Source organism: Phocoena sinus, chromosome 3, assembly GCF_008692025.1.
Source record: "Phocoena sinus isolate mPhoSin1 chromosome 3, mPhoSin1.pri, whole genome shotgun sequence".
NCBI lineage: Eukaryota > Metazoa > Chordata > Mammalia > Artiodactyla > Phocoenidae > Phocoena > Phocoena sinus.
Genome location: NC_045765.1, coordinates 78,149,103 through 78,293,281, shown reverse-complemented (window position 1 = coordinate 78,293,281; position 144,179 = coordinate 78,149,103). Strand labels below are relative to the sequence as shown.

At 40.3% G+C, this 144,179-nt stretch overlaps 1 protein-coding gene across 2 annotated transcripts; it reads right to left on the bottom strand.

Moving 5' to 3' along the window:
* Positions 1 to 67,291: 67,291 nt before the first annotated feature.
* Positions 67,292 to 118,475, bottom strand: TRIM36 (tripartite motif containing 36). Of its 2 annotated transcripts, none has more exons than XM_032627507.1 (10): positions 118,413 to 118,475; positions 106,583 to 106,817; positions 99,038 to 99,363; positions 97,340 to 97,486; positions 93,064 to 93,159; positions 77,935 to 78,188; positions 77,576 to 77,700; positions 74,073 to 74,363; positions 70,816 to 71,113; positions 67,292 to 69,369 (listed from the first exon to the last, which is right to left on the bottom strand). In XM_032627507.1, the coding sequence occupies exons 1-10, from the start codon at positions 118,473 to 118,475 to the stop codon at positions 69,015 to 69,017; spliced, it is 2,190 nt and encodes a 729-aa protein (XP_032483398.1). In that variant the 3' UTR covers positions 67,292 to 69,014. The 2 variants fall into 2 exon arrangements, with proteins under 2 accessions (XP_032483398.1, XP_032483399.1); XM_032627508.1 differs by lacking the exon at positions 118,413 to 118,475 and adding an exon at positions 108,907 to 108,985 and having other exon boundaries at positions 68,724 to 69,369.
* Between the last annotated feature and the right edge of the window lie 25,704 nt (positions 118,476 to 144,179).

Genomic DNA, 144,179 nt, shown 5'->3' with positions numbered 1-144,179 from the left:
TTCAATAAGTGGTGCTGGGGAAACTAGACAGGTACATGTAAAAGAATGAAATTAGAACACTCCCTAACACCATACACAAAAATAAACTCAAAATCGATTAAAAACCTAAATGTAAGACTGGACACTATAAAATTCTTAAAGGAAAACAGAGGAAGAACACTGTTTGACATAAATCACAGCAAGATCTTTTTTGACCCACCTCTAGAGTAATGGACATAAAAACAAAAATAAACAAATGGGACCTAATGAAACTTAAAAGCTTTTTCAAAACAAAGGAAACTATAAACAAGACAAAAAGACAACCCTCAGCATGGGAGAAAATATTTATAAACAAGCAACAGGCAAAGGATTAATCTCCAAAATAAACAAACAGCTCATGCAGCTCAATATGAAAAAACAAACAACCCAATCAAAAAATGGACAGGAGACCTAAACAGACATTTCTCCAAAGAAGACATACAGACAGCCAAGAGGCACATGAAAAGCTGCTCAACATCACTAATTATTAGAGAAATGCAAATCAAAACTACAATGAGGTATCACCTCACACCAGTTAGAAAGGGCATCATCAGAAAATCTACAAACAACAAATGCTGGAGAGGGTATGGAGAAAATGAAAACCTCCTGCACTGTTGGTGGGAATGTAAATTGATACATCCACTATGGAAGTTCCTTAAAAACTAAAAATAGAATTACCATATGACCCAGCAATCCCACTACTGGGCATATACCCAGAAAAAAACATAATTCAAAAGGACACATGCACCCCAATGTTCATTGCAGCACTATTTACAATAGCCAGGACACGGAAGCACCCTAAATGCCCATCGACAGACGAATGGATAAAGAAGATGTGGTACATATATACAATGGAATATTACTCAACCATAAAAAGGAACAAAATTGGGTCATTTGTAGAGACGTGGATGGATCTGGAGTCTGTCATACAGAGTGAAGTAAGTCAGAAGGAGAAAAACAAATATCGTATATTAACGCATATATGTGGAACCTAGAAAAATGGTACAAATGAACCAGTTTGCAGGGCAGAAATAGAGACACAGAAGTAGAGAATAAACGTATGGACACCAAGGGGGAAAGTTGAGGGGTCGGGGGGAGTTGGTGTGATGAATTGGGAGATTGGGATTGACATATATACACTAATGTATAAAATATAATGTATAAATGTATAAAATAGATAACTAATAAGAACCTGTTGTATAAAAAATTAAATTAAATTAAATTTTAATAAAAAATAGAGAGAGAAGCTGAGCACCATCCACTGTACTGATATCAGAAACACATACCCTTCCCTCTGGAAAACTGGTCCCATGCTCTAGGGAACTCATGCTTGGATTATTGTGATGGTCCCTTAGCAGCTCCTCCTCTGCTTTCTATTTCCAGCTTACAGTTGGCTCAAGATGCAGCTGCAAGGCTAATTCCTAGTCCATCTCCAGAGCTGCTCACATGACTTTCATTTTCTAATAAACATTATTCCCTTTTACGTGATGAAATGGGCTTCAGGTATTAATTTTTATATTCCAAGTCCTCCAATAATTGCCCTGAAAGTACTTAAATGGCTCTATACCCATTCTACTGGCAAGCCCAGAGGTGAAATTCGGGTGCGGCTCCTGTGAGATATGCATCTGGGCTTAAGGCTTCTACACCGGCTTTACCAAGTGGGATGCAACATCATCTAAAATTGGGTCAAGAGTATCTTGCTGCCTTCTCAAATGTAACACTGCATAGCGAGGTTCTTCCTATCCCACCCCATCCACCCCCTGCTGTTACTCTGTCCTAAACAAGGCTGTAAAGTAGAAGATTCTAAGTAAACCAAGTAGGGAGTTGAAAGAATATGGACTTCAGAGGCAGAGTGATCTGGCTTTAACCTGAGCTATTGGAATCACTCACTTACTCATTAATACATTGATTCAGTAATTATTGGGCACCTACTATATGCCAGGAGGTTGCAATGGGGAGTAAGACAAACTCCTTCCCTGCCTTAGTGGAGCTCAGAGCAAGGCAGGACAGATGATCATTTCAAAAGAGCATGGTGGGTACTCTGATGATGGGAAGAAAATGGAGTTATCAAGCACAGGGGGCAGCTCACGTAACCTAAAGAGGGGGGCTTCCAGCAGACATACCACCTGGGCTGAGCGCAAAAGGAGGAGTGAGAACTAGACAGCCATCAGGGACAGAAGAATGTTCCAGGCACAGAGGGCAGAATGTATGGAGGCTCCAAGAATGAGAGAGCACAGCAGGATGAGGAAATATAAGATGTGTGACGTGGCTGAAAATTGGTAGGTAGGAAAGAGCCCGGCAGAAAATGAGGTATAAATAAGGACTGACTTGTTATCATAAGGTGTCTGGAGTGAACTGTGAGAATCATGGGTAACTACTGAGCAGAAGAGGAAGAGACAAAATCAGAGGTTTGTTTTTCAAAGGCTCGTCTCACTGATGTGTAGAGAAAGAATTGGAGGAGACAGGAGACTTAGAAAAAGAGGTCGGTGGGAGGCTGTTGCCATAATGGAGGTGATAAATATTAAGGAGCCAAACTAAGGCCCTGGCAGAGGAGTAATAGAGTGGGGGTGTGTGAGTTAGGAGCCAGAATCAACAAAACCTGGAGACAGGTTGATGTGAGGAGAAAGAAAAGGAGGGAAAAACAACTTCCAGGTTTCTGGCACATGCAGCAATGTCATTCCTAAAACAGGGACTTCTGGAGCCCAAGCACATTTTAAAAAGACAATGAGTTCCATTTTGGATGTGTTAAATACCAGGTGCCAATGGCATGGCCAACTGCAGGGGACCAACGAGCATTAGACTAACTTGCTGGAGCTCAGAAGAGAGATCTGCAGAGAACACATTAAGGGATGTGCAGAGGAAGACCAGCCCACAAAAGATCTTGTGAAAGAGCTTCTAGAAAGGTAGAACAGGAAAAATTTCCTCCCTAAAATGCAAATAACAATATATACCCCACAGGGCTGTTGTGTGAATTAGGTAATGTATGTATATAAATGAAACATAATGTCCCTGATAGACCAGGAACATAATAGATACACCACAAATGATAAATTTCATCATCATTAATGTTATTATTTATAATAAAAATAATGCATGAGTTTTCCTTAGGTGTTTAAGTGGTTGTCTATTTTTTTATAATACCTCTTAACAAAGTTAGATCAATTCTGAAAGTTTGGAGTATAGTTTACAGTAGTCTGGGATGAAAGCCTTTAAGTGAAAAATGCACGTCTATTTAATTTATTTATTATTTTTTAACATCTTTATTGGAGTATAATTGCTTTACAGTGGTGTGTTAGTTTCTGCTTTATAACAAAGTGAATCAGCTATACATATACATATGTTCCCATATCTCTTCCCTCTTGCGTCTCCCTCCCTCCCACCCTCCCTATCCCACCCCTCTCGGTGGTCAAAAAGCACCGAGCTGATCTCCCTGTGCTATGCGGCTGCTTCCCACTAGCTATCTATTTTACCACATATGTCTATTTTAGATGATATACCTGAAACAAACAAATGAAAATTAAAAATTCTGATGTAAAAAATATGTAATTTAATAACTATGTTTACTCTTCTGTCTCTTCTGTAACTGTATGTGGTCAGTTTATGGAAACATCAAAGTGATCATACCAGGATGAGAATAAAATTTAGAAAAATGAAAAACATGAAGGATATTAGCCACCTAAGGAATGGCTAGAAGGAGCAAAGGCATTGTCTATAAATAAATATGTGGCTGAGGAGTTTTGGAAGCACCTTCTTTCATCTAAGGTGCAAGGCACAGAGCACACACTTAATAAATATTCACCAAATGAATGAGTGAATGTTAGAGTCGGGCACACACAGCTGACTACTGGATCTCTTCACCTGGGCTTCCCACCAGCACCTCACATTCAATCTATAAAGTACTATCTGTTCCCCCAAATCTACTCCCTTGGTCACTTCTCTAAGGAGGTTAACACCATTATCACCCACCCAGATGAAGACTCTGGACTCTGCTCCCTCCCTCACCCCCAAATCACCACATCCCATCCAGGCGGCATCCTGATAGCACCGCATTCTCCAGTCGAAGTCAGAGCAGTCCCTCTAACACCCCAAAATCCCCCACACTGCTCCCCTGTTTTATGCCTCCAACGGCTCCACACTGCTGCAGGAAAAATTCCCAACTCTTTGATGGCATAAAAAAATCCAACCCCAGCTTGTCCCCAGCAAACCTACCCATTCCTCAGTCGTACTGAAGCCTCTGGGGCTCCCTAGAACCTCCGTGCCATTTCACACAGCCCTGCCTTTGTGAAGGGGTTTCCTTCCCACCTCATCTTCCAGGACGCCCCTTCAGACATACCTCTTCTCCAAAGCCTTCCTGATAAGCACCCTTTCATACCACCATAGGTAGAAAGAACTCCTTGTACTGTACCCTCGCTCTGCCCTGCACATAACAGCTACAGCATTTTACTGCAATTGCATGCGTAACTGTGTGTCTGATCTTTGAGAGTATTAGCTCTTGGAAAATAGAGCCACTTCTTAGTCACCTTTGTATCTTCTGAATTTAGCACAGTGGGCTGGCATACAGTAGGTGCCCAATAAATGTTTGCTTGCATTTACATCTTATTATTTATGTATTAGTACTTGTTATTTATTATAGTGGGTTTTTTAATCTGATGCTCTAGCTTATTCAATAGTCTTTTCTGAACAGGGTTTGAGTAAAGCAGTTCTAGAGACCTGATACCTTTTTTGTACATTGATAAAATCATGATTCTGGACTTCAAAAAATAAAGAAATTCCTAGATCCCTCTCTCAAAATATGATAACCACATCAAGATAAATTCATCCAGTGAGAACCATCTGGTCTCTATAGATGCCATCTCTAGTTCTGCCTGAATTACAATAATCTACATTGTGTTTGGGGACATGTAAAGGAGCTCTTTGGGACTAAGTATGAAAATATAATGGAGTTTTAAGAAGAAAACTATAAAACTCTACTGAGGGATATAAAATAAAACTTGAACTACCTAAAAGCAAAATGCGCAAAAATTGTAAACTAGTAATTCACAAAAGAAATAGCACTGCTCACATAAGCAGTTTGAGGATTATAATCTGACAAAGATTAAAAAGACTGATCCTGTCTGGCTTTAGTTAAGTAGAGAAGCAGGCACTGTCAGCAGGAATGTAAATTCATACGGCATCTTTGGAGGGAAATTGACAATATCCAAAAAAAAAAAAGTAAATGTTTATATCCTTTCACCTATCACATTTCTAGGGATTAATCCTGTAGATATACCTGTGTGAATGCAAAAAACACATGTACACAGCATATGTTCACAGGAGCACTAAGACAGCAAAAAAAATTGGGAATAATCACGTGACCATATGTTGCCAGTTAAGTGACTTTTGGTGCATCTATGAATAGAATTCTATACACCCACTAAAACAACCAAAATGAAAATGTTCTGAGACAGAAACATGTCCAATATAGTTATGTAAAAGAAAATTATAGATTATTAAATGATTATTAAAGAATAATATGATTAAAGGATTTCATTTAAAATGATAACTAGTTGTAAAAATTTTTCAACTTCAGGGTAGTATTAGGGAACTACCTTCAAAATTGCTGCCATATTCTATACCACTCGTGCTATTATTTACTTGTTTCTTAAAAATCGACCAATTTTTTTATATAGATGAATGTATTGGAAGAGAAGAGTGATAACATCCATGAAATCTTGAGTTCAATATGTATGTTTTTCTGATACACCTGGAAAATAAATGCAGAATATTAAAATAAAATATGTTCTTCCCTGCACCACCTAAGCTCATCTCTTGTGCGTCCCACTAGTGTTTCACATTCCTCACTTTGTGAGTCAGTGTGAGGACTGGCAGAGAAGACCAGACAGATATGGGGATTCGGTCACCAAACTGATAACAACTGGGATCCGTGGGGTTGGGGTGTGGAGATTGTATTATAAAGAACTGTCATTTTCTCCATTACAGATGTCTGGGATATTGGGGGTATCCCCAGGATAAAGAGCACACAGCACCTTTGTACTCAGAAATTAATAAATATTTATTTCAAGGTTTCTCTGTCTTGGATTATCTGTCAGAGAAACAAATATCACACTAACTAGACCTAAGACGACGTGAACGAACAGCAAATGAATCACCTTTTAAATGGGGCCAGCACAGTGCTCTAGCTGCAAGGTGGTGGCCACAGTCTAAATTTCACAGTTGGGGGCTTCCCTGGTGGCGCAGTGGTTGAGAATCTGCCTGCCGATGCAGGGGACACGGGTTCGAGTCCTCTGGGAAGATCCCACATGCCGCGGAGCAACTAAGCCCGTGAGCCACAACTACTGAGCCTGCGCGTCTGGAGCCTGTGCTCCGCAACAAGAGAGGCCGCGATAGTGAGAGGCCCGTGCACCGCGATGAAGAGTGGCCCCCGCTCACTGCAACTGGAGAAAGCCCTCACACAGTAACGAAGACCCAACACAGCCGTAAATTAATTAATTAATTAAACGTCACAGGTGGGACTAATCTGGGAGCCTGAAGGATGAGTCTGTGCACGTGGACGGCTTAGTGATGAAGTGACTGGCACGCCGCGGTCCACAGCACCAGCACGTCTTTCAGTCCCAGGCCCGGGAGTCACTGAGAAAATTAACTCCTGTCACGAATGGGGAAGATGCACCGCCCAGCACCAGGCTACTGTTTGTGGGGAATGAAGACATTTACTGCTGTCCTGGAAGGTCATCATCTCTGGCGCTCAGGATGGGAAAGTCAGCGTCTGTGCCGGGGTAGAGACAGGAGAGAGGCTCAAAGGAGCAAGAAGAGTGGCCTGCGGTTAGACTGAGTCTGTGCAGCACCCTACTCGCCCTTCACAGAGACCCCTGCACAGAGGAATGAGAGGCATTCTCGACTAAAGCAAGCCCTCTCCCCTCTCCACACAGACAGCTCTGCTCCATTCTCTGCATCTCTAACCTGAAATACTGTGTTAAACAACAGTGATGATGGCGAGGAGGGGGAATGTGCCAGTTCCGCTTACACTACCTGCAGCCGTCTAAGACTCTCAGTCTATGGGTCACGTCCCAAACCATTGTTCTTACGTAAAGACAAGCATCCTGATAAAATTGCACGTGAGTGCTGCTGAAAAACAAATAACATGAATTTCTTCCCACCTCGATTAGACTTCTCTCTATGTTATGCAGCTAGATACCCACAGGAGTTGATGTGTAAGATATTAGCAAGTGACCAAAGAGGGATGTATGATAACGCCAAACACCTGGAAAAGATTGACAATTCCATGGTCAAAACAGAGACGCTAATATAAATTTTAATAATTGTTAGCTAAATAACATACTGTCTAGATATTCTATGAAATTACATCTGTGTAATAATTTTTAAGTACATAAGTCTTGAAACATGTAATAAGGATCTGGTGGTTTAAGTACAATTTCCACGAAAATAAATAAATAAGAAAACAAGTGAGTAGAATAAGGGAAAAAAAGGTTTTTTAATATATATTATTGTCAGCATATGAAATTACTATATTAACTCAATCAACCTGAAACTGTCATCCTTAAAAGCAGAGTCAAGACAAATCCAATTATTTCTCAAACATAAAATAAAATCTTAACCACTCTCATTTACTAGAGCACAAGAAGGCAGCCTCCAACTTCCAGCCCCCTCTGGTTCTCAGCTTAATTGCTTCTGGACAGGAAGGCAAATCCTAAGAGGTGACCACATTTGTGCTCTGAGTTGTAAAAAATGTTATCTGGCTTTAAAATCTTTAAATGAGATTATCCTCAAAAGACAAAAAAAAAGTTCTTTTATTCCCGAAAATGTTTTCCTATCTATAGAAGATTAAATGAGACACTACCATCTTATTAGGGAGGCAAACTATGGGGGTGGTGGGGGTGGGTTACTGACCTTAAATAAAAGTTAAAACATTCTTTTAACAAAATATAACAATATATATGTAGTCAATTACCTTCAAATATTTTTTCTCTTATCTTAAAAACTAGTTTTACAAAATGAGCTAGATCTTGACCACCACTCATCTGTTCAAACATTTATGAAACACCCTACTATGTGTAGGGCTAAGAGCTGGGGATTCTGAACTGAATGATATCAAAATGTATTGAGTCTAATGTAGGAGACAGGTGAGCACATAATTATTATGCATCTAAATAAGTAACATAAAAATATATGTGGTGAATTTATAGTCATTGGGCACTTAGGATATACTAAGCACCATGCTGACATCTTTATATACATTGTCTTAATTCTCTCATTTCTTTTTGACTAAATGTCATTACTGAACTTATATTATAAATGAGGTAACTGATGTAAATTGAGGTTAACATACTGGACCAGGATAACTCAGCTATCAAGGGGCTGAGCCAGAACTGGATCTCAAGTCTCTTTGGTTCCAGTGCTGGAATCGCTGGCTGGACTGGAGGAAATGGGATGGGGGCAGGTCAGGGAGGCCCTTGGATGCCATGGTTAGGATTCTATTTATCCTTTAATCAGGTGGGAGCTACCAAACAATCATAATCATGGGAGGGAGACTTGTTTTTGAGAACATCTCTGCATAAATTTTTTTTTTTTTTTTTTTTTTTTTGCGGTATGCGGGCCTCTCACTGTTGTGGCCTCTCCCATTGCGGAGCACAGGCTCCGGACGCGCAGGCTCAGCGGCCGTGCCTCACGGGCCCAGCCACTCCGCGGCATGTGGGATCTTCCCGGCCCGGGGCATGAACCCGTGTCCCCTGCATCGGCAGGCGGACTCTCAACCACTGCGCCACCAGGGAAGCCCTCTGCATAAATTTTAATAATTGTTAGCTAAATAGCATACTGTGTAGTTATTCTATGAAGTTACATCTGTGTAATAATTTTAAAGTATTTAAATCTTGAAATGTGTAATAAGGATCAGGTATTCTTTTAAGTACATTTCCATGAAAATAAATAAATAAGGAAACAAGTCGGTATAGCTAATTGTAGAGAAAGAAATTTGGATAAGGTTGACTTCTAGGCTATCGCTATAAACTTAATAAGGATTGGAAAACAGACTAAGCAGAATTTAGTGACTGGATGAGTGAAGTGATGGATAGTGACTCCAAATGTCATGACTTGAGTACCTGGATGACCATAAGTAATCAATTCATACAGGGGAACAGCAGGAAGAGCTGTGGAGCCAGGAGCAGGGGTGCAGTGGAAAAGAATGAGTACATTTGGGGGCATGTTGAATTCAACTTATGTGAAATAGAGTAGACACATCCAGTGGGCAAATAGAAATATTACTCCAGAGCTCAGCAGTTAGATCTCTTTAAATGAGTTTAGAAATCATCAGCTGAAAGGGTGATTAAGCCCACAGAAAGACACAGAGGAGCTTTTTTCCATTTCTTATCCCCTAACTTCCTTTCCCTCTAACTTTCCTCCCCCCACTCTGTCTTTAACTGTTATAATTTATCAAAGAAACACAGTAGGCTAAAAAAACAAAAAAAAAAAAGAAAGAAAGAAATACAGTAGGCCAAATAATGGTCCCCCCTCAAAGATGCCCATATCCTAATCTCCAGAACCTATGAAAAGGTAGCTTATATGACAAAATGGAGTTTGCAGAAATGTTTAAATTGAGGATCCTGAGCTGGGGATATTATTCTACATTATCTGGGTGAGCTCAATCTAATCACAAGGGTCCTTATAAGAAAGAGACAAGAGGATCAGAATCAGAGAGAGAGATTGGAAGATGCTACACTGCTGATCTGGAAGATGAGGAAGAAACTGCAAGCCAAGGAATGCAAGTGGCCTCTGGAAGCTGGAAAAGGCAAAGAAACGGATTCTCCCATAAAGCCTCCAGAAGAAACAAAGCACTGCTGATATACTGACTTTTATCCAGTGAGACTGATTTTGGACTTCTAACCACAAAAACTGTAAAATTTTAAAAACTGTGTTGTTTTAAGCCACTACATTTGTGGAAATTTATTATAAGAACTATATAAACTATATAAATCATACAAGTTTATATACAAACTATGTAAACTAATACAAGCACAAACCTATTTTTGTTTTATTCTTTAAAGAGCATTTTGCATGACCTGTTATTAATTTTGTTTGAATTCTATTTTATTTTTTTATACAGCAAGTCCTTATTAGTTATCCATTTTATACATATTAGTGTATATATGTCAATTCCAATTCATCACACCACCACAACCCCCTCCGCCACTTTCCCCCTCTGTGTCCATACATTTATTCTCTACTTCTGTATCTCTATTTCTGCCCTGCAAACTGGTTCATCTGTACCATTTTTCTAGGTTCCACATATATGCATTAATATATTTGTTTTTCTCTTTCTGACTTCACTCTATATGACAGTCTCTAGATCCATCCACATCTCTACAAATGACACAATTTTGTTCCTTTTTATGGCTGAGTAATACTCTATTGTATATATATACAACATCTTCTTTATGCATTCATCTGTCGATGAACATTTAGGTTGCTTCTATGTCCTGGCTATTGTAAATAGTGCTGCAATGAACACTGGGGTGCATGTGTCTTTTTGAATTATGGTTTTCTCTGGGTATATGCCCAGGAGTGGGATTGCTGCATCATATAGTAATTTTATTTTTAGTTTTCTAAGGAACCTCCATACTGTTCTCCATAGTGGCTGTATCAATTTACACTCCCACCAACAGTGCAAGAGGGTTCCTTTTTCTCCACACCCTCTCCAGCATTTGTTGTTTGTAGATTTTCTGATGATGCCCATTCTAACTGGTGTGAGGTGATACCTCATTGTAGTTTTGATTTGCATTTCTCTAATAATTAGTGGTGTTGAGCAGCTTTTCATGTGCTTCTTGGCCACCTGTATGTCTTCTTTGGAGAAATGTCTATTCAGGTCTTCTGCCCATTTTTTGATTGGGTTGTTTGTTTTTTTAATATTGAGCTGCATGAGCTGTTTATATATTTTGGAGATTAATCTTATGTCTGTTGATTCATTTGCAAATATTTTCTCCCATGCTGAGGGTTGTCTTTTTGTCTTGTTTGTAGTTTCCTTTGTCGTACAAAACCTTTTGAGTTTCATTTGGTCCCATTTGTTTATTTTTGTTTTTATTTCCATTACTCTAGGGGGTGGATCAAAAAAGATCTTGCTGTGATTTATGTCAAAGAGTGTTCTTCATATGTTTTCCTCTAAGAGTTTTATAGTGTCTGGCCTTACATTTAGGTCTTTAATCCATTTTGAGTTTATTTTTGTGTATGGTGTTAGGGACTGTTCTAATTTCATTCTTTTACATGTAACTGCCCAGTTTTCCCATCACCACTTACTGAAGAAACTGTCTTTTCTCCATTGTATATCCTTGCCTCCTTTGTCACAGATTAGTTGACCATAGGTGCATGGGTTAATCTCTGGGCTTTCTATCCTGTTCCACTGATCGATATTTCTGTTTTTGTGCCAGTACCATACTGTCTTGATTACTGTAGTTTGTAGCATAGTCTGAAATCAGGGAGCCTGATTCCTCCAGCTCCGTTTTTTTTTCTCAAGATTACTTCGTCTACTCGGGGTCTTTTGTGTTTCCATACAAATTGTGAAATTTTTTGTTCTAGTTCTGTGAAAAATGCCATTGGTAATTTGATAGGGATTGCATTGAATCTGTAGATTGCTTTAGGTAGTAGAGTCCTCTTCACAATATTGATTCTTCCAATCCAAGAACACGGTATATCTCTCCGTCTGTTGGTATCATCTTTAATTTCTTTCATCAGTGTCTTATAATTTTCTGCATACAGGTTTTCTGTCTCCCTAGGTAGGTTTACTCCTAGGTATTTTATTCTTTTCATTGCAGTGGTAGTTGGGAGTGTTTCCTTAATTTCCCTTTCAGATTTTTCATCATTAGTGTACAGGAATGCAAGAGATTTCTGTGCATTAATTTTGTATCCTGCAAATTTTTGAAATTCATTGATTAGCTCTGGTAGTTTTCTGGTGGCATCTTTAGGATTATCTATGTATAGTGTCATGCCAGCTGCAAACAGTGACAGTTTTACTTCTTCTTTTCCAACTTAGATTCTATTTATTTCTTTTTTTTCTCTGACTGCCATAGCTAGGACTTCCAAAACTATGTTGAATAAGAGTGGCGAGAGTGGACATCCTTGTCTCATTCCTGATCTTAGAGGAAATGCTTTCAGTTTTTCATCACTGAGAATGACGTTTGCTGTGCGTTTGTTGTATATGACCTTAATTATGTTGAGGTAGGTTCCCTCTACACCCATTTTCTGGAGAGTTTTTATCGTAATTGGGTGTTGAATTTTGTCAAAAGCTTTTTCTGCATCTATTGAGATGATCATATGCTTTTTATTCTTCTATTTATTAATATCACATTGATTGATTTGCATATATTGAAGAATCCTTGCATCCCTGGGATAAACCTCACTTGATCATGGTGTATGATACTTTTAATGTGCTATTGAATTCTGTTTGCTAGTATTTTGGTCAGGATTTTTGCATCTATGTTCATCCATGTTATTGTTCTGTAATTTTCTTTTTTTGTAGTGTCTCTGTCTGGTTTTGGTATCAGGGTGATGGTGGCCTCGTAGAATGAGTTTGAGAGTGTTCCTTCCTCTGCAATTTTTGGAAGACTCTGAGAAGGATGGGTGTTTGCTCTTCTCTAAATGTTTGATAGAATTCACCTGTGAAGCCATCTGGTCCTGGAAGTTTGTTTGTTGGAAGATTTTTAATCACAGTTTCAAATTTATTACTTGTGATTGGTCTGTTCATATTTTCTATTTCTTCCTGGTTCAGTCTTGGAAGGTTATACCTTTCTAAGAATTTGTCCATTTCTTCCAGATTGTCCATTTTATTGGCATAGAGTTGCTTGTAGTAGTCTCTTAGGATGCTTTGTATTTCTGTGGTGTCCACTGTAACTTCTCCTTTTTCATTTCTAATTTTATTGATTTGAGTCCTCTCCCTTTTTTCTTGATGAGTCTGGCTAATGGTTTATCAATTTTGTTTATCTTCTCAAAGAACCAGCTTTAAGTTTTATTGATCTTTGCTACTGTTTTCTTTGTTTCTATTTCATTTATTTCTGCTCTGATCTTTATGATTTCTTTCCTTCTGCTAACTTTGGGTTTTGTTTGTTCTTCTTTCTCTAGTTCATTTAGGTATAAGGTTAGATTGTTAATTTGAGATTTTTGTTGTTTCTTGAGGTAGGATTGTATTGTTATAAACTTCCCTCTTAGAACGGATTTTGCTGCATCCCATAGGTTTTGGATCGTTGTGTTTTCATTGTCATTTGTGTCTAAGCATTTTCTGATTTCCTCTTTGATTTCTTCAGTGATCTCTTGGTTATTCAGTAAGGTATTGTTTAGCCTCCATGTGTTTGTGTATTTCATGTTTATTTCCCCAGTAATTGATTTCTAATCTCTTTAGCATGTGTTCAGAAAAGATGCTTGATATGATTTCAATTTTCTTGAATTTACTGAGGCTAGATTTGTGACCCACCATGTGACCTATCCTGGAGAATGTTCCGTGCGCACTTGAGAAGAAAGTGTAATCTGCTGTTTTTGGATGGAATGTCCTATAAATATCAATTAAATCTATCTGGTCTATTGTGTCATGTAAAGCTTGTGTTTCCTTATTAATTTTCCATCTGGATGCTCTGTCCATTGGTGTAAGTGAGGTGTTAAAGTTCCCCCCCTATTACTATGTTACTGTCGATTTCCTCTTTTATAGCTAGCAGTCGTATTATGTATTGAGGTGCTCCTATGTTGGGTGCATATATAATTCTTATATCTTCTTCTTGGATTGATCCCTTGATCATTATGTAGTGTCCTTTCTTGTCTCTTGCAGCATTCTTTATTTTAAAGTCTATTTTATCTGATATAAGTATTGCTACTCCAGCTTTCTTCTGATTTCCATTTGCATGGAATATCTTTTTCCATCCTCTCACTTTCAGTCTGTATGTGTCCCTAGGTTTGAAGTCGGTCTCTTGTAGACAGCATATAGATGGGTCTTGTTTTTGTATCTATTCAGCAAGCCTGTGTCTTTTGGTTGGAGCATTTAATCTATTCACATTTAAGGTAATTATCGATATGTATGTTCCTACTACCATTTTCTTAATTGTTTTGGGTTTGTTTTTGTAGTTCCTTTTCTTCTCTTGTGTTTCCCACTTAGAGAAGTTCCGTTAGCATTTGTTGTAGAGCTGGTTTGGTGGTGCTGAATTCTCTTAGCTTTTGCTTGCCTGTAAAGCTTTTGATTTCTCCATCGAATCTGAATGAGATCCTTGCCGGTAGAGTAATCTTGCTTGTCAGTTCTTCTCTTTCATCACTTTAATTATGTCATGCCACTCCTTTCTGGCTTGTAGAGTTTCTGCTGAGAAATCAGCTGTTCACCTTATGGGAGTTCCCTTGTATGTTATTTGTCGTTTTTCTCTTGCTGCTTTCAATCATTTTTCCTTGTCTAATTTTTGCTGATTTGATTACTGTGTGTCTCAGTGTGTTTCTCCTTGGGTTTATCCTGTATGGGATTCTCTGCACTTCCTGGACTTAGGTGGCCCTTTCCTTTCCCATGTTAGGGAAGTTTTTGACTATAATCTCTTCAAATATTTTCTCGGGTCCTTTCTCTCTCTCTTCTCCTTCTGGGACCCCTATAATGCAAATGTTGTTGTGCTTAATGTTGTCCCCAAGATCTCTTAGGCTGTCTTCATTTCTTTTCATTCTTTTTTCTTTATTCTGTTCCATAGCAGTGAATTCCACCATTCTATCTTCCAGGTCACTTATCTGTTCTTCTGCCTCAATTATTCTGCTATTGATTCCTTCTAGTGTATTTTTCATTTCAGTTATTGTATTGTTCATCTCTGTTTGTTTGTTCTTTAATTCTTCTAGGTCTTTGTTAAATATTTCTTGCATCTTCTCGATCTTTGCCTCCATTCTTTTTCCGAAGTCTTAGATCATCTTCATTATCATTATTCTGAATTCTTTTTCTGGAAGGTTGCCTATCTCCACTTTATTTAGTTGTCTTTCTGGGGTTTTATCTTGTTCCTTCATCTGGTACGTAGCCTTCTGCCTTTTCATCGTGCCTATCTTTCTGTGAATGTGATTTTTGTTCCACAGGCTGCAGGATTGTAGTTCTTGCTTCTGCTGTCTACCCTCTGGTGGATGAGCCTATCTAAGAGGCTTGTGCAAGTTTGTCGTTAATTTTTTAAGTACATGAGTAGAACGTTCTAAAGACAGATAGACATACAGACACAGATGTATGTGTTTATTTTTCTTCCTCAATTTATTTTTCTTTTGATCAATGGCAGGATCATGATAGGAAAAGTTTTGATCATGATAAAAAGATGGTTTCCACTCCTGTTCGATTTCCCTTAGCAAAGGTTTCCACTGGGCAGTACTACTCAATCTTAGCTGCACATTAAAATCACTAGGAGAGCTTTTTAACTCCCTGCCCCACCCCACCCCCAATGGCCAGAATCTCTGGATACAAGTTTTCCAAGTGTGGTTCCTGGACCAGCAACATCAGCATCACACAGGAACAAGATAGAAATGCAAGTTCTTAATCCCGAATCCAAATTTACCGAATCAGAATTTGGTGATGGGGCCTAGCAACCTGTGCTTTTACAAGTTCTACAGATGATTCTGATACATACTAAAGGTTTGTTCTAGTGAAAGAAGTCCAAGGTTTACCTCTGTTCTCCCTTATAATTCCTCACCTGGACTCTACACTTCCTGGAAGGAAGAGTTGGTAGGGATTAGTCAGACATGGAAACACTGGGTAGATCATGTTTGCTTGGGGTGCAGTCACTTTGCACTAAAAGCTCAGCTCTTAGGCATGGCTTTCTCCCTTCTGTCTCTAACACCCATGGATCCAGAGCAACAAGTTCTCTTGACCAAGTAAGTCCTGCCATCACCACCCCCTTTCAGATGTTCCCACTTCTCTCACCAGGAGAAAGAGAAGATCTTGGCTGGACCAAGATCTCTAAAGGCCTAAGCACTGAATATATTATAGTAATTCCCTCTGACAAATGTAACGAAATAAAATTTTTATAGTTTCTTCAAAATGAAACAAAAGCTGTATGCTTATAATAGAAGTTTCTTTCTAGATTTTTCTAGGAATATTCAAAGCAGCTGACTTTTCTTTTCTTTGCCCCAGCTTTTCAAATGTCCTAAGCACACACTTAAGCATATCTCAGCCTGGCTCTCCAGAAAAGAGCTGGGGTTATCGGGCAGCCTCCACTGATTCCACTCAATGCCAGATGGATGCCTCCAGCACAGGTAAGGTGACTGTTGGATGGTCCTCTCCTGGTGGCAAGATTGAAGATTTGGGTGTGAGCTTCAGGAGATAAAACAGAAAATGCTCACTAGCTTTGAAAAGATGAACTCCAGGTGGTCCTGCCCAGCTTCCTAGAAGTTGGGGCTTTGGTCCAAAGCTCTAGCAATAAGGTAGTACTTTGCCTCTGAATTGTAGGTCATTGTCTCCTTGTGTATTATATTCATTTTTCTCAAAAACTAAATGAGGTGAAGCAATCGATTATGGACATTTTTGAATCCCATTGCATGGTTACAATTCCTTCATCACTTCCAACAAGCAAGTAGTAAACTTGATGTTCCAAACATTTAGCAGGAATACAAAGTAATATTAGACATAATTCATGCAAAAGAGCTTTTACTCTTTGGGAAGAAATCCATATACATAAACTCAAGGGATCCTTTTGATGACCTATACTGAAAATCACAATTTTCACGATGTCAAATGTGGAGACCTGGTGACTTCTACATGTTCCAATCTTCACAATAAGAATAAGCAGAGATGCATTCTTCCTTCCTACAAAAGTGCTTTATCATTGTTTTATTTAGAATAGTTCCCAGAAGGACACATACTTCCCTGTGCTGCTTGGCTAAGTCAGAAGCAGCTGCAATGCTCACTGTGGACAGAGTCAAAAACAGCTCTTGAAAGCCACTGAAAACATTCATCTGTAGTTACTCCACTGAGTGGCTTCCTAAAAGAAGTCTCTCTGCTCTCCCAGCCAGTGCCATGTGCACAATGACGCCACACAAGGTCAAGCTGGCCATGGGAGTGCGGCCACCATGCCTGCAGGCACTTATCACATTCTGGGGCCTTTTTGTCTCACACAGAGGGGATACTGGCTCTGAAGCAGAAGCGGTGACTGGTAGGGTTTATAAGAATTGGCTGCCAGCCCAGGGGCTATTTGGATTTCTCCACTGCTTTAGCTGAAGGATTCTGCAGGAAGAGTCTTTCAGGGCACTCACTGCCATCTGAGGTTACATAATAGCAAGCATCTGAATAAGTGATTATTCGAAATTCCTGCAAAACCACCAAAGCCCAATTCCTGGTCTGAGAGAAGGGAGGGGATGGGAGGACTTGAAGTTTCTATCTTTGGAAGCTGACAGCTTATTATTAAGAAAGGCAAGGTGTCAGAGGCTTGACATTTTTTGTTACCCCTTTCATTGACTTCATATGCAAGCAAATGCACTTGGCAGCCTTTTAGCCAAGCACCAGCTTGACAGGAGAAACCAGTTCAGGAAATGGATTTATACTCCAAGCTCAGATGAATCTGAGCTCATTTCAGAGGGGATACCAGAAGACTGGCAAGGACATGCCTCTGAAATCAGCTCAGATTGACAGTGTTTATAGGCAAGAGGAAAATGCTCACATTCTAGTATGTTTGGGGATGTAAGCAGAGGTGGACCCTGGCAAGGGCAGAATAGCTAGAATCTATCCAGGCTAGGTGTTGCATGGTTGTTTGGGATAGGGAGTGAGTTTAAGAGGAAGGGCTGTAGTTTTCTGACAAGTTCACAGTCGACTAAATACAGAGTCATTACATCCAGAGGCATTTGAGACAGCCACTGGGCCACATCCTCAGATGCATATTCAGCTGGAGAAATTTCCATAAGTCACCAATGACCCCCGTCATAAAGTTGGCCACTCCCCACCATTTCCCTGGTGTCACAGCCTAAGGAAGAAAGGGTTTTCAGGAATCTTATTTACACATAAAATGGAATTTGTGGAGACAAAAAACCTGAAGGTCTTAGTTGTCTACAAGATCAATGTGTGGTAAATGTACACTGGAGTTAATCAATCAATCAATCAATCTTATAATGCATTCCCATTTCCACAAGTATAGCGGATGAAACCTCGGAGGTGATGTCTCCATTGTTATGGCACTGTGTTCTCTTCCCAGTGCCTTTTAAAAGAATCGCCGTATCAGTTAGGATGCCTTCAGTTGCTGGTAACTGAGAACTCCAACTGAAACTACCACAGATAACTCTGAAATGAGTTAACTTTAAATAAAAGTTCAGAAATCTGGTCATCCAATTCCTGTGATTCACTTGGCTTTGTTCTTCTCCGTGTGTTAGCTTCACCTTCCAGAAGGGTGGGAGAGTTCTAAGCTTCACATCAGATGCAATCAAGTCCACAGGCAGAATAGTGTCAATTCTCCCACTGGCTTCCCTGGGGAGGGAGGAAACATCTCCAGAAGCCCCTGTCCCCAGACATCTCCCTTCACATGTCATTAACCAGACCTGGGTTACAACCCTTTCCCTAAAGCAGCACCACACAGAGAGAATAGGATTCCCAGTATTGTCAGGAACCAACTAGCATCCACCACCAGGGCTGGAATTGGAGACAGCTTTTCCTGAAGCGTACGGATGGATGTGTGAAAGAAGGATGGAGGCCTGAACAAATGCAGTCTCTGCTAGGAAGGAGAAAGGAGGGAACTGCTATCTGGTGAGCGACCAGTGGTGCCTGCTATAGGCATTCATCAGCCGTCCCTTATGCAAGGGAAGGTGATAGAAACGTGTTCTAAGTGATTAATCCCTTATTCAATTCAGAGTCCAGTTCCAAGAGAAGGTTTACAATGAAAGGTCTGTGGAAGTTAAGGGTTCCTTCTTCAGATAGTCCTGACTGGATTATCATAGAGCAGAGAGACCTTCAGCTCATGTCAAAGCTTAAGCAGCCTCTGCCACCATGAGGATCTGCAGGGCCAGCAGGCAGTAAGCATGAGCCCCTGCAGATGGCTCCAGCAGCAGCCTGTGGAGGATCCTACAAAGTAACTCACACAAAAGCAATGGAGAAACAAGCGTTGTGGAGCACAAAGAAAGTAGACAAGGCAGCACAGCTGCTACCTTCTAGACTCAAAATAGTAACTTGTCCTGTGTATTTCTAGACTTAAAAACTGGGTATTCTGAACAGAAGTTTCAGGAAAACAACTATGAGCTCAATATAAAATTGAGGAGATCAACAACCAGAACTGCCCAACAATAGTATGGGCTCCCATTAAAGGCTGAGAGGTCTTTTTCACTCAAGGAGTTCAAGTAAGCCTGGTGACAAGGAAATCTGTCCCAGGAGAAACACACTCAAGGCATTTTAATAACAGTACAACTCATTTTGACACGAAGCATCACGCTGGTGACTTATAAGGCTCAACGAGTGCTTGATCATCATGTATAACATGCATTTATTTAAAGTTTCTTAAACCTGAAAAAGATTCCCCACTAAAACTTACAACCAGGAAGCTCCTGGGCATTGGTGAAGTTAGGACATGGGTTCATTTCCTCTGTGTGAGTGGATAAGGTGCAAAAGAATGGCCAAAACCAAACTCATCTTCCCCAAAGTCAGCACTGACTCTTGACTTCCCTACCTCACCGCCATTCTCCTTGTCACCCAGGAGTAAGTCCGTGGAGTCAGAGGTCCTTTCCTTTCCCTCCCAACCAGCCAGCAAGCCATTTGAATGCGGCCTCCAAAATGCTTCTCACATTTATCATTTCCTTCCTTTCTGATTGATCCTCTGGTTCTGAGAATAATTATCTATCCCTTGAATTGATGCAATAACTTCCTGACTTGTGTCTCTGACCCAAATGTACTTCCTAAAGTTCATCTTCAATGACATTACTCGTCTGCTCAAAAATTTCCATCAAGTAAGGACAGCTAAGCCTCCAGAAACACACATTATCCAAGAATAGCCGGGTCTAATTAAGGTACAATCCACACCTCCAGAGTAAGGGGGTCTTCACAATGTCTGCCCAGTGGGATTTCAGCATGCTGTAAACCAGTGACTGCTGTAGGCCTGCCATTCTTCCCCCTTCCAAATGGGAGTTTTAAAATGGCTCCACAATTTATACATGAGGAGAGAGGGCAAAAATCTTATCTCTTTAGTTTATAGGAGGAAGGAGGAGTCCATTGAACTAATAGAAACTGTTGTAAATCACCTGGAGATCCTGGACTCAGAGCTGGGTAGAGTGACTGGATTTGTGTTTGGATTGTTTCCCTTGGAGAGAAAGTGACTATAATCTATTGTAAAAAGCTCATTGACAAAGCAGACTGAGCAGAGACAATTCCAGGTTTTGACAAAATCCCATTTCGTATCCCTTTTAGAAAAAGCTAGTTACTTAGAGCACTGAGGTAGCAATTTTTAGATTGCAGTGTCAGGCAACAATTGTAATTTTCAACAGTATAGACTCCCCTCTGTGCTTGTATGTGGCCCTATGAGGCCTCTTTGGATTGCCCCTTGGAATCTCAACACCCATGTTACCAGAATATACTTTAACTCCAATAATGCATTACAAACTTTCAAGTACACAGACTTCATCCACATAGACAAAGACTAACCAAAGCAAGCCAACACATGAAATGAAAAAAAGAAAAGAAAAGAAAAGAGTTAAGCAGAGAGAAAACCACAAGAATAGAGAAAAAAGAATGAATTGGAGAAAAGAGTGAAGCAAGGGAAGGTGTGTAAACAGAGAAGTGCATTATCAGCATCCCTCAAGTTACCAGGAAACAGGAGGAAAGGATAAACAACTGAGAATGGCCACATGGAATCAGCTGGGCAGAAGTGTTCCCTGAGCCTGATGTCCTATGAAAAATTACCATCTCAGGCTTTTGTTTCTGTCTTATACCTGGTAGGACCACAGAATTTGTGAGTAGGAAGGTCCCAAACACCATACCTACCCCTGCCTGATGCAGAGATCTTCTTAAATGTCCCTGAAATGTTTTCCACTGGAACTGGAGATTGGGTATCCCTGCATCACTAAGCTGATGAAATTCCATAGGAGCCAGAGTAAGATTGAAAATGCCAGGCAAGTGTCTGCTTTTCTTTCTTTCTTTCCTCCTTTCTTTCCTTCCTTCCTTCCTTCCTCCCTCCCTCCCTTCCTTTTTCTTTCTTTCTTTTTCTTTTTTCCTGACTCCCAAGATGTGGGAGTAGCATGTGATGCATTTCCTCTACTCCAGGGAATGTCTCAGCAAAGTTACAGACTTTCAGATTTGGAAGTAAAAGTTGAACATGGTCAAAGAAGGGAGAACAAACAGAGAAATGAAAAGTTTAGTGACAAAATTCACTGCAAAGTGAAAATACAAGATTGTTTTCCTGGGAAACTAGGTTTAGGGCAAGAGCTGGTCCCATCCTGGATAAAAGCCTTTAAAACTTTAGCTGATGTTAATGATCCCTCAGGGAACCTCTGAGATCCATCCTCAGCCACCCTCTCTTTTCACCCTACACACTCTCTGTTGACTCTTACCTCCCTACCCTCACTCCACTGGGAAGGCTTAACCTTTCTGAGTGGCAAAAAGGACAGGGTGATGACAATTGTCATTGACCCAAATCGATTCACAAAAGCTACCATGTCAGGAGAATGAATTCTACATCCTCCCAGTCTTGGGGTTTCATTCTAAGCAAAAGTGATCACCAGGGAGAAAGAAATGGCAACACAGATACATAAAAATATTCATCTTATTTTCATGACACCAAGCCAGCAAGAGACAGGACAGGTTATAATACAGAGGAAGTTCCAAGTATGAAAACTCAATTCTGTCCTTTGTTTACAACTCCAAGACTACCACCCCTATGATCTCACCCTAATCACATCTCACAACCCTTGCAAATTCCTTTCCAGATCTTTCTCCAAGGTGGACCCAGATTGATCAAATACTGTCCATTTATAATTATTGTTTGAGTTTTATTTACATTTGACTTGTCTCTTTATAATATCATTTTCAAGGAAGAGACCTCTCATTCCAATAACCAGCTACTCACTATTAAGACCTCTGTCCTATCTGGCCACACTTTGAGTGTGTTCCTTGTTTATGTCACCGTTAGAGTTACAAGAATTCAGATGCTATTCAGCCTCTTCTTCATTATCTTAGTGAACTGAGTATTTCAACTTTAACTTTAAAAACCCCAAGTACTAAGGTCTACAAGATTACTTCTTTACGAGGCCTTTTACCAAATGCCAAACGGTAACATGTATAGACCCACATACTATTATTGCTTCCATTCTCCTACAACAGGTGTCCTCCTTCTCTTTGTCAGAATCTATCCCTCTCCCAGAGCAAACTCATCCAAGCATGGTTTCACTATTTTCCTTAGAGGGATGAGGTCCAAGTCTGTATCTGAAGTACAGACCTTTCTTCTAAATGCCAGCCTCTATTTTCAGCTATTTACCTGACATGTCCCTGAGCCATCTTGCTTAGCTTGGCTTCCCTGGAAAGCAGAATCTGAGATAGAGATTTCCACGTGGTGGTTTATTGGAGCTGCTCTTAGGAACACCACCTGTGAGGGAGCCCTGTCAGCAGGGAGGGGCAAGAAGAGGTTGAACAGTGATGCAGCCCCAACAGAGGCTCCCTCAATCCCACAGGGACCAGATGATCCTTCAAATCTTTTCCAGATTGGGGCAAGGAGGCTCAGACTTCATATCCCAAGATCTACCAGCCCTTGACTGTAGGCCACCCCCAGAGAAGGGGGCATACATAATCTTCAGTGAAGCAGTGTCCTTCGTGGCGATCTCCAGGGAGGGATTCAGCTATGAGCCATGGCAGCCAACTTCCCAGGCAGCTGGGGAAATGAATATCTAGCAGCTTTAGCTCCTCCTGATGGTCAGAAGCAGGTGCTCCTGCTAAGACCATGACTTCTTCCCTTGCCTTATGCTATATCGGCATGAGGAGCCTGAAGTAACCAAGTGAAGTCATAGCTGGAAGTTTAATAGAGACTCTTCTTGTGTTTCCTGATGGAAACACGTCCTTCTGAGAACCAGGACTTCTAAACCCGTGAAGCCCAGGGTTGCAGAGGCAAGAAACACAAATTCCCCAAGTGGGTCAATGAAGCAATGGCAAGAGGGGCCACCTTCTACTTCTACCCGCTTGGTTTCCAGACTCATGTATTCTACCTTCTTAGGACACAGCACCACATATTGGTTGCATATTGCATCCTGGAGGATGACCCCATCCTGGCAAGGTATTATCTCAAAGTTGGTGCCACAGCTGTGCCTTTGAAAGGTCATTCTGTTGCTCTCTTTGGCTGCACCTTCTAGGTGGCATGGTATATTAGGGCTGGAGGTGCAGTGTGGTGGACACAGTGGATCCCACGGTCAGGGGTGCATTGCTTCACTTCCTTTGTGGTAAGTAGGTGCAGGTGGCACATCACAGTAACACATCCAAACTGAACTCATCGTCGTCTCTATCCCCACTGCCAATCCACTCCACATCCTACTTTTCATATCTGTCACGAGCACACTGCCATGCTGCTCAAATGCGATGTTCCCAGGCAAGCAGTGCCACAGCCTGTGTAGCCCTGGCACTGCATCTTCTCTGGCACATGATTCCATATCCCAGAATATATTCAAAGCATCCTCCTGGAGCAGAAGTTCCTCTCCAAGATAAGTAGCTTTTAATAGCATTACTATATAGAAATAACAAATATGTTATACAGTAGGACAAGAAATCAGATGAATTTTCAAAAAAACAGACGACTTCAAATAAATGTGGTGTTTTAGCAGATTGATTTGGACTGGATGCCCAGAATCCCAGGGAAATGTGTGCACTGTCCTTTATCCTTAGAAATTATTTAAGAGAAGGAAGCACTGCCTTGGGAATGAGCACTGGAGTAATAACTAAGAGATCTGAACTCTAGAATTGGATTTTCAATTGATAACGATATAATTTAGTTAAGACATTGAGCAACTTAGTCGTCCATTTCCTCATCTATGACCCTACCTACAAATATCTATCCCATGTCTTCTCTTGGATGTCTCAAAGGTACCTCAAACTCAACACGTCCAAAACCTACATCATAGTTTTTCCCCACAATGCAGTCCTTTTCTAATATTTCCAATTCCTGCAGATGGTACCACCACCCATTCAATAGCTCAGGCCAAAAATCTAAGAATTCTCCTTGACACCCATTTCTCCTTCAACCCCTATATTAAGTCTATAATCAATCCCTGCTGATTTTACTTCCTGAAATCAGGATAGATGGCTCTAAAATTCATCCACTCCTGTCCATCTCCTCCACTACCATCAACACGCCCACACCTACTCTAGTCCCAACCACTTCTCATCTGGACCAATGCAGGATCCTCCCAACTGTTCTACCTGCATTTACTCTGTCTCCTCCCCATTCTCTTGAAATTCTGGGCATTTAGTCTAAATGCCCCACAGATGCAGATACACACACACACAGATCAATTGTCCACAATACAACCAGAGTAACCTTTTTTTTTTTTTTTTTTTTGGCTGTATTGGGTCTTCATTGCTGCGCTCTGGCTTTCTCTAGTTGCGGAGAGCGGGGACTACTCTTCGTTGCGGTGCGCGGGCTTCTCATTGCGGTGGCTTCTCTTGTTGTGGAGCACGGGCTCTAGGCGTGCGGGCTTCAGTAGTTGTGGCTCGCAGGCTCTAGAGCGCAGGCTCAGTAGTTGTGGCATGCAGGTTTAGCTGCTCCGCGGCACGTGGGCTCTTCCCAGACCAGAGCTCGAACCCGTGTCCCCTGCATTGGCAGGCGGGTTCTTAACCACTGCGCCACGAGTCCCCAGAGTAACCTTCTGAAGAGCAAATACCCTCCTGCCACCACTGTCTGCTTATTCAACATGACCTAAGAGGTAGGACACGGCCAGGTCCCTGCCTCCCTCTCCAGCCTAGTTTGAAATCAAGCTCCCACTCACTCTGCCTCCTGGAAATGCTCCTCTGTTATGGGCTGAATTGTGCTCCCCCTAACCCTAACCTACAAAAAAATGCATGTGTTAAAGTCGTAACCCCCAGTATCTCAGAATGTTATTATATTTGGAGGTAGGGCTTTAAAGTAATTAAGGTAAAGTGAAGTCATATGGGTGGGCCCTAATCCAACCTGACTGGTAAGTAAAATCAGTAAGAGGAGATTAGCACACAGTCACACACAGAAGAAAGACCATGTGAAGACATAGAGAGAGGATGGTCAAATGCAAGCCAAGGAGAGAGCCTCAGAAGAAACCAACCCTCCTGACATCCCAATCTCTGACTTCCTGCCTCCAGACCTGTGAGAAAATAAATTACTGTTGTTTAAGCCACCCAGTCTATAATAATTTATTACAGTGGCCCTAGCAAATATCCTCCCTAAACAAAATTCCTAAATCACCTCCAAAAATAACAGCTATCAGTTCTTGAGCACATGCCTTGTGCCAGGGCCTGCCCTTGGCCCTTTGTTAGTTACATTATCTCCTTTAACTCTGACAAGAAACATTGTCCCTAGTGAGAAGGAACCTGAGACGCTCATGGATTTGCAAAGACCACCTGGCTCCAGAGCCTCTGTTCTTCCACACATGCCATGGCTTCCTGAGGAAAACTTGTCCAATGTTTCTGGAATTCTTGGGGATAATCTGGATTATTGCTTAAAGCATGAATGTTATGAAAAGCCAAGTCTCCTTTCCACTTGGAAGCTGAAGAGTGGCTCTCAGCCCATCTGGTGGAACACCACAAGAAGTCACTATGATGGCCATGGAAGGAGGAGGAAGGTAGTAGGGATGGGGGTTACAGCCATCAGGGGAGTAAGATACTATTGGTGTATTAAAGCTGAGCCTCAGGAGGTACACTTACAACCATCCATGTCCCTCTGAATTTGCCTGGGAGAGTAAAGACTGCTTTAAGGTACTGCTTGAAAGCATGGAGTTCAGAGTCATGTCAGCCTAGGTCTGAATATTATTTCTATCTGTGAGAATTTGGGCAAGCCATTTAAATTCTTTAAAGTCACTTTGCTCAGCCCTACAGTAAGAAGAGCAATTATAATAACATTATTATAGGGATATCATAATAATCAAATGAGATAATAAGTGTAAAGCACTTACACAATACCTAGCATAGAGTAGGCTTAAATAAATAGTATCTGTTATTAGAATTAATGAGAAAACATGCTTTCACATGGGGGTCTGTCTACAGTATTGTAACATAATTTCTTACCTGTTTTGGACATTGTCAGTGCACCTCCCACATCCTTTCCATCTCCTTTAACTTTCCTGACTGCCCTTCCCCTGGTCTCTGTGTTCTCTGGCCTCTGACAATCTGCACCTGGGCCTCTCTTGGGTGACACCTCAGGCTACTGGAGCGTGAAGAATGACAGGCACAGAAGTATGAAAGCCCAGCTCTCTTGCTTTGCATGAGGACAAACTCTGAGTTCCCTGGTGGGATCAAGTTGAGGATGAATCTTTGTCTGAAATGTCATCCTTGCTTGACTCTTTCCCCCTCCCCATCCTGCCTCTACCGCCCCCCCCTCACCAGTTTCTCCTGGGATCATTTCCTCAATAAATCTCCTGCACATGGACCCCTGTCTCAGGGTCCATGCTTCTAGGGAGTGCAGCCCCGGAAAGATCTCATCCTCCCGGTACTACAAAGAAGACTGACAACCATTTCAAAGGTCCAGCTCTAAACCCTGCAGAAGAGGCAGGATGCAGGGCTTGAGGAGACGGGGTCCAGGCATTTAGCCCCTCCAGGTTCAGGATGCTGGTCCTTCACCAACACAACTAGTGAGTAAAAAGGACATGGGTTAAAATACTCTCTTTTGAAATCATCACGTTTGAAGTTGAAAATTTGAGAAATGGATGTTCTTACCCTTTTGACTGCTTTTTCTGAGCCTTAGCGTCTCCATCTATGAAATTTTATACTAACAAGTTTCACAGGGAATTTATGGGGATGGCTGTACTTGTATCTTAACAAAACATTTTTAAGTTACTGTATTTTCTTTCTACAACATCACCTTCTCCCATTTAGCCCACTGTCATAAAAGATGCTGCAACAAACCCCAGCCAGCACATGGTTACCTAGAGCACGGAGGAGGGAGTCATGCCATGGAAAGCACACAGAGTCTCTACATACAGGGTCTCTACCATCACAGGGACCGAGACCACCAAGGTCTACACCATCACAGACACTGTGACTACCAAGGAGACCATTCTTTCTTCCCATTGGTCTGTACAAATTCAACAAATTCTTACTGAACACTCTCTGTGCACCAGGCACTCTGCTATCTGTGGTGGTCAGCGAAACTGACAGTTTTTGCCATTGTGGAATTAAAGACAAAAATTAATAACAAAGCAAAAAAACACATAATTGCTAACTACTCTAAATGCCAAAAAAGGAAAAAGCCCAGGGTGCTGGGAGGGCTTATCATCGGGGATATGACCTAGGGAGTGGAGTGAAGGAAGGTATCCCTGAGGAAGCTAAGAGGGAGGGGAGGAAAGGAGGTATACGAGCACTGAAGGAAGCATGTGCAAAGATCCTGAGGCAGCAAGAGGATTGCACATTAGAGGAAGTAAAAGAAAGCCGAAGGGGCTGGAGCACACAGTCAAATGAACGTGGTGGGAAACAGCACTGGAGAGGTGACATGAAGCCCGGTGGCACAGGACAAAAGACCACCAGGCACCTTCCCCGCCAATGCCCCCTGCCTCACTGGACCGCCCCACCTCTGGGATGCATGATCCCGCCCTCCCTAGCAGGTCTGCCTGGTCTCTGAAATCTAGTGCTTTCCACCTGGGTCCTTCCTGGTTTCAACCACATCCAATTTCTAACATTACCTAAGACTGTATTTTATTGTGAATTGACACCGAGAGTGTGGTGCTCTGATGACAGAGGTGAGCTCATAACAGGGAGGGCAGAGGCTTTCAGCACAACAGTTAGTAGTCAAACCATCAACAAGTGTTTTCCAGTGATAGCGATTAGGGGTCCACATTGAGGAGCTGTGAATTGTGCCCCCTCCTTTCCTAGAGTACATAATGCTCCTGCAACACTCTTCCTCTGGTTTGCTGGTAAACAAGATCAGAACACCACTTACCAAGAGGACTCCAAGCACCGGATGTTGTTTTTCAATGCCATGCGTGGCATTCAGCATTAATGCCAAAAATAAATGCAACTTTGCCGACAATAACCCAGGCAAATGTGAAGGACTCTTTACAGTGAATAACATCTGTGATGATGAAGAAAGTTCAAGGGAAAAAAACCTCAGCAGCAGTTCTGCAGAGATGAAAACGAATTCGGGAGGGGAGCGGACCTTGAGATTCAGTGCTCTTGAAAGGCAGCATTATCTTTCACTCAGTCAGTTTAAAATCCTCAGGCTATGTTTCAGGGACAGGGACACTAATGAATCCAGTGAAGCAAGTCACAAAAGCCCCAGATGGAACCGAGGCGGCCCTTTGTCCAGGTCCCATTTTCACCCTATCCCCAGCTAGGACCTCATCCAGCTGACCTCGGGCATCCTTCTGCTTGGACCCACCCCCAGCACACCCAGCTGGACCCAGACCACCAGAGAGGAAGGTCAAGATTACCGAAGACTTCTATTTTACAAGTAACTGTGCTGCTCAAGAGACAGAGGAAAAGTAGACTACACGAAAACTGTATGAAGATCCCACTTTGTCAAATTCATTAGAAGTTAAAAAAATAATAAGCCAAAAGAAGGGCAGAGGCTTCTTCAATCCCTAAAGAAAAGCAGTAGAGATTAACCTGAGGCTCATGGTACTTAAGTACGAGTTTATTTTGAACCAAAGTTGATCCTTTTTTACTATCAGCTTAAAAAGTAGCTCATAAAGAAAGATAAGCTTCAAATATTCCTAATTCAGAGCGTGTTTCATGAGGCTTGCCCAAGATGAGACACACATACCACAGCTCACCCTCTGTCTTCAATGGATTAACCAGCTGGGGGCGGTGGTTTCCAGGTCCCTCGGCAGCCCTGCACTCAGCCATTTAGCTGAGCCCTTTCTTACCCTCCATAGCAATGGCCTACCAAGCACTGGCAGAGTTAGTCCAGGAGAACCGCCCAGCTCCATTCCGGAGGGCTCTGCTGGGAAAGCTAGTACACTCGTCCACACTGATGCTTTCCCTCCCACGCATCCAACAATCCAGAATCATTAGATGGTGGGATTCAGAGGGGGCAACGTCCAAGTAAACATGGTACTGCCTGTCAGGGCTTTAAGACAAATCCAGCAGTGGGTCCAAAAAAAATGTGTATGCTTCCCCCCTTTTTCTGAGCTTGACTGGGGCTCTAGGTTCCCAGAGGCAATAAATTTAGGAGCAATCGTATGCTTTCTTGACCTGACAACGGGGAAACTAAGAGAAGAAGATGACAAACAGAGGTAAGAGAGCAGCAGCTGCCGAAGGATGTCAGTGCAAACTGTGGGTGGGGTCGCTGGTTTAAAATTAAAACTTGATAAAAAAGGAAAAGTAGCCAGCTTAGCCTGAGCAAGGCTCTGAGTGTCAACTTGATCTGAGTTCACACAGGGTCATCGAGGGTCAGCCTCTAGAGCACCATGTTGATACTATCATCCCCATTTATTGAGCACCACTGGTATGCCAAGCAGTGTTTAAAATGCTGTATCTGCATGCTGTCATTTATTTCTCACTATAACCCCACAAGGTTGGTACTTTCACTACACCCATATCACAACTGAGGAGAACGAGGCTCAGAAAGGTCAAATCAATTGCTCCAGGTCACACAACTAGAAAGCACAGACCTTCAGAGCCGGGACTGCCCACCCCCAATAAGGCAACATCTTGTTCATCTCTGTAGCATGGCCACCACAGCAGGATGTCAGCAAACCACGTGGAGCTGAAATGACACGACCCCAGCTGCTTCCAGCTCACATCACAAGAGCCCCAGGTGAGTTTACAACACCTAGCTGCTGGTCGGGACAATAAGGGCGGGGGGGCGTGGGGAGTAACACAGGGCCCCCTCTGTTCCAAGAGTGAGGAGACCTAGGCCAAGTGGCTACCAGACCCTTCGGTGGGCCAGAAGGACAGACCCCCAAGGTGGAGCCAGCTTCCAGCTGTCACATCCACAGACACGTGTCACATCCTGCTCCTGAAGGCCAGGGCAGAAGTTGTGACACTGTGAAGGAAGAAATGAGAATCCCTCTACGAGGAGTCTTACCCTCCATTGCAGGGTGGGTGTTAAGGAAGCACATAAAGCCAGCTGAGCTGACCAGTGACAGGCTGCAGGAGGCCACAACTCCAGCTGCCATATCTCACTGCCAGAGCTCTGGGGAGATGCAGCCTTGGGAGCACAGAAGGAGGCCTGAAAGGCCAAGGAGATGCAGTACTGGCAACAGAGGCCCTGGCCTAGGACATGCTCCACAGATGCCTGATGAAGAAATGAACAAGGTGAGGAATTCAGAGGTGCAAACGACTATGTATAAAATAAATAAGCTACAAGGATACATTGTGCAGCACAGGAAATACAGCCAATATTTTACAATAACTATAAATGGAATATAACCTTTAAAAATTGTGAGTCACTATGTCATACACCTGAAATATATAATATTGTACATCAATTATACCTCAATTTTTAAAAATCAGTTCTGTAACAAAAAAATTAAACAAGTTGCAAAGGAGACCTTGGACCTGGATGTGTTGCCTTGAAACCCCACATGAGATGGATTGCTGGAATTCTTCTGGCCTAAAGCAGGAATTTGGGACCAGGGTTCTAGATGGGGATGCGGTGTGGAAAATGGCAGCATTTTTAGATAATTGAGAGATTACAAAACAGAGATGCCTCACCTGAGCTCACACAGGTCAGTGAGGGGAAACAAGGTAAGAAGCCAAACCTCCAGGTGCCCCCTCCATAGCCTCCCCTCCCCACAGGGTTTCCACACTTGCCTAAGCATAGGGCAACTGGGGCACTTGTTTTAAAAATATGAATTCCTGGGCCTGACTCGACATTTACTGAATCCGAGTCTCCAGGGGCCGGGGCATGAGTCTTTTTCATAAGGACTGCAGGTCCTCATAAGAGCAGACATGTCTGGGAAACACAGCAGTAGTCCAGGACCTTCTTGCAATGGCCTTTGTGACATGAGAGCCTCACCAGTGCAACAATTTTGAAAGCTATTTCCTAGCTCAAATGAATGTTTAGTGGTTTCAGGTTTAAAAACATTAAAATACAATACAGTGGGAAAGTCATTTTTGAGAGAAGAGTAAGAATTAAATGAAAATGGACCACTGAACAATTATTTTCAAAAGTCAGATGATTTTGAAGAAAACCGCCAGCACAGAAGCTGAAGGCATCCATTGTGCTAATAAATATACTAATAAAGATTTATTTGGAATTCAAATAAAAGTCAAAGAATAAGCTCACTTGAGATCTGCCTGTATTTTTAGAGACTGTGCTTTCTTAGGAACTTTAGACCCGAAATTAGGAAAAGTCAGTGAATCCTCTAAGTAACTGAAAAAGGTCTTGATCCCAGCCTACCTCACAGAAGGCTCCATCATCTAGGCCCTACTAGATGGTAGATTTGAGACTCTCCTCTTTCCATCTACTGGCTGGCCTGCGGAAGGCTGGGTGAGGGAGTCTCTGAGGAAACAGACAGACCTGGAGGGTTTCAACTTCTGTCTCTATACCATGTGTCCTTGGGCAAAAAGTAATTTAAACTCTCCGGGTCTTGACTTCATCATCTATAAATTAGGGTAATAATGAAAGCTCATTCTCAGGGTCATTAGAAGTATGAAATGAAGGAAGTTAACACAGAATCTGCACTTAGTCAAAGCTCCATAAGTATTAACCAGTTTCATTACTATTTTTATTGTGAAGTCTCAGTGTTACTCAGCTTTTTAATTAACACTGGCCTCGTGTGGTCACCCACTGCTAAAATATTTTCTATTCCTGGCTTCCAAATTTGCTTGTATACCCGACATCTGAATTTTTACCCAGAGCTAGTAGCATCATCCACACCAGCATCACAGCTTTTTAAAATCTCTCTCTCCAGGCACTAGGCTGCTCTGAGTTGCCCCATGATAAAAAAGGTACTCCTAAAGGGGAATGGACTGAATTTTTCCATATTTAACTATGCTTAAGAGTCAGATCTTATAAGTACATTTCCTGTGATGGGATTCCCTCATTCACCATTTAGCCGAGTCTTACTTTTCCCTTAAAACCTCCTATGTGAGGTCTTTCTTCCCAATGAACCTAACCTGTGATGGGGTCGCACTTCACTGATGACCTACATTAAGCATTCATTCATTCATTCCTCAACAAAGATTTACCAAACACCTACTAATTGCAACATTGTTTTTGTCTGTATCTTTCATCTGGCATTCTCTTGTGATTAATAATAATTATTATTATTATATTATTCCCTCTCCACACTAAATTGTAACTCCCTCACCATCAGAGACCATGCTGAATTCCTCCGTAAATCCCTAGTGCCCGGCAAATGCTTTCCATACAGCAGACTTCCAGGAAAAGCTTTCTCATTGACCATGATCCAGACCCTTATCCATGTGGGGCAGTTTCCCTCATGGTAGAGAAGATAGGCTGCTCAACCAGCTTGCTTGGGCTTACTAGCAAGGTGTATGACCTTAAGGTAAGTCACCATGTCTCTGAGATCCCCTCAAGCCTTAAGACTTGATGCAACTTAGATCCTTGTACTTCTAAAGCTTAGTTACTTCATCCTCGGCCTCAGAATTTCCACTAAAAATGCTTCTCTCTGGGCATCCCAACACAGAGGAAAGCCAAGGGACAAAGGGACCTGTACATCCTCAGAGAATGGTTTCTGCATTTTCCCAGTGAAGTCGCATATTCTGTTTCATTTCATTAAAAAACTCAAAAACATTCTGCTGCTAATCTTATCCACTTCCCATCTCACCCTTTATCCTCTCCTTCCCCCCAGGAAAAGACAAATAAAAACATATTAAGACCAAGTTGACTCCAATCAGCACCACTTTCAGCATTCCCTGAAGAACAATGAACTCAGTAGTTGGCCAGTGACCAAAGATAAGAAAATTACAAAAGTAAAAAGACCAATATCTGTCCTGAAGTAGACTGAAAATTCCCTGCCCGTCTGATTTGTTGCACTTTTCATCCAGATGATTTGGCATCATGGAGACACAGGTTTTTACTCTATTTTCTGCCTTCAAAGGCAATTCATTAAAAGTAAAATAAAAATTTTTAAAGCATAAGTCTTGGGTGATAGGAGTTTCATTAAGCCATATTTGTTACTTAGATTTGGCATCATAAATTGTATCTGAGTCTGATATTTGACTCCTTTCATCAACTTTCCTAGACCTCTAAAATGTAGAAGTTCATCCATATTTTCGTCTTCACTCACAGATATCTTCCAGTGACGTTCTAAGTTGGCGAATAAATTATTATAGAAGTTGTCTGAACTGCACAGCCTCGTGGGAGACCAAGGTGAGTCTCTCTGGAGCCACTGGTCTTCACGCTGCACTCTAAGAGCACACTGTACCCATTGCCCTGCTCACAGCCCTGTCCTTGGGAACTGCTGGCCCTGAGGCAGAAGGAACAGGGTGTGGGTGAATTTCAACAAAGTCATCACCATGGCTAGAGAAGCAAAGTACAGGTGTTCATGGTGGGTGAAAGGCATCTTTGGACTCCGAGTACAGCACACTTCACTTTCATAAAATATTACTGGGATGTTCTCAGACAACAAGTGATACATTTGATTCCCACCCTAAGCTGCCCCAAAAGGCAATGATGAGAAAGTCTGGCCATTAGCTTGGGTACAGCAAATGCAAGAAAATCACAGGAAGTTTATAGTTCCTCAACTCGCTGGCTATTTCATGCTCAAGGAACATGAGATTACATTTCTCTTTCTATTCAAACAAATTAAGCTACAGACTCCAGTTCCTGCAGCTGGAGCCATCTTATTGCTTCATAGACTCTTTTTGCTTCTCTTGGTTTAAAGTCTTGTCATGGGGGTGGATCGGACCAAAAGACCTACTACTCCTCTCATAGAAATAACCTCGCAGAAAATACAAAAAGAACTCTTGGTCATTTTTCTAAAACCTAAATGAGCACTTGATGCTGGGAATAGAAAAACTATTTTTTACTGTTCTATCCCAATTCATGTACTCTTGTCTTGCCTGGTAGTGAAATTTGTAATGTGATTATAAAGCCATGAACTAGACACAATGTCCCTAAATTTAATAACTGGGCTCTGCAAGCAAAAACAGTAGGGAAAAAGAAAAAACAATTGCCCTACAGCTGGAGTCTGATCTTTTCACCTGTTCTCTCTAGTTGGGAACAAAGCTGGGTAGACTGGCGTTTTAGGTACCATTTGGCAAATTCATTCTAACAGAACCCACACAGCCCCCAGACCAAAAATTAGTTCATTCATTTGGTAAAAGGAAGCATGCAACTCTCAAAAGGTCAAAGTCGTGTGAAATTCTTTCATTCCCCATTTAAATAATAAGCCCAGTTGGCTTAGGGAGTGAAGACATGCTAGGTTACAAGAAACAATATTCATTTCCCTACTGCTCTTCAGTAACATCATCCTCTCTCTCTTCTTTTTTCCTCCCATAATTTCCTCCCTGAAACTTCAGTTTGCCATTGTCCTGAATGGACCCAGAGTCCCTTCGAACAGAGTGAATGTTCCTGAAGAAAGAGGAGTAAACGGGGCCACGTGAAAGTAGACAGCCACAACTCAATTCTTCCGGCAGTTCTTTACCTAACTTCATTCCTTACCTTACAAACCTAGATGGGTGGCATAAGAAGAACATAGCTAAAAGTAAGAAGACATTTTAATCCAAATAAGAGAAATTCATGACCATTCAGCGTCATCCGGGGTTCAGTATTGCTTTTTGACCCTTCTTTCTGAGTAGCAAATAAATTCTGTCAGAGGAAGTGAGATCTTATCAGTCCTCTCTGGGAGAAAACAGACAGTTATACTTTTCCAGTGAGGAAGTGCTAATGTTAAATATGTCCATATAGATATATAAATATATAGACACAAAATATATTTCTATAGAAACTTTAATATTTATAAATATTTTATAATATAAATATATATTTATATGTAAATTATGTTTATATGTAATATTTTTATATTATATATAAAGTATATGTTTATATATTATATATAAATATATAATATTTAAAATATTTTATAAATTTATATTAAATATATAGTTAGATACAAAAAATACAGATAGGTAGATATGGATAGATAGACCTAGATAGACAGAGCTAGATAGAGATAGGCAAGTTGATGATTGATTGATTGACAGGTAGACACATAGATAGGGAGATCAATTGATCATCATTCCTAGGACATCAGTACAGAATTGAAAAACAGTACTGCAGGTTTGTACACAAACGCAGGGACATGTGACGCCAAACCTAAACAACACTAAGCTGCTTCCTAGAGGTTTTCAGGGGGAAATATTTTTCTTCTCAAATATCATCAGGTAGAGAACACCCGAAGCCAAACCAAATAATACTGAGCTACTTCCCAGAGGTTTTCATGGAACAATATTTTTCTTCTCAAAAACTATCAGATGGAAAACCCAATGACCACACAAGGAAGATCACAGTCGGTCACAACAAGCCACTTTACCATGAACAAGCTTTCCTGTCCTCACTGAACTGTTTTGGCAGATCATGCTGTAGTGCTTGGGCAGAAAGCAGATCCAAAACAAAGACCACCTAAATCACAACGGGTACTTTCCCTCCTTTGTCTCTCTAGAAAGAAAGGAGCTCAAAAGCAAACCGACTTCCCCGTGATAAGCTGAGATTTCTCAGGTTCCATTTATGGAGGAGCAGTACTACAGAGAGAACAGGAGCAAGACCTCCATAGTCTGAGATAACTGTGTCCCACTTCTTCCTCTTCCTACTAGTAGGACTGAAGTCTCCGTTTCCCCGTTAGGCAAATTAAACTGTTATCTACTTCATTGTATTATTATAAAATGTAAGATTAATACATATAAAGGACCTAGCCCACAGTACACAGTGAATTCTCTATAATGCTAGCAATAGTTATTATCTTTTGATTATAATACTTGTAGTTAAGATTCTGTAAATCTTGATATTGTCATGACAATCAAGAGGTTGGTTAAAAAGATTAAGTAGGGCTTCCCTTGGTGGCACAGTGGTTAAGAATCTGCCTGCCAATGCAGGGGACACAGGTTCGAGCCCTGGCCCAGGAAGATCCCACATGCCGCGGGGCAACTAAGCCCGTGCACCACAACTACTGAGCCTGCGCTCTAGAGCCCGCGAGCCACAACTACTGAGCCCGCGTGCCTAGAGCCCGTGCTCTGCAACAAGAGAAGCCACCGCAACGGGAAGCCCGTGCACCACAACAGAGAGTAGCCCCAGCTCACTGCAACTAGAGAAAGCCCGCGTGCAGCAATGAAGACCCAACGCAGCCAAAAATAAATAAATTAAAATAAATAAATTTAAAAAAAAAAAAAAAAAAAAAAAAAAAAAAAAAGATTAAGTATCTTGTACCCCTATATTCATAGCAGCACTATTTACAATAGCCAAGACATGGAAACAACCTAAATATCCATCGACAGATGAACGGATAAAGAAGATGTGGTATATATATACAATGAAATGTTACTCAGCCATTAAAAACAATGAAATAATGCTATTTGCAACAACACGGATGGACCTAGAGATTATCATACTAAGTGAAGTAAGTCAGAAAGACAAATACCATATGATATCACTTATATGTGAAACTTAAAATATGACACAAATGAACATATCTATGAAACAGACTCACAGACATAGACAACAGACTTGTGGTTGCCAAGGGGGATGTATTGGGAGTTTGGGATTAGCAGACGTAAACTAGTATATGTAGGATGGATAAACAACAAGGTCCTACGTATAGAACAGGGAACTATATTCAATATCCTGTGATAAACCGTAATGGAAAAGAACATGGAAAAGCATATATATATATATATATATATATATATATATATATATACATATATATATATAACTGAGCCTCTTTTCTGTACAGCAGAAATTAACACAACGTTGTAAATCAACTATATTTCAATAAAATTAATTTTTAAAAAAGATCAGGTATCTCAGAATTTCCAGGACAACTTCAGTTTCAAATATCTTATCCTATGGTCATACATCCAAAGTATTGTCTTAGTAACTAGGGTACTCACTGATAGATATTGCAGGTTATTTTCAATGAAAGAAGGAAGGAAGAAAGGAGAAATTAAGAGAATACAGGATCTACTGAATATGGTAGTTTCCAAACTGGGTTTCCTGAACCCCTTAGAGATTAATGAGAGCAATCTTTTTGTGCTCCTAAAGTCATAATAGACATCTTACCAACTACACAGTCACAAAGATGCTAAAATATAACCAGCATATTAGACAAGTATACTGAATGCTTTAATGGAAAAGGAAATGCTTTCATAAATCCAGCTTGCCAAAAAGATAGTAATAAAAAGGGTGTTTAGTGATAGAAAACTTAGGAACCACAACTTCAGATGAAGTTCTTCCATTGCTCCAGGGAAATGGACAACAAAGCTAGGTAGGCAGTTACCTAGAAACACTTTAGTCTCTCAGTTACTTGCTGTTGAGTCTTTGATCCAAAGAACCAAAGAAATGCCACTGTCATCAATCCTCCCCAAGCTCCTCTTAAAGTAACAAATCAGCGATTGCCTTCTTTTTAAACCATAACTAGATGTGAAGTGATATTTTTGCAGAATTGGTTCAATAAAATCACACTGTAACAGTGACTACAAAATGTAAAACATGTATTTTAGGTGAGGGTGCTGGCCTCTGTTTTAATAGATAACACAACTTCTATGTCTTGAATGGGATGGTGGTTCTAACAGTTGCTTTTCAGTGAGGCCTGGGTCCTCCTCCTGGGCTTTTATCCTTATGCCTCCCTCAAACCACGTACCTTTGTTGTCTGGATTCAGGAAGATTCTGTGGCTGTGGAGTAAGTTAACCTCTATGGGGCAGAACTGGCTAGCGATGGGATAGAAGGCTCCGTCTCCATCCCATTCATGACTACCGGTTGTAACCAGCAGAGCCTCAACACAGCACTTGGAAAAGAAGACAGTAGGTTCCCCCTAAATACATAAACTTATAGGTCGACCATCATTATCAGCTCTTAATTGCAGACCACCACTAAGCTGGAGCACAATGAAATTAGAGGTGGGAGAGTTAAAAACCAGAAGGACTGTATCCCAAGTCAATAAGAGCTGGCTGTGACACTCAACACACCTGCACACAAAAGAAATTCCAGGGACTTCCCTGGTGGTCCAGTGGTTGAGAATCCACACTCCCAGCACAGGAGGCAGGGGTCTGATCCCTGGTCAGGGAACTAGGATCCTGCAGGCTGCCCAGTGCAGCCAAAAAAAAAAAGAAGAAGAAGAAGAAATTCCATCCCCTGAGATACCCACAGCCTAGGCTGGTTTGTGGATCTGAGGGGTGATGCTGTCTACCCCAGAAGTGAAGAATTGTGTGGGAAACCAAGAAAGAGGACAGGAGTAACGTCCCTCTGTTTTGTGTCTGCCCTCCTTTATGTGGCTTCCTTATTTTATTTAAAAGTATATCTTGGAATGCTCTGAACACACTTCTGTATTTTCTTCCTAAATGAAGCTAAATATGTCTTGACTAGAAAATACTGTATTGTTACTATCTAAATAAAAAGACAGAAATTAGGGACGTACCTCCTGACAAGCTCAACAGTGTTTTTTTCTGCCACCCTCAAGGTACACTGCTGTATCGTACTCAGAGGTTTCCCACCCATCACAAAGAAAGATATACTGCTCTCTGGAGGAAGAGGGGAAGAGGGGAAACACCCTGTCAGGGAAGGGCAGCTGCTTAGTGCTGTTTTCTCATATTTATTCCCCCTTGTGACCAAAGATTATGTTTATGAGATGCCTCTCTTTTTTATTTTTCCCATTTCATTATGCTGTAATCCACAAATAACCATACTGAAAGATACCATTTACAAAGCACCTGTTCCATTCCAGGATCACTAATAAGCCCTTTCATTTAACTTTGACAACAAGCCTTGAGCTAAGTATTATCACCACATCTGGATGATGATAAGTCAAAGGCTCAGAGAAGGTGTGTAACATGCCACACTTCACAGTCCTAGGAGCCGCCAGAGCTGGAATTCAAACCCACGTCTCTTTGTCTACAAAACCTAAGTTCTTACCACCTCACTAGATACACCTGCCAAGAGGCAGACTGGCAGACCCGGAGTTAACAGGATTACAGTGGCTGGTGCCAGGGACACCCCCAGACACGTCTTTCCTGGCCAGTCATGCCAGCTGGTGAGTCCACACAGCTGTATTCCTCTCTGTCTCCCCTTCCCCAAGTGGCTAGCCTGCCTTGACCCACCCGAGTCCTGACTTTGACTTGGTGAACCGACTCCAATCTCTTTGCTTCCGACATTAGTATCTAGTTTTGGGTCTGGTTTATCCCAAATCCTCACCTCTAATCTGAGCCTAATCAATCCTTCCCAAGTAGTTTTTCCAGTTGGTCTAGAGCCCCATCTCATGAACTGGATGCCAGAAACAATCAGCACATGTGAGCTAAGAAAGTCTTCCTATTAAAGAATTAGTGTGTGTGTATTAGACACAGATACAACCACATTATTTATTTTTTAAAAAAAAACAGCTAATACTAAGATGACCCCCTAACTAGCCTGAGGATAGACCTCCCAGGAATCCCTTTGCTTCCTTCAGAGAATTCTTCACAGCCCCACACGTCTGGGGAAAACGGCCCTGCAAGATCAAATCTACTTCACACAAGCCTCACGTTTTTGCTGTTTTTCCCAGGCCTAGCTTGCCATCTACTGGCAAGAAGCAGCAGCAAGAATCCAGGGGCAAGGACACCGGAAAAGAAAGACGGGAGCGGAAACTGACAGCTGCCCTCTACAAAATATTCATGTCCTTAGATCTTCCAAGGCCCAGATCTGCTGGACAACCATGGAAAGGCTGGGAGGAAGGCAAGTTCTCACTCCCAAGCTGCTGGCAATATCTGTGTCTCCCTAAAGAAACACTATGAACAAGTGAGTGGTCCCTGTGTACTTCACTGGCCGAAAATTTTCTTCCATTTAAGAAACTACAGGGCTTCCCTGGTGGCGCAGTGGTTGAGAGGCCGCCTGCCGATGCAGGGGACACGGGTTCATGCCCCGGTCTGGGAAGATCCCACATGCCGCGGAGCGGCTGGGCCCGTAAGCCATGGCCACGGAGCCTGTGCTCTGCAACGGGGGAGGCCACGACAATGAGAGGCCCGCGTACCGCAAAAAAAAAAAAAAAAAAAAGAAACTACATTTAAGAAAACGCATCAGACAGAAGAGGCAAATATGAACATCCTAGAGAAAGCTCCAGAAGACAGCCCAGGAGGACTTTGATGCTTCCCAGTGTGCTGGCAGATGGCCTGGAGAATGCACAAGCCCACGGCGGGCCAGCAGACAAAGTGGTGAGCAAGCAGTTCACTGCTCTTCACAGGAACTTGAACTTGTGAGCCCAAACTTGAAGGAATGCCAATAACGCTCTAGGGCCCAAACTAAAGCCTAATGTTAACTCTTTTACTGACCTTCAATGGAAATATTCTCTGAAAAATAATAATATCCTTGCCAAGCTCATATAAAATTAGAAATTTCTGTATTAAACATATTTAAAACATATCGCACAAATCTGATTTCAAGGCCCACACCCTTGCAACGCCCGGAGCTTCTCAGTAACAGCAAGTCCTTCCAAACATGACTTTCTTTTTCAAGATTTGATTTTGTTCCCTAATCTTCTCCACATCCTGAGAAAAGATGAGAATAAGGAAGAAAGATCGGCCAGTCTACCTCATCGCCCTGTGCTCTAACTTGTCAGAAACTGGCCTAATGGGCTTTAAATAAATTTTAAGTGTTGGGGTCTTTTCTCTGTTTAAAGTGCATGTGAATTTCAGGTTAATCGTGACAGATTGATCACACGTATTCATTTCCTTTCCCTCCCAACACTTGACTAAAATGACAATGACAACATTTTAAAGATATTACCCACAAGGGCAAAGAGAATGAGAGAGGAGGCAACAGCAGACAAGGGATCCTGGCACACGTGTGGAACACTGAGCACTGGTGGGCGTTACAGAGCAGTGGTATTTCCACCTAAGTGCCCACAGGGAACAGTGCTGCAGAGAAGCACAGGAATTCAGTCTGCAGAATCGCAGAGGAGAGCCGAGTGTCTGCAGGCACCTGCAATCCAAGGCAGGTAAAGCAAGAGGTACAGGAAAAGGACTTGGTTCAAAGTCCAGAGACAGAGCAGTTAGAGGCCATTTCTCCCCAAACAACCCCAGCCCCACAGAACAAGATGACTACCTTCCTCACCCACCACCAGGCTCCCTGCGCCACCCACACTGGAGACTGAGGTTTATTCTCTGGAGAAATCAAGCCTAAGAGAGTCTCAAAATTTTGGGGTGCCAAGCAGAGCAAACAATTCCGATATGTCATCAGGCAAAAAAAAAGACTTCAGAGTGAACTCAGCCCTGCACCCTGAATACCAGCAACCAGGTTTACACATCACTATGGATTCAAACGGTGTAAACACTAATTATTCAGTTCTTCAAAACTATGTCACAATCATTACTGATTTAACCAAAAATTGTGGAATATCTATAGGGAGGATTGAGGGAGGGATGGTGGCAGAGAGGAGAAGACAGCAGGAGCCTAAACTCCTATCACAGGAGTCTAGAGATAAAGTGAAATTGATATATTTGAAAATAGTGGTAAAAACTTAATGTTTGTAAATATGCAGGTAAACATCAGAAGAAACCATTAAAAGAGTAGAAAGTAATTGCCTCTCAGATGAGTCAAGGAGATAGAGAAAAGGGGGGCACTGATCTTCTCTGTAAGACTTGTTGGACTATATTATTTTTAAATTATGTGCATGTGTTACTTTGATAAAAATATTTTTAATGAAAACAGCTAAGGAGCTTCATTTTGCAGAGATAAAAAAATTCCGGAGATGAATGGTGGCAATGGTTGTACAACAATGGTAGTGTACTTAATGCCACTTAAAAATCATTTAAAAGGTAAATTTTATCTTATCTATTTTTACTACAATAAAAAATGTTAATTAAAATACACTTGGATGGATAAAGAAGATGTGGCACATATATACAATGGAATATTACTCAGCCATAAAAAGAAACGAAATTGAGTTATTTGTAGTGAGGTGGATGGACCTAGAGTGTCATACAGAGTGAAGTAAGTCAGAAAGAGAAAAACAAATACCGTATGCTAACACATATATATGGAATCTAAAAAAAAAAAGAAATGGTCATGAAGAACCTAGGGGCGTGACGGGAATAAAGATGTAGACCTACTAGAGAATGGACTTGAGGACACGGGGAGGGGGAAGGGTAAACTGAGACAAAGTGAGAGAGTGGCATGGACATATATACACTACCAAATGTAAAACCGATAGCTAGTGGGAAGCAGCCGCATAGCATAGGGAGGTCAGCTCGGTGCTTTGTGACCACCTAGGGGGGTGGGAGGGAGTGAGACGCAAGAGGGAAGAGACATGGGGATATATGTATATGCATAGCTGATTCACTTTGTTATAAAGCAGAAACTAACACACCACTGTACAGCAATTATACTCCAATAAAGATGTTAAAAAAAATAGCATTTGGTAATTAAGTCAGGAATGATTGAACCGTTGACCCACTGGTGATGGTTGACCATTCGTTGCCATCTACAATATGCGGCAAGGCTAAGTGGCTTTTCTTATATACGTAAACTTACAGGCTCAAGCTAGTTGGTACAGGGCATTCATTAATTTCACTGAAAAGTTATCAAATGATACAATAAGCCCATGACTGAAAATGATGAGAACAATGGGAGACAAATTTTGACCTCAAAGAGTTTAGAGCTGAACATACAGAGAAGAGCGATCAACAATGTATTGCTAAGGCACAGGATATTAGCTCGGTGCTTTGTGACCGCCTGGAGGGGTGGGATGGGGAGAGTGGGAGGGAGGGAGACGCAAGAGGGAAGACATGTGGGAACATAGGTATATGTATAGCTGATTCACTTTGTTGTAAAGCGGAAACTGACACACCATTGTGAAGCAATTATACCCCAATAAAGATGTTTAAAAAAATTAAAAAATAATAAAAATAAAAAATAAAAAAAATTAAAAAATAAAAACAATGCATTGCTAGATGTAAGGATCTAAGATGTAGTCTGTGAAAAGACCTAGATGGTGCCTCATAGCAACCACTCCATGAGTGCTTGTCAGTGCTGAACAGAAACTGGAAACAGGTAACTGCTCTACTGTTGGTGGTAACAAAGTTTTGTAGAAACGTAGTTCTACCCATAGGACCAGGGGAGACTTTCCAGAGGAGATGCCTTTTGAACAGAGGTTTAAAGGCCATTCCAAGCAGAAGCCAGTGGCCTCTCCCAGAGGTCCAGGCTGTCCAAATACACCACAAATACTGGAACTGGTGAGGCTGCCATTTAAAGCTACAACACCTTTACCCATAAAGGCTTTGAAATAAAGTCAACAATGAATGATTTTATAGAGCAAAACGTTTTCTCTGACAATCTGTTAGCCTGAACAGAGAGGCTGACAGTCTGAGGCAGGGTAGGGAGACAAGGGCTTGGACGGAGCAGGGTGGGGGGAGATGGAAAGGAACAATATTGATCAGTGGCTTAGTATTTGCTAACTCTCTTGGTCTTACCATAGAGAAGCAAGTACCCTTCAACTTCACTCACCTTTCCCTAGGTTAAACAAACCAAAAACTTCGCCTGAGAAAATTGCCCAGTTTTTAAAGCCACCCAACAGGAGCAAACAAGACAATTCATAAGGAGACTCAGAACACAACATTGTAAAGCAATTATACTACAATAAAGATGTTTAAAAAAAAGGGGGGGGGGACTCAGTAGCTTAGAGGAGAGGTATATGGGTATATGCATGGCATCACCCTCCTTCTTCTGCTAGTCTCAGAGTTCATCTTTAACTCGTGATTTCCCTACAGAGAGGCAAGCTTTTGATTTTTATTTTGATGGGCCTCCATGTCCTACACACCAAGAATATGCTTTCTAGCAAAATACTAGATCTACTATGTTACCATTAAGACCAAACAAATTGTCTGATAGAGCTCCTTCCTATGGAATTTTACATGCTTATGGAAGCCCTTACCTCCAAATCATCTAATTAATCCCACCAACTGACTTTCTCCAGTTCTGACCTAAAGAAATCTCATCATTTCAGGTATTCCTGGGAATTTGGAGAATTTGGTTTAGTTTCTCTATGGTGGAGGATCCCAAGAGCACTTTGATCCTATTACATTTCTACTGTAATGTTACTTGTGCCCTCTTTAGCTCCCCATGGAACCGTGAGCCCCTCTGAGGAGGCACTGTGTTGTATTCATTGTGAAAGGAGTAAGAGTTGATGGAAACAGAGAAGCATAAAGCCGATGCTATGGTACCCTGTGTTAATGACCTCAGCTCACCCTGGAGGGCACTTGTAGGTGGTTCTTATTCCCACTGCTGGCTTCAGGCATCTCTATGCCCAGAGGGTGCCATCAGGCCATGGGAGCGTGTCAACCTACTTGTATAAGATGAAGTGTGAGGATTGAATGCCCCAATGAAGGAGGAAGGTTAGTGGATAAATGTCCTGGTTTCCTGACCCTCAGTGGGACAACTCAGAGCTATGCTCCAAACAAATTTCTCACGTGGTCCCCAGCACAATGAAGATCTGGTTGTCCATGGCTCATTAGTGGCTTTCCTTGTCTTGTTCCCACAATCCCTCATAGTAATTTCTGTAACCACCTCTCATATAAACTTCCTATATGGAGTCTTTGGAAAAGCCCAATGGAAGAATCACAGCAAAGCAAATAGCAGTTCACCATTTGGAAAGCAGCTCTAACATGTTGCTAGAGGCTGAATGGCTGACCACAGAAAATCAAGAGACCGCGTGACCAGAGCTGCCATTCAGGAGCTGGGTGTGGTCAGATCCATGAAGTCCTAAGGTCAGGCAGGCACAACGTGAGTGGCTGGTACAAGAGAAGTGTTACTTTTAGGATTGAGCCCAAACAGAATGGAAGACACAACAAATTTACACAAAAAGATGATCCAGACCCTAAGCTGCCAAACTCTTGTCCCTCCCTTAGTTCTTATCTATGATCCTGTGAGAGATTCCCAAACACCAGCCGATAAAAAAAGGAAAAAAAGAATAACAGGCCTGGTTCATGGGTAGGTCATAAAAATGTACTACTGCTACCACAGTACAGGGCACCCCGGGAAATCCTCCAAGCAGCACACATGGTCATTAACTTTGTGTGGAGGGAGAAGCAATCAGAAGTCAGGATAGTCAAGAACTCCTGGGCAGTGGCAACTGACTCAGTATGTTGGTCAGGGGCCTAGAAGGAGCAAGAGAACAATATTCAGAAATAGACACGAGGAGGTCTGGAGAAGCAGCACATAGATGGATCTAGGGGAATGGGCACAAAATGTAGGTCACTGTGAATCAGATCCATGTCCATCACCAGATCATCCACCATGAGATGATGTACAGAAAGGCTCATCCCATGGATGACAGCGAGCCTCTGTCCTTGAGCACCTCAAGCGTTTACACAACAGGTTCATAATGGAGTACTCAGAGTGGCAGGGATGGAAGCTATGCATAGGCCCAGTAGCATGGGTGCCTTCTTATTAAAGATAACTAGTTATTCCCTCTGATAAGTGTTAGCAGCAGAAACTAATGTTGAGCCCTTGATATGATACATTCCGAAGGAGGCCAGGTCATCTGGCGGCAAGTTGATTTCATTGACCTCCTTCTACCCTAGAGAGGACAGTGATTCATCCTTACTAGGATTGACGTGTATTCCAAGTATGCTTATGCTGCCTATACCAATACCACTATCAGAGAGTTCACGGAGTATCTGATTTACAAGTGTGGGATCCCATATAACTTCTTCTTGGACCAAGGAACCCACTTTACAGCAATGCAACAATGGACACGTGATCAGAGGATCTACTGGCCCTATCATTTACCACTCCACCTAGAAGGCTGCCTGCCTGATAGAACACTGAAATGACCTCTTAAAGGCACAGCTCATGTCCTAACTTGAGAATGACACCTGATGAAGTTGGGGTGTGGCCTTCAATATGAGGTATAAACATTGAATCAATAACTCTTATGAGGTCAGCGTCCCGATAGTTAGAATACACTGATCTGGGAACTAAGGGGTAACAGTAGAATGACCCTCTCTCCGTCACTTCCAGTGAGCCACTTGTGGATTTGCGGCTTACTGTCCTTGCAACTTCAGGTTTTGGGGGATACAGAAATTAGAGTCCATGGGGGTGGAATACACATGTGAGGGGACACAGTATAGAATTCCACTGAACCTAGTTACCACTGCCACTTGGCCATTTGGGGCTCCTCTAGAGGAGTTCATATACTACTAGGGGTAGGCTGTGATTATAATAAGGTGGGTGCCACATAATGGGGGCAGGAAGGAATATGCCTGAGAACATGGGTGATCCACTGGGGTGTCTCTTAATGCTTCCACAGCCTTACAAGGGCAAAATAACCAGGGAGTCTCAGCAGGGCAGAAGGTCTGTGTCATCCCATCAAGCTAGCAATCTACAGTGAAAATGTTAACCAAAGGCAAGGAGAACCCAGTATAAGCATCTGTGAGGGAGAGGATGAATATCATCTTAGCCTAGGGAACACCACAGCAGTGCCCTACCAACTCTCCTGCTGTTAAGTCCTTATATTAGAGATATGACTAAAAACCATGTTGAAGAAGAATCAGTGCCAGAGTGACTTAATGTGGGGCATGATGATAAGCAGTACAAGGGAGGCACCAGGGAAGATGTATCCATGCCCTGCTCTTATCACCTGACACACCCTGGAGGTCATGTGAAAATGATAATTCCCGCATGTTCCATTGGCTTCCTGCATCTCTCTGAGTCTGAGGGCTTTCCCACCAAGGGAAGTGTGCTTGGCTCTCCCATGTGGGGTAAGCTGGTAGTACCAGGGAGTTAACAACCCCGGAGTGACTCAACCAATGAGAGGCGTAGATAATGACCCCAGCTTTCTCACCTTTCGGTGGCACAATTCTGAGCTGTGTTTCACACTGTTTCTTAGAGGGATCCCAATGAGACTGAGCCCCAGTTACCCCCAGATGTCACCCTTGATTAATGCCACCCAAATTGTTTTCTTCCTTTTCCTGTCTCACTTCCCCATTCCTTCTGAGTGCTTCCTGGGATCACCTCCCAGATCAACTTCTTAACTCCCAAATCCTTGACTAAGGTCTACTTTAGGGGAAATCCAGCCTAGGACCAGAAAGTGAAGGAAATGTTGATATATCCAATTAATAGAATAATATGTTGTCAATGAAAATGATAAGTATATAGGAATATGAAAAGACATATGCATTATACTGTTGACTGAAAGACAACTGTTTATTCTGTTTACAACCGAAAGCATGTGAAAACATATGCTTAGAAAGAGAATAGAGAGATTGACCACTGTTTTGTTGGAGTTGAAGGAAGAAAGTCTCTCAAGGAGGGAGACGAATAGCGTCAAGGTGCTGAGGGTTCTAATGAGAGCGTTGCTCTCAAAGTTCTCAGCAGTCACAAACCACAAGATCATCACATCCTGGGTCCTGCCAGTCCTTTTCCCCAAAGCTGGTCATTTGCTCCCAGAGAGAAGGCTGGGGAAGCTTAGCTGATTCTGCTGTGGCTTTAGAAAGCCTAGATGGGAGAAGCTAGACTAACCATGTACAACCTTTGTAAACCAACCGCAGTTTGGAAGAAAAGCTTGACCTCTATGTTGGGATACTCAGTAACAAAACTCACTACCCCACAGACTCCGAGCAATTCTGACCCACCTTCTGAGTCCAACAGGGCAGAAGGTACCTAAGCCACAAAAAAATGGCTTCTGTCAATAGAAATCTTCCTTTTTACTGAGAGAAAACCGATTAGTGTATGTCACAGACCAGACCATGAATGAAAAGGATTTTAAAATTTACCATATAAAAATGTAAGACAACTGGGGGGGAAAAAACACACCATAAAAAGAAAGTCAAAAGTTAAACAATAAACTGGAAAAAACACTTGTAATATATACTATGACAAAGGGTTAACATCTTTAATAAACTAAAACAGGAGACAGATGGTGAATAATCTTTATTCATAAGCTTCACCAACATATTTGAGATTGTCAGCACTCAGCAAATATTTGGAATTCTATGCTGACCTAAGAGAAAACTTTAAATGCTTTAAGAAGTCAGCATTTATCAATGGCAGTGGAACTGCTAGATTTTGTGAAGGAATCCAGGAAAAGCATTGGCTCATTTCCATGGTTTTACACTGAGCAAAATAAGGAAAGGAAAGTGTTATGCTGGGGCTGAAGTCGTATATTTAAACATAAAGCCTTGTGACCTAGGGCTTTCCAAAAGTTAACAAAGTCCTGGCAAGCTATGGGGAAAATAAATAATAAGGAAATCATTCAATAATAGCTCTGTTTTTAATAAGCTATGATTTGACAGTTCTATAGGTTGGTTTGTTTTGGCAAGCTTGGAAATAATCACAGAATAAAATGTGAGATAATTATTTGGATAAAAATAAAAGCAACAGCAAAGCCCAAGATTTCATATAGCACAAAGGAAAGCAGCACCTTGTATTCCTCAGGGACTGAAAACCACACAGAAGCAGATACCCATATTGTAATTTGAGGGACCCTAGAAGCTTCCAGTGGAGAGCGTGTCCCTAATTTCCTCCACTGAAATTCAACCTTTGAAATTCAATTCACGGAGATCTCAAAGGCCTTTGGTTTCTTATGCAAATAGCAACAAGGCTATCAGTCGAAAATCTTTTGCAACTATCACCTTTTGGGGAGGATGTTTTTCAACTTAGAGTCAGACCCCAAGGGAAGGAGAGTTGAGATGGAGATTGAGGTGAGAACCCTAAAACGGGAAGACCTGGGAGGGGGAAAATGCACATTTTGAGCCATTCCAGTTGTGCCAGCCAGGCTTCCGCTGGGTATGCATACTCACAGGCACATCTGGAAGGCATATGGCTCAGAGGAACATGCCTCTGGAGTCCAGAGTAAGGTGATTGCTAAAGTGTGATTTACTGGCTTAGATAAGGCCCACCTAAAACACATAATGGACAAGCCTAGAAGGTCTTAACTCCTCCCACTCAACCTCAGTCTTTGGGGCCTCTCCAGAGTTTCACAAACCCACCCGTTTCACAAGATGAATGAACTGCCCCAGCGGTGGGTTTCCAATTTCACCACAGCCGCTGCAGGCCCTTCTCAGTATTTGCACACCTTGCTGGGTTTTAACAGTGAGGACAGTTGGTCACAGATCAGTTAGCCCCTCAGGCAAGGCAAGAAAGCTTTTCTGAGAAAAGAGAGAAAGTCTGCAAAGCCTCCAGACGCTGACCACCTCAGAATTGCTTTGAACTGAGCATTCCAAACAGCTGAGAATCTTCCTCATTCTAAACCACCTCCCACCAACCCAGGGATATTCAGGCCATTCCCATTGCCTTCTGGGGATATCTCCCTTGTTCAGAAACCAAGAACATTAAATTTGAAAGAAAACTAACATTCTTTAGCACCTACCCATATCAGGCACTGTAAAAGGTGACTTGCAGTGCATTTAATCCTCAATTTATCTCCATTTTGAGTGTGGGTGTTATTGCCCCTATTTCACCAAGGGAGGAACCGGTACTCCTAGGGCTCAAACCCCTGCCCAAAGTCAGCAACTGCGGTGGAGTCAGAAGGCAACGAAAAAACCAATCTGATTGACACTAAACCTGAGGCCTTTTCCACTTCATCACTGTACTCTTAGGTTTGTGGCTACGAAAAAAAATGCACCTAAACTGGGTTAAGGTCCACACAAGTCAACTTAATAGAGGGACTGGGTATACTCCTAACATCCTCACTGGGGAAGAAAAGAGGGAAAGGTGAGAAGTGGCCCCTGCACTAATTCAATAACATCGGTACATTCATTCATTCAACAAGTATTTACTGAGTGTTTTAAGTGCTAGAGGATGTTCTAGGTGCTGGAGATAGCCTGGATGGGGACAGACAAAATCCCTAGCCCCATAGAGCTTACATTTTAGTCAGGGAGAGAGATGATAAACACAAAGAAGTCATGACAGGTGGCGACAAGGGCAATGAAGAAAAATATGCAGCGGTGGGCCAAGGGGACAGGACAAGTGATGTTAGAAGGGTGGCCAGGGAAAGCCCTTTGAGGAGATGACCCTTGAGCACAGCCCTGCCTACAGTGAGGAGGGAGCCACCCATGGGGCTGGGGAGGAGGGGATGGGCTGGGGGACCACAAGTGCCAAAGCTGGGAGGATTTCACTTGTCATGTTCCAGTAATAGGAGAGGGAGGAGTGAGGGGCAGGGCTAGGAGCTGAGGGCAGAGCACAGGCCACAGGCCGGCCCATGCAGACCCATGGAGCCACCCAGAGGGTGGCTGGAAACACAGGTTGTTGGCCACCCTCAGAGTTACTGCTTCAATAGGTGGGGCCTGAGAATGTGCATTTCTACCGAGTTCCCAGGTGATGCTTATGCTGCTGGCCTGGGGACCACACTCTGAGAGCCACTGATGTGGAGCCTTGCGTTTCATGATAAGGCTTTGAATTATGTTCTCAATGTGTCAGGAAGGCACTGGAGGACTCCAAGCAGGGGAGGAAGGAAAACTGTGGAAGGGTGGAAGTAGAGAACCAGCTGGGGAGCAACGACACCAGCTCAGGCAGTGATAGTGAAGGTCTTGAACTACGGTGGCTGGAGGGGCAGGGGGAGGGGTAATGGTCAGATTCAGAATATATTTTGAAGGTAGGACTGACAGCATTTGCCAGTGGACTGATGTGTATGAGAAGCAAAGAGAGAAATCAAATGACGACTCCTTCGTTTCAGAGCTACCTGCTGAGTCACGGTGGAGGCATTTGCAAAATTGGGGAAGACAGCTTTGGGATTGGGGTTCATTTTGAACATATTGATTTTCTGAGATGCTCATTTGAATCCAAGCAGGATAGCAAGTAGGTAAATAACTTACATGTCTCAAGCTCTGGGAGAGGTCCAGACCAGAGGTATAAATTTGGGAGGCACCATTTTCTAACCAGTACATGCAATGATACGGCTGGATGTGATCACCAGAGAGTATAAACCAGCAACAGCCAGTACTGAGCCCCGCGGCACACAAAGGAGATGGAGAAGGAACCGCCAATGAAAAGTAAAAACCCAGGAGAATATGAAGTTGTGGCAACCAAGAGAAAAAGTGTTTCCCTGGGAAGGGAGTGACCCAGTCCTGGTGACAGAAGAGGAATGATGAGTGGCCGCTGGGCTTAGCAACCCGCACATGGAGTATTTGGGTGGTGGGAGAGTCAAGGCTCAAAATACATGGAGAGAGAAATGAGTCTGTGCAAAGTTCCCATTTATAAGCAGGGTGTTCATTTTCATCAACACATTGTCAAAATGGAAATTCTCTCCTGTCAAGAATATACTTTATATTGCTGTGAAGACAATTATTAATATAGGCTATTTATTTGCTTTTTTATGTGAATCATGTAAGACAGAGTTTATCAGAGTCCCTATGTTTGTTGAGTACAAACCTGTAGCAATAATACAAACGATGGAGGTACCTTTATGTCAAGTTGTATGTTTTATGTATCCCAAGTACCAATAATAGAAACAAATGTTGGTCAATTATTCTAGAGGAAAGACTAAACTGTCTTTATATTCTCTCGGTAGAAAATTATATTATAGAATTTTGTCATGTGAGGAAACAGAGAACATGCAGAACCAAGAAAGGTAAGGGACAAGTTATATAAAAGTGCGTCAGACACTTAATAAAAAAAATTTTTTTTGGATTTTGTAATGTTTGTGATCTCTACCAGCTTTTTAAAATTCTTAATTCGTTGTGACTTATTTTCTCATTCCACATATTTATTTTCATGCCTAGTTTTGTATTCATAATTTGATACTCTTACAGAGGCTTCCCCACCCAGAAAATTGTATAAGCTTCAGGTCCACAAAACCTGCATCCATCCCTGAATGGAGGGGATGGAAACCAGAATGGGATATGTTCAAGAAATGGTGGGAAGAAAAGACGTACAGACAGCCACTATGAAAGCTCTTCAGTGGCACAGGAGTAAGGCCGGGGGGTGGGGAGCGGGGAGCGTGGAGGAGGGGTTACAAAAGGAAAGTGAAATCATGGGAGGAGTGCCTGGGAAATGACACCACAGATGTCTCACATCAATTGGAGATCCTTGGCTGTCACATCTTCTGGAGTTTTCAGTGATAGATAACAAGGGAGTTGGGAGCTTGGAAGATAGACCACACACAACTGAGCATCACCAAAGAGCCTGTATCTCCAGAATTTCCCCTGGTACCAGCCTTACACTCTGACCTTGTGTGGGCACTAGAGAGAAAGGGAGGTTTGGCAGAAGCTGTATTCTAAATCACCTCAGGGACACAATTTCAGTGGGTTTTTTGCTATTGTTAAATGGCATTTGATTTCTGTTTAAGTAAAAGAGCCTGTTCCATCAAAATCTTATGGGCATACCCAATATCTATCAGAGATTAAAACACAGACACTGGGCTTCCCTAGTGGCGCAGTGGTTGAGAGTCCACCTGCCAATGCAGCGGACACGGGTTCGTGCCCGGTCCGGGAAGATCCCGCATGCCGCGGAGCGGCTGGGCCCATGAGCCGTGGCTGCTGAGCTTGTGCATCCGGAGCCTGTGCTCCGCAACGGGAGAGGCCACAACAGTGAGAGGCCCGCGTACGACAAAAAAAAAAAACTCCCAAGAGTGGTCACTGAATTCTGATTTTTACCTGAACAGTTAGAACGTGTGATTTTCCGTGTGAATGACTCCCAGTCTTACCCATTCAGCACTGCCCCCGCCCTCACCATAACTTGTTCTGCTAACCCCAAAGCACCCCTGGCTTCCACCTAGCAGGTACATGGACCACAGTTTCAGTTCAACTCCCATTGTGTCCGTGAGGAAACTGAAAATCAGTTACTCTTCAGAGCTTCCAGATCCAGCTCTGAGACCAGAGCCAATGGTCTGGAGAATCCCCAAACATTGTTCTTTCCAGAGAAGTTGTATTTTAAAACATCATAATAGAATTGACAGAAAACGATTCCTCCAGGTGGTGTAAAAAACTTCTCCAACAGGAAGAACTGAGGCTCTGTTTCCACCATGGTAATTCAGCTGATTGCTTGTACACAGCTCATGTTTGGAGTGGATAGCAATTTGCATCTATATCACGGCAGTTACACTAAACGTGTACCCTTTGCAAAACGCCAAAGCGGAGGCAGAGAGTTCTGCAGTTTATTTACTGCACAGCAGGACTCAGCTCAGGGGCCCACACTCAGCACTGCCTCTTTTTATAACTGACACAATGGTGTCATCTGCTCACCAAGCTGTGTACCCCCCAAGGCAGTGTCTGTGAGGAGGAGGGTGCCTCTTCTAATTCACACAAAAGCACCCCATGGACTAGCAGAGGCCCCCACAGTGAAAATGGCTTACACGGTTTATCTTAATCCTCAGTTAATTACTGCAACCTTATGCGGTGGCTCCTATCATGCACACTTCACAGCTGAGGAACCTGCCTCGCTACGGGTTTCCCACATTACACAGCCAGTAGGTGGTAAAGCGGGAATCGAACCCAGGTCTGCAGTGCCTAAGCATCTACAAAGATGTTCTGGTGCAGACGAGGAAAAGCTGTATGGTTACCAGTGTCAATCTGACCTCGCAACATTAACATACAGTCCCAGGGAGAATAGTTGCCGTGGGATCTTCCCCAAGTCCCCGTATGCCCCTTCCTCTCAACTATGCTCCAAAATAAGCATGTAAAAATGAAACCAAGTAAATTGGAAGGCTGTTGCATTAGCTATTTCATTGTGAAACATCACATATAAGAAAGCACATAAAACAAATGTATATGCCACTAGAGATGATCATACTAAGTGAAGGAAGTCAGAAAGAGAAAGACAAATACCATATGATATCACTTATATGTGGAATCTAAAATATGACACAAATGAGCATATCTACAAAACAGAAGCAGACTCACAGACATAGAGAACAGACCTGTGGTTGCCAAGGGGGGTGGGGGGAGGGAGAGGGATGGACTGGGAGGCTGGGGTTAGAAGATGCAAACTATTACACTTAAGATGGGTAAACAACAAGGTCCTACTGTATAGCACAGGGAACTATATTCAATATCCTATGATAAACCATAATGGAAAAGAATATAAAAAAAGAACGTACATATGTGTATAACTGAGTCACCTTGCTGTACAGAAGAGACTGGCATAGCATTGTAAATCAACTATACTTCAGTAAAAAAAAAGAACAAATGTATAGTTTAAATAATAAAGTGAACACTCCTATAATCACCACCTAAGTCAAGAAATTACCAGCACTTCTGGAGACACCTTCCTATTAGTTCCTTCCCAGTCATAACTTCTGCCCACATCCCTAGAGGTAACCTTCCCCTAACTTTTATGTTAAGGGCTTATCTGTTTTGATATCCACATATACATACCTGAACAATATGGTTAAGGTCACTTGGGCCAGAGTCTCTGTTCTAGGCATTTGAAATAAGATCCTTCCCCTCGTGGGGCTTATGTTCTAGCAAATGTGTGTCTGTTTTTGAACTTGATACAAATATCATGCAGACGTATATCACTGTATTTCTTCTGCCCAACACTGTGATATTCACTCACTTTGTTATATGTCAGTTGTAGTTATCTTTCATTGCTCTCTATAGTATCCCACATACAAATGTTTCATAATTTATTTCTTCATTCTGTTGTTGATGGACATCTGGGTCGTTTCCAGTTTGGGACTATGAGCTTTCTCGTACATGTATCCAGATGGACATGAGAATGAAATCTCTAGTACATAGACCTATGAGTAGAATTGCTAGAGCATTAGATATGCAAATCTTCAAATTCATGACATAATAAAACTACTGTCCAAAAATGGTTGTACCTATCTACCATCTCACCAGCCACGTATGAGTTCCTAGTAATACACAATTTTGCAAGTACTTGTTATTGTCAGACTTTAAAATGTTTGCTAATCTGATGTGTTAGTGATATCTCAGTGTGATCTTGTTTTGCGTATCTCCAAACATGCATTGTTAGATTTCCTCTTTTGTGAAGTGTCTATTCTAGTCTTTTGCTCACTGACAGTGAAATACAGAAACAAACCTGATCTTGAGTATACGTCTGATACTGTCAGTCTACAGGTTGTCATTATAATTTGGGTGGTATTTTTTTTTTTTTTTGGCCATGCCACGTGGCACACAGGCTCTTGGTTCCCCGACCAGGGATCAAGCCCGTATCCCCTGCAGTGGAAGTGAGGAGTCTTAACCACCGGACCACCAGGGAAGTCCCTAGATATTATTGTTGACATGATGACAGTTGTACCACAGGCTGATGGGGTCTAGAATTTGCTGAGCACCTATTATATGCCAGACACTATGACAAGGAAGCTACAGCGGAAACTTACCTCAAAAGGTAATTCCAAGATAATTGTAAATAGAAGCAAAACAACAATGTAAAGACAACTTTTTATCATCTAATTCAAGATATTGGTCTAGCTAGAAAAATAAAATTGTTAAATTACAATGAAAAAATTCATTTTTCTTTGAACATACTCTATTGATAGGACATTTGACTAAAGGAGAACAACAACAAAATGGAAAACAGAAGAAAAAAATCTTACTTCCTCAATCTACCAAGATCAAACGAGAATCTCATGTTATTCAAGGGAGCCAACGAGTATATTCCACTGTGTGAGAGAATTATAGAGAAACCCAGGGGCTTCTAGAGAAACTGGGACTTTGTGACATTTGCTCCCTGTTTATGAAAGTAGGAGGGAATTAATATTGTTTATACACCAGGCATACATTACTTCATCTAATCTTCACAAACTCTACAAGATAGGTATTTTTTCATCTTACAGGTGAGGAAACGGTAGTTTGAGGGGTTATGACACTTTGCGGAGGTTACTCCCTAAAAAGTAATGGATCTGCGAATTGGACTTGTCTACCTCGTTCCAGAGTTCTTTACATCTCACCACAATCCCTAGGCAGTGGGTCCAGAAAGCATGCCAAATGAGGACATTGTTGCCAAAGTCCAGACCAACTGAGTCAGCAACACTGACAGGAGGCAGGGAGGTGGGGAGAATTTACCACAGAAGCCATTATTCTTTATGATTTATTAGGCTTTCAGAAGTGGGATGGCAAATTGCTGACATGATTTTCTGGTGCACTTTGATGAGCAGTTGAGGATACCAAAAGGACCCTCTTATCTAAATTATCTCTCTAACCCACTATTCTATCTTTTTTAAAAAAATTAATAGCTCTCCTTTTAAAATGAATTGCCTAGTTGGGGAGAGCAAGGGTCAAGAGCCCTGGGAAACTGCAGCTTAGTTTTGAGAAACTCTTGAGACAGACATCCAGTGTCCATGGCAAGTAGGCGGTTATATAAATGGATTTGGGACACAGAGGAGAGGTACAGGCTGGAGAAAATAAACTGTGGAACCATGACTGAAGTCGCGTGCAAAGATGCGAGCACCTAAGGGATTAGGATAATCCCCAGGGCTCCACTATGTTCCTAGTGTTAATCAATTAATAGGCTGGAATTGGAAAATCCTAAAACACCAAAAGCAAACACAGACGGTCCAAAATGACTCAAGATCCTCTCCCAGAATGTCAGTAGGAGAAAAATGCAATGATCTGGAGTCTCTATTTTTCCTCTAAAGACTTAACTGTTTCTAAGAGATCTGATCTCTTCAAATTTAACTCATTTGCAATCTAGTCTCTTAGTACAGGAGACCAGGATAGGCAGCCTAATTTCAGTTGTCTTTTTACAGTAAGAACCTAATCCTTCAGTCTGCGTTTCTTTGTCATACTGCACCCATCTCTTCTATTAATACAAGCGTAGATTCCTCAGATGTCTAGATCCAAACCTAAAGTCATCTAACTGCCAAAGGCTGTTTCATGTCCCTATTCACGGGGAATCTAGGTTGGAAAGACTTGGAAATATCGTTAGAAAAATGATCATTTGGGCAAAAAAATGTCAAACTCATGGGCCAACATAATCCAAGAATATTAAAAGCCATAATTTAAGTCCAGGTGAGTCAATTACATTCCTAGATAAATTAGGAACTGATGCAAATGATTCAAATAATTGCCCTTTATTTCATTTACCTCCCTCATCAAAATATTTTGGACTATCTTCGATGTGATTATTTTGTTTAAATCAATACTTTTTTTAACTTCAGTTGCCCCTAAATTAAACTATACATCAGTGGAATGCCAACATATAAAGAGAAGGAAGTTAATATAGACTGGAAACCTTTCTAGTTTCGCAAATAACCTTTTAAAAGTATAAAGTAATTTTACTAACTACATACAAATGAACTGTGGACAGGTTGGAAAACTGGAGAGAAGTGGTTGTGCCGTTGGTTGAATTAAAACTGATGAAACAAAAAAGTCTTTGGAGGAGTTAGGGAAATGATCTCAAAGAACTCAACTGAGACTATTCATAGCTTAAATTAAAATCTTTTCTGAAGCAACTTACGTTTTAGGGTAAAGGGAAAAGGCAAAGGGTACTGTAGACTAAGCAAATAATAAAGACAGATTCGGGCACTGTCACTAAGGTACACACATCTCTAATAATGGCAAGGCAAGCGGCTACCTAGAATAAATCTAAACTTTGTAAATAACGAGATTTTCCTTAACTGTAATCTAATAACTCCATCCATTTTAGAATTGATTATATAAATCTGAAAATTGCCTATGAAAAAGATTTCTTACCACCAGATTCCTTGCCAAACCATCTGCGTTACAAACTTCACGGGTATGGTTTCTCTCGAAAATACATAAAAGCTGAGTCTGAAGATACTGAAAAGCTGAGTCTAAAGATACTGAAAAGCTGAGTCTAAAGATACTGAAAAGACAGAGAACTTCTCATCTTCCCAACTGACAATACATCTCTTCAAAACTCTATGTGAGCATTGAAAAACTCAAAGGCTTTCAGAGGCAGGGCAAGTTACAAAGGTGAGAAGTGATCCTGAAATGGAAGGGTACATGCCCTGCCCCAAAGCAGAAAGGCGTTCAAATTCCAGTTTTGTTTTGTTTACAAGATAGGTATTTTTCCCATGTACAGTTGAGGAAACAAAATATATACAGGTACATTCCTCCTGGAGTGGCCACTTTCAAACCCATGTACCAAGGACATTCTTCAAAGCATTATGTACAAGAGACTAGAAAATCTAATGATCCAACAATTAAATTCTATGCAGTCATTTAAAACTTGTTTTCTAAGAGTTAATGATAGAACCTATTTTTTCAATTATTGTCATCATTTTACTTGCAAACATTCCTCAGTATTTAAATGGGTTTAACAGGAAAGTTGGATACTGTTTCAATAGTTAGATTTGGGGATAAGTTTTGAACTCAAATCCCCCTCTGCCACCAATTAGCTTTGAGATGCTAGGGAGGTTATTTAATCTCTAAGTTTCCTCACCTGTAAAATAGGCTAAATGATACACTCTTGTGAATGTTATGAGAATTAAAATAAGATCTACATAAAGCAATATGCATAAGTTCCTATAATACAGCAGTCAACAAATGATAATAAATAAATTCTAACGAATCTTTTAGCTAACCGTGGCTATATTTTGCAATTACCTCATTCTAGTATTACCAAGGACCAAGGGTTAGGATCAAGCAAATTCTATATAAGACACATTCTGGCAGATATATGTTGAGATTGGCTGGTTTGTTTTAAATAGATGTGTTCTATAACCCCTACACTTAATTTGGGACGTCCAAACTCACTCTATTATACTGTATGACCCAGTATCTTGGAAATTTCAATTGAATGTTTACCCAACTGCCCGAGCTGATTCAAAGCTTTTTTAAAAGATAATTTTGGCCTTACCTGTAAATCTCATGAGGCCAACCTCAGATGACAGTTCCCATTCCAGTTGAGCTGAGACTGCGAAGTTTTCACTGCAAACTTTATGCTGTCATACCTCCTCTCCCGGCTCCCCAGCCATACACGCACAGAGGAACCGTCCTGCTCTCTACAGCCGGCTACTCACACTGTGACCTATGGATGAGCACTGTTAGCTTCACCTGGAGCTAATTAGCAATGCAGAGTCTTAAGCTCCTTCTCAGCCCTCCTGAATAAAAATCTGCATTTTAACTAGATCCCCAGGTGATCCATATGCATGTTAACACTGGCGAAGCACTGCCCCACAGTACCTGCTGCTTTTTAATTAACAAGATCATCAGCAGGTTCCAGGAGCCACTGAGAGATACACAGTGAACTGAGTTTATGAGACGCTGAATAAGTGACACACACTACATGTCCTTTTCCTTTGTGTTTTATGTTCTCTTGCTCATTTTTATGTAACAGCAAAGAAACACACCTGGACCATATTATCGTGACCTCAGAGAAAACTGAATTATCTGACTGGCTGAATTATACCTCAAGTTAATTATTCATATACAATAGTTTCCCCCTTATCCACAGTTACAGTTTCTGGTTTCAGTTACCCACAGTCAACCAGAGTCCAAAAATATTAAATGGAAAATTCCAGAGATAAACAATTCATGAGTTTTAAACTGCGCACCGTTCTGAGTAACATGATATCTCACGCTGTCCTGCTGCATCCTGCCCAGGACCCTCAACCATTGACATTGTCCACTGCTGACACCCAAAATCAACCAGGATATGATCACGGCTTGATGATCCAGGATCACGCAAAGCAGATGATCCTCCTTCTGTCATATGGTCAGAAGATCAATAGTAGCCTAATGATATTCACAACACCTGCGTCACTCACATCACTTCATCTCATCATGTAGTCACTTTAACATCTCACAACATCACAAGAAGGATGAGTACAGGTAAATATAAGATATCTTGGGAGACCACATTCAGGTAACTTTTATTACAGGATAGTGTTACAAATGTTTTATTTTATTATTGTTGTTGTTAATCTCTTACCGTGCCTAATTTATAAATTAAACTTTATCATAGGTATGTATGTATAGGAAAAAAACATAGTATATATAGGGCTCAGTACTGTTTGCAGCTTCAGGTATCCCCAGAGGGTCTTGGAACATATCCCATGTGGATAAAGGGGGACAAAAGGGGACTACTGTACCTCTGCAGTTTGGTTTTGGACATTAAAAGCAAATAACATCAGTTGAAAACTCTGAGTCCCCTAGTACAATTTTGTATTCAAATATATTCCCATCATTTGTAAAAGATATCTTATGAGGTTAAATACTATATTCAGAAATGCTATTTAAAAGCAGAATGTATATGTGAAGTCACCATATAGTGAGTACTTACTATATACAAGACACTGTGCTAACTATTTTGTATACATTATCTTATTTACCTAAGTACACAGTGCTAGAACTATTTTACAGATAAGATGAAGCTCACAGGTTATGAACTTGTCTAAGATCACACAATTGTTAAATGACAAACCGCAGATATAAATCCAAACCAAAACTTCATACTAAACACTACTGCTCGGTCCATGTGATCCACAAAATTCTGAGACTGAGCCATATAGGCAGTAAATGCTGTGAGAATTCCTGCAGTCAAAAACACATCAAATATCTAATTTTGCTTAATGGAGTATCCCCAAAACTTATTTGCTCATGGAGTCCCCTCCTTTCCCCCAAGCCTATAAACTACTGTTAGATCACCCTTTAGACATGTACCACAATGTACTAACCTTTACAACATTTTGAAAATGTTTTTAGAACTCCCTGTCACTCAACATTTTTAAGGCATATTAGGGACACTCCAAGAAGGAATTCAAATGCTTACATGTCAAAGATATGGGCAGAACTGGTAACCCAAGAAATTTTACCAGGAAAATAACTTCTGGAATACAAATATTTCCACTTAGTCAGATGTGCTTTGTTTAAAAAATGGAGGGACCATCTAGGGTACAAAGAATCCAAATGGGAAAACAAATTAAGGTGTCATACAGCACCTTAAAACACTCAGATTTTGTAAAATACTGAATCTACTCACCAAATACAAGTTCAATTTACCATTGATTTTCCAAAAAATATCTTCTACCAAACAAAGTACATCTATACACTATACTATAGCACCATCATTTAAAATAAACAAATAAAACCTTAAGAGTCAAGGAGGGACTTCTCTCGTGGCACAGTGGTTAAGAATCCACCTGCCAATGCAGGGGACACGGGTTCAAGCCCTGGTCCGGGAAGATCCCACATGTTGCAGAGCAACTAAGACCCTGTGCTACAACTACTGAGCCTGCGCTCTAGAGCCCGCAAGCCACAACTACTGAAGCCCACGTGCCCTAGAGCCCATGCTCTGCAACAAGAGAAGCCACCGCAAGAAGCCCGCGCACTGCAACAAAGAGTAGCCCCCGCTCGCTGCAACTAGAGAAAGCCCACATGCAGCAATGAAGAACAAACGCAGCCAAAAATAAATAAAATTCTTTTAAAAAACTTAAAAAAAAGTCAAGGAGTTATTTTCTAGAGCATTATAAAATGAAGATCTGAAAAAGATTCTAATTATATGGATTCACCATTCCCAAAATAATACTTTATCTAGTTTCAAGATGGCAAAGTCCTATCCACCTCCTCCTCTTGAAAATCACCCCCAAAATGAACAAGAAACTGAAAAGCAAACTCAACTACAGTGCACCTAGGAGACATTATAACTGCAAACTATAATGAAAAGAGAACAGATGGAGGAATGGCAAATGCCTTAGCAAAGGAAGGTCAAATCTAAATGTTTGCAGAGGGAGAAGCCCATGAGAAGCAGGCTGATTAACTCACACAGACCCCGGATGGGCTCAGGAATTGCAGGGACCATGTACCACAAAGGCAGAGATGAGTCACTGGGCTGAAAACCAAGGGAGACTCAAGGTGCTGGGATCCAGCAGTGATAAAAACTGGGTAAAAATCCTGCCCTCGTGAAGCTGCATTAGAGGATGCAGGCAAAAGTTAAACTTAAAAGTGCTTTGGAAAACAAAGCAGGGAATGAAAAGTATTGGGGGGGTGGGCACAATTTAAATAGGATGGTACCTGGTTCTCATTGAGAAAGTGACATCTAAAAAAAGACAAAGGTAGGGAAGAACGTGTAGATACCTGGAACAGCAGGAGTAGTATGAAATGTTTCACTTTTTTTTCAAAAGGCTTATTCTGATTTTTTAATGGAGAAAAAGTAACTGTGTGAGGGCTTGAGGTATAACATTGTTAGCCCTCACTCATATCTGGTTGTCTTCTTCCTGAGCACTCAGAAGATAACACACCCATGCCTATTAGTTAGCACCATGCAATTAGTTCTAGCCAATAAAACATGAATGGAAAGCATGTGCTGAGGCATTATTATCTGCTGGGACTCCTCCATGCTCTTTTCCTGCTGTAGTAACTTTAGAAACCGTGAGCTCGGAAGGTGGTGTCACAGAATATAGGGATCCTGATCCCTGTATCATCAGTGGAGGAGAGCTTTACTGATCTACAATAGATTTTGTGAGAGCAAGAAATAAATTTTGGTTAAATCCAGAGGTTTCAGGGTTTATTAGTAGTAGAACTTAGCTATCCAACTAATTCATGACTAAAGAAAGAAGACCTGTTAGGAAAATATTATAATGATCAGGTTAGAATGTTGGTAATGGTGGAGGTGGGAGAAGCTGGATTCTGAGTATTCTGAAAGTCGAGCCAACAGGGACTGTTGGAAAATTAGTATATATAAGGAACAGTTAAACTCCACCCTTCCGGTTTCCCAGCTCCACCCTATATAATCAGATGACGACCCTCCCTTCCACCTCTCTCCTCTCCACCTGAGCCTCTACCACTACCACCACCAATCACTTCAAAAGAAGATAGAAGAGAAAGTCTCTGAAGAAAACTGCAAGAGTTCCTTATTCAGGGACAGTAAGTCCTCAGTTCCTAAGGACCACTATTCCGACAGAAGATTGAAGAACTCTTCTTTGGAGAAAAATGAATATCCCCAGAAGAAAGACCTGCAGAGTGATTTGGGGGATCTGGGGGCTGGAATCTAACAAAAGCCACCTCATCGCTTGATTAAGTGATAGTGAAGTCCAATAGTCAATAATCAGCCTTTAGTGCTTCAATCTTTAATAGAAATAGCCAAAAACATGCAAACAATTGAGAAAATGCTCTAACAGGGAAGTCAGGAAAAAAGAGTGGAAAACTCAAATGAATAAAGTAACAAAGGGAGGAAAAAAATTTTCAAAAAAATAAAGTCTAAGAGTAGTAAAAAAAAAAAAAATACTGCATCAGTGAAACAAGAACAGGATGCTATCAAAAAGAATAAGAATATGAAGTAGTCTAACAGTCACTAGTAAGACAGTTGCAAACAGGTAGTGATATGAAATTAAGGGAAAGAAATCACCAAAGAAATAATACAAGAATGCTTCCCAGAACTGAAGGAAATAACCAAATTTCCAAAACATGGAACAGGGGAAAATAACACACACTAAGAAACATTATAAATTTTCAAAACAACAGAGAGAAAAACAGAAGCTAAAAGCTTCCAAAGAGGAAAAACAGGTCACAAACAAAAAAATCAATAATCAAAATGGCATCAGACTTTAATAGCAAGACTGGGTGCTAGGACACAACAGAACAATGTCTTGAAATATAGGAAAATGATTTCAAACGGTTAAGTGGGAGGTTAGAATAAAGAAATTTTAGAATGCAAGATTTCCAAAAATTCTACCTTCTCCAAACCTTTTCTCAAGATACTTACTGGAGAATATGCTCGCTAAAACTAGGGCATAAACCAAGTCAAAGTAAAACATAGGATCCAGGAAATGAGGTTCAACTCAGAAGAGAAGGATGGGTTATTCCTGGCATAAGGGCAAAGGGAAGCTGAGGAACCAACTAGTAACAAGCTGAGGAACCAACTAGTCCATATTGGAACAGGATGACAAAGAGCTCTAGGAGAGGTTCCCCAGGAAAAATAAAAACATAGAAATATGTTTGATCTGTGAAAATGCCATATTAGAGGCATTTTATAGAGCTGTTGGAAGATGTAGGACAACTTAGCTAGAGAGCCAAAGAAAATTATGTAAACAAAATAGGCACTTATTAACTCCAAGGGAAAAAAAAAGTTGTACAAAAAAGGTAGACATAACAGATCTACTTAGCTGAATACTGAACAATATTTACTTAGAGAGTTAAAATCCTCATTTAATATTATAAGATGTTGGTGAGTAATGTCTAAAATTATTAGGAGAAAATGAACATTACTATAAATGCAGAAAAAACAAGTAAGAGTTAATGTCACTGACTCTAAGGAACTGGAAGGGGTAGAGGTGGGGGATTGGGAGGCCTCTGTTTTTTGGTATGCATCTTTTACCGTTATTTGACTTTATAAACCCTGCATTTATTATTTTGGAGATATATAGATATTACTTAGAAGAGATAAAATACTTTTACAGCAGCTAACAGTACTCACCACTCTACCAAGGAAAGTAAGTTAGAAAATCAATGTTGCTCCAATAGTCTTAATAACACATGACAGGTGTACTATTCCAAAGGACATTAGCTCTGTGCTTAAAAGACTTAAGGTCTTTTAAGGAGACCAAGACTTAGAAAAAAAGAAACCAGATCTTCAGAAGCAATCATATAATCTGGCCAGTGAGCATAGATTCAAACTCATCTGAACCACATTCCAACATAAACAAAACCAAGGAATTTTTTTAGGTCTTCTAAAAGCATGCAGTATGGCAATTGAAAAACTAACAAACCACTGCGTTCAGATAAGATAAACAAAGGAATCTAGGGGAAAAAAAGTATTTTTTATTATCCACAGGCAGTCAGACTATATAATTCACTTATGGCACATTTCAATTTTATTTTGACAGTATGTTACAAACTTACTTCTACATACAGGCATCAGTCTAGCCAGAACTTTAAGGGCACTTTTTTCTTAACCATAACACTTATTCTTCTCTATCCAAAGATATTTCAGACAAGAGATGGCAAACTCAGAAAAGAAGCAACTCCATTAGTCTCAAAGATGAATGATCTCAGCATAGAATGGCCAACGGGGAAGAGAAATACTTAAAAAAAAAGCTAAAAGGAAAAAGTGCATTAGCTTTCTAACCCTTTAGGAATCAAAATGATTCCTTTCATTTTTATGTGTTTTAGCATTTCAGAACATTATAAATACCCTCCTTTAAGCAGCCAGCCAGCACAATGGCCCATAGCCTCCCTTCTTTTCCCTCAAATACACCAAACTCCTCCCCAGTTCTGCCAGTTATTCTCCCTTACGCCACCCGCACAACCACCACCAGATCCCTGCCTTCCCATCTCTGCCCCCAGGAAGATGATCCCTGCTGTGTGCATCTCTAGAGAGCGCTTGCTGGCTGGCTGCTGCCAGTTGGGTTTGGTCAACAGGCAGCCCCAGCAGATCAGGTGGAGGATCTTTCTTTCTGACTCCCTCCCTGTCTTGGGCACCACATCTTTGGCAACCGCTGCATCCCACGGCAACGCTTCCTTCCTGTTCTCACTCTCCCTGAGATCTAGTAACACTATTTCCCCTTGACCCCCTTGCTCTAGAGGCGGTAATGGCTTCAGGCTGTGGCTAGTCTATCCCAGCCTCTCACCACTGCTTGTTTCTTCCTTTCAGGCTGCCCATATCTCTAAGCAACTCTTAACTTCTTTTCAATTGAACCAGCTAGGGTAATTCTATTACCAGCCAGAACTCTGACCAATTCATTATCTCAAAGCCTTTTTGCACTTCATGTTCACTATACCTAACATGTTCTTCACTTAGCCCTTTTGTATACTGGCTCCTTAGAGATCAGGTGTCAAACTCCTATCACCCTCCTCAGAGGGGCTTCCCTGACCACCAAATCTAGTATTAGCTCCCACCTCAAGCACTCTCTTAGTCCCTTCCATTTTTATCATCTCTCTTTCCTAGAAATTAAGCTCCTAAAAGTAGGAACCTAACTAGGCTGTCTTGTTCACCTTTTACCCAGTGCACAGCATGGAGTCTAATAACAGCAGGAGTTAAAGACTTCGTGTGAAATGACGTGGTTTCAAATCAAACTGAAAAAACAAGTTCCTTCAAGTTTAATTTTTTTTTTTTTTTTTGCGGTACGCGGGCCTCCCGCTGTTGTGGCCTCTCCCGCTGCGGAGCAACAGGCTCCAGACGCGCAGGCTCAGCGGCCATGGCTCACGGGCGCAGCCGCTCCGCGGCATGTGGGATCTTCCCGAACCGGGGCACGAACCCTTGTCCCCTGCATTGGCAGGCGGACTCTCAACAACTGCGCCACCAGGGAAGCCCCTCAAGTTTAATTTTTAAAGCGAAAGAGTCCCAAGACAATCTCCAACTTTTATGGGATGTTATTCCCATAAGCAGGTAAAACTCATTTAAAATGAATGCAAATGTTTGGTAGAACATAATTTCTTAAGAGTATTCCTGCCTATAACACTAGTTCTCGATTGTTTTCTGTAGCAATCCAATAATTGATTATATTCCCACATGGGATACACTGTCAGGGTCTATCAGATAACGGGGACTAGTCCAAAGATTTAACAGGCTCAGATGGTGTTCAATCCCCCAAAGGTAGCTCTAATTCCTACTACTTTCAAGAGAGCAATTGTGAATATGAGAATTAAGTTATTATACAGTATCATAGGGATATGCATGAGTCAACTCTTATTTATTTTAAAATTAAGACCCATCAAGCATTTGTAACAATTCACTGCAATTCAAACTTAACTACCAGAGCCCCATAACCCAAGAGTATGAATGTGAACTAAAGGGCCACTCATCTAAACCAAAATCTGACCTATTATGGATCAGAAAAACAGATCAGTTTAGACAGTTGATCCTTCTACAACACAGGTTTAAACTGCATAGGTCCACTTATACATGGATTTATTTTCAGTAAACATGTTCTACAGTACTACACAACCCCCGGTTGGTTGGATCCTCAGATGTAGAACCGAGGATGCAGAGGGCCAACCATAAAGTTATACTCGGACTTTCAACCGCATGCAGGGTGGACACCCCTAACCCCTGCATTATGCAAGGGTCAACTGTAAATTAGTTTCATGTTACGCTTTTCTAATGATCATCTCCACAAGAATTAAAGCTAGTAAATGCCCAAAATAATTTTATATAGAACTTTAGCTCTAAGTTAATATATTCAGTCAAACATCTTTTCATAAACTGTTCTTATTTTCCATATAAACACAGAGAATTCCTGGAATGTAGATTTCTATAATTATACTTAACATACTTTAAGCTTTTATTAAAAATGAAAGAAGTCCAAGAGAACAATTTATATGCAACTATACAATGTTTTAAGTGGCTTTCCTATTCCTATTAAAGCTTTATATTTAAAATGTCTACATAATATGTGCTTCACAGGCTTGACACTATCAAAGTTTACCACACATGTGACTTTAGCAGCTTTATCGCACAATGATCTACGTTAACACTGCATATTTGTTTAGTTCACCCTACGTCATAAAGTGCTATTCATAGGTGGGAAAGGAACAAAGCTTACTAAACACTGAAATTCTCCACGATATTTCCTACCTCAGTCAGGGAAAAGAAAGCTAATTTAGTGCTACCAACCTGAATAGCAGATTTCCATTTATATATATATATAACCAGAAAGGAAAAAAAAAAAACAGATCTAAGAGTTTTGTTTAGTCAATTAAAATATGTCAAAAGAATTCCAAGATGATTAATGCTAAATGCCTAACAGTCTAGTTTCTGAATACTCTAACTTTAAAAAAACTAACCAGTTTAAATAAAACCACCCAAGAAAGAATCTTCCAAAAATGAAGATAAAATTTAGATAAAATGAGATTCTTCAAATTCAAAGAAATTTTAACTTTAAAAAAGGGTACACACAGTCGTTATGATTTTAATTATTATTCCTAAACAATTAAATTTGTATCTTTACTTGCTTATATGACAAATGCTTACTACCATTGAGTCATAGAAAATGCCATACAACTGACCAGATAGTTACTTCACATTTTATAATGTTTAATGACACTAAAAATGTATCAAGAACTTTTCAAACATGAGAACATAAACCAGAACAATCTGATATATAATATTTGTGCCAAAGAATGAAAATTACAAGACACAAAAAGAAAGCAAAAGTATATGACAATTATCAGTGTATCTTCACTAATATTTATGAAAAATAATTATTTGATATCAGCTCAAATATTTTCATAGAGGAACTAAAAAAAAAAAATTGAAGAAAAAAAATTTCCCAAAAAATCATATGAAGTGAAAAGCTTCGTGTGTTAGCCAAGAATTTTGTGTTTCCTGCAAGAAACCATGTTTCCTACACATGCAAGTATGGGCATTACAGCTAAGAGAACTCTTAAAAATGTCCTTAAGAATACAGTTTATGGTCTTCAAAAAAAAAAACAGTAGTATTCATTTTCCAGGCAATATATTCTGAATATTAAATACATAATTTTCCATTTAAATATACTACCGTTTCTATGGCCTTTTTTTACCTATCTATACCTTTGTTTTCCCATTAAAAATGAATGCACAACACAATGCTTAGTACTAATTTCTATCCAGAAGGCATTTAAAAAATATCTTCTCTTAGGACATAAACATGATATAAAAATGAAAAACCAAACACAAAAGAAGCACAATAAATACTTTTGTATCCCTTCCCCCAACCCCGAAACAAGGAATGTAAGTATCAGCAACACAAGCTGACATAAATAAATTAGATTTTCCGTGCATAAAAAGATAATCCAGTTAACCATTTCAGTGTTAACTATGAAAAAGTACCTTTTTCCCGGTGTTTGTGAAAGGCAGGAAGGCTGTTTAGGCTTTCGGTTTTAAGAAGAAACATACACAAAGAACAAGTGTGGCGACAGGATACTTAGATGATATGTAATGAGTTACAAAGGTTAACACCAAGGCATTATTTTGCTCACATTTTTTATCCTAACTCACATCAGATGCTTAAACTACATGGTCTCTTGGTATTCTAGATATTTTGCTGTGATGGGTTCTTCAAGCTGAATTCCTCCACTGCCCATTAATGCAAATGCTGGATACATAGTATGCGAACAGTCCACTTGGCGCTCATAAAGGCATTTCATGTGATCCATATCATAGAAACCCACTTTGCCTTTATCATAGTCGAGGAAAACCCCTATACTTGTTGGCATGGGGAGAACTCGATTTTCAGGTTCATTAGAAGAAGTAGGTGACTTGGGAATAAAAAATTTCTTCATGCCTATAGTAACTAACGTAAAGGGTTGTGAAGAATCAAAACAGGTATCCTCACTTCCGCTGTCATGCCCACTGTCTTGCTCGTATCTAAAATGCAACACAGACAGACAAAGCAGAATCTTATCTGTATCAGCATAGGCTTTCAAGTAGCTTCAAAACATTTTCACAAGATAATATATATTGAGTTAAAATTAAAATCAATTGTACATCAAAACCTTTCTGGTAAACCATAATCAATTAAAAACATAAGGACTACACATTGCCACTTAGAATTACACCACAAACTCAGCCCCAAATTCTGTCATTAAGTAGCATCCATTTTTACCTATATATCTGAGAACCTAAAAATAATAATTTTGGCCTATCAAAAATAAAACAGGGGGAAGGGAACTGAAGGGATCTGACAAAGATTAAATATTCCTAGCACAAAAATCATATACAAAACAATTAAAAACCAAGACAGGCCCCCTAATCCAAGGAATTATCAGACTAAGTAAAATAAATGGGCACTGCAAAATAATGCAGGAGAAAAAACCATGTTTTATTCTCCTGCTAAGAACTATATTTACTGGTTGGGAGCTCTACATGGATCTATGATGCAAGCAAGTATTATGAAGGTTCTTTTTCTCCCCTTGATTATAAAACAGTAACACCCTGAAGAAAATTTTGATACAAAGTTCCTTCCATTTTTTCCCTATGCATAGATTGCTTCTTATATATTTGTGATAATACTACATCAACAACTTTAATCAGGTCTTTTCACTTCTAATATTTCTCATGTTGTAAACTTTTTTAGCATTATTAATAATAATCTACCAAGTAGACATGCCACTCTGCTTAAGGGACTATTTCCCTATTTCAATTTTCGCTGTTATTTCAATTTCTCATCTTGGTGCAAAAAGTTTTTCCTATTACTCAGATTGTTAATCTGGGATTTCTGTAGACATAAATGGTCAAAAATTACTTGACTGGACTAGTGCACACTATACCATCTAACAAAAATAAACTGTACAGTCTCCATTAAGTAGTCAAACTCAAGAAACTGGAATTCTCTGCCATGGAAACACATTTACCATGACCCAATTTTGTAAGTACTTACAGGACAGTTTAAAGAATTGTATCCTTTAACAAAAGAACAACTTAATATCAATTGTGAAATATGGCATTTAGAGGCATTTCACTATTTATGCAATTTTATCACATCATTAAGGTACCTGACTGAAAGACTTTGAAAATTCTAAATTGCGAAGCTATACCATAATCAAGAGGTATACCCAAAACAGACTTACTTCCTCACAGCATGAGAAATTAACTGCTGAATCTCATTATTCACTGTGTGAATACAACACAACCTGACTCCTTTTCTTAGCCAGCTAGCTACATAAGCACAGCCAAAACACCTGAGTCTAAGAAATGTATACTCTAAATACTCTAAATGCAACAAGTAAATCCAAGTCTATTTTCAGTCTCACCTTGCTAAACCAGGATGTGTACTTCCTAAAGAACTAAAGAATTATCAGTAGAAGAATCTACCTTGGACTAACTGTATCCCGGGGAGTCCGGAGCCATTCTTGTAGTTTATCACTGGAAGCAACTCCCACTTTTACCAGGTATGAATATGGTTCTACACGGAAGGCCCAAAAGTGCTTCCCTTTTGTAATTCCAACATCTCCAATGATGTAGTCTAAGCTTGTGTAGTAACCCACTTGGATCCGCTCCGCAGCAAGCAGAAGATTAAATCCAGCTCTGCTCTCTACATGGTTTCTCTTCAAGTTCAGCAAGAGGTGTTCATTATTGTAGCCACATTTTTCATCAAAAAGGAAACTGAAAACTGTAAATAGAGCAGAAAATTAGTCTGCAAATTGTTAGCATTTCTACAATCTATGGTTAAATTTAACAGGTTTTTCAAATAGAAATTACTAAAAAGATATAGGAAGAGGAATATCTCATTCTACCCTACACAAACTATGACAAAACAAAACCCCAACTTAGAAATAATTTCCAGTAAATTCTCTGTACCTGAAAATCTTCAGAAATTTCAAAGCAGAAGAAACATTTTAAATGCATGAGAAATTTATGAATGCAATTCCTTGGACTAGATATAGGAAATCTATCCTAAGTATTTTACACTCTTGAATCTGTCCTTTTATCCCTAAAATAAGGGGCTGTACATTTTCAAAAATATCTGTTATTTTATTCCAAATTTTATAAATATGGAAACTATTAGCAATTTTAATAAGGTCTTTTCCTTATCAATCAAGATGGCAGACATGAGAAACAGTATACAGTGTTAAAAAAAAAAAAAAAAAGCACAGGCTTTGGGTTCAGAGAGACCTGGGTTTGATGCCTGGCTCAAGCACTTAACTAGAGTTTAACCTAAACTTTGATTTCCTCAACTACAGAATGGAGATAATGTTGCCAGTGAATTTAACGTTCTTTCTTCATCGTGAAAGAATTTGGAGAATTCCAAATTCAAGAAGTGGATTTATTTAGAGAGAAACACACTCCACAGACAGAGGTGGTCCATCTTGGAGGGCAAGAAGCCTTGGGAGAAACACACTCCACAGACAGAGCGTGGGCCATCTTGGAAGACAAGAAGCAAGAGGCCTCGAAATACAGCGTGGTTAGTTTTTATGGGCTGGATAATTTCATAGGCTAATGAGTAGCAGGATTATTCCAATTATTTGGGGGAAGGGGCGGGGATAGCCAGGAATTGGGCTACCACTCACTTTTCTTTTTTTAATATCTTTATTGGAGTATAATTGTTTTACAGTGGTGTGTTACCACCCATTTCTTGACCTTTTATGGTTGGCCTCAAAACTGTCATGGTGCTAGCAGATGTGTCATTAACATGCTAATGTATTACAATGAGCGTATGAGGCTCAAGGTCTACTAGAAGTCGAATCTTCCGCCATCTTGGACCTAGTTGGTTCTCACTAGTTTTCTTCATGTACTATGGCTACATCTTTCTTTTAAAGGTTGTGCCCTGCCCCTTCCCTCCTGTTTCAATAACACTACTCTTCTATCAACTTAAACCCATTAAGTCTAACATTTGGTGGCTGCTAGCCCCAAAAGCGGAAACATTCCAAACGCCCATCAATAGATGAATAGATAAAGAAAATGTGGTATATACATACAATGGAATACTATACAGCCTAAAAAAGTAAGGAAATTCTGATACATGCTACAACATGCATGAACCTTGAAATAAGCCAGTCACAAAAGGATTATGTGAATCCATTCACATGAGGTACTTAGAATAGGCAAATTCATAGAGGCAGAGGTAGAATAAAGGTTACCAAGCTCTGGGGGAAGGGTGGATGGGGAGTTACTGTTTAATGGGCACAGAGTGTCAGTTTGGAAAAATGAAAAAGTTCCAGAGATTGTGAGTGGTGATGGCTGCACAACACTGTTGAATGTACTTAATGCCACTGATCTGTAAAAATGGTTAAAATGGCAAATTTTAACTATACAATACCACAATTGTAAAAAACTGTCTGCTAACAAGCTAAAACTATTCTCCATATGTGATTTGACCGGTCTCCTTGGTAATGCCTATTGCCCTGGCATGGCAATTCACACTGTCTCTCAATCTCAAAAGTCTCCCAGTTTGCAAAATAAATTTAAATGGTCACCCTATTCATGTGGTTTCTCTTGGAGAAAAGAAACACAGTTTTTAATGTTTCCTTTCCTCCATCCCCCTTCACTTTGTCACTGAAAACAGTAGCTACTTTCAGGTTTCCTTTTTCTTCCAATTTCAGTCAGAGACTAGAAAAGAAAGCGGAAACTGCATAAACAGTAAAATATCTACTTAATACTTGTAAATGGATCCTAAAACTCTCTTTTGGATCTTATTAAAATTCAAGAAAAATAATTTGAGCCAACCCTATTTATTTGTATTTCTTTTTAATTAGCCACAATGTACATGAAAAACAGAGTGAATAGTACACTCTGGACAAAAAGGGAAGGATGGGCAGAGTGCACAAAATATAGGTACATAAGCCACTAACAGTGGGCAGGAGCAATGAGGTCTAAAAGCCAAATGAAGGAACCTCTGAGGCCGTGACCAACTGGGCAGAATGATTTCCTGCTCACCAGGATGAGCACAACTTTGGTTCTAAATGTCCCTTATCCACGGAGACACTGTAGTGAACATCAACTTAACCTGTAAGTCATTCTCATTCTATAAAAATTTACAGATGCTGTTTAAGTAGTATCAGTGGTTATTAACTTGGAAAGGGGAGGGAAGATTGCTGGGCAGGAGGAGCTTTTAGTGTAGGAAAAAGCTATCCATGTGGTTCTAATACCTGCCTTCCATCCCCATGTGCTCATAATCACTGAGTTAGAAAAGCCAGACAAGTCAGAATTAGGTAAATTAAAATTATTCTTCACATTATTGTACCAATAAATTTTTAAAATATCTGCCTAGATCCTATGTTAATAGAGATTTCTATAAACTGATCAAAAATACAGAATTATACTATTTAATACTTGTAAGGTAGCATTTATGCTATTTTAATCCCAAATTGATAGCCCTGCTCACTCAAATTTCATGTTTTTTCTGTATCTGATGTCAGTCAGAAATCTAATCCTGTTCTCAGCCTAGATGGTGAAATTCAAGTATTCAGTCTATTTCTAAATCCTAGCTGGGTATGGAATCTACTTTTCTAGAGTATTTTACAGATGAGAGGTGGTTTTAATGTAGGTCTGCATGGACACATTAACTGGTTTATTTTTTATCACGGTCTCTTCCAACTCTATGCTTTTCTTATTCCCACTATTCACAATACCTGGAGCTGGAGGAGTATGAAGAATCAATTCCCTGCTGCAAAGACTGCAGATTGAACCCTTGTAGGCTCTTACTCTGAACGCATAGTTACAATTACTTTCAAGATCGGAAATGACTTTACTTGTGCCACACACTTCTATCTCATTCCAAGACAACATTTCTTCATCTCTATTAATCTTCCGATATTCGAGGACATAGCTATCAGCTTTATCCTTTTCTGGATGGTGCCAATTTATCAAAGCATTGTTATAAACTTTGCTCTGTTCCTCATTGATCTCTGGCACATCTATGCCTGAAAGAATTATGAAATAGAAAACAATGTTAAAATATTATTTCAGAACCTTTATTTTTCCTCAGTAAAAATGATTTATTGACAATACTTAAAGGATTTCTCTGCTGTTCAAGAACTTACTACATTTATAATACTGTGTATAAGAAAAAGAATAAATCCTGCAAATACAACAGGATGTTGGACTTTGAGGACATGTTAAGTGAAATAAGTGAGACACAGAAAAACAAATGCTGACTGCGTGATTCCACTTTCGTGAGGTATCTAAAGTAGCCAAATTCATAAAATCAAAGACTGGAATGGTGGTTACCAGGGGCTGAGGAGCAGGGAGAAATGGGTGCTTATTAATCAATAGGCATAAAGTTTCAGTTAAGCAAGATGAATAAGCTCTAGAGATGTGCTGTACAACTTGTGTCTGTAGACAACAATACTGTATTGTATACCAGAAATTTAAGAGGCTAGATCTCAGGGTAAGTTTTATCATAATAAAATTTAAAAAGGAAAGTAAATTGAGATTTTAAAAGGTATATTTATGTTTATAAATGAAAGGGGAAAGAAGAATGAAAAATAAGACAGACAAAATAAGTAAATATATAGTTTTCTTTCATATTATCTTCCACAGAGTTACAAAGCAGTTTATTTATTTATTTTAAAATTTATTTATTTGGCTGCACCGGGTCTTAGATGGGCATGCGGGATCTTCGTTGCCCCATGCGGGATCTTCGTTGAAGCGTGCAGGATCTTTAGTTGCAGCATGCGGACTCCTAGTTGCGTCATGTGGGATTCAGTTCCCTGACCAGGGATCAAACCCGGGCCCCCTGCATTGGGAGCATGGAGTCTTAACCACTGGACCACCAGGGAAGTCTGGCAAAGGAATTTAAATGACTTTTTCTTGGTATAAACAAGATAGGTATTTTTTTAAGAAAATCAGAAACTACATAAAACACACACAAATTAAGTAACTCAAAGATTATCACTACAATAATTTTGTGTAGCTCCTGCCAGTGTTTTTCTTCCAGTGGCATTCCACTGTAGCAACATTTAACTATTTTCAGAAACGTGTTTCCAATTTTTCACTAAAAATACAATGTTTAAAATATCACAGCTAAATCTTTGTGCATATTCATAATCTTTTCCATAGAATAAATTCCAAACAGCTTAACTGCTTTGGTCATATGGTAAAAATAAGCTATAGGAGTTACACATGCACACACACACATAAATAAACACATTTATATCAAATCACAGAGAAATACATGAAATGAAAAGCAGAAGTCTCCCTCTTCTCCTTATCCTCCAGCTATGTACAAGCAATGTACAGCATAAGGATGTCTATGTGTGCATTTGTGCAACTCAGTGTTATGCAGCCATGGGATCTGAAAAGTCATCCAAACTACATTTTAAAGTTAAAAAAGAAAAGCTAGTTAAAGAATAACATGACTGGAATGCTCTACGTGCGTGCAGGAAAAAACGAGAAGAGCATCCATCAGCAGGAAGCTGGGTGACCGGCAGCTTTCCATTCTGACCCACCCGTTTTACTGGTCCTTCGTTATGCACTGGTATAACCCGAGATTACCCACACTCAACTTCCTTTTTCCAAAGACTTTTTTGGGACCCCCAGGGAAGGGAGGACCTTGTACTCCTAAGTAAACTAGCATGTATATAAAAAACAATTCAAGTATACATTTTGGAAAAAGAAGAAAGTACAGTATATGAAATAGAATCAGCATTTCAAATATCACCACATATTTGGAAAAACAAGATCACCATAATAGACAAGAAAAGTATCTACCTGACAGAGATACAGGTATTGATTGGAAGAGAAAGGTGGTCATAGTAATAATCCTTCAGCGTGTTTAACTTTTAAACAAGACAAATTTCCTCTGACTGAATACAAATCTATGTATCCATACCTGTACAGTAATTAAACTATAAGTGTACTTTTCCAAGGACTGTAATTGTTCACCATTATTAGAAGAGAAATCTGAGGGAGATGAACAAGGTGAGAAGAAAAAAGGAAAGGTAGACCTCCCTGCTGGGGAGCAGCAGAACACAAACACAACCAAATGTGAGGGGCTGAGTTGCCCGCCCTAAAACTCATATGTTGAAGTTGTAGGCCCTAGTACCTCAGAATGTGCCTTTATTTGGAGAGAGGGTCTTTAAAGAAGTAACACAGTTAAAATCAGGTCGTTAAGGTGGACCCTAGTCCACTATGACTAATAGGACTGGAGTCCTTATAAGACGAAATTTGGACTCAGATATATATAGAGGGAAGACCACGTGAAGACACGAGAAGACGGCCATGTGCACACCTAGGAGAGAGACCTCAGAAGAAACCAACCCTGGCGACAGCTTCATCTCAGACTTCTAGCCTCCAGAATCCTAAGGAAATTCCCTGGCGGTCCAGTGGTTAAGATGTGGGCTTTTACTGCCAAGGATCTGGGTTTGATCCCTGGTCGGGAAACTAATATCCCCGAAAGCCCCAAGGTGTGACTGATAGATAGATATATTAGATAGATAGATAGATGGGGAACTAAGATCCCACAAGCCCCAAGGTGTCATAGATAGATAAATAGATAAATAAATAAATAAATAAAACCTTTTACTGCCAGAATCCTGTGAAATTAAATTTCTGTTATGTCACCCAGTCTGTGGTATTTAGTTTTGGCAGCCCTAGCAAACTCATACAACAATGTAAACACTTAAACATCTTAGAGTCATTTTTAGCCTGGAGATATCATTTCTAGGTTTCTGCCCTAGGGAAACTCATACACACACACAGAGAAACACTGACAAAGAAGTTCAATAGAGCGTTGCTTACAACAGAAAAAAAAACAGGAACAGACTCTCTCTCAGTGGGAAACTTACTTACATAATGGAATACTGTAAAGTTAACATATAGCTGTAAACCAGAATTTCATGTATTAACAAATATTTATCTTAAACTTAATTTCTCAAAAAAACAAATTACAAAAAAAGATACATACAATGTGGTGCCATTCACACAATGTTTAAAAACATACAAACCAAAAGAATCTAGCTTCTCTGCATAAAAACTTGGTTATAAAAACATAAATGGCCTATGATTTTAGCATATGATGGTCTGGGCAACTGAGATGTTGCATTATAATGTCAAACTAAATAGAATCTGTGTTTCTCCTACACAATGTGAATTCAAACTAAGAAAGTGAAGGTATGCTGTTACTAAAACTTACCACTAGAGAAAAAGGACAATTCTCCAAGAAGTTCTGTTTGTTTAGATGTATTAACAACATAGTCTTCAAAAGAAGTCTGAGCCGCAGGTCTAAAGCTCTTCAAAGATTCTGTAGCTTTCTGTATTCTACAGACAGACATAAAATATTTTACACAAAAATGATTCTTTAAAAAGGCAAATCAGACTAAGTATTTTCAATGAGAATAACAAAAGAAAACTTCACTCAACATTCAAGTTAAGAGTGAAGCAAGAGATACTGCACATAACACAGCATTCTGAACCACTCAGAGCTACAGCTGAAACATAAAGCAGCATTTAATGACACTGCTAGAGAGAGACTGTCAGTTCAAAGTTAAATACCTGAGGTGGAGCTGTTTTGCGGTCTGAACAAAGCAAGACTGATCTGTCTCCTTCAGCACTTCTTGAGCATATCCCACGAGTCCGTTGTTCTCTAGCAGCCCCTGATACTCTTCCATTTGAGTCTGAAATTTGTCTAATCTTAGTTTCTTAGAAGCATCAATTGCCTTCAAAACAGATGATTTCCTTTCTTCTAGGATTTCAAAGAGCTTTTCAAAATGTGTAATTGCTTCTTCTTTAGCCCGCTCTCCATTACACTATTATAAAACAAGCAAAGCTTTACCTCATCTGCTAAATCCAAATGTCTTTTCAAGAAAGAGTCACGATTCAACAAAACGAACCCAAATACTGGAAAGAAAAAGATTTTGTCTGACTCCTTGTTTTCAGAACAATAATTTGGCATCAGATATGCTTACTAAGGAATGATCAGCAACTTTGAGACATACTTTGTAATTTTATAATACTATATTTCCTTAAGCTTTCAATCTCCAAAGTCCAGCAATAAACAATTTATTCAATGAAATAAGAAAGCAACGTTCAATTTGTATACAAAGGAACTTGAGGCAGAAATGAACTGATTTAACCAAAGACACAGGAAAATACAATCTTGCACTTATTTATTTTCATTCATTTCTAATTCAGGAAATTTTATCCTTTCTGCCATATACCAATTTTTTAAAAAGTTAAGCCACAGCTATGAAACTCAAAAAAATGACATCCTATACTAAGTAATAAAAACGTAACTCTCTTCTCTTCAAATTAATATTTATATATAATTGTAATTAAGCTGTAATTTAATTAATATTGATTTAATTATAAGTTATGCAAATTAACATCTTTATGCTTGAGTTTTTCCTCTTCTGAAAACTAGGGGTAAGAGAGACCATTTAGGTTTTTCTGAAGATTGAAAAAGATTATTTACATAAAATGCCCACCACAATGTCACATACTCTCAATAAACATTATTTTCACTGCACACATAGCTATTCCTCCACTTTGCCATAAAATGATCCTCTCTATAGTGCTTATTAAACATTTTGAATGTCCACAAAATCAGAGCTTGACCTGATTTTGAAAATAAGACCAGCAAAGCACTTACAAGCATTTATCATAATAGCAGCCAACAGAAAAGAGTCTTCAAGAACATTCTTAAAAGCTGACAATATATGGTAGAAGTGCATTGCTCATTTTCCAATGGCTTCTGGCCAATATTTAAAATGAAAGGAAATTTTTTCCAGATTTCCTTCTCTGATTCCTAACCTCAACAGCCAATTTTTTTAAAGGAGGATAGGAGGAAAGAACAGAGGATAGTGGCATTCTGGTAGTATTTCAGTGACATATCACATTAAGTTCAGAAATATCATTACACATAGATCAAGAGGAAACTTTTTCTAGCTAAGTAAAATTATAGACAAAAAGACAGTGTCACAGTCTTCACTGAGTAAAATTCAAGAATGGAAACAAATTCTCTAGTGCAGAAGACTCTTACTGATAAGCCTACAAATGCAGCTTAGGTCAAAGGCACGAGAAGAGATTAAATAATTTCTCCAGGATCCCAAGGCATCAATGCCTACATGAATACTTGAGCCTGAGTTCCTCAGTTTCCAACCTACTAATGAAAAACTCAAAAACAAGCACTGGGTTTCCTTCTCTCAGAAGTAAAGGCAGCCTGACTGAGAAAACCAATAAAGACAAATCTAAAATTACCACAGACACAATCCCTGAAGGAACCTACTATCTAGATGATAATGTGCTATGTGTTTGGGGATTATAGTAAACTGAGAGAGTTTGTCAATCAGATACAAATGCGAGAAACAGAATCCTACTTTTAAATTACATGAAAATGCAATCAGTGACTAACAGAAAAATAATATTTAAAATATTAAAGCAATACTGGTAATATGGAGATTGGTTCAAGATGGCAGGGTAGAAGGATGTGCTCTCACTCCCTCTTGCAAGAACAACAGAATCACAACTAACTGCTGAACAGTCATCGACAGGAAGACACTGGAACTCACAAAAAAAGATACCCCACATCGAAAGACAAAGGAGAAGCCACAATGAGACGGTAGGAGGGGAGCAATCACAATAAAATCAAATCCCATAACTGCTGGGTGGGTGACTCACAAACGGGAGAACACTTATACCACAGAAGTCCACCCACTGGAGTGAAGGTTCTGAGCCCCACGTCAGGCTTCCCAACCTGGGGGTCTGGCAAGGGGAGGAGGAATTCCTAGAGAATCAGACTTTGAAGGCTAGCAGGATTTGATTGCAGGACTTCGACAGACCTGGAGGAAGAAGAGACTCCACTCTTGGAGGGCACACACAAAGTAGTGTGCACATCAGGAACCAGTGGGAAAGAGCAGTGACCATATAGGAGACTGAACCAGACCTACCTGCTAGTGTTGGAAGGTCTCCTGCAGAGGCGGGCGGTGGCTATGTCTCACCATGAGGACAAGGACACTGGCAGCAGAAGTTCTGGGAAGTACTCCTTGGCATAAGCCCCCCCAGAGTCCGCCATTAGCCCCACCAAGGAGCCTGGGTAGGCTCCAGTGTTGGGTCACCTCAGGCCAAACAACCAACAGGGAGGGAACCCAGCCCCACCCATCAGCAGACAATCGGATTAAAGATTTACTGAGCTCTACCCACTAAAGCAACAACAAGCTCTACCCACCACCAGTTCCTCCCATTAGGAAACTTGCACAAGTCCCTTAGATAGCCTCATCCACCAGAGGACAGACAGCAAAAGCAAGAAGAACTACAATCCTGCAGCCTGTGGAACAAAAACCACATTCACAGAAATATAGACAAAATGAAAAGGCAGAGGCCTATGTACCAGATGAAGGAACAAGATAAAACCCCTGAAAAACAACTAAATGAAGTGGAGATAGGCAACTTTCCAGAAAAAGAATTCAGAATAATGACAGTGAAGATGATCCAGGACCTCGGAAAAAGAATGGAGGCAAAGATCGAAAAGATGCAAGAAATGTTTAACAAACACCTAGAAGAATTAAAGAACAAACAAACAGAGATGAACAATACAATAACTGAAATGAAAAATACACTAGAAGGAATCAATAGCAGGATAACTGAGGCAGAAGAACGGATAAGTGACCTGGAAGACAGAATGGTGGAATTCACTGCTGTGGAATAGAAAAAAGAATGAAAAGAAATGAAGACAGCCTAAGAGACCTCTGGGACAATAGTAAACACAACAGTGTTCCCATTATAGGGGTCCCAGAAGGAGAAGAGAGAGAGAAAGGACCTGAGAAAATATCTGAAGAGATTATAGACTAAAACTTCCCTAACATGGGAAAGGAAATAGCCACCCAACTCCAGGAAGTGCAGAGAGTCCCATACAAGATAAACCCAAGGAGAAACATGCCAAGACACATAGTAATCAAATTGGCAAAAATTAAAGACAAAGAAAAATTATTGAAAGCAGCAAGGGAAAAACAACAAATAACATACAAGGGAACTTCCATAAGGTGAACAGCTGATTTCTCAGCAGAAACTCTACAAGCCAGAAGGGAGTGGCATGACATACTTAAAGTGATGAAAGGGAAAACCTACAACCAAGATCATTCTACCCGCCAAGGATCTCATTAAGATTTGATGGAGAAATCAAAAGCTTTACAGACAACCAAAAGCTAAGAGAATTCAGTACCACCAAACCAGCTCTACAACAAATGCTAATGGAACTTCTCTAAGTGGGAAACACAAGAGAAGAAAAGGACCTAAAAAACAAACCCAAAACAATTAAGAAAATGGTAATAGGAACATACATAGTGATAATTACCTTAAACAAGAATGGATTAAAAGCTCCAACCAAAAGACACAGGCTTGCTGAATGGATACAAAAACAAGACCCATACATATGCTGTCTACAAGACACCACTTCAGACCTAGCGACACATTCAGACTGAAAGTGAGGGGGTGGAAAAAGATATTCCATGCAAACAGAAATCAAAAGAAAGGTGGAGACACAATACTCATATCAGATAAAATAGACTTTAAAATAAAGACTATTACAAGAGACAAAGAAGGACACTACATAATGATCAAGGGATCAATCCAAGAAGATATAACAATTATAAATATATATGCACCCATCACAGGAGCACCTCAATATATAAGGCAACTGCTAACAGCTGTAAAAGAGGAAATTGACAGTAACACAATAATAGCGGGGAACTTTAACACCTCACTTATACCAATGGACAGCTCATCCAGACAGAAAATTAATAAGGACACACAAGCTTAAAATCACACAACAGACCAAATAGATTTAGTTGATATTTATAGGACATTCCATCCAAAAACAGCAGATTACACTTTCTTCTCAAGTGCACATGGAACATTCTCCAGGATAGGTCACATCGTGGGTCACAAATCAAGCCTCAGTAAATTTAAGAAAACTGAAATCATATCAAGCATCTCTTCTAACCACAACGCTATGAGATTAGAAATCAATTACAGGGGAAAAAAACGTAAAAAACACAAACACATAGAGGCTAAACAATACGTTGCTAAATAACCAAGAGATCACTGAAGAAATCAAAGAGGAAGTCAAAAAATACCTAGAGAAAAATGATAATGAAAAGACTATGATCCAAAACCAATGGGATGCAGCAAAAGCAGTTCTAAGAGGGAAGTTTATAGCTATACAAGCCTACCTCAAGAAACAAGAAAAATCCCAAACAAACAACCTAAACTTACACCTAAAGGAACTAGAGAAAGAAAACAAACAAAACCCAGGGTTAGCAGAAGGAAAGAAATCATAAAGATCAGAGCAGAAATAAATGAAATAGAAAACAACAGCAAAGATCAATAAAACTAAAAGCTGGTTCTTTGAGAAGATAAACAAAATTGATAAACCATTAGCCAGACTCATCAAGAAAAAAGGGAGAGGACTCAAATCAATAAAATTAGAAATGAAAAAGGAGAAGTTACAACAGACACCGCAGAAATACAAACCATACTAAGAGACCACTACAAGCTACTCTACGCCAATAAAATGGACAACCTGGAAGAAACGGAGAAATTCTTAGAGAGGTATAACCTTCTAAGACTGAAACAGGAAGAAATAGAAAATATGAACAGACCAATCACAAGTAATGAAATTGAAACTGTGATTAAAAATCTTCCAACAGGGCTTCCTTGGTAGTGCAGTGGTTAAGAATCCGCCTGCCAATGCAGGGGACACAGGTTCGACCCCTGGTCTGGGAAGATCCCACATGCTGCAGAGCAACTAAGCCCATGCGCCAAAACTATTGAGCCTACGCTCCAGAGCCTGAGAGCCACAACTACTGAGTCCACGTACCACAGCTACTGAAGCCCGTGCACCTAGAGCCCATGATCTGCAAAAAGAGAAGCCACCACAATGAGAAACCCGCACACCGCAACAAAGAGTAGCCCCCGCTCGCTGCAACTAGAGAAACACCACGTGCAGTAACGAACACCCAATGCAGCCAAAAATAAGTAATAAAATAAAATTAATTAATAAAAAAAAATCTTCTGACAAACAAAAGTCCAGTACCAGATGGCTTCACAGGTGAATTCTATCAACCATTTAGAGAAGAGCTAACACCCATCCTTCTCAAACTCTTCCAAAAAACTGCAGAGGAAGGAACACTCCCAAACTGATTTTATGAGGCCACCATCACCCTGATACCAAAACCAGACAAAGATACTACAAAAGAAGAAAATTACAGACCAATATCACTGATGAATATAGATGCAAAAATCCTCAACAAAATACTAGCAAACAGAATCCAACAACACATTAAAAGGATCATACACCATGATCAAGTAAGATTTATCCCAGGGATGCAAAGATTCTTCAATATATGCAAATCAATCAATGTGATACACCATATTAACAAATTGAAGAAGAAAAACTATATGATCATGTCAATAGATGCAGAAAAAGCTTTTGACAAAATTCAACACCCACTTATGATAAAAACTCTCCAGAAAGTGGGCATAGAGGGAAGCTACCTCAACATAATACAGGCCATATATGACCAACCCACAGCAAACATCATTCTCAATGGTAAAAAACTGAAAGCATTTCCTCTAAGATCAGGAACAAGACAAGGATGTCCACTCTCGCCACTATTTTTTTTTTTTTTTTTGCCACTATTATTCAACATAGTTTTGGAAGTCCTAGTCATGGCAATCAGAGAAGAAAAAGAAATAAAAGGAACCAAATTGGAAAAGAAGAAGTAAAACTGTCACTGTTTACAGACGATATGATACTATACATAGAGAATCCTAAAGATGCCACCAGAAAACTACTAGAGTTAATCAATGAATTTGGTAAAGTTGCAGGATACAAAATTAATGCACAGAAATCTCTTACATTCCTATTCACTAATGGTGAAAAATCTGAAAGAGAAATTAAGGAAACACTCCCATTTACCACTGCAACAAAAAGAATAAAATACCTAGGAATAAACCTACCTAGGGAGACAAAAGACCTGTATGCAGAAAACTATAAGACACTGTTGAAAGAAATTAAAAATGATACCAACAGATGGAGAGATATACTATTTTCTTGGATTGGAAGAATCAATATTGTGAAAATGAGTATACTACCCAAAGCAATCTACAGATTCAATGCACTGCCTATCAAATTACCAATGGCATTTTTTACACAACTAGAACAAAAAATCTTAAAATTTGTATGGAGACACAAAAGACCCCAAATAGCCAAAGCTGTCTTGAGGGAAAAAAACGGAGCTGAAGGAATCAGACTCCCTGACTTCAGACTACACTACAAAGGTACAGTAATCAAGACAATATGGTACTGGCACAAAAACAGAAATATAGATCAATGGAACAGGATAGAAAGTCCAGAGATAAACCCACGCACCTATGGTCAACTAATCTATGACAAAGGAGGCAAGGATATACAATGGAGAAAAGACAGTCTCTTCAGTACGTGGTGCTGGGAAAACTGGACAGCTACATATAAAAGAATGAAATTAGAACACTACCTAACACCATATACAAAAATAAACTCCAAATGGATTAGAGACCTAAATGTAAGACTGGACACTATAAAACTCTTAGAGGAGTAGGCTTCCGGGAAGATGGCGGAAGAGTAAGATGCAGAGATCACCTTCCTCCCCACAGATACACCAGAAATACATCTACACATGGAACAACTCCTACAGAACACCTACTGAGCGCTGGCAGAAGACCTCAGACCTCCCAAAAGGCAAGAAACCCCCCACGTACCTGGGTAGGGCAAAAGAAAAAAGAATAAACAGAGACAAAGGGATAGGGAGGGGACGTGCAACAGTGGGAGGGAGCCGTGAAGGAGGAAAGGTTTCCACACACTAGGAAGCCCCTTCGCGGGCAGAAACTGCGGGTGGTGGAGGGGGCGAGCTTCTGAGCCACGGAGGGCAGCACAGCAACAAGGGTGCGGAGTGCAAAGCGGAGAGATTCCCGTTGCTGCTGACCGGCACTCACCAGCCCAAGGGGCTTATCTGCTCACCCCCCAAGGCGGGCAGGGCTGAGAGCTGAGGCTTGGGCTTCGGTAGGAGCACCAGGAGAAGACTGGGGTTGGCAGTGTGCACACAGCCTGCAGCGGGTTAGTGCGCCACGGCTAGCCGGAAAGGAGTCCAGGAAAAGGTCTGGAGCTGCCGAAGAAGCAAGAGACCTTTTCTTCCCTCTTTGTTTCCTGGTGCGCGAGGAGAGGAGATTAAGAGCGCTGCTTAAAGGACCTCCAGAGACGGGCATGAGACACTAAGGCTGCTGCTGCCACCACCAAGAAGCCTGTGTGCGAGCACAGGTCACTCTACACCCCCCGCTTCCGGGGAGCCTGTGCAGCCCGCCACTGCCAGGGTCCCGGGATCCACGGACAACTTGCCCGGGAGAACGCTCGGCGCGCCACAGGCTGGTGCAACGTCACGCCGGCCTCTGCCGCCGCAGGCTCGCCCCGCACTCTGTGCCCCTCCCTCCCCCAGACCTGAGTGAGCCAGAGCCCCCGAATCAGCAGCACCTTTAACCCTGTCCTGTCTGAGCGAAGAACAGGCGTCCTCCGGTGACCTACACGCAGAGGCAGGGCCAAATCCAAAGCTGAGCCCCGGGAGCTGTGAGAACAAAGAAGAGAAAGGGAAACCTCTCCCAGCAGCCTTAGAAGCAGCGGATTAAAGCTCCACAATCAACTTGATGTACCCTGCATCTGTGGTATACATGAATAGACAACGAATCATCCCAACTTAAGGAGACAGACGTTGAGAGCAAGATTTATAATTTTTTTCCCCTTTTCCTCTTTGTGTGAGTGTGTATGTGTATGCTTTTGTGTGAGATTTTGTCTGTATAGCTTTCATTTATCCTAGGGTTCTATCCGTCCATTAAAAAAAATTTTTTTTTCTTAATAATTATTTTTTATTTTAATAACTTTATTTTATTTTACTTTATCTTCTTTCTTTCTTTCTTTCCTTCCTTCCCTCCTTTAGACAACGAATCATCCCAAATTGAGGAGGTGGACTTTGAGAGCAAGATTTATGATTTTTTCCCCTTTTCCTCTTTTTGTGAGTGTGTATGTGTATGTTTCTGTGTGAGATTTTTGTCTGTAAAGCTTTGCTTCCACCATTTGTCCTAGGGTTCTATCCGTCCGTTTTTTATTATTATTTTTTTTCTTTTATTTTCTCTTAAAAATTATTTTTTTATTTTAATAACTTTATTATATTTTATCTTACTTTCTTTTATTTTACTTTATCTTCTTCCTCTTTTTTTCTTCCTTCCCTCCTCCCTCCTTCCACTAATTCTTTCTTTTTACTTTTTCTCCCTTTTATTCTGAGCCGTGTGGATGAAAGGCTCTTTGTGCTGCAGCCAGGATTCAGTGCTGTGCCTCTGAGGTGGGAGAGCCAACTTCAGGACACTGGTCCACAAGAGACCTCCCACCTCCACATAATATCACATGGCGAAAATCTCCCAGAGATCTCCATCTCAACACCAGCACCCAGCTTCACTCAACGACCAGCAAGCTACAGTGCTGGACATCCTATGCCAAACAGCTGGCAAGACAGGAACACAACCCCACCCATTAGCAGAGAGGCTGCCTAAAATCATAACAAGTCCACAGCCACCCCAAAACACACCACCAGACGTGGACCTATCCGCCAGAAAGACAAGATCCAGCCTCATCCACCAGAACACAGGCACTAGTCCCCTTCACCAGGAAGCCTACACAACCCACTGAACCAACCGCAGCCACTGGGGACAGACACCAAAAACAATGGAAACTACGAACATGCAGCCTACAAACAGGGGACCCAAAACACAGTAAGATAAACAAAATGAGAAGACAGAAAAACACAGTAGATGAAGGAGCAAGATAAAAACCCACCAGACCTAACAAATGAGGAGGAAAGAGGCAGTCTACCTGAAAAAGAATTCAGAATAATGATAGTAAAGATGATCCAAAATCTTGGAAATAGAATAGACAAAATGCAAGAAACATTTAACAAGGAACTTGAAGAACTAAAGATGAAACAAACAATGATGAACAACACAATAAATGAAATTAAAAATACTCTAGATGGGATCAATAGCAGAATAACTGAGGCAGAAGAACGGATAAATGACCTGGAAGATAAAATAGTGGAAATAACTACTGAAGAGCAGAATAAAGAAAAAAGAATGAAAAGAACTGAGGACAGTCTCAGAGACCTCTGGGACAACATTAAACGCACCAACATTCGAATTATAGGGGTTCCAGAAGAAGAAGAGAAAAAGAAAGGGACTGAGAAAATATTTGAAGAGATTATAGTTGAAAACTTCCCTAATAGGGGAAAGGAAATAGTTAATCAAGTCCAGGAAGCACAGAGACTCCCATACAGGATAAATGTAAGGAGAAATACGCCAAGACACATATTAATCAAACTGTCAAAAATTAAATACAAAGAAAACATATTAAAAGCAGCAAGAGAAAAACAACAAATAACACACGAGGGAATCCCCATAAGGTTAACAGCTGATCTTTCAGCAGAAACTCTGCAAGCCAGAAGGGACTGGCAGGACATATTTAAAGTGATGAAGGAGAAAAACCTGCAACCAAGATTACTCTACCCAGCAAGGATCTCATTCAGATTTGATGGAGAAATTAAAACCTTTACAGACAAGCAAAAACTGAGAGAGTTCAGCACCACCAAACCAGCTTTATGACAACTGCTAAAGGAACTTCTCTAGGCAAGAAACACAAGAGAAGGAAAAGACCTACAATAACGAACCCAAAACAATTAAGAAAATGGGAATAGGAACATACATATTGATAATTACCTTAAATGTAAATGGACTAAATGCTCCCACCAAAAGACACAGATTGGCTGAATCGATACAAAAACAAGACCCATATATTTGCTGTCTACAAGAGACCCACTTCAGACCTAGAGACACATACAGACTGAAAGTAAGGGGATGGAAAAAGATATTTCATGCAAATGGAAACCAAAAGAAAGCTGGAGTAGCAATTCTCATATCAGACAAAATAGACTTTAAAATAAAGAATGTTACAAGAGACAAGCAAGGACACTACAAAATGATCGAGGGATCAATCCGAGAAGAAGATATAACAATTTTAAATATTTATGCACCCAACATAGGAGCAACTCAATACATAAGGCAAATACTAACAGCCATAAAAGGGGAAATCGACAGTAACACAATCATAGTAGGGGACTTTAACACCCCACTTTCACCAATGGACAGATTATCCAAAATGAAAATAAATAAGGAAACACAAGCTTTAAATGATACATTAAACAAGATGGACTTATTCGATATTTATAGGACATTCCATCCAAAAACAACAGAATACACAATTTTCTCAAGTGCTCATGGAACATTCTCCAGGATAGATCATATCCTGGGTCACAACTCAAGCCTTGGTAAATTTAAGAAAATTGAAATTGTATCAAGTATCTTTTCCGACCACAAGGCTATGAGACTAGATAACAATTACAGGAAAAGGTCTGTAAAAATTACAAACACATGGAGGCTAAACAATACACTACTTAATAACGAAGTGATCACTGACGAAATCAAAAAATACCTAGAAACAAATGACAATGGAGACACGACAACCCAAAATCTATGGGATGCAGCAAAAGCAGTTCTAAGAGGGAAGTTTACAGCAATACAATCCTACCTTAAGAAACAGGAAATATCTCGAATAAACAACCTAACCTTGCACCTAAAGCAATTAGAGAAAGAAGAACAAACCCCCCCCCCCAAAGTTAGCAGAAAGAAATAATAAAAATCAGATCAGAAATAAATGAAAAAGAAATGAAGGAAACGATAGCAAAGATCAATAAAACTAAAAGCTCGTTCTTTGAGAAGATAAACAAAATTCATAAACCATTAGCCAGACTCATCAAGAAAAAAAGGGAGAAGACTCAAATCAATAGAATTAGAAATGAAAAAGGAGAAATAACAACGGACACTGCAGAAACACAAAAGATCATGAGAGATTACTACAAGCAACTCTATGCCAATAAAATGGACAACCTGGAAGAAATGTACAAATTATCTGAAATGCACAACCTGCCAAGACTGAATCAGGAAGAAATAGAAAATACGAACAGACCAATCACAAGCACTGATATTGAAATTGTGATTAAAAATCTTCCAACAAACAAAAGCCCAGGACCAGATGGCTTCACAGGCGAATTCTATCAAACATTTAGAGAAGAGCTAACACCTATCCTTCTCAAACTCTTCCAAAATATAGCAGAAGGAGGAACACTCCCAAACTCATTCTACGAGGCCACCATCACCCTGATACAAAAACCAGACATACATGTCACAAAGAAAGAAAACTACAGGCCAATATCACTGATGAACATAGATGCAAAAATCCTCAACAAAATACTAGCAAACAGAATCCAACAGCACATTAAACGGATCATACACCATGATCAAGTGGGGTTTATTCCAGTAATGCAATGATTCTTCAATATACGCAAATCAAACAACATGATACACCATATTAACAAATTGAAGGAGAAAAAACATGTGATCATCTCAATAGATGCAGAGAAAGCTTTCAAGAAAATTCAACACCCTTTTATGATAAAAACCCTGCAGAAAGTAGGTATAGAGGGAACTTTCCTCAACATAATAAAGGCCATATATGACAAACCCACAGCCAACATCATCCTCAATGGTGAAAAACTGAAACCATTTCCATTAAGATCAGGAAAAAGACAAGGTTGCCCACTCTCACCAGTCTTATGTAACATAGTTTTGGAAGTTTTAGCCACAGCAATCAGAGAAGAAAAGGAAACAAAAGGAATCCAAATCGGAAAAGAAGAAGTAAAGCTGTCACTGTTTGCAGATGACATGATAGTATACATAGAGAATCCTAAAGATGCTACCAGAAAACTACTAGAGCTAATCAATGAATTTGGTAAAGTAGCAGGATACAAAATTAATGCACAGAAATCTCTGGCATTCCTATACAATAATGATGAAAAATCTGAAAGTGAAATCAAGAAAACACTCCCATTTACCATTGCAATAAAAATAATAAAATATCTAGGAATAAACCTACCTAAGGAGACAAAAGACCTGTATTCAGAAAATTATAAGACACTGATGAAAGAAATTAAATTTGATACAAATAGATGGAGAGATATACCATGTTCTTGGATTGGAAGAATCAACATTGTGAAAATGACTCTACTACCCAAAGCAATCTACAGATTCAATGCAATCCCTATCAAACTACCACTGGCATTTTTCACAGAACTAGAACAAAAAATTTCACAATTTGTATGGAAACACAAAAGACCCTGAATAGCCAAAGCAATCTTGAGAAAGAAAAACGGAGCTGGAGGAATCAGGCTCCCAGACTTCAGACTATACTACAAAGCTACAGTAATCAAGACAGTATAGTACTGGCACAAAAACAGAAAGCTAGATCAATGGAACAGGATAGAAAGCCCAGAGATAAACCCATGCACATATGGTCACCTTATCTTTGATAAAGGAGGCAGGAATGTACAGTGGAGAAAGGACAGCCTCTTCACTAAGTGGTGCTGGGAAAACTGGACAGGTACATGTAAAAGTATGAGATTAGATCACTCCCTAACACCATACACAAAAATAAGCTCAAAATGGAAAGTCCTAAATGTAAGGCCAGAAGCTATCAAACTCTTAGAGGGAAACGTAGGCAGAACACTCTATGACATAAATCACAGCAAGATCCTTTTTGACCCACCTCCTAGAGAAATGGAAATAAAAACAAAAATAAACAAATGGGACCTAATGAAACTTCAAAGCTTTTGCACAGCAAAGGAAACCATAAACAAGACCAAAAGACAACCCTCAGAATGGGAGAAAATATTGGCAAATGAAGCAACTAACAAAGGATTAATCTCCAAAATTTACAAGCAGCTCATGCAGCTCAATAACAAAAAAACTAACAACCAAATCCAAAAATGGGCAGAAGACCTAAATAGACATTTCTCCAAAGAAGATATACAGACTGCCAGCAAAAGAAAAAAGAAAAGAAAAAAGAAAACAGAAAAAAAAAAAAGAAAAAAAAGACACGTGCACCCCATTGTTCAGTGCAGCACTATTTACAATAGCCAGGTCATGGAAGCAACCTAAATGCCCATCGACAGATGAATGGATAAAGAAGATGTGGTATACATATACAGTGGAATATTACTCAGCCATGAAAAGGAACGAAATTGGGTCATTTGTAGAGACGTGGATGAATCTAGAGACTGTCATACAGAGTGAAGTAAGTCAGAAAAACAAATATCGCATATTAACGCATATACGTTGAACCTAGAAAAATGGTACAGATGAACCAGTTTGCAGGGCAGAAATTGAGACACAAATGTAGAGAACAAACGTATGGACACCAAGAGGGGAAAGCAGCTGTGGGTGGGGGTGGTGTTGTGATGAATTGGGAGATTGGGATTGACATGTATACACTGATGTGTATAAAATGGATGACTAATAAGAACCTGCTCTATAAAAAAATAAATAAAATAAAATTCAAAAAAAAATTTACTGCTAATATGGTGCTAATTCACATAATTTTTCAATGATTTTTACCCAGTTTTGAAAAAAACTTGTAAGAAATGACAGTCTCATACTAGCCAGAATATTTTTATATTTAATTACAAAACATAAAGTGGTCAAGGGTAACGGCTCTTCAGTTTATTTCAAATAGAGAAAAGAAATAGGGATCAAAATCAGTGAAGACTATTAGGAATTTTAAAATAACCCAGTCCTATCCTCTCTTACTGTATTTTTAAAGTGCTATCAGCTTTTAAAATTTTTTATTGAAGTATAATATGCAAAGAGGAAAATGTACATATAAGTGTAAGGATCAGTGAGGCTTTGCAACCACACCCATGTAACCAGCATCCAGACTGAACAATATTACCAGTATCCCAGAAGCCACCCTTAGAACTTTTCCAGGCACTAATCCTCTCTCTCTTCAGTAACTCCTATCCTGAATAACACAGTCTTGTTTCACCTGTCTTGGAATCACTCAGCATGTACTCCTTTGTATTTGGCATCTTCCTTTCAATATTAGTGCCAGACTTATCTACATTGTTGCACATAGTTGTAGATATTCATCCTTCACTGCTATTTATATTCCACTGTTAATGAACATTTGAGTACTTTCCGTTTTGTGGCTATCACAAATAATGCAGCTAAGAACATCTTAATACGTGTTTTTTGGTGAACATATGTGACAGGAATATATTTCGGAGTATCTGGAAACTTAAATAAACCTGGTCTTATTGACGTATAGTATATTTTTCAAATGCAATCTCTTAGTTTTATAAGATACAGATAATCATAAAAGCTATCATTTTCCTTATATTGCTACTTTGGAGAACTCATTAACTACCACATAAAGAATTAGTCATTCTTTCCTCTGTGTTCCAATATCATTTAATCACAACCTCTATCAACACTGATCACATAGCATTATATTTTACATTTGTTTTCTTAGTCCCAGAAAAGCAGGAATGAGATCTAACACAACTTTGTACTCCCAGCTCAAATAATACCCTCTGGATTTTATGAATGAATAAATGAATGTCTAAATGAATAAGTGAAAAATATGCAAATCAGCTTATCACTTACCTCCGTTTCTTTCATTAACAAGTTCAGTTCAGAAATCTGGCTCTTCACCTGGCTCTCCTTGCCAATAAGGTAATCAATATCTTTTGAAAGCTTTTCCTATTGGAATATATTAGAAACAGAAATAGAAGTGTAACAAAGGCCTTCCAGAATTTCTTTTAACACAGTATCCTCTTCTCTAGCCTGTGATGAACAGACAGTAAAATCAACAATGGTGATTATCATTATTAACCCAGGGTAAACAGTCACTGGCATTGAGCACACAGGCCTAAAGATACATGAGGGATTAGAAGCAGTTAGAAAAAAGAACAAGGTAGTGATAGTCAGATTAGTAAAAACTCCTGAATACACAAATAGCATATTTTTGTTGTCTCATCATCACTCCCAGAAAGCTTCCTCCCAAGGTTTCTAAGTAGATGGAAGGGCAGCAATCCAAATAGTGTTGTCTTCCGCCAGATTTTATAATTCACTCTCACACACACACACCCCACACACAGCAGGAAAAACAACAAAGACCCTTCCAAAATAATCTTCAGAGTCCATCCCAGCCTAGATGTTCACTAAACAATTACACAATACACAATAATGAAAACACAGATTTATAAAAATAGGTAACTTCAAGAGCTTATTGAATAGTTTGTTCATAAAGTAGTCATTTTGAAACTGGTATAGTTTACCATAGAAATAATGTCATAGATTTTGGTGAGATCACTAGTGTAGCCCAGAAAACATTAATATACCTGAAATACATTTAAAAACAAACAATAATACCCTGACGCACCACGAGGTACAAAGCAGTAAGAGACAATGTATCCTGAGACTAAGTGAGAATAAGAACATCCAGAAAACACCTCCCACGCTGTAGCCCTGACAGGAGGATCTGAACATTTCTTGCTCACAACTGGACTAAGGGTTGAAAAGAGTTAGGAAGAAGAGGGGCAAAGCTCCTAGGAATTGAAGAAGTGAGTCTCCTTCTTATATCATTGTCCTCTTTTTTTACTTAGACCATGTTACAGGGTAAGAGAACGTATGCAGAAATCAAAGTGACAGTTCTCCAGCATGGCCCATCTTTAACTCTTTGGGACACCCAGCGATCAGACCCAGTGAGTTTCCTTGATGGCTCACTGGAGGGACAGAGGAAAGACCTGTTAGGCAGAGGAACAAGATTTCTGAGAACTCAAGGCAGGATGGGACCAAGAAGGAAATCATAGGATGTTAAGGATAGGAAGAGACATTAAAATCCTGCATTTTAATCCAGCATTTCACAGATAAGGAAACCAAAGCTCCCTGAGTACAAATATCACATAGTCAATAGCTGAACTAGAAAACTTCTCACCACACATTAACCATGATGTCACAGGCTGAGAGGTGCTTCCTCAGCACCAAGCTGCAAGGAAGATGATAGTTCCTCCAATACCACCACTGTCAGGCCCATGTTAGGACCAGACCTACGGCATATGAGTGCTGCCACTCTTTTTAGCTATAGTAGCAAAGAAAGGAATTTGGCCATTTAAACTGAAGTAGGGCTTAGTTCTGAAACAGCTTAAGTTAACAGTGCTAAATAGGCTAGAGAAGAATAGAGGACAGAATTCAGAAACACCATCCAAGGTCTAAGTGGTTCCAGTGAGCTGTGATGCTTAGACCAAGTCTCTGGCCAACCACAGCCTTTATCTGAGATGGCTCCAGTCTTCTCAGTCCCCCTAAACTTAGGCAGTCTGTGTTAAGACTAGATCTGTCTTAACCAAGAATCAGTGGTCCATTTATTTATAATCCTCAAAAAAGTATATGCACCAGACACTGATACTAGGCGTTTTATCCAAGAAGTTCATCTAACGTGAGAAGCAGGTTTAAATCCTTTAGTGTTATTAGGACCCTAGTTCTCTAGGAACTGATCAGAGGCTAAATTCTCAAGGACCCCAAAGTTGCTCAAAGCTTCCTCTAGAGCAGTGGTTCTCAAATGCTGGTGTGCACCAGTCTCCTGAGAGTCCATAAAGAACACAGAGGCCCAAGGTCATTAAAGTAGTACAGGCCTGGCTTCCATAGTTTTACCAAGTGTTCCAGGTGATTCTAACACCCAGCAGAGTTTGAGCTCTCTTCCTGCAACACTCAAGTGAGTAAAAATGAAAATGATATTATAAACCTACCTATGTCACCTACATCATGAAGGCCTTCAGCTTAAAATCTAAAACAAGTAAAAAGGAAGATCTAGGGAGATCTGTTTACTACTTTCAGCAAAACTGAGTAATTTTACTCTTACTAAAAAGTGAATAAATTGAAAAATCCATCATGGAGTCTCAGTTTTAAAAGTGTGAAACATAAATGGGAGAAATTAACAACAAGGCAAAGGATAACTTAAGTGTATGCTATTGTCAAATATTGATTCCAAGTGACAGAAAAAAAAATTTTGGATAACTTATATAATATCCAACCAATAAGAAACAAACGAAGAAGGTGTCAAAGTTAAAATTAGCAAACAGTGTTATTGCCACTGTGAGGCACAAGAGAGAAACAAAGACTGGATTTACTCACCCACTTGAAACAACTAAAAAATCCTAACAGAATAAATGAAACAGCTCTCAAGACACTGGACATCAAGAAACAAAAAACAGTGTCCCTGAGGGATGGGAAACAAGACGAGCCTATGATTGCTCTCAGCTTATTGTCAGGAGAAGGCTTCCCAGGCCTGGGGCAGAGAACTCAAATGGGGCCCAGCATCTCCCGTGAGATGAGGTGATGAAGCTGGGAGTCTGGGGAGGCCAGAGTTTATAAAACATAACACCTAAGAACAGGTGGCCATAAAGAGAAAGAACTCCAGAGATTTACCAAGCAGCCCCCTTGCTTATTCATATGAGCTTTGACCAATTTTTATGTGTGAGGAAATTGCCACAGGCCAGGGCAAGTATCACCCCAAAGAATTAGAAGGAACAATTTCAGAGCTCACACATGCCGGAAATAGTGTCTGTTCCCCACCAGCCAGACTAAAAAAAAAAAAAAACCCTCAAAATTCATAGGGCATTGGGAAGAGTAAACAAATGGCTTTACTTCAATAATCACATAAAATTAGTCCTAGAACAAAACGCTGCTCTGTCCTAACAAAACTTAACAGCAAGACCAAAAAGGAACAATTGTTCCCAAGTAACTTCATCACACAACAGAAGAAAACTCAAGAATATCTTCAGGAATATAAAAATATCCAGTGCCCAACAAGGTGAGCTTTACGATACCTGGCAGCCAATCAAAAGTTGCCAGGCTTGCAAAGGAGGAGGGGAATACAACTCATAATGATAAGAAAAATCAGTCAAAATTGACCTAGTAATGACACAGATAACAGAATTAGTAAATGAGGACGGACAATAAAACAACAATACTGTAACCCATGTGTTCAATGTAGAGGGAGGACTGAGCATGTCAGACATACAAAATACAAAATATGAAACTGTACGTATAGATGCAAAATAGATACAGGTCAAAAAATGCATACACATATTGTTAAAGGAATCAAAAATTTAAATGGGTAGTAGATTTATAAATGAATTGATTCCCTTTTAAAAAGGAAAAAAGAATGAAACAAAAAAATAGCACTATACCACTGCCTACTTGGCTGTAGATTATCAAATTTAAAAGTTTTAAAAGGGCCATGTGGGCTTCCCTGGTGGCGCAGTGGTTGAGAGTCTGCCTGCTGATTCAGGGGACATGGGTTCGTGCCCCGGTCCGGGAAGATCCCACATGCCGCGGAGCGGCTGGGCCCGTGAGCCATGGCCGCTGAGCCTGCGCGTCTGGAGCCTGTGCTCCGCAACGGGAGAGGCCACAACAGTGAGAGGCCCGCGTACCGAAAAAAAAAAAAAAGGCCGTGTATAAGGTTAACAGACAGTAAATAACTCAGTTTTAGCTGGAACCCACCAGAATAAACAAAAATGCTTATACTAAATCTATTGACAGCAATAAGAATCAAGTGTCTTAAAACAGCTACTACCCTTCAAAGTGTGTCACTCCCGTAACCACACTCAATGTCGTGGCATTGGGCTCATGTAGGGATGGATCATAATGAAGTGTCCTTCATCCCTCTCTTTCCTCAGAACTAGATATCAGTAGGACAAAGAGCTGCCTGGTCAGAAATACTAACAACCTAATATTAATAGATCATTAAGTAACACTTTAGATTATTAACTCATTTCAGTAAAACAGACCACACAATATGCACAGTATGATTTTTATACAGAAAAAGTTAAAGGTCTAAAGTTATAAAGGATCAAAATTTAGTTCTAAAAATAAGTTCTACCTTTAAGGTTTTGTAGGCACTGCTCATAGTGGTTACACGGTGGTTGGAATGAGTACCACCCAACTTACAGAGATGACAAACTGGCCTCCTACATAATTCACAGTACATGTTTATTCTCTCCGTTTCATGTTCTGGGCACATTAAAATCTATTGAATAAAGAATAAAAGTGGGATTAAGGGTCTTCATAGCTTACACGGCACTCAAAAGATTTCAAGTAATTGGATAAAGTCCCAAAACACAAAGATTTGCTTTATGAAATCACTAAATAAAGCCATTTAAAGTAATGGAAGTGTAAAAAGAAATAAAAGCATTTGGTACATTAGATGAGAATTCTCTACATTAGAATTACTCTTTTTCAATTTGAGGGTTCAAACGGTCAATTAATTATGTAAGTGTTATTTCCTCTAAACCTGGTGGTAAGAAGGTAAAAATTTACTTCCTGTAAGACTTAAGTGAAATGCTTAAACAAGCTAGAAAGGTCCTCTGATCATAATGACTAGGTAAATTCTTAATGATCATGATCAATATTTTTTAAGGTATCATAACAAATAACTTATGAGGACCTGTAGACTCATTATCCTCACAAGAAATCTGTTACTAAGAGAGTCTTGGAACACTTTATAAGCTTCCAGATGTTTGCTTTTACATATCGATTGCACACACACTGACCAAATTTAGAACTGTGTTCTCCTGATTTAAGTTTTTACCTTTTTGTTTCCTCTGTAAACTATCATCATAGTTACGCTGAATTTTTACATAATGTAGCTGTTTTCATTTGGAAAAGAAGGAGGATTCTTTTAAACTAGTGTGTTAATGGAAATCAAAAAGCTGCCCATTATTCCAAAAGATTAGATTTTAAGCAACTACAACTGGTCTCATAACTTAGAGAAAATTTTTTTTAATTCCATTATAAAAAGTCCTAATACCAATGTGTAGCTCCAGGAGAAAAAACTGGAAAAGATTTCAAATTTCTAAGCATGCCCAGGTTCCTACATTCTCAAAGCCATTACATTTAAAATAGAATATAAAGTCAGGCTTTCTGCAAGGAATGCAAGAACTCCAAGTTATAAGGCAAATATTCTATAGGATGAGACACCTTTTTAGAATTTGACTATAGTGAATTACACTATTCACTATTTTGTTTCATCTATAACTTCATTCATTCATAAAGTTTTTCTGTACGTTACTATAGAAATTACCCAGAATATTTAAGAAATGCAAATTCCACTTTAAATACTATATAACCATTATATCATAAGCTTCAAACTATTAGGCTGTAGTTACTCTTATTTATTCATAATACAATTTTAGGTAACTAAAAATGTCAGAATGTTTCCCAATCACATCTTTTAGACAATTATGGATTTATCATATTAAAGCACAAAAGCTTTTTAACTTTAACCATTTCAATCTTAGACAGTATATCTGACATCACCTTTCCTCTCTTACTCAGTTATCATTACAAACATTCATATATTGCATTGTATCACACTGTATTGTAATAGAGTGAACCATAATATTGCCTTCTAAGCTCTGGGGATGTTTAGCAACATACTAAATAACTCCAACTACTAGGCCTTAATTTCTTGTTCCAGCTTTTAAAGTTATTTCCCTTCTTACCGTCAGGTTCTAGACTTGTTACAATTTATCTTATCATATTAAGTTTAATACTCTAACTTAATAGAAACTTCACTTACCTTGGGTCTAAAATTCGTAGTTGGGCCCACATACTCATGCTGCGCTTTTACAGTACCCCAAGGATGATAAATTTTGAAGCATTCATTGCAGTAGCTTGCACTGCAGTCCATGCAACTTTTTGTGGATTCTTGAGGTGGTGGTTTACAAAGGTCACACATAATGGCTGTGGCTGCCCTGGCTGCCTGACGATATCTTTCAACAATAGTTTCCAAAGTGAAATTTCTAAACAGACCGTTGATTCCCCGTTCTCCAAGATCCACATCATGCTCACAGCCAGGACACGGAAAAGTAGTTGTCCTAGGGGTCAATGAATTGCGCTTCCAGCCTGTGTAATTAGTTAAGTCCTTGTTTAGTTACATCGGTAGGAAAATGGATAGAATGAAAACTAAGGAGTCATGTTTTGGAAAGATACATAACTACAAATATATTGCAAAAACATAATACTCAAAGTGGCTCCATATAAATCAATTTATGTACTGAAAATGCTTTTTTTAAAATGGTTTTTCCTTGGCATACAAAAGATAAGCCCAAGTTATTAAACAGTGATCAAATCAAAAAGGAATGAAATTATTCTGTAATAAATCCCATATAAAAACCATATTAAATCAAACAGATATGTGGACAAAACATATAATACAATACTACACAGGGTCAAGATCTTTTGAAATTATACAATTAACATTTATAGTTAATTTCATATATCATTCCCAAAGGAATTTGGCTTGCATTTAAATGAATACAGCCTTGGCTCATTGATAGGAACTGAGTTTATACATAAAAGAGCAAGAGTCCTTAACCCAGCCAGGGTTCATGGATTGACTCCAGGAAGATTCAAATAGTTTGGTAAACTATTTGAAATTATATGCAAAATTTCGCATGTATGTATCCATACATATTTTCTGGTTAAACAACCCATAGCTTTAATCAGATTCTCAAAAGAATATGTGACCACAAAACTGTTAAGAACCACCGCAAGAGAGGGTATCCCACTGTAGTATTGTTTTATCTAGAAAATTCAGTAGGCAAAATCATTAGTTAATTGAGTGCTATCTATAAAAGAGTAAAAAGCTCATTCATAGATCTAGAATCTAGTGACTTTAAGAGGAACCAACCATTTAATATCTTCTTATGATCTGAAAAAAAGAATCATTAAGATTATTTAATTCAGTAAGCCAGAAGATACACCAAAAAAATTACAGATAACTTTACAATATATAAATAATACAATGAATAACCTTAAACATCACACTCTTCTTCAGTATTATCCTGATTTTAACAAATCAAGAAACCAAGGCACGACAGCCCTTACCCAGAGGTTCACAAGAATCTGGGGTAGTCTGTTTAACACAGGTGTATGCCTATCATGTTCCCTCCTCTTCTGTATAAATTTGAGTATGTAGCCTTGGTTGCCCGCAAACTAACTTCCTAAATATAAACACAAAGTTTTTAACCTACAGCCTTCTTTCATACTACTATGTATCCAGTACCAAAAGTGAATGGTTAAACTTAGTATACGACATTTAGAAAAGGTCTTTAAACAGCTATATTAATATTGCCTTGGCAACACTACTATCATCACTGAAGACTGTCTTAAAAGATATCTGGCATATCACTACAGGTAAAATTTAGTGATCAGCCCACGATATTATTCATTTGAAGTGACTTTACACCATGCAAAATGGCATTAGGCCCCCAAAGCTACTTATGCAACAAACATGCAGCTGCACTATTTTAAATTTTCAAAATATTTAAAGATATTTTTAACCTTCACATTTTAAAACATATCCAAAAAAGCATACAAAAAAATCTGCCCCATAAAAATTTGAAAATCCTACATAAAATATACTCTTGTAATAATTCTAAAAACATGCAATACAGTACAAGATATTTCACACCACAGCAGGCACATAATAAAATAAGCAGCAGAGCTACTTTTAAAACACATGCCAATGAAAATTTTGTTTAGTGAAAAGACAAGCCAAATAATTCTGGAAGTGATATATATAGTACAGTGGTCAAGTTTAAACAAATGGAAATTCATATTTAATTGCATGCTTCCACACATGAACTAGGTGATATAAATTAAAATGGATAACTAATCTCAACAGTCAATGTTTTTAAAAATATGAATTATTGGTTTTATGAATAGAAGATTGTGATCAATTAAGTAATGGGGAAAAACAAAAGTAAATTATGCCAGTAAAATCACGCTTTAACACATACACTGGTGACACCCAGACTTTGGCCTCATGTTCAGAAATTTTAGAAAAAAAGTTTTATCCCTTTTCTGTAAACCTCTTTTGTTTTTATAATAATAAAAAAAAAAAACAAGGTGTAAAGCATCACACTGAACTTCTTATATCAGACAAAATATTAAATCAATATATCTGCTAAAGAACTTTTATTTCATCTGTCTTAACTTCTACCATTGTTTTCATAAAAACAATCAATAGAATATATATTCAGGGTAATAAAGAAAACAGGACAGATCTAAGGATATTCTGGGAAGTGAGCCTGATGGAAAACAATCAAGATGGTAGAACTAAGAATAAAACATAACGGAATCAATATTTCTCTATAACTCTGCTAATATAGTAAACATTAGCCAAATGTGGCCATTTAAATTTAATTTAATTTAAAATTCATTTCCTTAGTTGTAGTACCCACATTTAAAATTCTCAAGAGCCACATATGGCTAGTGGCTACCATCTTGTATGGTGCAGGGTCAAACATTTCTCTAATTATAGAAAGGTCTATGGGACAGTACTACCCAGTAGCATGATATAATGGGGAAAAAAAGTAATGATGTCTTAGAAAGGTAAAGAAGCAATATAGGCCAAGCAATGCAATTTTCTATGTCAAACTCCATTTGCGGGGTCAATAATATTTGCTAATTATCTGAACACTGCCACCTCACAGAATCAATTCTTTCCCCCATACCTTTAACTTCAACGACAGATTAAACTAGTTAAGCATAAACCACGACACAATTATAAAATGAAGACGCAGTAAAAATTTCAAACTCGTTTATAGCAAATCCCCCCCAAAAAGTCAGCTTTCCATCATATGTTTTACCGTTTAAATGATCAAAGAGAATAATAAAGTATTTCAAAACAAAGAGAGTCAATTCATAACAGGTTCCAAACCTGTGCCAGCTGCATCTTCTCCCATATCCTGGCTGCAAACATCTCCCCCACTGTTAACACCTGGACACGTTAAGTAGACTATTTCTCCTCATGCTGGACACTCACGTTGGGCTTCCTGGTGTTGTGCATTGGGCTGATGCCTTATGCTTCCACCTTAATGCTTCCACATTCTGACCATCTGATGCCTATGAGTTACATCTACCCTTTGAGTATTAGCATTTTCAAACTGCAAAAACTTTTTCTCGACTACCCTCTGAAGCAAAAGTAGGTAACAAGGTAATTTTTTAAGCAAACTGTTCCTATCTTTCCTCCTAATTATTAACTTTCAACACTTAAAATTCTCAGGGACTCACTAAAGCCTGTAAGAGAATGGATTACACGTGGCTTCTAGAAGTGGCTGTAAGATTTTAAAATCGAGGCATGTAGAAGCAGGTGAGGAAACCAGAAAAGGGATACATTTCAGGTGTTTATTTTCTCCACTAAAATTTAAGGTATCACCAGCATTCCTGAAAAAAAGTAGCCAATTTTACTTTAAAGGTCAACTGGAGTAAAAAAAAAAAATTATTTTAATAAAATGGGTTGGCCCACCTTTCACACAAAAGCAATGTACGTTATTTACCCACAAGTGAGACCTGAGTGTTAAAACTCTGAACCCAAATACCTTAAAATAAAAACAAAAAATACACCATATGTACAAACAAGCAAAGATTATGGTATTAACTACAAAAATTATCAATACCTTTAAGCAAATTTTTAAATACAGAAGAAAGTACTGGCTTATTTAACCTCCCGAAGGGTAATATGGCTGTCAACGTAAGTTTTGTTCCACTAAGTAAATGTAAAGCATTTTTAAGGTAACATTAAAAAATAACAAGGGGATGTCATTTTCTTTAAAAATATCCCATAATGGATATGTGTGTGTCTGTCTGTCTGTGTGTGTGTGTATACATGGCAAAATGCAAGCACTAATAATCAGAGCTCCATTTAAAAACATCAGAAATTGCTTGGAATTTTAGTCCTGTTGACCTTTAAGTCATGTCAGCCAAATTTGTTCACTTTCTACATGATTTTGAAGACTTGACCACTGATATTTATTAAAAAACAAACTTTATCTATATAAAGTTATTTAATTTAAATCTAACACTATACTGCCTGCGGCCACACAAGCAATAAAGCATTTTCTACCTCTCCACCCCAAAGATCTCCGTTGTGATGCTGTGAACAATGAACAGAAAGCTGGATTTAGAATTTAATTTCAAAGAGAAGATTCACAACATGTTAACAAAAGATAAAGCAGTAACTGTGTCCTACACATAATACAATTACTGAATTAACAGTAAAAAAAAAAATGTTTTTCCTGGTACGCATGGTATTTATATAAAGCCACCAATGTAAAACAGTCATCAAGCTTATCCTATCACAGTTCAGAATTAATCTCTGTTGGTGCATCACTTAAGAGACCTATACTTTATCCTATAGATTTGTATTTTTAAACAATCACACTTCAGAAAACTGTTGAATATATAAAGTAAAAATCAAGCATCTCTTTTCTGGTTTTTTTAAGTGATCTAAATCAACACAGTAAATAAACATTACTACCAATGATTGTATCTTAATGACAACAGGTAATACAGAATGGGAGAAAAGCTTGCATATATATGACCAAAAATGAACACTTATATAGCTCTTTTATTTTTACACAATTTAACATGCTAGTGTTATACACATAAATCTTACTCTCCTTTCAAGGCATCCTTTTATTTTAAAATCTGTCAAATGACCCATGCAATGCTATTTGAAAGGAATATGTGTGAAAGTGTAAGCCACATACGTCATTTTGCATTTTCCAGTAGCCACAAAAAAGTAAAAATAAGTGAAATTAATTTTAGTAATACATATTTAACCCAATATATCCAAAAACTCTCATTTCAAAATGTAATATAAAATTATTAGAGGTATGTTATATTCATTTTTTCACTCTAAGAGGTACAAGTGCATATCTCAATTCAGACTAATGTGTTTCAAGCACTCAACAGCCATATGTGGCTAGTGTACTGGACAGATCTGGAATTTTTGCTGTGAATATACCCAGAGTACTACTACTCTTCCACAAGGCAGCCATCATATTATGCAGTCATCCCTTCACCAAATATTCTTATTTCCTATAATTGATCTCCACAGAGAAGCTTTCCAACTTGCCCCCCATGAGGACATAATACAGCTTAACAGGGTTCTTCCTAAAGAAGAGGGAGGAACATCTCGGTAAATCTATTTTTGATCTCTTGTTCTGGAAAAATGCCATCATCGATAAATATAAGCCATCATGGCATGCTCTGTACAAATCTTATAGCAAACATTTGTCATTCAACATCCACTCAACACATATTTATTAAACATCTACCAACTACTGTGCTAGGTAAGTTCCTGAAAACAGAAACAGTTAACTATTTTTCATCTATATTTCATTCATACTTTATATCTATCACATAAAAACCAAATCTTAAGACTCAAAGCCCATATAAAACACAGAATTTCATGAAATACACATGTGAGCTCAATCTAATGATCAGTAGAAATACTAGTATTTAACTACAATTTTATTTAATGGTCTGTGCTGAATATTAATATACAAAAAGTGAATCTTCTTGGTCAATCAAGCCAGGGTCCCTAATTATCCAATGAGGATCTAGCAACAGAATATGAATTTTTATCTGGTAGAATGATTTCAAGCTATCACTGTCTTTCCTCCCCTCCTCAGTATGCCAGTTTCCTAACAGGGACGAAAACATAAAAGTGATGACTTCACAAAGAGCATAACCCTCTCCAACCTCATACATCCTGCACTCCCATCGTTACCTAATGCTCCCTTTTTTGTATATACATATAATTTTTATGTGTGTAAAATATCCTCCAAGGAATTGGTGATTACCATTTTTTAAAAATTCATGTTTTTAAAATACCATAATACCACTCTTAGAACAAATCTCCTCTTATACACTCTCTGATGGAGCATATAGACACAAATATTGCCCAAGGAGACTCCATATCACAGCATGGACCAAAAAAGATGGCATTCTCTAAAATGCAAATGAGGATAAAAAGATTCTTTTCTGATTTTAAAAAAAGGGTTTTTTTTTACAATATTAAAAAGTTACTCCTATACTAAAGAGGGAGAAATGGACAGAGTGGACAAAAGGATTAAACTGAAAACCTCAAAGCCCAAACTGGGCAGAGCTGAAGCCCTGAAGTCTGGTGCTCATGGCCGCTCGAGGACTCTCCTCCACAGGAAGGAAGTGCTGAACATGATGCTGTGGTATTTCTACCCAAACCTCTGCCTCCCCTTGACCCTTACTGCCAATCTTGGCCCTTAACTTCCCAGTGGCCCTGTTCCCAATGATTTTAAATTAATTTTGATCTACATTAATCCTGCAATAGATGTTCAGAAGAAAGAAACACCATCCCAATAGGAAAAAATTTAAACACCGGCTATATAATAATGGTATAGGACTTCCCTGGCGCCGCAGTAGTTAAGAATCCGCCTGCCAATGCAGGGGACACAGGTTCAAGCCCTGGTCTGGGAAGATCTCACATGCCACAGAAGCAACTAAGCCCATGCACCACAACTACTGAGCTTGCGCACCATAACTACTGAAGTCCGTGCGCCTAGAGCCCAAGCTCCACAATGAGAAGCCACCGCAATGAGAAGCTCATGCACTGCAATGAAGAGTAGCCCCCGCTCACCACAACTAGAGAAAGCCCACACGCAGCAATGAAGACCCGACGCAGCCAAAAATAAATAAATTTATTTTTAAAAATAAATAAATAATGGTATAGTACATGTGCTATACATCTAATTAGATCTACTTCTACACGCTACTACAGAATTCCACTACTGTTTAGCTGATGTTCAAAATCCTTATTTTAAAATTTGGATTAAAAAATGGCTGAAGAATAAAATGGAATAAAATGATGCCAAATAACATTCCTCTAAAAAGTCTTCTAGAACTGGGCATTATGTAGTCTCATCCCTTAATTCTGCATATTTATTTACCTATTACCACACATAGATGGTTCCCTAGTAAGTACTTCAGTGGTCCATTATTTCATTCCTCATATAAAGGACTTCACAGGGTCAGAACACCCCCTAAAATACAGATAGAGTTAATAATGGGTTCAATACAAAATTCGTGTTCAATATCCAATATCCATTTTAAATCATACCAAAAGACAATAAAAGTTCATTTTGATGTTTTAAAAGAGAGAGGGATTCTTTTCTAACTATAGTTTTAATTTATTCACCTGGAATGATTAACCCCCAAAACAACGAAAATAATTTCCCTTCCACAATTATCACTGAACATATAACCAAACTCCACCACCCCAGGTTCTACCACATACCTGGTCTGCTAATTCTGTCAATTTTATCCATGCTAGGGGAGGGAAGCCGAAGTCGAGGACTGCTCTGATTGGAGTTGTCTGATCCCACGTCATTGAATGAATCATCAAGCATCAGTAAGAGTTCTTTTACACATTTATGACAGATACTATGTTGACAAGGGAGAATCAACGGGTGGGTAAACAGCTCCTTGCATGCCGGGCAAATGAGCTCTCTTTCAATATTCTTAATGGTAACCTTAAGTTGAGAAAAAGAAATCAGAATCAAAGGCTTTTAGTGTGTAAATACATTAACATGCTTATACCTCTTGTATAAGTACATGTGTTAACCTTTCAAAAAAGAATTAAACAGATTTTTTTAGAGTGTGAAGTTTCGTTTTGGCTATGAAAGTCTATACCATTAATTATGTCCCCCTCATCATCCATTGCCTAGAGGTGAAGGGGCATGAAATGGTTAAAGAAAAAAAAGAGAGAAAACCTGAAGTATGAGAAAAATTAGCATAAAGTATTAGGGGGCCATACTATTTCATCAACAATTATTGTTATTAAATCATTATTAATTAACTGATTTAGGACTTCAATGAAATCCTGAAAGTAGATTACTTCAATAAAAATTAAGTATATAGCACTAAGAATAGGATTATTCCTATTTAGCACATTAGCTCTGTAACTGGCAAGTAACAAGAGCTGGTAAAAACTGGGTTAGCCATTATGTTCATGGAACTCTACTTGAAATCTATTTACAAGCTGAATTATCTGCAACTTTCTACATTAAATGTGACCATTTTCCACATGCTGCAACTGTAATGTAGGTAAGAGTTTCTCAGGCTGCATATCAAAGCAGTTATCTTAAAAGCACTTTATGAATACTAAAAGGGTATAGGGGATTAGAAGGAACCATTATACATGCTCTCTCGATACTACAGGCTTGCAATATTTTCAGTGAGAAACATTTAGACTCATCACAACTAAAAACGTCTAATGACCTCATACCAGTTTTCCCGTTCTTTGCCTGTGTAGTTTTTCCCCACGGATCCCAAACTTCAGGTGCTATGAATCTATATTTAGCATACCTGCAATTTTAATGATGGTAGAATTTTAAAGTACTCATAACCCTGTACAGTCATTTCAACTACTGGAAACACAGAGAAAATTAAAACTGAATTAATTCACTTGTTTTAGTTAAATAAAAATGCATGTGAGTATTCCCCTTAAAATGACACCAAGTGCTTTAATAATCCCTGACAATAGCACTTCAGCCAACTGGCTTTATCACTGTCAATGGGTCTTGTGATGCAGCGTTTCTTGATGCATCACACAATGTTTAAAAAAAGCCCACATCACATCATAGTTTTAGTAAATTTGGAGGATATCCACACCTCACAATTCACATCAAACAATACAGAATATTCACATTCTCTCTCATTTCGTAAAGAATTTGACATCTGATTCAAAAGGAAATTATTGTCCTGAATGTTCAGAACAGGCTCTCACGCCCCATTTTATGAGAGGTGTACTTCCCACTGAAAGATCTAAAATCATTTCCACTTTTCTTGTACACAAAGCAGTGCATAAGCTTGCTAATCACGAAGGATATAAAGCAATTCTTACGCAAAAGAAAAATTTAGTGCTCATTTTACACTCACTGAGAGGAAACAACCTGATGAAGAGAAAGGTGATGTGCTGGCTCCCCCAATTAAGCTATTTCAAAATAAATGAGGTTCGACGGGAAACTAGCAAGTTGGAAAGAATTGCATATCCGACCCCTTGAAACAAAAACACTTGTACCCCGACAGCTGCTGCAGTAAGCCCGCCTCCTGCGATCAGGCAAAGGCGGGGAGGAGCCACTGCTCGCGGCGACTGCGGGCCAGGCCCGCGAGGGTCCGAGGGGGACTCGAGAGCCGGCGCCACCGCGCTCCCAGACAAAGGAAGGCGGGACACGCGCGGGACACGCGCCCCGGGCCGCGACGGGCACCCGACTCCCTAAAGCGAATTAATTCTACAATCTGAATACCATTAAATAGCCCCGCCCAAACTCCCCGAGGTTCTCAGGTGAGCCATCACCGCACAGGAGTGGCACACTCTTCCGGGCCCCGGTGACCCCGAGTCCGACCGTCCCACTGAGGGGCAGAAAGGGGGCGCCCCGGGTTGCGAAACCCTGCCCGGGGCGGGAAAGGCGAAGAGGAAGCGGGGCCACCACACGCCCGCCCTCACTCCTCCGGGGTGACAGGGTCCCTCACGGCTCAGGGCAGAGGGGAAAAAGAGACCCAGGGGACCCGGCGCGCCGCCACCGAGGCGTTAGGCGGCCGTCCCTCTCCCCCACTCACCAGCGAGTCTGAACCATCCCCCTCCATGGTAGCCTTTTGCCAGGTGTCATCAAAGGCAGGATCCAAACAGGCAGACGGGCGGCCCCTGGCTGGGTCTGGTGAGCGGGTCCCTGTGGCGGCCTTGGAGCCTCGGTTCGGAGCCGGAGGGCGAGCTGGTCAGCCGGACCCGACCAGCGGACCGACGCGGCGAGGAAGAGGCCAGGGCGGGCGAAAGCAAAGACGCGGAGAGACAAGCTTTGCTCCCTACGGTGGCTCCGTGAATCCCGCCCCGCAGCCGGCTGCAGCGGCGGCTCCTGCGGCCTGCGGCTGGGCGGGCAGCCACGCGGAGACCAGGGCCAGGGGTCCGTGGAGGGCGGGGCCAGGGCGGGGCGGCGCCGTCGCCCGGGCAACAGCGCCCACCGCACAAAGGAGGAGGGGCCGCGGGCGGGCGGGTGGAAGGCCCAGCGGCGGAGCAGTGGGCGGGGGTGTGGCAGTCGGCGGGGTTCCAGCTCGCTCAGCCACCGCAGCTGCCCCTTCCCCGCCCCTCCTCACTGCCGCCCGGGCCGCCACCTTCGCCCCCTGCCGGGTAGAAAGCCTCGGAGGGTCGGAAGTGAGGGCGGGGAAGGGGCGGTGGAGGCCGAGGGCCGACCCGGGGCGGGGCCGCGGTGGAGCGGTCCGGCGGTGCTGCCCCGGACTACTTCCCTGGCCACTGCTCCGCGCCGACCCTCTGCTCTTCATTTTTCTTTCCGTGCGCTTTGCTAAAGCGCGGACTAAGCATTCAGAGACAAGCTCCATTTTCTGACTCTAGCCAGGGCGGCAGGGAGAGGGCTGGCCCCGGCCGCCTTCCCGTGCCGTCGCACCCGGCACACAGAGTCGCGCGCGGGGGAGGCGACCAGGGCGAGACCCAGCTCACCCCGCCCCAACCGGGGCCGGGGGTTTCCCCTAGAGGGTCCCTGTCCCCGCCCCGTTCTCCTCCTTCTCTTCCGGCCCGATTCGTAGCGTGCACTTCACATTCCCTAACTGGTCACCAACCACTCGTTTTTTGCTTCTGCTTTTACACACCAGGGCGCCGCGCTGCCACGCACGGCACGTTCTTGCCAAGTGGCGCGGGGACAAGCCGCAGCGTAGGGGTCCCTCTCCTGGGTACTGGCCGGGAATTAGAGGCGGCAGCTCCCTGCCCCGCCTAGTGTGTGCGTCCCGCCGCCGCCGCCGCCGCCGCCGCCGCGCGGTTCCCACCCCTGGGCACGGAGGGTGTGGGGAAATCGGGACAGCTGGTTGGTCTTTAACGGCTCCGGCACCCACGCACCCAGGCGGTGGGCTACCGCCCTGTGTTCAGGCACCGTGTTTCCAGGTCGGAGACTAGCCGCATAAAGTTCACCTGCTGCGGTTCAAGCGCGTTTCTTCCAGTTTTCAAGGCAAACCGAAAACACATTAACGTGGGGTTGTTGGAAAAACCGTATTGTTAGATCACGCCACCGCCCTCCCAGCTGGCTAAATAATTCCATCTCATGTATAGACTGAGAAAACAGGAGCTCTAAGCAGCTGGACGAAGGGACCACAGAGCTGTAGCGCGGCATCCCGTTTAGGTTTTGACACGCTTCCCACTTTTATTTCCCATTTGGGACAAGTCTCTGTCTGTGGCAAGTTCCGCTGTCTTCCCACAGCACTGTCAGCAGTAATAGCCTCTTCTCCAGCCGACAATTAAATAACGCTGTGGCAATGCAGAATTAAGAACAGCAAGGGACCGTAGCAATTGTCTTTAATGGAATACCCTCAATTTACAGATGAGGTGCAGAGAGGATGAACACCTTGCCAAGTAATGACTGGACTATTCTGATCCAGATTAATGCCCGCTGCGTGGCCGAACATGCTGGAGTTGAGGCTGCTTCCTCCCCACAGGTTCTGAAGCGTCCTAATCAGAAGGGAACTGAGGAAGATAACAAAATGCGTGTGTAATTTAGTTACCTATATGATGTCCTACACCATGTTCCCATATAGATTTTAAAAGTCTCGACCATTAAAAAGCATTATAAGTCGGTTTCTGTCTTTAATTCTGGTCTTTGGGTTCAACAATACCCCTTTGGCTGTAATCTCACATCAGCACACTTGAATAGTGCTTTGGTCCAAAACTAACGAAAGTACAGAGTAAAAGAGATTAGAAGGTTTCATTAACATGAACTAAAGAAAAAACTGTACAGACAATACTTGGCTGAAAATAAATTTGAAAGCCCTTCCATTATGCAAATCAAATGACAATGAGTTATTTTCCACCTGATTCTCAAAGTTCAGAAAATATGTTAATACACTTGGTAAGAATGTGGGAAACTAGACACTTTCAAACTTTTTTGTAACAGTGTAGATTGGTCCAGCTTATTTGAAGGGAAATTTTGTAAAACCTATCAAAAAATTTCAGTGTTTCTCCTTTTAAGCAATTCCACTTCTAATAACTTTCCCACTGAAAGACTTGCATTGTGCACAAAAACATGTACAAAGATCTCAGGGGGACTTCATAGAAATTAAATATCAACTATCCATAATGTACATCCATGCCATGAAAAGGATTTCTAAAATAGTGTAAAACAAATATAAAAACATATGGATTCTGTATGTTGCCACTTTGAAAAAAAAAAAAAAAAGGTGAGACAGGCAGGCATATTGCTTACATAGGCAAATAAGTAAATAAAAGTAAGTCCGAAATGGAGCACAAAAATTGGTAACAGTGTTGTGGAGAAGTAAGGGGATGGAGTCAGGTGCGGAAGACACTTTCCACCCACAATGTATTGTATTATTTGCACTTTATAATATGTGTATGTTTTACTTCTAGAAACTTTTTAATGTAACTTAATCCATAAACTTTTAAATCCATATTTATTTAAACTATTTAACCCATATACTTTTAAAAGCAAAACGGGGGAGGGGGAATATTGGTAAGAAGATAGCAAATATGAAAACCAGCAGTCTAAATGACCACTCTCCCATTTGCCTAGTCATTTCTCCCCCCCTTAGCTGCCATGCTTTGGGGCATCTCATCACTTTCTCTCAACATCCATCCATCTCAGCCTCCCAGTTATCAAAGATACCAAGAGCCTTCCCAGTTCCTCAACTTAAAATCCTGTGTGGTTTGGGTTTTTCGGTTTTTTTTTATAATTCTTCTCTTTCCTTTCCCCATACCTCTCTCTGACAGCCTTCAAATCCTCTTACAACAACTCAAAATGAATCTAGTATAGTATGGAGGGCCTAGAATTACCATGCTTCTTCTCTGTAGACATTTGAAGGCGTTTATGTAGGACTGACATGAAAGATGTGTTTTGTTTTGTTTTTTAAATCATTATTCTCCCAGTTTGTACTGCATACACCATCCCTTGGTGCCTGTCCCTCCCCAGTTTGGAGTATTCTAGCACTTTCTTTTCCAGTAGTTTCTTTTAAAACATGGGTCAAAATTCAACACAAGGAAGCCTATTCCACATCTATCACCCCCTCCAGTCTACAGACCTTCAATACTCCTGCCTATATTATGATATCTTGTGCTTGGTGGTGTTGTGTAATTGCTCTTCTATCACAAGGGTGTGAGCTGTCTCAAATCTATCTGCTTCATGAAGTCCAAAAGGTCAATTTCTCCTCCTTCACCTGCCATCAACCACCACTCCCGAAACACACACACACATACACTATTCAGGTCTGGTAAAACAGACGTTCAATAAATGTTCATTACCTCACACTTAAAATATAAACCTGATACCCTTTAGTTTCTACACTATTCACTAAACTGACTTGCTCTCTTTCCACACTCCTAATACCCAACAAGAGCTTAAATTCCTGGCCAAGTCAGGTCCTAATGACCCTGGTGCATATCTGAGTCAGTGCTGTGAGGTTTGGTCAGAGGTCAAAGAGCCAGGGTACCGTTCTGTTAGTATATCCTGAACAAGAACAAGCAACAAGGTCCCATGGCCAGCATACATCTAAACCTTGCCCCCTGGTGGAAACAACCTGGGTTTTCAATTAAGAGAGCCCCTGGACTTAAGGGAAGTAAAGAAGGTGGCAATGAAGTCAATTAATGAAGTCAATCACAGGGTTTCACAGTGGACTGCCACATGCACTGTCTAAGCTGCTGGGTATCAGGAGGTTACAGGTGAAGGCACAACAAATGACATTTACCAATTATTGACCCAAGCATCTGACAAGCCAAGCTTACCTGTCATAAAGTGTTTCTGTGGGAACAACCTCAGGGGAGAGGAGTCCAGCAAGCCAGGAAGTTCGGATTTCCCTTGCCGAGCCAACTCGAGCTCATCTTTCAAGGTGCAAATCTAGAGCCTCCATCCTCATTAGTCTAGTTCTCATTGGTCAGCTCCCTTTACTCTGAGTTCCTCTAGCACTTAGAGTCTTACCGCTCAGTTTAACACGATTAGGATGCTCTCATTTCGTACACTCATGTTTGATGTTTTGTAAGCCTTATCTTCCCATCCATTTCAAGCTTTTGTTTGTTTAAGAGAAAATCCAGGAGGCATTTATCTGCTAACCGGTAGCACCAGACCAGCGATTTGAGAGTTGATGAGAGGTACACTGCTGCTCTGGCAGACACTTCCCCATTAAAGGCAGGAGTGTATTGGCTGCATAACTGGTGGGCAAAGCCAACTTGGGGTGTGAACAATATCGATAATATTCAGAGGTTGTTAGCAGGTCCCCTTTGACCACATCTTATTATTCCTACACTTAGGGTTGCTAGGTTTAGCAAATAAAAACACAGGACACCCTGTTAAATTTGAATTTCAGATACATAATGAACTTTCTTAGTATATGTCCCAAATATTGAATGGGATATACTTACATTAAAAAAATCTGTTGTTTAACTGAAATTCAAATTTAACTCTACATCCTGTATTTTATCTGGCATCTCTACCTCCCATTGTTAATGATCATAGTTTGCATATAAGGGGTCTCAAGACCCAACCCTGTTGTCAAAGTAGCTAGATGTAATAGCTTTACTTACCGAAGGCCTACTATGTGCCAATAACAGTATTAGGAACTTTGCACAGAATATTCATTTAATCCTTGCAATAACCCTGCGAAATAGGTATAATTCCCTTCAGAGGGGACATGTAACAGTCACAAGTCCTCTCCACCTCTATTCGGAGATTAAGTAATACCCTCAAGGTCACATGGCTAGATACCAAGAGCCAAGATTCAAACCTGGGTGTCACTCTAGCATCCCTACTCAGGCCCACAGGAGTGTCTAACAGGCAATTTCAATTTAATAGAAAATATGATTTAAACATTCTTTGACAAAGCAGTTTCAGAGACAGTTTTTTCCCCCAAAATTACCTTTCGAGTAATGTAGTAAAAACATCAGAGGGAAATTCTGATATTTATAAAATTAGCTATGTTCAAGTTATCCTGCTATCATCTAAATCTCTTCACCTTTCCTCCTCCCCACAACACACACACTTTACCCAATCCCAAGATATAAAAAAATATTTTATAGGATACTTTGCAGTGTGTACAACCTTAGTATTATCACCCAGTTTGGATTCAGTTGTGTGAGCAATTATCTATTGAGCCTTCTAAAACAGATCATTTGGTGGTATGTTTGTTTTGGTCTCAGGAGATGTTTAAGACTTTACATTAGTCGAGATGTGAGGATTTTCTAAACGTAATTATTTCAGAGTATAAGCATCTTCTTGAAAACAAATTTTGTGTTTATAAAAGTTCTTGAATCTTTTGTGCCTCAAAGATATTCAAAGTTAAAAGTAATAATTCACCCAGTAATGGAATCATCACCTGTTTCTCGATTAAAATTAAATGTAAGCTTTCCAAAGCCTTTTTATTTTGCTCAAACTATTGTACTCCTTGGATGTACCTGAACAGTAATTATTGAACTGTGGGAAACAAGAAGTGCTTTCTGGCTGTGAATACATAAATATAAGTATGTTTAAATGCTAAATAAAGAAGCATACTGGGGCTTCCCCGGTGGCGCAGTGGTTGAGAGTCCGCCTGCCGATGCAGGGGACACGGGTTCGTGCCCCGGTCCGGGAAGATCCCACATGCCGCGGAGCGGCTGGGCCCATGAGCCACGGCTGCTGAGCCTGCGCATCTGGAGCCTGTGCTCCGCAACGGGAGAGGCCACAACAGTGAGAGGCCCGCGTACCGCCAAAAAAAAGAAGCATACTGAATTTAAATTCTTCTATGTTCCTTGTCATCAAATCTTCATTATATGATTCTAGAAAAGTGTGTGATAGTGTGAAGAAAAGAAATGTATGAAGATGATAAATAATTAATAAGTTAAATCTTTCTAGAGACCAAAACAGTTTGAAAATACTGCTTTGTGTAATCCTAGATATTGACCACAGAGTTGGAAAGCTCTCTTTTAGCCCAAAGAGATGAGTTACAAAAGAAAAACCAAAACAAAACAAAAAAACAAAACCTCAGAAAGCAGCTTCCAGAAATGGTACAAATTTCTGTATTTCTGTGATAGTGACATATAAGCAAGTCCATTTACATTGATTTTTAAACCTCTTGAGAATTATCATAGGTATTAACCATACCCATAGGGTATTGTTTGATGAACAGAAAGACTACAATGGTAGAGATCACTGTGTACTTTAAATATTAAAGTACTCATCACAATAGAGTAAAACTAGATGATCAACTTTGTCATGTGGGTTTTATGTTACTCTAAGATGAAAGGCTCACCTCCCACATTCAAGAACACAACAGTAAGCTAATTTAATTTGAAATAGACACACAGCAAACTGCTGCCCCTGGGAGATGCAGTGGATTGGAGGTGGGAGTGAAGTTCCACCTTTTACTCGTAAAATTTTCTGTAAAGTTTGAATATTTTGCAATGAGCATGTATTAAACGTTGTAAAGTTTTAAAGCCATCAGAGACAAGTGAAAGAAATTGGGATGATGGTCAACCCACTGGTCTCAACTTTGAAGGAAGGAAAGGAAAGGGCAGGGGGTTAGGAAGACAAGAGCCTCTGCTATTTTTTTTTTTATTTTAACTCCATGAACTTGGCGTAATTAGATCAGTTTCACCTTACCAACTTGAGCTACAAAGTGGAACCTAACTTCTCAGAGGAAAATAAAGCAAGTCAAAGGTCTGCTAGTCCTTGGCTAATACTCAGCGAGGTATTCGGTGTTCAAATCCTGTATAATCACATATATAAGCAGGGTTTTAAATAGAGTTGGGGGCGGAGCTGTGAGGAAAGTGGGCAGAGAATAAGCTTAAGTTGTAATGGTTAGGAGGCTACTCCTGACCCCTCACGCCCCACCCCGCCAAATAAAAGGCAGAGGGAGGAACTGTCCTAAGATCTCACTGTGAGAAGCTACTTCCCAACTCCAGAGATTTCACAGGGATACCTGCCTGTCTAACTTTGGAAGTCAGCTGACCTCCGGCTCCTGCTTTTGCTGCAGGCCCATTACTGAAACCTAGTGAAGAGGGTCCGCCTACTGGAGAGCGAGGCAGAGAAATTCAGTGGATGAAGCCAGAAGGTTATTTGGGTTCTGTTTTTTCATTACAGTGAGCATATTGTGAAACACAATGCTAATTCTGAGAGGTTTGTTTTTGTTCACCTGACTTTATTATAAGAAGTTTTAAGGGTTCACTAACGGTTCTGCCCTACTCGCCCATTTAGTATTCATGAGAAGTTCACCTGCCTGCTTCATAATCACCTGGGATGTCAACTTGCAGATCCCTGGTCCCACCTCAAAACTATTCTCTCCATATATCAAGTGTTGCCTGCTATTGAAGGAAAGTATTATTAACCAACTAACACAATTCTGGCTTACTCTGAAGAATGTCTGAGCACCACGGGCCTAAACTCACCTCTCCATCATCCTATTCCGATCCCATCAAGAGTGGTACATTTATTTTACAATCAACAAAAGGCATCCTCTTTCCTTCTCCCCGCCCCCCGCCCCCCGCCCCCCGAGTTCCTAGGCAACCAGGGTCCTGCTGTGTGCTTTAGAGGGCCAGTTTCTGGCCCTCTTGCGGCAAGCCTTCTCGCTCAGGGCCAGCACCTCCTTCTGGACTTCTTTCCCCAGGGTCGGTCCTCCAGAGGGTAGAGAGGGCTGTAGTACGCATCCCAGACGGGGCGGGGAGGGGCAGGGTGCTGGTGGCCAAGGGGAAGCTGTTTGGGGCGACAAGGAGCTTGGAGATGCTGGTCAGGATGTCCCTATGCATGTGCAGGAGGCTTCTCGAGTTGTAGGATGGAGCCCCAGGATTCGAAGAAAAGTAGAACCAGGGTCCTCCATTTGTACTTCTGGTCCGTGGTGTAAATGATAGAGATGGCCCGAAGCACAGCCTCTACCTTCGAAATGTTAATAAGTATTCTGTTTCGGAAGAGTGTGTTCCGTGTTTGAAGAACAGGAGAGAGAATTCAGGGAGGCTCACAGTTCGCCCGGGACGCTTTCGTCTGGGAGGGCGTTAACCGGCTCCCCAGCCCCGGGAGCCGCGGGACTGTCTGGCCTGAAGCATCCACGGAGTTGGGGTTAGTGAGGTATGAGACTGATGTTTCAGGTGCTCGCACCAGAGCTGCAGATCATCCTTATCCTTTCTGATGACCGTGTGCAGGGCCACAACCTTTTCTCGAAACTCCAGGTGCAGAAGACAAACGCAGACGCCGTTTCTCGCCTTCTAGCCACAGGCGAATCCCGGCAGGCCGCGCACCGCGCAGCCTTCTCATTTCCCGACACTTCCCGCCTGTAAACCAATTAGGTGCCTCTCCAGGCACTTTCTCTGAGGCAGCGCGGAGGCCCGCCTCCCCGCAAGGCTTTCAGTTTAGGCGCGGCGCCACCCGGCCCGGCCGAGGGCGCGGTCACCACGCGTCACCGACAGCGCAAGCCTGGGTTTCTAAAGGGCTCCGGGACAGGTGCCTGGCTGAAATCCGGTGCCTTAGCATCTCCTCCTTCCCACCAAAGGAAGGATGTTTGAAATGTTCCCGACCTGGGACAACGGCCAAGGACCTGGAAGGAGTGCTGATAACGCCAAGGCTTGGCGAACGGGGGTTCTTTTCCTATTTATCCGCCATAAGGTCGGACTGCTTGCTGAACCCGATCCCACCCTCCTCGCCTATCCACCGTCTGGTCCGACCCTCCCTCTGCGCTCCGCGCCTGGACGGGCGACGTCAACCACTCGATGTCACCACGTTTAGGAGCCCTGGGTGCGTCAAGGAGAGCCCTCTGGCCAATGCCCGACCCTCCTCCCCATCTTCGCAGGCTGAGATCTTGACCCTCGCCGTCCCGAGAGCCCCCGCGGTCGCCCAGCTGGCCAAGTGCCTTTTGGCTCATTTCAGAAATGCCGCGCAATTAAAAAAAAAAAAAAAAGAAAGCGTCTACTTTGCATTCTGCAGCTGCTGGGGCGCCCTGGCTGAGAGCGCTGACCTGGGACTCCAGCCCCGCCCTCCCCGGCGGCTTCAAGGGCCCGGGACGCCTACAGCCACAAGCCGAGCAGTGCCTGGAGTGGGGGCCACAGGCTGAGTAGTGCCTGGAGTGGGGGCCCAGTCCGCGGTTCCGCGCGCCCCGGCACTTACCTTGCCTCTGGCTAGCAATTCCATGATGTAGCCAAATTCACTTATGTCCCCCGACTCAGACATGGTTACGACCCTTCGCAAACTCGGGAGGAACCAGGCAGGTGCATCGAATATGTTCTTTTTCTCTCTCTTGCTCTGTTTTTAGTCTGAGTTTTGCCAAGCGCCCCGCCTGTGTGCTGTTAACGAGGAAAAATGAGAAAGCGGGGGGAAAAAGCAAAAAGCGGGGTTGGGTGGGATGAAGGCCATAGAGGGCTCCTGGGCAGCCACGTCTGGCGTTCTTAGCTCCGGGCAGGGCGACGTAACGCAACAAACGAGGGCGGCGGCGGCGGTGGCGACCGTGAAATCCTCACCGGGCGGAGCAGGGCGCGGAGGCCCCGCCTCCTCGGGGATCGCGGCCCGCGCCTCCTGCCAGGGGTCGGAAGGCTGCGGAGACAAACACCTACACAAAAGCTTGTCTGCTCCCGGCGTGGCGCCGCCCCAGCCCGGACACCCACTGGATAGTTAAAGCCGTCCTTTATGCGATGGCTGAGACGGTGGCTGTCTGGAGCTCTCAACGCAAGGACCAGGAAAAATCCTCACCCCACTGTCTGGAGGTGCGAGGGCAGAGAGAATGAATGCAAAGCAGGCACAACAAAGGATCTGGCTGACAGCGCCGGAAAAAAAAATAAGTGAGGGCCCAGGAAACGGCAACGCCGCATCTCAAGTCAGCCTTCCTGAAATCCAATAGGTAACAAAGACCAAGCCAGCGCTTCTGAGATGAGAACAAATACCAGGATTGTATTTTAAACACTCTAAGTGTGTAAGGTCGATTGTATCTCTATATCCTCTTGATACTCAACTTTCCTTTAATTTAAAAAAAAAAAAAAAGGATTCCTGCCAGCAAGATTCCTGGACATTCTCACTCCTAGTTACGACTAACTCACTTTCCAATTATTTATTTCATTGATTGAGTTAAACATTCAGTGCATGTTTCTCACATTTTATACTTCTTTTTAAAATAGCAGCTCCCCTAGGAGGCTGCAGCTGAAACGGCCTCTTAGTCTTCTCCCTGCTTCGCTCATACCTGACTATCTTTGCTTCTCTTGAGAAGAAAACTTGGCGGAACAAAGTCAGGACTACTCTATTCCTCCACTATAGGCAGTCTCTTATCTTTCTTGAAAAGGAGGAAAGTGATAAGGGCATGACCTTTTCTTTAAAAAAAAAAAAAAAAAGAGAGAGAGAGAAAGAAGAAAAGAAATGCCAGCTATGATTAGATTAGACACAACTATAAGATTTACTGCAAGAATGAAACCATTTCCCTTAGGGGTTTTTCTTGTTTGCCTTTTCTTTGGGTCATTTTCTGATTTCTCTTCTCTGGTCCAGAAATCCAAAAGTATATAATGATTTCTTTCTTCTTTTTCCTGCATGTAAAGCTCCAATAATGTTGCTCCTTGACTCTTCTTCCACTAGAACTTTGCTCCCTCTTCAGTGTGTTACTTTTCTAAGTTGGTGCCGATCGCCTCTTAGAGCAAGCAGCAAAAGTTAATGTGTTGGGTGTTCACAGTTGGGCTCAGTAGGAGATAAGACAAAATCATAATGCTTCCTGTTTAGAAGCTTCTTGTCCTTCTCAAGTTCTCCAGAACCTTGTGTATGCCCTTTGCTTCCATAAGGAAAACTAAACAGAATTCAAGTAAGGTCTGTAGCATCCATGAATGCATTCCTCCCCAATATTAGCAATACTTGACAGATTGCCAGAAAGAGGTATTGCTTTAAAAGAGAGTTTTTCACACCCAGAAAGTATTTGGGCACATAATAAAAATCACGATGTTAGAGCCAAACTAGTCTTAAGTCAGGCATGACAAGCAGGAAGGAGGGAGAGACAAAGGAACAAAAAAAGCCAAATGTTTCCCCTTAAAAAGCTTACCCCCAAAACCCCATCCAATGACCTCCACTTACATCTCCCGTATGAGAACAAGGACATATGTCCACCCATAGTTACAAGGAAGGCTGAGAAGGTGATTATTTTACTCTGGGAACATTGTCACTCTAAACAAAATCAAGGATTTATTAGTGAGGAAGAAGAAGAAAGAGATACTGAGTAGGAAACTGTTGGTTTCTGCTACCCCTGGGGTAAGTCCATTCAGTTTCCTGAGTTTCTTTCTTCTTTATTTTCACTTTTTTGCCAGCACCACGCGGCATGTGGGATCTTAGTTCCCCGACCAGGGACTGAACCCGCCAGGGAAGTCCCAGTTTGCTGAGTTTCAATTTTCTCTTCTGTAAAATGACTGGTTTTGAACTAAATGGTCTCTAACCTCTTCCTCCTCTTAATGCTAATGTCTCCAATCTAAGGATCCCTTTACCATCCGGCAGCACTAGCTGCTCCTCTTTTCCCTGAATAAGTTGCTATTATAAAAGCTCTGTCCACCCGATCACTTGCTATTAGGAAATACTCCAGGCAAAATATGCTTAACAGTTGCCTGGATTCCCACCCAAGGCCAAGATGGGGCTGGGGGCAAGGGTCTTAGAATCAGCTGCTGTAGTGGCAAGAAGTGGAACTGCCCATAAGAGTCCAGATTGGTGCCCACAAGTTGGACACCGAACATTTACTCAGATGCCTGGTGGTATTTACCACTCTTTATTTAGTCACTGAGCGAATAGCACTATGGAACATTAAGAACCTTTCAAAGATGACAGGCATACAAAATGAAGACTGCATTAACATTTCCCTTGAAATTCTCTGTACAGACTTCAAAGACACAGGATCAGTCAGTAGGTGCCAAACAAAATTTGCTTTATTATTTCTCTTACTTCTAAGAACAAAATAAGATTAATATCATACAGATTAATATCTAACTTCATTCCCCATAGGAACCAAAATTAAGAAAAAAGTTAATTCACATTTCTCAAAAATAATAAAAGTAGCATGACAGATGCTGCTTCACAGGGAAATTCCCCACCTAAAAGAAAGATATTTAATAGAGGGATTACAAGACGTGTGAATTTTTCACACTGAGAAGTCTAGCAATATTAAAGAGTCCCTCGCTGTGGGAAATCTAATTGTCAGTTTCCATCTAATGGAGAAAATTTTTCAATATAACTGCTTAATTGCCATGCGGATTCCTGAAATGACTCTAACCTATAGAGAGCCACAGCTTTTGGCTTCATTTTCATCCATGACACCCTACTTTCTCCTCCTTATAGTAAACAACATAACACAATAGTTTTAACAAATAACACAAAAAATACACATTCCAAGTTTTTCTTAGCTGTGGACACAAATAAATAATTGTACAAATTTAGAAGTTGAAATCTATGATGATGAATGTTTAGCAGTTTAGGAGTTAGAGACTGGAATTAGTAATATAAAAATATCCTGGTTTTAATAAATCCTCATATTTACTTCAACAGTCTTTATTTCAAAAGTGGAAACATACAATGTAGCTTTCTGACACAAATGCATCCTAGCACCTATACGTAGAAAGGTCATTTAAAAAACCAAAATTTGGGCTTCCCTGGTGGCGCAGTGGTTGAGAGTCCGCCTGCCAGTGTAGGGGACACGGGTTCGTGCCCCGGTCCGGGAAGATCCCACATGCCGTGGAGCGGCTGGGCCCATGAGCCATGGCCACTGAGCCTGCACGTCCAGAGCCTGTGCTCCGCAACGGGAGAGGCCACAGCAGTGAGAGGCCCGCGTACCGCAAAAAAATAATAATAATAAATAAATAAATATAATTTAAAAAAAAAAAAAAAAAAAAAAAAAAAACCAAAATTTTTAACAGCTTTATTGAGGTATGATTTACATACCATAAAATTCACCAATTGTAAGTGTACAGTTTAGTAATTTTTATTAAATGATGGAGTTATGCAATCATCTCATAATCCAGTTCTAAAACATTGGAATATCTCTCCATTTATTGAGATTTTCTCTAATTTCTTTTAGCTGTGCTCTATAGTGTTCAGATATATTGCACTGCTTTTGTTAAATGCATTGCTAAGTATCATTACTGTGAATGAACTTGATTTCTTAATTTCATTTGTGCGCTGTTTATTGCTTGTACAGAGAAATGCAACTAATAATTGCATAATAAACTGTATCTTGCAATGTTGTAAAATTCATTAATCTGTAATTAAAGAAAGTTTTACTTTTTCCTTTCTAGTCTGTATGCCTTTATTTTTCTTACCTTATAACTCTAGTTAGAACCTCCATTATAATACTGAATATAAGTGACAGGAGTTGACATCCTTGCCTCATTCCAATAGTAGCAGAGAAACAGTCCATCTTTAACCATTAAATATTGGTTTAACTACATTCCATAAATTTTGACACATTGTGGGTTTGTTTTTATTCATTTAGAAATATTTTCTAATTTTTCCTTGTGACAGGCTATCTAGAAATATGTTAATTTCCAAATTATTCCAAATTTCTAAATAGTTTTCCCATATTTCTTCCTGTTGATTTCTAATCTAATTCAGTTTTAAACAAATACCATTTTAAAAAATTATTTCAATGTTTTTAAAATATATCGAGGCTTTTTTATGGGCTAACATGGGAGTTAGCAAACCTTCTCTTACTGGGTGAGATATTAGTTAAACATTTAACACTTGCAGCAATACAGTCTTTTTGATGAAAGCACAGTCAACAATAGATAAACAAGCGGGTGAAGCTATGTTCCAATAAACATTTATTTACAAAACTAGGCAACTGAATAAGCACATGAAAAGGTGCTCAACCATCATCAGTCATTAGGGAAATGCAACCCAATACCACTTCATACCTACTGGGATGCTTATAATTTAAAAGAAATGGAAAATAAGTCTTCGTGATGATGTGGAGAAATTGGAAGCCTTGTACATAGCTGATGGGAATATAAAATGATGCAGTGCGAAACAGTTTAGTGGTACCTGAAGAAGTTAAACATAAGACTACCAGCAATTCCACTTCTAGGTAGATACTCAAAAGAACTGGAAGCAGGGACTCAAAGAGATACTTGTTTGTACACAAGTGTTCACTGCTGCATTTTTCACAATAAACAAAAGATATAAACAACCCAAGTGTTGATCAACACATGATTGGATAAACAAAATGTAGTATATACATATAATGGAATACTTTTTTCTACAATATGGAATGAACTTCTGATATATGGTACAATATGGATAGACCTTGAAAACATTAGGCTAAGTGAAATAAGCTAGACACAGAAGGACAAATACTATATAATTTTACTTATATAAAATGTCTACGATAGGCAAATTCATAGGGACAGAAAGTAGATTAGACAGACCGGAGGGAGAGGGGAATGGGGAGTTACTGTTTAATGGGTACAGAGATTATGCTGTGGATGATGAAAAATTTGGGGTATAGTTAATGGTGATGGTTGCACAACACTACAAATGTAAATAATGCCACTGAGCTGCACACTTAAAGATGGTTTTAAAAAATTAAGTGTCTGGCTCTTGAGTTGTAGTTTACTGATTGTTTCCTAAAATATTATCTGTTTTTGGTAATATTCCATGTATGCTTAAAAGGCATGTGTATTCTTCTGTTGGGTGCAGCATTCCAGGAATCAGCTAGGTAAAGTTGGTTTTCCATGTCTTAGGTCTTTGTTCTTCTTCTGTTCCTCCTCTACTATATTCTTTTGTGTTAAACTTTTTTTAGTGAACCTATTTCATTCTTCTGTTGATTTTAACAAAATTACTACTTCTAAATAGTTACTCTAGGAATTATGATATAAATATTAACTGAGCACAATCTACTTTGGGTTAATACTGACTTAATACCAGTAAAATACAGCAACTTAACAATATAGTTCCAATCCTCCTCCCTCCACTGCCATACATATTATGTATGTATAACACCTATGTATGTTATAAACCCAAGAATACATTCTTATAATTACTGCTTTACACAATCTAAGACAAGATTGCTGTGTTTTTAAAGAAATTGAGAGGAGGAAAAAATATATGTACACAATTTATTTATTCACAGTTTATCATTTCTGGTACCTATCATTTCCTGCTATCTGTAGTCATTTCCTTTCATTCTGAAGACCTCCTTTAGTATATTTGTAAGACAATGTGTTAGCAATGTTTCTTCAGTCTTTTAATTAATCTGTAAATCCAAAATAATCACAATAAAATTACTTTCAGGATTTTCTAGAAACATGTCAAGTTACTTCTAAAATTAATTCAAAAGACCAGTGGGTACAACTCTGTACTCCAATGCAGCGGGCCCGGGTTTGATCTGTGGTCAGGGAACTAGATCCCACATGCATGCTGCAACTAAGAGTTTGCATGCCGCAACCAAGAAGTCCGCATGCCACAACTAAACATGCCACAACAAAGATCCCACGTGCCACAACTAAGACCCGGTGCAGCCAAAATAAATAAATAATTTTTTTTTTTAAAAAGAGAGAAATGCCAAGAGAGAGATTGGCCAAGACAATTTACAAAAGTACAATGCTGTAGCAAATACAAAAATGAAGCCATAATAATTAGAACAACTGGTATAAGAATAGACGAGTAGGTCAATAACACAGAATAGAAAATCTAGATTAAAACTTATGATTAGATTTTACATGATTTCTGTTGATTTACTAAGTAATAAAGGTGATATTTCAAATCAGTGATGAAAGGGAGGAGGTCGAGATGGCAGAGTAGGAGGGGGAACTCACCTTCCCCCACGAACACATCAAAAATACAACTACATGTGGAACAATTCTCACTGAAAACTAACTGGAGACTGGCAGAAGGACTGCTGTACAACCAAGCCTGTAAGAAAGCTACACACAGAATCAGATAGAAAGGGAAGAGAAAGAATCAGGTTGGGACCTGCACTCCTGGGAGAGGTCTCAGAGGAAAAAGGAGATTACACAGGTGGAGACTTGCCCTGGGAGTGAGTGGTTCAAGCCACATATTGGGCGCCTTGGCCCTGGGGTCCAACACAGGGAAGACAAGCCCCGTTGCCTGGTTGGAGGGCTGGCGGCACTAACAGGAGGGCTGTGGGAAGCCTGGACTCCACTTGTGAAGAGTGCGCGAACACTTGCTTGCTCTTGAAGCAGGGCAGAGACAGTGGATTGAGACGGCATACCACTGCCCCTGCATGTACCCCAGCCTGAGATGAGTGATAGCTCCAGCCACTTGCATCATGACACAGCTCTACACTAGGGCAAGGTCTGCCAAGGCCCAAGAAGAGAGCTCTGCAGTGAGACAAAAATGTGGCTGATGTGACATCTGAGCAGGGTGGGGGCAGCCATTACTGGTGCTTACATAGGCAGCATATCAGAAGCAGTCTGGGTCTCTGACCCCAGCCGGACTGCCACAGGCCACACCCTGACTCATGCCAAGTGCCCACACTAGCCCCTCTTGCTCCAGCACTGCTTCCCTCTGGGGTGAGGGTACTGGTGCTGGGAGGGGCGAGAGCACACACTTAAAGGGGACAGAACCAGCTCAGACCCAACTCTCAAGATTTCTGTTCCAGTAACTTGGGACCAACCCCACCGCTGATAGGGTGATGATGGTCACAGAAAAGATGGGAAGACCTAGCTCACACCTGGCTCCAGCCCTAGCCGCTCCATCTCAAGCCCCACCTCCTACCATGGTGATAGCTACCAGCACACCCTGGGGAAAGATGTGACTCATGATCACATGAGATTCAGCTCCCCCCACCAAAGCCACTGGGCACACACAGACTGAGTGAGGATGCTCCCACATAAGGACACTCCTTCAAGACCACAATAGGTAACTGTTTCACCCAATTTCAGAGTGACAAAGTCAAACAAAATGAGAAGACAAAGGAGTTTGTCCCAATTGAAAGAGCAAGAGAAAATCCCTGGGAAAAAACAAAAAATGAAACAGAAATAAACAATTTACCAGACAAAGAATTCAAAGAATTAGGAATAAAAATGCTAACTGAAGTATGGAAAAGGATAGATGAACACAATGAGAATTTTAACTAGGAACTAGAAAACATAAAGAAGTATAGGTCAGAGCTGAAGAATACAATAACTGAAATGAAAAACATACTAAAAGGAATTAACAGCAGACTAGGTGATACAGAAGAACTCATAAGTGATCTGGAAGACAGAATAATGGAAATCATCCAATCAACCACCAAAAGGAAAAACAAATTAAAAAAATGAGAACAGTTTAAGAGGCCCCTGGGACAACATCAAGTATACCAACAATTGCATTATAGGGGTCCCAGAAGGAGAAGAGAAAGAGAAGGGAATTGAAAATGTATTTGATGAAACTATGGCTGAAAACTTCCCAAACGTGAAGAAGGAAAAAAATATCCAGGTATAGGAAACAGAGTGTCCCAAACTAGATGAACTCAACAGACCCACACCAAAACATATCATAATTAAAATGGCAAAAGTAAAAGAAAAGAGAGAATTCTAAAGGCAGCAAGAGAAAAACAAAGAATCACATACAAGGGAAACTCCAAAAGGCTATCAGCTGATTTTTCGGCAGAAACGTTGCAGACCAGAAGGGAGTGGCATGATGTATTCAAAGAACTGAAAGGGAAAAATCTGCAACCTAGGATACCTTACCCAGCAAGATTATTATTTAGAATTGAAGGAGAGATAAAGAACTTCTCCGACAAGCAAAAACTAAAAGAGTTCATCAATGCTAAACCTACTCTAAAAGAAGTCTTAAAGGGTCTTCTATAGGAAAGGCAAATACATAGTAAAGGCTGAAGATCAACCACTTAAATAAGCTAGTATGAAAATTAAAAGCCAAAAAAATTATAAAATCAACTATAACTACAATAATTATTAAAAAGATAAACATGAAATTGTTAAATATGACATCAAAAACACAAAATGTTGGGGAGGGGAGTAAAAACATGTAGATCTTTTAGAATGTTTGAACCTGAAGGACTACTTGTTTGAAACAAGTAGACATAGTTATAGGTCAACGTATATGAACCTCATGGTAACCACAAATCAAAAACCTACAACAGATACACAAAAACAGAGAGAAAGGAACACCAGCACACCACTAAAGAAAATCATCGAAACACAAAAGAAGAAACTAAAAGAAGAAAAAGAGAAGAAATACAGAAACAACCAGAAAGCAAGTAACAAAACAGCAATAAGTATGTAGCTATCAATAATTACTTTAAATATCAATGGACTAAATGCTCCAATCAAAAGATATTAGGTGGCTGATTGGATAAAAAAACAAGACCCATTTATATGCTGCTTGCAAGAGATTCACTTCAGAGCTAAATACATACACAGACTGAAAGTGAGGGGATGGAAAAAGATATTTCATGCAAATAGAAATGACAAGAAAGCAGGGGTAGCAATACTCATATCAGACTTTAAAACAAAGTTTATAACAAAAGAAAAGGAAAGGCATTAGGATCAATACAAAAAGAGGATATTACACTTGTTAACATATATGCACCTAGTACAGGAGCACCTAAATATGTAAAGCAAATATTAACAGACATAAAGGGAGAAAGTGACAATAATCCAATAACAGTGGACTATTAACACCCCACTTATATCAATGGTCAGATCATCCAGACAGAAACAGTGGTCTTGATACAATAGAACAGTTGGGCTTAAGAGCTATCTATCGGACATTCCATCCCCAAATGGCAGAATACACATTCTTTCAAAGTGCATATGGAACACTCTCCAGGATGGATCACATGCTAGGCCACAAAACAAGTCTCAACAAATTTAAGGTGAGAGAAATTATATCAAGCATTTTTTCAGACCACAACAGTCTTAAACTAGAAATCAATTACAGGGAGAAAAATGGGGAAAGCACAAACACCTGGAGACCAAACAACATGCTACTAAAAAAACCAATGGAACAATGAAGAAATCAAAGAGGAAATCCGAAAATGCCCCAAGACAAATGAAAATGGAAACACAATTTTCTAAAATCTATGGGATACAGTAAAAGCAGTTCTAAGAGGGAAGTTTATAGTGACATAGGCCTACCTCAAGAAATACCAAAAATCTCAAATAAACAGCCTAACCTAATTACAAAAAGAAGAACAAAGTCCAAAGTCCGCAGAAGGGAGGAAATAATAAAGATAAGAGAAGAAATAAATAGAATAGAGAACAACAACAAAAAAAAAACAATTGAAAAGACCAATGAAATCAAGAACTAGTTTTGTGAAAGGATAAACAAAATTAATAAACCTTTAGCCAGGCTCATTAAGAAAAAGAGAGGATCCAAATAAACAAAATAAGAAATGAAAGAGGAGAAATAACGACAGATATCACAGAGATACAAAGAATATGAGAGAATACTACAAACAGCTCTATGTCCAAAAACTGGAAAACATAGAAGAAACACATGAAATGAACACATTTCTAGAAACATTCAGTTCTGAGACTGAATCAGAAAGAAAAAGAAATAGACAATCTGAACAGACAGATCATTAGTAGTGAAAATGAATTTGTAATTAAGAAAAAAAATCCCAGCAAACAAAAGCCAGGACCCGACAACTTCATAGGGGAATTCTATCAAACATATAAAGAAGAACTAATGCCTAACCTTCTCAAACTATTCCAAAAAATTAAAGAGGATGGAACACTCCTAAATTCATTCTACAAGGTCACCATTACTTAATACCAAAACCAGACAAAAATGCTACCAAAAAAAAATTTACAAGCCAATATCTCCGATGAATAGAGATGCAGTAAATCTCCACAAAATATTAGCAAACCAAATTCAGCAATATATAAAAAGGATTATACATCATGATCCCACCAAAAAACTACTAGAGTTCATCAAGGAATTCAGTAAAGCTGCAGGATACAAAACTGATATACAGAAATCCATTGCTATTCTATACACTAAAAATGAACTATCAGAAAGAGAAAGCAAGAAAAAAATCCCATTTAAAATAGCATCAAAAAGAATAAAATACCTAGGAATAAACTTAACCAAGGAGATGAAAGACCTGAACTCTGAAAAATATAAAACACTGATGAAGGAAATTGAAGATGACACAGAGAAATGGAAAGATATCCCATGTTCTTGGATTAGAAGATTAATGTTGTTAAAATGTCCATTCTACCCAAACCAATCTACAGACTTAATGTAATCCCTATCAAAATACCCATGACATTTTTCGTGAAAGAAAAATATCTCTTTCATAGATGCCACTAATCTCATTCTTGAGGTCCTATCTTCTAATACCAAAGGTCACCAAAGGTCCTATCTTCTAACACCATCACACTGGGGTTTAGGATTTCAATATAAGAAGTTTTGAAGGGACACATACATTCAGTCTAAGGCTGAAGATTCTGTCTATTGATCTTGTTTCTGGTCACATTGTTGGGCTCTGTTACTATTTCTAATAGTTTGTTAGTTGATTCTCCTGGAATTAAAAAAAAATTATCTGAATACACATAGGTCATTTTTCTTATTTGTTGCCAATATTTAGAGATTTTTTTTTCTTATTTTGTTATAACTTTCATTATAATGTTGGATAGCAGAAATGAAAACAATCATTCTAGATTTATTTCTGACTTTAATGGAAACCATTCAAATAATTCACCTTTGTAGCTGAGGATCTTGGGGGTTGAGGATTTGGGGTTAATAACACCCTTTATTGGGTTAAGAAGGTTTTTTCTATTCCTACTATGCTAAAAAGAATTTTTTTATTAGATATACATGTTGAAATTTATCAAATTCTTTTATGAGGCATCTATATATATGAATGTATGATTTTCATTTTTAATCTAGTAATAGAGTGAATTATATTAATTTTTTTCCAGTGTTGAACCTCTTCTGGGATAAATCCTGCTTGGTTATGATACATAAATCTATTAATACATTACTCAATCTGATGTACCAACATGTTCTTCAGCATTTTTGCTTTAATGTCCACATTTGTCCCAACTGTCACTTTCTGGTGGCCTAGGATTCTTCCTGTTCCCTTTATCTGCCCTGAGTCAGTAGCACATTTGAAGTCATTTCCGTTTTTAGGTAGTAGCTTTTCTCTGTTAACATTATTCCATCTGCTTTGCATATTTCAGGATTCCTTATAATAATTTCTGGCCCGCCCAGTGTATTCATTTCTGTTTTCTAGTACTACTATGAATTTAAAAAAAAAAAAAAGATCTGTCATTTCCACGAATTTGGAATGGGAGGGACAGAAGCCTTTGCATGGCTCTATCTTCTATCTTGTTCAAAACTCAAAATTGATGCCATTTTTATTTTTTATTTATTTATTTTTTTTGCGGTACGTGGGCCTCTCACTGTTGTGGCCTCTCCCGTTGCGGAGCACAGGCTCTGGACTCGCAGGCTCAGTGGCCATCCATGGCTCACAGGCCCAGCCGCTCCGTGGCATGTGGGATCTTCCTGGACCAGGGCACGAACCCATGTCCCCTGCATCGGCAGGCGGACTCTCAACCACTGCGCCACCAGGGAAGCCTTGATGCCATTTTTAGATTCTTGCTGGAACCTGATTATTTCTAGTACTTTTCAATCAGTTTAAATATCACCAGAAAACTAAGCACATCTACCTAACATTTTCTTCCCTTTCCATAATATGCTTTTTGGTTTAATTCCATAAAATGTTAACTGTTAGGAAGAAAGGCAGTAATACATTAGCCAGAGTTGTCTGTTATAGAGATATGTCACAATATGCCTTTCCTATGTGACTTTTCAACACCCATTTGGGATAATTTTTTTTTTTTACCATACAAATGCTATGGTTTATTTTCAGTATAGATCTGTATTAACCCTGAGAATGTGGGGCAATAGATCTCCATTTTTTTTTTTTTAAGTTACAGCTACCTGAGATTTTATTTTTTTATTTTTTTTATTTTGGGGGATAAATCCTTTAAATTTCTTCTTAGAATGAACCAACTTGGTCAGCTACCAACATTTGTTTTCTCCTCTGCATCAGAATAAGGATTTTTTTTTTTTCTCCAAATGAAATGCTGGTTACCTCAGCAACATTAAGAAGAGTTTTCTTTTTAAGTCCCCTTTCCCTTGAGGTGAAAAGGATATTGTACTTTCTAGCAGTTTCTTTTCTTCAGAAGTTTATCACAGACAATCTTTGGCCCAAAGAGGGGGGCAAACTGCTTTGGGGTGGTTTGTTTAAGGACAGAGGATCAATTCTTGTCTCAGAGTTTCCCAAATTGCAAAGTTGGAACTGCGTGCACATATCCTAAATTCGTCCTCGGAGGACACTGTTATTTCTCTAGCAAGCAAGACTTGGCCCAGGAGGAAGCCTAGGATGGCCAACTCAGGCTATCTTAGGAGACTGCGGTCGTACAAGACATGCTGCTGAGCAAAGGCTGCACTGCCTGCATCCCACGTCCATTCACTGAGTCTTGATATGTATACCAACAACATTCATTCATTCATTAAATATGACTGACCGCCTACTGTGTGCCTGGCAGTGTTCTGGCAGTGCAGGTTCAGCAGTGAACAAGATAAACAAGATTCTTAAAATATAAATGTCCTTTTAATACCATGCTGTGTTTTGAAAGCTTCAATTTTGTATTAGATTTTTTGATGCTGAGGTAATATGATCTTGATAGGGAGGGCAGAACCTTTTTTTCCTGCAAGGTACACTGTGAAATGATATACCATTTCTTTCCTAGGAAATGAGATATGCAAAGAGATCATTGGTTTGTTTGTCATTAGATATGCTAGAACTATATTGGATAACCAGGTTTCTCTTAACTAAGGTCCTAACCACTAACCCCACCCCTATCCCCCAACCTGCTCACATTGGGGCATAATTCTTTGGCGGATGACACCTTCTATAGGTACGGGGAAGGAAGGGTTAAGAGAGAAAACTGCCTCTGATCAATACAGCTGCATCGTCATCATAAATAATTTAACCACATACTCCGTTTTTAGTTTCTTTGATCTGCTTCTATCATGATGCCTGGTTGTGTTACTGCCACAGAAGTTTGCTCTTTGCGAGGCTAAAGAATCTCCTTGCAGGACCTCAGTCATCCTCCTGGGGCAAAGGTCCACTTTGTATTATTCCTCCTGCCTCACAGCTCAGCATCGATGTTTTTTAACCATCCTGAAGGATCCTGAGTGCATTGTTTCTTTGAGATGTTATAAGCCAGGGATAAAGGGAGTTACTTATCAGTGTTGGAAATAAGATAAATGGGCTGGTTCTCATGACCATCTTCCTCTAATTCCTTGTTTATTTTAGAGGGTTGTTTGTTTTGTGAGAGTTAGGGGAGTGAAGATATAGGAGGAAGGAGAAGGGACCATTTTCAGGACCTGATATTCAGATCTGGTATTGGTTTTGGTGGCAGTGAGTGAGAAGATGGGGGTGTATTCTGAGGAAGAAATTAGTGTAAGATTATCATATAGCAGAGTTCATTGGCTCTGGCAAAAGTGATAAAGTGTGTCTTTGTTTTATTTTGCCACAAAGACATATTTTAAAAATCTCCTTCTTGTGTCACTGGTCCTCAACAAAGAACACAGCTCATATCTCCATTAATTTGAAGTTAAAAATGTTAACAACATCAATATTGGCCACTGGCTTATTGCTTAATCTAAGTATTTGCTAGGGCTTCGAGCACTGCTATTCTATTACAGAGGGGAGAAATATCTGGGAAGGAATTTGCAAAGTAGAAGAAAATGCTAAGAAAGGGATTCTATAAGCATCATACTATAAAAATAGTGTCGACTTTGAGCAGTAGGAAGGACAAGCTTTTGGCCAAGAAGCAGCCACATTTTCACCTACAAACTGGCCAGCCAAGGCAGAGGGAAGCTATGGTGTATGCTTAAAAGCCTTAAAAGAGCACCTTTTTCTGAATAAGATTAATGGCACAACGGGAAAGCACACTGATAATTGTATTTATTGACCTGTCTGCTGCTTTTCTGTAACTACGATATGTACTCCTTTCCCACAGAACATCTCCTTCAGAGTCTGGCTCTTCTTGCTACCTCAGTTCTCCTCAATGACTCGGCTTTACTTCAATCTGCTTCTTATTTGAATCCATAATTGAAATGGAGGGATCTGAGTCTTTTGTGATGTGAAACAGATATACTCTCTTTTAAGGGCTCAAACCACTTTTGCGGCCCCTTTCCTAATGCCCACACGTCTTCAACTACGTCCCAAAGCTCCCAGGAGCTCCGAGGTTCCCCTACAGACACTGCTGCCCATGTACTCTGGCAAAAGAAAATGGGGAATTCCATAGTTTGACTGGTGTGGCCCGTGTCAGAAGGTAATTACAATCAGTAACAAACTGAGAATAAACCGCAGCACCCCAAGCACAGCCTCACGCTCTGACTCTGAACTCCTATCTCTTCATTTACTGAGACATGCACAATTTTGAATTCTATCAGGGGAAACATTATTATGACATTTCCCATTATAGAAGATTCTACTATGATTTTCTTTCTAACATAATTTCTGGAACACAGTGACACTATAAGTACTTCCCTAGAGAAGTAGCAATATAGCTACATTAATATAAATGAGAAGAATATTTGCTGCAAATATATCTATTTTAGAATTCCGGCAGCTTGCTAGTGGGGAGCGCTGTATTTCACACAGGCATTTCATAGTATATTGTTTACTCTTAAAAAGGAAAATTGTTAATATTTATCTTCTAGTATCCTTTCATGTAAAGATTCACAGTACGCGTTTTACTATGTGTAATGTGTACCTAGCTGAAATCTTTCTATCTCATGATTCCAGAAGGAGTTTTAGGTTTCTTTTTTCAATATTCCAAATTTGGTTTACCTGTATGAAAAGAAGTACTTTCTATCTAACTGTAAAAGTACTCACTGAGTAACAAACTCTGAATAATTTGTTACGTTACCCCATTATTTTGTTAACAATGAGACAAAAATGACTATCATATATAAAGTATCCAACACCTACTAAGCCCACAAATATATATTCAATGAATGAATGAACATATCTACCTTACAAATGGAGAAACTGAAGTCAAAAGAAAGGTTTTAGCCATAATCATGTATAACTCAAGAAATCCCCTGAAAATCTGATTCAAATATTCTTTTCCCTTCTTTTCTTAAAAGACAAGTGAAAGATCTAATAATGGACATTTACTCTTTGAAAGGGAAATCTGACAGTAATGTTTTTTTGTGTGTGTGTGTGGTACGCGGGCCTCTCACTGTTGTGGCCTCTCCCGTTGCGGAGCACAGGCTCCGGACGCACAGGCTCAGCGGCCATGGCTCACGGGCCCAGCCGCTCCGCGGCATGCGGGATCTTCCTGGACCGGGCACGAACCCGTGTCCCCTGCATCGGCAGGCGGACTCTCAACCACTGCACCACCAGGGAAGCCCAGAGAGTAATGTTTTGTAGATAAAAAACCTTCAGATTAAAATTTCAAAATAAAAATAAGGAAGAAAATTATTTCATCTAAACACCACTTTTGTCTTTCTTTTAATTGTAAAATACTGAAAAGACCATTTAAATACTATGAAGTTACAGAGTCTCATCAATTATAACTCGAAATTGTGGATAAGAAAAAGCTGGAAATCTTCGTAAAGTTCTAACTTTTTAAAAATTGCATGTATCACCTTGTCTTTTCTAAATGACTACTGCAAGTGGGAAATAAAACCAGAAATACAGCCTTGTCTTCACCTGCTACCAGCACCACAGTTCTAGTCTGAAAAACTATTTTATGGCACTTCAGTCCAAAATTTATTTTCTCCCCCTTCTTTGTTACAAAACCTTGATTAATGTACTCAACTTAACAAACAAATGAACAAATAAAAAACAAGCAAAAACACAGCCTTCTTTGTAGCTAGGGGTAGCCAATGAGATGTCACTGGAAGTTGTTAGGTGGGGCTTCTGGGAAAGCCCTCTGCCCCCTCCTTCCTTCTCTTCTAACTGAAACACAGTTCTGAGGCCTGGCATTCCAATCCCCATCTTGGACTCCTGAGGAGAACCTGAGGATAGAAGTCACGCACTAGGACGGCTAGAGAAGAGAAAGAGATGAGCCCAAGTCTCTAGGAATCGTGGGGCTTCCATTCTAGCCTTGGACTACCTACCACCCACCTTCTTTCACTCAAGAGAAAATAAAACTCTAACTTGTTTAAACCATGTTATTTGAGTTTTCTGTCACATGCAACCAAATCTAGTCCCAACTGATAAAGCCACATTATAGCTATTTGACCTTTAGCTATTCATTTAACTTCTCTGTATTTCAGTTTATTCATCTATAAAAATGGGCACAATAATAGTCCTGGCTCAGAGAGTTGTTATAAGGATTAAATGAATTAACACATGTAAAGTGATTAGAATTGTAACCAGAGCAGACTGACCACTCAATGAATCCCATCTGTTACTATTATTCACTTGCACCATCTATAATATCATACCTGGAGTTTAAATGTGAAGGGAGAGGGTGTGTGAAGAAACGAAATCACTGCATTTGTTTCTTGCCCCATTCTTCAGGGATGGAGACCTGAGCAAAGAGCAGAACAGAACCCTGATAATACGATAATGCACGCTTCTCAATTAAAATCACTTTACAGATTACCAAGCACCTTCACATAACTGAGCTCCTCTAAGCCTTACCAGAGCTCTGAGATGAGGGTGAACGTTGAAGCGTGTTTGTGTTGGCAGGTCATTAGCTGACTGGCTCAGTGGCCAGCGTCCAAGTTCACTGTTCCAGTGAGGGCCAGTTGGCTGGATTCCATTTCATAGCCCTCGATTGTGCAGCATACTTAGCCGTGGTTAACTGCTCTCTGAACATGATTCCAAGTTTAAATCGTGTGGGAGAAGACATGAGGGAGTATAACTCAGCCATGCTGGAGAAACTGAAACTAAGTGTCTGCCTTCTCCACCAGCCAGCAGGTACATGTGGGTTGTAAGTGAGGCTTTTTTTTAAAAGAGAGATTTCCTGAATCTTTTTCAGAAATCTGACGTTTTTTTCAGCTAGTTTATTTAGAAAGCTTCTGAGCCTTAGGGTTTTTTTTTTTTTAAGAATTTATTTATTTATTTATTTATTATTTTTGGCTGTGTTGGGTCTTCATTGCTACGCGCGGGCTTTCTCTAGTGACGGCGAGCGGGAGCTACTCTTCCTTGCAGTGCACGGGCTTCTCATCACAGTGGATTCTTTTGTTGCAGAGCACAGGCTCTGGGCACGTGGGCTTCAGTAGTTGTGGCATGCGGGCTCAGTAGTTGTGGCTCGTGGGCTCTAGAGTGCTGGCTCAGTAGTTGTGGTGCACGGGCTTAGTTGCTCTGTGGCATGTAGGATCTTCCCAGACCAGGGCTCGAACCCATGTCCCCTGCATTTGGCAGGCAGATTCTTAACCACTGCACCACCAGGGAAGCCCGAGCCTTAGGGTTTTAACTTGAGAATGCCTCTCAGATTAGCTCCACTCTAATCTTAATATAATAATGGTAACAGCTGATATGTACTAAGGCACTCACTCTGAGTCAGCACTATTGTAAGCGCTTACTCCTACCATCCCATTTGATTCTCACAAAACTCTACAAGGTAGGTACTATTATATCCGCCCTTCAGAGAAGGTCATCCTAAGCCACAAACAGTGGAGTGACTTGCCCAGCATCACCGGGAGAGGCAGTGGCAGAGCCGGGAGAGGCAGTGGCAGAGCCAGGAGAGAGCCCATGCTCTTCGCCAGCACCTTTTATCTGTCTTAGAGTCATAAACTCTCCACTTTCTGTCTTTACACTCCAAGCTTCAGTCCCTGCGGAAGGAGGGCAGAGGTGTGATTCTTTGACCAAATGCCTTTGATTGTGGCCATATTTTTATCACTTGTCATTCCGTATTCCACTCTCTCTCTCCTCACAAAGGATGGTAAACTCTCTCAGGCAGTGCTTCTACCAGATCAAATACCAGGATTGTACTGTTTTCTGTGCTGGGGGCACTTACTGCCTTTGGTTGGCCCTTCATCTGAGCTCACTATGAAAAGCCCATGAGAACCTCTGGTCTGCGGCTCCAAGTCAACTTCTCCAGAGAGATTTTTTTCTGAAGAGTCCATTCCTGCTAGTGATACCCAGTTGGGGAGAAGTATTTCCTGTAACACATGCAAGAACAGAACCTATTTCCTTGATCCTAATTGGCACTATCAATGTAATAACAGCGTTTTGGCACAGTCAGGGGGTGATAGGGAGGAAGTGACACAGAATTTTTAAAAATCAGAAAAGTATAAAAATGTACTTTACTTCTGTGATCTTCCTCCCAAAACCCATAACCCCAGTCTAATAATGAGAAAAACATCAAACAAATCCCAAAGGAAGAACATTCTACAAAATACCTGACCAGTACTCCTCAAAACTGTCAATGTTATGAAGAAAAGTCTGAAAAACTGTCACAGCCAAGAGGTGACATGATAACTAAATGTAATGTGGTATCTTGGATAGGATCCTGGAACAGAAAAACGACACCAGGCAAAACCTAATGAAATCTGAATAGAGTTAATAATGATAAGAATGCATTAATATTGGTTAATTAATTGTAGCAAATATACCCTGCTAATGTAAGATGTTAATAATATGGGGAACTGGGTGCAGAGTGTTTGGGAACTCTCTGTATTTATCTTTGCAATTTTTCTGTAAATCTAAAACTTCTAAAATAAAGTTTATTAAAAAACAAACATGGACAGTGTTGTCAAGTCCTATTGTATATGTAAAATTCTACTGGGCTGGCTGACATACTGTCCTCACATTTATAGAAACCCTGAACCCAACACTCCTCCTCTCCTCTGAAGAGCTTTGGGCAGTTTATAGAAAGAGACAACTCAGTTTTTGTACCAATCTACATGGCACATTTTATGATCCCCGTGTTATAGAGTAATGAGATCTGGCACATGCAATGGCTTGCTCAAGGTCACCAGGATGGGGGCACAGCTGGGTGTGGAGCCCTGTTTACCTTTCCTGGTACCACTGCAGGCTGGGCAGGGAAACCGGCTTAGATGAATTCAATTCCATTCAATTCAACCGACGTTAGCTAACACGTACTAGTATTGTGAGCACTGGGAATTTTAAACTGAATGAAATTCAGCTCCCTGCTCAAGGGCCATGTTGTGGTGCAGTGGGGAGAGACAAATACATCAAGAGTTATTTTCAATACAAGAAGCTAAGTGCCAAGCAGACATGTGGAGAGTGTTGAGGGAGCTGGGAGGAAAGGCTCCCCCAGACAGGAGGTGGCTATTTAGCCCTAGGAAAAATCTCAGCCTGAAGTGCAGGTGAGCCCTGATTAGGGAAAACGTGTTTCTTGGTTCCTTACGGCCCCTGCTGCATCCGATTTCTAACATCCCAAAGGCTCTTCTGAAAGTTCACTTGGTGGCAGGAGTGGGACTGCAACACTGAAGCCCATTTTCTGGCAGGGCATAAATCTTACATTCAGTGGCCCAGATCTTGTGAGAACATGAAAGGGCTTTGATATACACGAATAGCAAAATAGCAAAAAGAAGAAAAAAGGCAAAAAAAGTTACAGTCCAATTTACTCAGCTTCCTCCTGTGTCTGTGAGGTATAAATGAAGGGAGATCCGCGCAGGATTTTCTGGACTGTGAGGTATGTTGGCATTCCTAAGAGAGTGTGACAGCCTGAATTTTCTGTTTGTGCTTTTAGTGACTGATTAGCTAGTCGGGACGGCCTAAATTAATGCTATTTTCTTATAACCTTTGATAGTGGGGCATAGGCATTTCTTCTGTAGGTTGTGAACCACTTCCTGGGCCCATTTCCTCCCTGTGGGAGATTTGAGGAGCCATGGTAACTCGTCAGTCCCCTAGGCCATGATCTGAGGCATTGTACAAAGCCCACTGGGCAAATGCAAGAGATTTTTTTCTTTCTTTTTAATAGTGAGTGTCTGAATTAAAGAAGCAATTTCCTAAACTGGAGGCTCCAAATCAGTTGTTTCTGCTAGTTTTATTCTGTATATTTTTGAAATTATTTGCTCCCTTTCCGTGTTTTCTGAAGACGGCGAGCAGCCAGCTGTTGGGTCCTCTTCTGTCATTGCTTGGCCCTCTCTGGTGTCCTAGAAGTTCCTGCTCTCAAAGACGATGCCCACGTCATATCCTGAGAGAGTTAACATCCTTCCCCTCACACTCATTTTCCTAAACTCAGAAGAGAAGAGAAAAGAAACTCTATATGCTTGGCTTTGTTCAGCGGCTGGTGTGGTCTCACAGGCTGAAATTCCTTGGTAAATTACCCCAATGATTCTTCAGCCATCAGGGGGAAATTCGTCTTTTATAACATCTTCCTTTAATGAGTCTTCCTAACACCGTGAAATGACCTTAACACCCAGAAGAGGATTTTAAAAATGGTGCGTACGTGCCGCGGAGCGGCTGGGCCCGTGAGCCATGGCCACTGAGCCTGTGCATCCGGAGCCTGTGCTCCGCAACGGGAGAGGCCCCAACAGTGAGAGGCTCGCGTACCGCAAAAAATAAATAAATAAATAAATAAATTTAAAATGGTGTGTAGAAAAGGCTGGCTGAGGATGTGTGTGGACGTAAGTTCACCATACTTGGGGAAGAAAAAGGATACAAGAATGTGATTTTTAAAGTGGATGCAGACCAACTAGGAGTCAGGATTTTTTAGTGTTTTTAAGGAAAAAGTGATCAGTCTTTAGTGTTACATTTTTGGAAAATAAGCAATGAACAGTGATTTAGTAGACAGTAGTCATATCAGAAGATGTTTTTTATCTATAACTTATTTGATATGATTTAATTTCTCTTTTCAATACTTTGTTGCATTTAAAGTATATTAAATTGTGCAAAGATAGAACATAATTTTACATCTGGCCTGAGGGATAAGAAATGGGTTTACATGCTATCCTGCATTTCATGAAACTGGCCACAAATCAGAGGAATAAAAACAGAAATATTTTGAAATGATTTATACATATAATATACACTACTGTTTTAGGAAAATTACTTTCCAGTAAAAATGGCCAAGATTCGCGGATTGATTTTTCCAATAAGCATGACTTTCATACCTACCATGTGCTGTGTCACAACTTAGAAATTCAAAAAAAAAAAAAGAGATGAATAAACCAAAGCTGCTGACAGCAAGCACTCACGGTCTGCCTGAGACAATGGACAGTAAACAGGTAATTACTGCCCAGCGTGCGAAGTTCTCTAGCAGAAGCACATAAGCAGAACCAGGGAGCAACAGGGTGGGAGAAAGACGATAATGGGCCAGTGTCTTGCTTTGTCTAATTCAGCTGGGCAGGTGAAACTGGACTTTTAAGTTGACAGTTGAAGGATAAGAGTTCAGAAGGGCAGGTAGAGGACGTTCTAGGCTGAGAGGCGGTCTGCGCAAAGTCAAGAACGGAGAGAGCAGAGTGCCTTCAGGTATCACGGGTTGGGCAGAGGGGAATGACCAAAGGTGAGGCTGGAAAGGGAGGCAGGGCTTAGGTCTCCAGGGCCTGACACAGCATTATGCTAAGGAGATACATGTTACCCCATGGACAGCACTTCTCAAACTTTAACGTTCACAAGACTCACTGGAGAGCTCATTAAAACAGATGCTGATTCTATGGGTCCGAGCGTTACCTTTTCTAACAAGTGCCAGGTGATGCTGCTGCTGCCGCAGTGAAGTGGTTTTCAGGCCTCACCGAGGTAGCAGATATTCGCCAATTCCAATAGCTGAAATGGATCACCTGTGTGCTAAGATATGCCACCTTTAATCCTTTGAGAGGAAGGGTTTGGGGTGGGACCTGGGCCAACAGAGCCTCTAGGATTGTGCCCATAAGCTGCCTCCTGGGCTGACTGTGGGTGCCCTATCATCTTTTCTATGTGTTCTATGATGTGAGGAGGGTGGAGAAGGCAAGCCAGTCCAAACAAGCAGCTCTACACTGTAAGAACCACGATCTGGTTTTCCACGGAGAAAACACAGTGCTGCAACAAATAGCCCGTTACCCGAAGCAGCTGAGACTGGTTGTCGGCGTGGCCCAGAGCCTTCCCTCCTCAAGCATTAAGCGTTAGGAGATTGAAATCTTGGTTCTAGTTCACCTCTGCAGGGGACTCAGTTCATCCAGGCTGTGGTGGTGTCTGCGGCAGCCCAGCTCTACCAAGCTCAACGTTTCCACAATGCAGGGGCAACAAAGAAGTGGTGGAAATGAGAATCTTGTTCTATGACTTTCCAGATATAATCGTTTATTTTTTATAAGTTATTTTAAGTCATTCCTTAGTCCTTTCTCAAATTATAACAGAGATGATTAAATTGGCCATTTTTCCTAATAACCGGTAACAGAATTCTGGAAAAGGAAAATGCCAGGCTGCGTAAAATAAATGAAAACTTGAATTTCTGCTGAGTTGATTGGTCTTGAGGTCACCATCATATGTAAGCGTGTGAATATAAACACATTCACACATATGTGGTTGCATGTGCAGGTCCTTTTATAGAAGCTGGTCACACATGTTGCCTCTGCAGAGGGCTGCAGAATGGGGGTTGGTGTGGGAGGAGAGTTCCTCATCAACAGTACCCTTTTTGTCCTGTTTAAAGTTTTTCTGATATAACTGCTTACCTTTAAAAAAAAAAGAGAAGACAGATGTCTCAGTGGTTGAAAAGCATGATGACACTTGCAGCACCCTTTAGTCTGCTGGTTTGGGCAGTAACACTTTCCTCCTGGGCCACCTCGTCTTGAAGCTCTTTTTGTTCTGTGTGTTTAAGGGGAAAAGATGAAAGTCATCAGGTCTCCTGAAGCTAAATTACCCAGAGCCTGAGTAATTTATTAAGGAACTAAACCTTTGAAATAAATTCCCCATAAGTCAGAATTTATTTCAATTGTGTCCACAGTTGACAGTTTCTGCCCTCTCTTCAGAAAACGGTGAAACATGATAGAAGTGAGATGTAAGATTACAAAATAAAAATGAACTGGAAGGAAAGACATATCTTTTTAACACAGGGAAACATCTTCATCGATGCCCTTCCTACCACCTTCTCTTTCCCAAACACACTATGACAGATCTCTGGGGAAAAGCATATTCCAGGTAGATGCCATACTGACTATTAACATTTAATGGATAACTTTCATTATGGTATTATATATTTATAAGCAGAGAAGAAGCATCGTGTCTTCCATAAACACTATGAGTATTAAACATACAAGTTATAACCCAGTTTGCAACCTGCTCTGACTTAAAATCTCATTTTAGTGAACTGGAGTGAGCTCTCTGAAGTCATTTAGACACTAAGGTAATACTGGTACATGCCTGTTGTAGAAATGAAAGCTGAAATAATTTGGTTTGGAGCTCTATGTTCTGTAATCTGTATTTCCTCTCCTCATAGAAGGTAGTACAATGTTTGGAAAAAACTTAGAAGTAGTGCTTCCTGAAACTCATTTGTCTACTTACATATTAATAGGCCTTCCACTTAGAAATTCTCCCTGCATTTTTAGGTTTCATCTAGGAGGGATTTAGAGATAAAATCTAAATATTTCAACGTAGTAATTAACATTGAGCCAGTCCCCACTTCCTCAATGTTTTCAATAAAAACATCTTCCTTCTCCAGTGTTGGACATAACCGCATCGAGCTAGGTCTGACAGAGAAAATCCAAGAGCTGCTGGGATCCTTACCTCTTTTGTTCTCTTCCAAATCTTCAGGCTTCTTAGTACTGAGGAACTTCTGGTGTTGGGCAGGGTGGGGCGGGGCCACGTGGGGAGGTACATACATATACTTTGCCTCCTAAAGACCCTGCTCCCAACCACCATTTAAGAGACATACATTTGTCAACCTGAAGTCACCTTAACCTCATCTACTCTCCATGTTAGAATGGACCTTTTGAGTTATTTAATACAGTGATTCTTAAACCTGGCTTCTCTTCAGAATTACCTGTGGAACTTAAAAAGATTCCTGTCTCTACCATAACCTCCTGAATGAAAAGCTTTGGAGGTGAGTCTCACCTTTTTAAAGTGCAGTTCTGAATTTGTCAATCCAAATTCTGAATGTATCTCTATAATATGAGAAAAAAATTTTGTATAACACAAACCATTATCACAACTAATAAAATTTAAAATAATTATTTAATATCACTAAATATCTAGTTCATATCAAATTTCCCTAGTCCTCTCAAAAACGTCTTTTGAAAGTTAGTTTGCTTAAATTAGGACCCAAGCCCAAGTCAGGTCCATGTGTTCCTATGTCTCTTACATTTCTTTTAATCTAGAACAGTCTACCTTATCCCTCTCCTTCCACTTCCTTATGCCATCGGCTTGTTGAAGAAACCAGATTTATCTTTAGATGTGCTACCTCTGACACAGTTGGATGCTTCCTCGTGGTGCCATTTTATTTTTCCCATTTCACTGGTGAGATCTAGACATTAGCTCTAGCAGATTGATTAGCTTCAGTCTCCGCTGTTTTGGGCAAGGATACTTTGTAGCTAGTACTGTGTACCCCTCTCTGCATTAATCAGGAGGCTCTTACTGATTGCTCTCCTTTTAGAGACAGCAGAGTTGATTAGTGGATTCAGGTGCTGGCAGCATGAGCCTTCCTTTTTTTTTTTTTTTTTTTTTTTAGCGGTACGCGGGCCTCTCACTGTTGGGGCCTCTCCCGTTGCGGAGCACAGGCTCCCGACGTGCAGGCTCAGCGGCCATGGCTCACGGGCCCAACCGCTCCGCGGCATGTGGGATCTTCCCGGACCGGGCCACGAACCCGTGTCCCCTGCATCGGCAGGCGGACTCTCAACCACTGTGCCACCAGGGAAGCCCAAGCCTTCCATTTTAACATTCTCCATCAACTTTTCTCCTAATGGTTTCTGTATCCACTGATGGTTTTAGCCTAGAATCTATAAGCATTTGCAAAATTATTCTTTTCTGCCATCATTCCTTTTACATTTAAACTGAGAATTTTTCTGAAAACTGGAACTTTCCCTCATCAATTAGGA

What these genes read in the sequence shown, in the direction of transcription:
- TRIM36 (XM_032627507.1), bottom strand. Translation starts at nt 118,475, where the DNA reads ATGTCTGAGTCGGGGGACATAAGTGAATTTGGCTACATCATGGAATTG. An exon ending in TGACAGAATTAGCAGACCAG is followed by an intron (nt 99,364 to 106,582) that starts GTATGTGGTAGA and finishes CTAATTACACAG; the next exon opens with GCTGGAAGCGCAATTCATTG. An exon ending in CTACGAATTTTAGACCCAAG is followed by an intron (nt 97,487 to 99,037) that starts GTAAGTGAAGTT and finishes TTTATTCAATAG; the next exon opens with ATTTTAATGTGCCCAGAACA.